Source organism: Uloborus diversus, chromosome 10, assembly GCF_026930045.1.
Source record: "Uloborus diversus isolate 005 chromosome 10, Udiv.v.3.1, whole genome shotgun sequence".
NCBI classification, from domain to species: Eukaryota; Metazoa; Arthropoda; class Arachnida; order Araneae; family Uloboridae; genus Uloborus; species Uloborus diversus.
In genome coordinates this window covers 44,332,838-44,477,016 of record NC_072740.1, presented here as the reverse complement: position 1 = coordinate 44,477,016, position 144,179 = coordinate 44,332,838, and the positions used below count along the sequence as shown (strand labels likewise).

At 33.1% G+C, this 144,179-nt stretch overlaps 1 protein-coding gene across 3 annotated transcripts; it reads right to left on the bottom strand.

The window, feature by feature from the left end:
• Positions 1 to 46,580: 46,580 nt before the first annotated feature.
• LOC129231455 (protein OS-9-like) lies at positions 46,581 to 107,116 on the bottom strand. 3 transcript variants are annotated; one of them, XM_054865774.1, is made up of 14 exons: positions 106,735 to 107,116; positions 104,112 to 104,282; positions 99,653 to 99,716; positions 96,295 to 96,371; positions 96,115 to 96,213; positions 88,056 to 88,257; positions 77,722 to 77,925; positions 71,263 to 71,364; positions 68,011 to 68,102; positions 67,737 to 67,902; positions 67,529 to 67,591; positions 55,011 to 55,208; positions 50,977 to 51,098; positions 46,581 to 47,357 (listed from the first exon to the last, which is right to left on the bottom strand). In XM_054865774.1, exons 1-14 carry the CDS (start codon positions 106,876 to 106,878, stop codon positions 47,259 to 47,261), a joined length of 1,803 nt encoding a protein of 600 aa, XP_054721749.1. In that variant the 5' UTR covers positions 106,879 to 107,116; the 3' UTR covers positions 46,581 to 47,258. The 3 variants fall into 3 exon arrangements, with proteins under 3 accessions (XP_054721749.1, XP_054721748.1, XP_054721750.1); XM_054865773.1 differs by having other exon boundaries at positions 67,529 to 67,594; positions 106,735 to 107,115; XM_054865775.1 differs by having other exon boundaries at positions 67,529 to 67,594; positions 107,061 to 107,084.
• Between the last annotated feature and the right edge of the window lie 37,063 nt (positions 107,117 to 144,179).

The following is a 144,179-nucleotide window of genomic DNA, read 5'->3' as shown; positions in this document are numbered from 1 at the left end:
CCTTAAACACCTTTTAATAATTTGCTCAAGAATGTAAACTCACCCTGTATACTTTTATATCATACGTTTGTATGTAAGTGTCTACTCGAGTTCGTACGCATATATACGTGTCTACCTGAGTATATAAGTGTTCTCATATATACGAGTATAAGCGAGCATATACGTGTATAGTAGAATGTATAGCTGTACGGATAAAAAATACTTGCAGATACCCATATACGTATTTATTGGCGCATTTATATGAATACGTCTATGTAAATGTCTGCACGAGTATATATGCGTATATATACGCATATACTCGTATATTTAACCCCGTTTACTGTAAAAAGAATACATATTAAGTAAAATTTATATTTAATTTGTATCTGCCTTATACCTAAAGATTAAGTGACATTAGAAGAACAATATTCGTTAAGCCTAATATTAAGACCACTTTACCCCATCTTACTTAAATTGTTCTAAAAAATTATTTAAAATAGATTCAGCTAACTGCTAATGAGTAAGAGTTCTTGAGACATGTAGGAAGCTTCCTGTACACTCAATCTGTTCCTAATTCTAACAAACAAAATTTTCCAAGGATGTTAAAATAGGTGTTTAGATTTTAAAACTTTTCATATTCACGCAAAATATTTTTTTTTACCGAATAAAATTTTGCCAGTTATAAACTTTTGAATTTAAAATGTAGTTTCTAACTGCCTTACTCTAAAATAAAATTTTCACATTGATTCGAACATTTATTTCCAAGCTATAGCCATTTATTTGACGTATGACCACTTTACCCCATTGACCACTTTCCCCCACCGGACCCTACCATTTTTGCGACTGCGTACAACCCTCTTTCCTCATTTTAAGCGGGTGGCCCGTATTTATACCACTTCCGATACTAAGAACTCATTACCAAGAACTCATCTCTAGCTTTTGTTCTTGAATATATGCCTCGTGCCTCTTATCTTCGCCCGTTTAATGATCTACAAAAAGAAAGCGTTAATTTTTCAAACTGGACTAGTATTTTTTCAGACGGAAGCCATGATTTTTTTTTATTTACACTGGAAGTTCAAACGAATGGGTGCAAACGTTTAGGAACAGTAAAAAACATAAAAACAAACTTTCTGAAACACCAATCTGAACACTACAGGGAAAATGAAGTTGCAAAAAAGACAGGCGAAAAATGCGTTAAAAAAATAATCAGTCAGTGATGTACAATACGTGTAGACCGAACTTAAACTTGAAGATTTTAAGCACTGCATGTACACTGCCTGTGCGGAGAGCTTAAAATTAGAGAATTGGAGTAAAATCATCTGTTTGAATAACTGAAATCCAGCACCTAATTAGAGGAATGTGGGGCAAAGTAAAATAAATAGACGACTCCTCTTTTTCAAAATGATCAACAATCGTTCTAACATTCGTAATACATTTGCAAAGCAAATTTTGTTTATCAACACATTCCGATTTTTTTACAAATGACAATTTTTCTGTAATGTAACGATATGACTCATTTATTGAGATCAGATTAGTTATCCATTTTTAAATTTTTTCATCTTCATTTTTTTCTCAATACAATTATACGGTTCATTTTCTCAATATTCCACGTAGACACTTTTTATGCATTAGAGCCCCAACTTGGAACAGTGTCCCAAGTTTGGAACGTATTTAAAATTTCCCAAATTTATGAAGAAATAAGTTAAACTGAACTAGTTCAGTGGAAATGAATTTGCACAAATGAGACACAAGAACACAGCCGAGGTGAAATGTGAAAAAAATTCAAACTGATGCTGCTCAATTAAACCAACTCCCCTAAACCAAAATTATTCCCACTTTTAAAAATCGCATATTTTATCGATATTTTCGTAGTAATTAAACTCAAGCATAAAAATGATGCATCAAAGTTTAACTCACATAGCCAAAACAGATAACTATTCATTTAGACTGTAACGTCATTGATTTTTTTTCTAATGTAAAACTGACAGGTGCACCTGCCCTCAGTACAAAATTCGGAAAAATGTCCATAGTTAGGGTACTGTCCCAAGGAGGGCACTTGACTGTAAATATTGTTTAATATGCAAAACTTTAACTGCATTTACGGAAAATAATGTGTTCAGAATCCAACTTAAGTTTGATTTTGACTGTAGCTGGCGCAGAAACTGCCTTTAATTCCAGTTTTCGTGCTTCTTTTTCCCTTGCATTTGATTTCAGTTAGACTTGTGTTTGTTCACACTTAATTCTTAAAAACTTTAAGTATGCTTGTGAAGTTCAGTTTCTTTAAATATCATTTGCCAATTCTTGTTTACGTTTGCTTAATTTTGTGAAATTAAATTAAAGGTGTTTCTATGAATTTCGAGTTTTTTAAGTGAAATCAGACTACAGTTACAAAACAGTAGAAAAAGCATATGAATTTACGTCAAATAATGCTTTCAAGACATTAAGCAGCTATGATCCTATTTCAAAAAAAAAAAAAAAAATCAAGACCAGGTATTGACTCATAAGTCGGTGTTTAAAATTTTTGCAAAGAAGAAGTAAAATTGAGTTTAAGGGCCTTGAGGCTAAAATCTACAGAAAAAGCAACTGAAATCTGTGTTAACCTAGCCTGAAATCAATTACCGCTAAAGAAACAAATCTGTTTTCAACTGCAGTAAGACTTGCTTAATAAACGTCTAATATGAACACAATTTGTCTACAAAATGTTCTTTGACAATACATTGTGCACTTTGAATATTTTTTGGATGCTTAATTTTTGAGGAGGAAAATGTACTTGTACTCTCCAACTTAAAAATTATTTTTCTGAAAACAATTCCTTGCTTTAGGAATATGAAAGCGAAAGTTCACTAATTACTTTTTGAACGGTATCGGAAAATTACTGAAAAGAGTTCCAAGGTATTGCACTCTTCTGCGTGGGAAAAAAAAAAGCTAATATTTTTTACATTATAGATTGAGAGTTAAAAATGTGTGTAAAAAACTGGTTTCCATTATAAGCCTTTTTCATTTCGTTGTTTTTCAGAAACTGTAATTTTTAATCTAAGAAAGATTTTAATGTAAGCATGTTACATACTAAGCAGACAATAGATGAAAATAGAGAGAAACTCGTTTATATCAGTTACAAATACCTAACAAGGCTATTGTTGTTTCTAACAATTCTTATTAGAAACGGCATCTCAAAATATACTTCTTAACAACTTCTTTCAAATATTTAAAACAGCAGGTAATCTTATATTCACGCAAGAAATATTTACTATCAGCTTTACCTTTCTCTGTAGACATTGTTCTCAAAAACAGTTCTGAATAACTGCAAAGCGGCATCTGGCATTATATTTATGAAATCTGGTAAAAACATACGGCTATGAATAGCTACGAATATAGCTGTAAGGAAACATATAAACTTTGCACGGAACATCGATTTATACCACTGACAGTGAAAAGTACTTTTGTGATTTATAGTGACGTATCTACATGAGCTTTATTCTTTATCGGTATGATATCCATCAATTTATTGATATGTTGGATTTGTTGCGTGTGCAGGGGAAAATCCGGGAAGGAATTCAATGTCTTTTTTATGCGTACAACATGCAAGTAACGGTATTGTTCGTTTCTTTAAACCTTTTGACGATATTTGAAGTTTGTTTTGATGATTTAAAATCTATTTCTGCATAAATTGGGCGTGAAAACGAGACCTGTCAATATCAAATTGTGGTGGCTAAAAAATAAGATTCAAAGGATTGAAAATAAACCTTTTCTTCAACATAACAATCAAGAATTCGCTTATTAAGCCAGTTCATGTATTTTCTAAAATGAACGGATAGTACAGTCAATATTAAGGGCAGAGTTTTTGTACATTTCCTCGTATAAAATGATACGGTTATGTCATTAAGAACATTTCTGATTGAAATGAAAGCAAGTTGTATCATATTGATTTTGTGTAAAAATGACATTGCAGCGTATAGGTAAAAAAATGTATTGCCAGATTGCTCTTAATTAAAAAAAAATACAATGTAAAACTCTTGAGCGTTTAAAGGTTCACGATAAATCAAATTAACAAAATTGGCTGAATTACGCTGAAGTTTTGAATTATAGAAAACAAAAATCTTCATGTTTTCTTTAAACTTCATAACATTGGCTTTTCTAAAATTGATTTTTTAAGTAAAATTAAGAAAGACTTATGCTGATGCCAATGACAAAAATATTTTCATTGATTAAAAGCCGTGTTCCGTAGACGACGTCTCTGACTTTAGCTTTGTCTAATACGAGGGGGGACCCAAATATAACCGGATTTTTGTTCTAAAATATTTATATACTTATTTATTCACAAAACTTCTTTTATCTCCTTTAAAGTGTTCACCCTTAGATGCAATACACTTGTTAATTCTTTTTTTCCACCTTTAGAAGCTCCCCTGGAACTCTCTAACTTTGACCATGTCCAGTGCCCGTTGCGAAGTAGTTTTTACAGCCTCTACATCATCAAAACACTTCATTTTCAGATTTTTTTTCATCCTCGGGAACAGAAAAAGATCACAGGGGGCTAGGTCTGGCGAATACCGGGGTCGAAGAACGACTGACCACCCCTGAGAGGCCAATTAGCGGTTAATAGTAAAGGTTGTGTGTACGGAAGCGTTATCATTGTGTTGGAACCATCCTTCCAATCACCCTAGCGAGCTCCAACTCACTCTTGTTTCTTCTAAATTTTCGTCAATCGTAAAACGACCACTCTCGTTGATTTTTTGGCAGATTTTTTCAACGTTTTCATCATTTCGAGACGTTGAAGGGCGCTCGAGCATGATCTTTATCATTCATGCCACCGCGTTTAAAGCACCCAAACCACTCGAAAAGTTATGTACGACTCACAGCATCGGTCTTGAAAGCTTGTTGAAACATTTGGTAAGCTAATCCGTTGCCGACTTTTCAAGCAGGAGAAACAAAATATCAAGTTTAGTTTGTTCTTTTAAATCTGCCATGTAATGAGTTCGCAGGCGGAAAGAAACAGCACCTGAGAAAACCAACTTGAGTTAATTATGGAGCAAAATTATAATAAATTAATTTTATTTTCTTCGAGTATGAATTACTTTTCACCATTAGGTTCTGAATAGCAGTTTTTTCTTTAAGATGATCGGATTAAATAAAAAGCAAGTTCATCTGAAAATTTTCCTGAACTCTTCTATACAGTTCATTCAGGGGTGGGTGCCTGATAGAATGTCGTAGTGACATCCCAAAAAAAAATTTTTTTGTAAATTTTGTCTTACGATTTGGCAAATTTGAGGAAGTATTTGTAATATGGTAAATTTTTAAGTGCCCGAATTTCCCTGTACACTCAATATTTTATCATTCACCGAAAATTGGAGTTCCATTAGGCAGGGGTGCCCACCTAGGGGGGTCATGGCGCAGACTGCGCCATTGAAATTTTTACGGGGTGGGATGTTTTGAGGGGCATTTTTCTCATTTTCTGGGGGGTCTCTGCGACATTGAGGGGGGTGCGGCCTTGCCCTTAGGGGGTGGGGCACTCCTGCATTAGGTAAATTGAGAATTTCCACCCTACCAAAAATTTTAGTTGAGGGCACCCCGGAGTTCATTCAGATTTTTTGTAACTTTTTTAGTTTCAACTTGTTCTATCCCTCTCTGTTTCAAAAAACTGTCGAAAAGTCATCTGTTAAAAGACTAAAAACTTTCACCCTCTAATTACTCCTTCACTTCCTAGAGGCAAGACCACTTTGCCTTCCCTTTTTTCGAAGTTCACGGCTAAACTATTGTTGAAAATCATTGTAAAAGCCTTGCTTAGATCAATTACAAACATTTCATTTGTAGACAAATCGAAGATGGTAACAAAAAATTTTTAAATCTAATGTATAAAAATCTCATGTCACACAGTGTTTGTGCCTGAACTCCTCCCAAAAGGCTATTTTCATGAAATTTTTGGTAGGTATGAGAATAGGTAGTAAAATATATTTCATACTGCTAGGTAGTTAGGGCGCTCCTATCCGAAATTTGTTTGACTACCAAATGTCAAAATGACCTCTAGTAAGAGAATGAAAACCCTCAGTGATTTAAAATTTTTATTTGCTGCCATCCTCTATTTGTTAACAAAACAAATGTTTGTAATTAGCTTAAGCAAAGCTTTACAATGATTTTCAATTTCAATGTTTGGGAAATTCACGATTAAAGCATAGCAGAGTGCGGACAGGAGGGTAAAACTTTGCGGATGCCAAATAATTAAAAAAAAAGGTCAATATAAGAAAAAAAAAATGGATAGAGACTTCGTATTTGAACCCTTGGCATTTTCGGCGAGACAAAGCGGATTCTTTTTTTCTTTTTTTTTTTCTTTTTTTTTAATGCACCCCAGGTGGAACAAACAAATTTTTCTCATTTCGCTAATTCTCGAGCATCTTTTGGCAATGCAGCAACTTTATTGTATGGCGGTAGAACTATTCATGCAGCATTTAACCTAGCATGACACTTAATATTCTTCAAAACCAGACGCAGGTGTGCAACAGAAGAAAACAATCGTCCATGGCCGCAGTACTGAAAGATTGCAAAATTATCACCTAAGATAAATGAACTATAGCGCAAAAAATTCTCTTGAACACTGAACGATATAAAAAACAGCGACTAAATATTCGGCGGCACTCTGTTATTCCTTTCAGGTGATTTCAGACAAATTCTTCTCTTCATTCCACGTTCAACATATCCTGACCAGATTAATGCTTGCTTGAAATCATTGCCACTATATCATTACGTGGAAAAGTCCTGCTAAGAATAAACATGTGTGTCCAAATGCTACAAGATCTAAAATTTGCTGTCTATGAAAATACTGGATGCATAAAATTGCCCACTAATTTCTGCACTATCGTTGATTCTCAAAATGCTCTCATTGACGGCATATTTCCTAATGTACGCACACAATACATAAATTAGGAATGGCTGGCAGAAGAACCATTTTAACAGCCAAAAATGTAAATCCCGAAGATTTAAACTTCAAGATACAGCAGTCATTGCCTGGCGACTTGATTCCATACAAATCAATCGATACAGTTTGCGATGCTAACGAAGCTGTAAATTATACAACAGAGTTTTTGAACTCACTGAATTTATCAAGTATGTTCCGCCACTTTCTACGACTATAAGTTGGATCTCCGGTTATTTTACCTCGAAATTTGAATCTACCTCGGCTGTGCAATGGCACGCGGTTGGTCACTTGAAAATTGATGAAAAACGTTATCGAAGACACCATTTTGAATGATGAATTCCGAGCCAAAAATGTTTTGCTGCCATGAATTCCAATGATTCCCACAAACGTACCAATTCAATTCAAACACCTTCATTAAGTTGGCATTTGCAATGACAATCAATAAGTCACAAGTATAAACGATACGTGTGTTTGCGGCTTAGATTTGGACACACCGTGTTTTTCACACGGACAATTATACGTGGCATGTTCTCGTGTGAGCAAACCATCGAGCTAATTTGTTTTGGCTAAAGACGGGCTGACAAAAATATCGTCACCCTCAATTTCTTCTCGAAATGATTGATTCTTTATTCCATTGTTATACTTTAGGATAAAAAAGTGTTGATTTTTCACACTATGTTTAACTTTTAAGAGGTAAAAAAATGAATTTGTTCGTTATGTAAATGAAATACATTGTATCGAGAAAATGAATGATTGATGTTCTTTGTTTTTATAGGTGATCATCGTCTTCTGCAGCGCTTCAATCCTCTTTCCGTAATAGATTCCATCCCCACTCACTTGCAATACATTCGTTATTTTTCAATTAACAAGCAAAATATTTACTAGAAATAATATATATGGCAGAACAAGGTTTGCCGGATCAGCTAGTATTATATATATATAGATTCAGTATTTTGGAACTGTCTATAAAGAAGTAGCTGGATAGGGAAATATGAAGAAAAACTAATCATGAATGCATTCAATGCTATAAATAAATACATACAGATATTTATGTATATTTGAAAAATATATTCATATCGTGCATCAATATGAAAAACGGATTATAAATACAGTATTGCCAAAAACTTGTTACGTATATGAAAATATTTATTTTCAAACTTTGGAAGAACTGAAAGGCTGTTTCCACATAGATAAATAAATGCAGTTAGATCAAAGTTTCCTTGCGGCATTACTTATTTCTTTTCTCATAGTTAAGAAATGAAAGTAAATATTTCTAATGTATTCATATTTTACATGATATTTTCTTTATAGAATAACTTCAAGATGTATCTTTAGATTCTAAGAAAGTGTTTAAGCTTTTAGAAAAACAACATTGTGGCGAATGCAGAAGGAAATCAAAAGTAGGAACATATTTAACAGCAAAGTCATTTTCAAAGGAAAAATGGTGAAAGAATTTCATATTTAATCTTCAAAATTTTCGACAATAATGACAAAATTCAAAACATTTTCTTTCTTCATTTGAAGTTGTTTCGGTCTAAATAATTTTATTTCGTTAACCGTTTTTACGCAACTAATTTCAGCCAGTGAAAATTTTAGTCCACTATTGGAAGAATTTTTGTTGGAAGTTCTTTTATTTGAAGTTCTATACGTAAAATATTTTAAGGTGAAAATATTTAAGGTAGAGACATTAGGACCTTTAATTTCGATTTTGAAGAAACTTGGTTTTTTTTTTTTTTTTTTTTTTCCGCAGTATTTTTTTACCGCAACTTCTTTTCTCAATAATAATACTACTTTTTCCTCTTTCATAATTTCGTAATACATTTATATTATCTGAGGTAAAACACTGGTATTTTTGGTATTAGCTGCAGATACTAATGAATAGTTTTTAATAAGAGAGTTTTTCAGTTTGACATACTAATATCTACTGCTATTTTAAATGTGCATTTCTTTTTCGATGAGACAGTAGGGGTGACTGGGGATACTTGATCCCCTAGCCAAAAATGTACCAAAATCATTAAGTACAGATTTGAAACCTGAAAATTATATTAAAGTTATACTTGTACAAAAAAATGGCAACATTTTTTTTTTCAGCCATTTTGCTTTAGCTCGAGAAATGATCGTCTGAACGTGTCAAAGGAAACTTTTTTTAGGAAAGCATTCCGAAGTTTACATTTATCCGTTAAATACAACTTAAAAAAAATTCCGAAGTGTAATGTTATAGTATAGACAGTCTTTAATAATTGAGACACATTTTTAGCAAATTGCCACTGATTGTTAATAGAACAAATGTGTCTGTAAAAATCGCATATTAGAGATACTTGGATACCTTCGTTTAGAGGGATACATGATCCCAGGGATCAAGTATCAATATGACAATATAAACACAATGAAAACAATACAAATGTTGTTTACTTAGTTGACATTAACTTTAAACATTCATAACCATGTTAACATAATAAACTTTATCATAGTTTGAATGATATATTTAAACAATCACTACAGTAAATATGCCAAACAATTAAAATGTCAGTTCGCACTTGTAACCCACATAACACCTCAAACATCTAAGCATAAACTAACTCTACTGATAAATTATGTTTTGATCAGCCAAATGAGTTTGAACACGTTGAAATAGATGTTAAATCTTTGTTTCAAAGAAAAAAAAATATGATTTTGCTATAGTTAGATTTACAACAAAAAAGTGAGTTGGCCATTATGTAGACCCATTAGCGGATAGAATGCAAAGTTGGATTTCTAGAGTTTGAAATAGGTTTTCTGAAGCGAAAAGGTAATATGCTTAATCAATCTATTTTTCCTGAAAAATTGACAAAATGTGTTAAGCTGCACACATTCAGTTGGGTTGAGCGGAACTTTAAGAACTACAACATACGAATTATTTGCATTTAACTTTTCACGTTTTGAAAATATATAAGATAGGATTTTCTTTTTATAAGTACGCTGATACTTACATTTTTCTTCATTTTTTTTAATTAATTCAGTTGATGAAACTCTTCATTTTATTATTGCAAGACAAGAAGCAAATAAGATTATTTTCGTGCTTGTCATTTTATTTTTTTTATTTGTTGTAATTTTCGCTTCGTTACGCTACTTTTAAAAAATTGTCAATTTTATTTATAAAATACAGTTTTTTTTTTTCACAACTGTATTGGATATCAAAAACATCATAATCCAATGATCAAAAGCATCATAAGTTCATGAAAGTTGTGAACATTTTTTTTACAAATGTCTAGTGAAATTTGAAACTATGTTATTTTGTGTTGACGTTATTATAATTTAATAAAGAAAATTAGAAATGAGGTTATTTTTTAGAAACATTACGTAGAAAACTAAAATCCATAAATTGCAGATCTAATGAAAAGTCTCTGAATCTGAGAAAATGATATATTTTCTCAGTGGGATCAAGTATCCCCCATGAAGGGATCATGTATCGCTTGATGTGGGGATACATGATCCCTTTATGAAATTTTTGAAAAAAATTATTTTACCAAAACTATCTGTTTAATTTCAGCTAAAAAAAATACTGTCAGATAGAGGAAAAAATTACCTTTGTTCACGTACTTAAAAAAAAAAAAAAAAAAAAAAAAAAAAAAAAAAAAAAAACACTGATAATTTGCAGCAGAGATAAAAAATTGAAAACTAAAGTGGGGATCAAGTATCCTCAGTCTCCCCTACCAAAATCAGTCGATTGATGTAAAAATTTGACTTTAAGAAGACGAATTAATCGAATATAAATAAATAAAATAACGGAAATAATACAAAATGATATTTTCATCAATGAGGATGTGATTAATTGCATTTTCATGCGTTTATGTGCACAGTATTTTTATTTCTTCTACTTCCATGATCATTTACGTACGTAAAAGTTAATCTTCATATTTATATGATAACCAAAATCACTGATCGAGTAACGCTCTGACGTTACCCGCAATGAAACTCGAGCCAATGCTCGCGGAATGCGTGAGGGCTTTATTTCATTGTTAGAGCACCTAAAATTTGGTAATTTCATTCAAAAAGGTAGTGGTCTCACGACTTTTCTTCAAACTTAATGGCTGTAAAATAGTAAAATAAAATTTGCCATCGATTCATGTAAAATGTATCTTGCTATGATGAGTTGTTCCTGAGAAATTTTAAACGTATATATTTCAAAATCATTTTTGTTTTTAACAAAAAGTAGTGAATTAAATCAGTTTTATATTACGCACGAGAGATAAGTTGATCGCTACGATACATCTGATCCAGTAACTCTCCTGTTACTGGAACAGAAACGGTTAAGATTAAAGTTCAGTCTTGAATTATTTATTGCAATCATGATGATACACTTAAACAAATTTTTTTGGCACCGTTGACGAGCTGAGAACAACTTTATGCTTATTATAATTTCGAATAGGAATTTAAATCCTTGGAAATTTAAAGCTATATTGATGAGTTGCTTATTTCATGGTTTTTTAAATAGAATGGTTACTTAGCATCCTAAATAGAATTCTGTATATATTTTTCAGTGTGATTTCATTCATATTTTACTTTTCATGTATGAAATAGTTTGCATTTTACAATATTGTCTAATGAGCACCAAGGAAGATCCTATTTCAAAAGACGACGGTTACGATGGAAGGAAGTCAAGGTGGTTAGTGCCAGGGAGTAGCTGGACAGAATTCATGCCAAAAAAGCAGCCGCTCATACAAGACTACAGTTTCGAAAAAGAAATCATTAGAAATTCAAAACGTTTGATGAGTTGCTTATTTCACTGTTTTATAAATAGATTCTTATTTCTTATTAAGCCGTAACTATGTAATTTAATCAAAAAAAGAACTTTTATATTTATTTACCAGTGTTATAAGAGCGCGAGTCTCATCCTTAATATCTGCGACGCCAGTGAAGCAAAAAGTTAAATTTGCCGTCTTTAATACCATAAAACCTTTCAAGGATATATGATAACTTGAAAAATTTCTAAAATTTAGATCTGTCTGTACATTCAAAAGTTTAAAGAAAATCTCTATCTTTCTCTGCAGTCACGTAAGGAACTTTTGTAGTTCAATTACAATATTTTTTCTTATCGTTGATAATGCATTTCTTCTCGCGTAATGGTTGAAATAAATTTGAGGACAAAAGATGGCCGTTCAATATTTAAACATTTCATTTATATTCATAATATACAAATTTAAAATTAATAATTTCTTGCACTGAGCCACTTTCCTGTAGGTAAAAGCTGTTCTACGACTTCAAAGTCGTTTCGTGACCTCAAAACAGTTGCTTTCTTTACTCAAAATACGTATTTGTTTCTCTTTACCTAACATAAGCTTTTGTGTTTTTCACTCTAGCATTGCACCAGTTGCACTTTCAACATCTATTGCTTATATTTACAAATTTTTGCTTCAATATTTCGATTTGGGTAATACCAGTTTAGCTAATACATAAACTTCGCTCTTATTACTAACAATCTCATTCTCTGCGTGAAAATTGGAGTACATTATTTTCAAAACCCTGTTATATAAATAGAAAGAGCTCTCATAGAAACAGAGAAGCACTGACATTAAAGTACGATGTCCGCTTGCTGACCTTTTAAAGCATCAGAAGAAGTAAAGGTCTCTCAAGGGATGAAGCATGACATTCTTTTCTACTTTACTCCAGTTTGTAAAGCATCCTCCTCTTCCATCAATCATCTCTTCATCTTTTTTCCCCCTCTAAATATTCTTTGAGCTCCAGTCCTCTCCACACTTTGACCTCGCACTAGAGTCCCCCCGTTGCATGGAACGGACCCTTTTGGTGAACACGAATCAGCTCTTTAGAAAACTTTTCCCGCAGTTTCGGGTTCTCATCGATGGACTACTTCATAACTGTAATGTGTGAGGGAAAAAAAAAGATAGCTGCTGTTTCTCATTTATGGTTTTAGTATGAATGAGCCGTTGAGAGCAAAAGTGGTGTAGTTCAATAAATCAAAGTTTTGAGTAATTGAATCGTCAAGTAGTCAATTTTGCACAAAACACGACTGCTGTTACTTTTACGATAACAGTAAACTCTCGATCATCCGCGGAATTGGGTGGCACGATTGCCGCGGATAATAAAAATCGCGGATAAACCGCAAAAAGCATTATGGTAGACAAAGAAGGTAAAGATTTTCCTTCTTCAAAATCTTAGCTGCATTTTGATGCATAATATTTTCTTCAAACCGTGAAAATATGTACAGTAAAAATATATTTTGTATTTTTGCCCAACGGAACTTAACATAAATACAGAACAAGTGCACATACGATGAAGACAGCACAAAAAATAAATAGATAAATAAAACAAAAACAAATTGAGTTTAAATTTGCAATTTTCCGGCAAAAATACAGCCATCGGTAGTTGCTTTTTGCTGCGAAAATACATGTTCTTAATTGTCTCACGGATAATCCACCCCACGGATAATCCGCTCGCGGATAATCGGGATTTTATTGTACTGTCTATCAGTAAATGGTGGAACTTAGAATTACACCAGTTTCGTATGAAGTAGAATCTGCGTGAATACCATTGAGAAGAGATAAAACAGAGAGAGAATGTAAAATTTCGTTCTTGAACCAAAGACCCCGAAGTCATGCGATAGATTTTAAAACAAAGCATTGTAAGCGATCAGGTTTCTTTCACTAGTTTCACGCAAAATGTGTCAACCATTCGTCGTTGAGTCACGTGACTAGTCACGTGACTCAGCGAGCCTCTCGTTGCTCTTAGCCTCAGCTTTTGCTAAGCCAATGATTGGACTTGCTCCCTCCATTTCTAATTCCTGCTCTAAGATGAATACTTACTGCTTGTAACTCATCAGTGCTCATTATATGGTGCTGAAACAAATATGTATTGTTGAATTATGTTAACAACGATATATACCTCAACTAGTATAGAATAACTTAAATAACTTAAAACCATTGTGACCTAAACTCATGTGTCCCTCACTGATCGATTTCAGATTTGCACGAAATTTCTCACTTTCTCGATTAAATTTGAATATATTCATTACTTAAGCATTTGAATTGGCACTTCGTGAACTTCAATAGTACAATGAATACCTTCTTCGCTAATTATAGAACATATTACTGACCACAAGATTGTCGGATTAGGGTGAGCTGAACCCTTTACACCACATTTTCAAAATTCAAAATTTATGAATTAATAAACAAAATTTTTTTAATTGAAATATCGTGGCCTCAGATCAACACTAAAACATATAATCCCAGGAATAACACTAAGATATCCTACTGTTGCTCTGGGGTTACGATATACAGGGTGTCCTGAAATAAGCTGACTGTTTTCAAAAATTTATAACAGGAAAACGGTTAATGATAAAAAAAATTCTCGCAGTAAAATCATGTGATGGGCCGTAATTTTTTTTTCCTCCATGAGTTCCAAATTTTAGTTTAATTTTTTTCAAACTGATGGCGCATCAGATAGTAAGTCCATAAATCAAAAAGGAATAATAGCAATTCACCGATTTTTTTTCTCCGACTGCAATACGTGATTACACCCGAGCGTATTTTAAAAATTTTGAATATTTTGTTATATTTTGAAAATTTTGTAATGTAATTTTGCTCACAAAATTTGTTTTCGAAATATTATGATGTAATTTTCGATCTTTCTTTGATTGAAAGGCTTACTATCTGCAACGCCATCTGTTGAAAAATGTTTGAACTAAAATTTGCAACTCTGGAAAGAAAATTTACAGTCCACCGTATGAATTTTCTACGGGAATTATTTTTTTATCATTCACCATTTTCCTGTAATAAATTTTTGAAAACTGTCTGTCTATTTCAGGACACCCTGTAATTGTTTATGTTTTTGATTTTCTTGTTTGATTTTGTATTTTTCAGGTGAAAATAAGAAAGAAAGCCTTCTTTTAAAAAATTATATGAAAACATAGGTCTTAATTATTCGTGCCTCTCCTTTTGAGAACATCAAAGAACTTTCCAAAACTTTTAAGAAAACTCACTGCATTTCATATTTCACTCTTACTTTCACTCTAAAAACATTTTCTTGACTTTTTCTCTTATAGGGAGATTCCAATATCATATCTATTACTCCCCCCACCTCCCCCGAAGATAAATTCTGGCTGTGCTAGTGGAGAAAAGATGTAAATCTGATTGTTGAGTTATTTACTACGTAACAAAATAGATTGCACATAAAAGGTTGTACTGATGGACAATTGTTTCATTATTTTACTGTCAGTAAATATCAAGTTTTAGGGTAAACTAAAAAATGTTTGAAGTATATAGCCTTCCTATAAACGAGGCGACTCGCCCCCTCCCCTTTTTTTAAGTTTTATTAATTTATTTTCCAATTTAGGTACCAAAACTTGAAATTATAAAAAAGCAGAATTGTCAAAATTTTCTGAACATGCTTATATGTTTTACTATGTATAACTGTTTACGAAATATTATTTAAACACACACAATAACTTTTAATTTATGTATTCATTGTTTTGGTATTAGTAAATCAATTATTTTACTTAAACAAGCTATAACTTGTGAAATAAAATTATATTACCAAGTGTTTGTGACACCTTTAAATACTTTGGAGTAAATAATTTAAGTCTAAATTAATGCCTAAGAGTTTCTTCGGGGAAAATTATTGCGCACAAAATTCATCAAAATCTTAAGAAAAACGTGAGTTAAGTTGTTAGACTTCCAACAATATCCACTTATGTGCCACAATATTCGCAAAACCAGCCTTAACCAAGTTTTGTTCTTTTTTTCTTTTTTTGCTGTTGCTAAAAGTCTCATGGTTTTTAGTTTTTTTTTTTTTGGCCCCCTTCCCTCCACTTATAAGCCCAAATCGCACAACACTGCCTATATATATATATATATATATATATATATATATATATATATATATATATATATATATATATATATCCCACCAAACTTTAGGAGTTGAAATGACCGAAGTGGCGAAACGCTTCACCTGGGCTCTCCGTGAATTAATCGTTGAAAGAAATTAAAATCCCGTCGGTGTCGGAAGTGAGGTCGGAATGCATAAAATCCATATTCGGTTGGAAATTTGAAGGCGATAAAATAGTTTCGTTCGTGTTTTGCCGTATCGAAATTTATGCAGTCGTAATGCAGAGGCGGAGCCCAGATAACACTCCGCACGATAGGCACTGTATAACGACACCGGAATTTTACTCAAACGACGTGAGATCCATTCATCAGATTGCCGAAATGGGCGAGCTCCTGTAGAGTGCACATGCAAATGGCCTTCGGAATGGGAGTTATGAACAATCTAATTTCCTTGAGTCGAGGACCCAGAAACGTGAGAGATTGGAAGAAGAGAAACCGTCCGGGAATTTTTTCTATGCCACCAATAAAAATGCCAAGTGCTTATTTGGCACGGGTTGACGACAAATGAAGGGTTCATCAAGGAATAAAGTCACGCAGAAGATGGATGTTGTTTTCTTTCTAATGGAGCGCTATTTTATCGACATCATTTTTTAAATAAACTCCTATACTCATCGATTTACATCACAGTTTAGAATTTTATTCAGGCGAATGGAGTTTTATCGGTCGTAGTACCACCACGCCTGCAGACTAGGGTGGTTCAAAAATACATGTGAAAAAATAAGTTTCTCCTAGATAACGGGACACCCCTCAAAATTTTTAGACTTGTGGATAGTAATATGCTGGAAGCTTCCTATTTCAACTGAAAGACGGTGCTCAACCCCTTCCCTCAAACTTCATGAGTATGGGGAGGGGGGTTTAAAAAATTCATTGAATGGAAAAAACAATGCTACATATTAAAATATACTCGAGTAATATGCATATACATTGCAATAAAATAATTATTTACAAAAAAAAAAAAAAAACAGCTGGGGACATTTAATGTTTCTAAATTTGTGACATTGTCTATGCTACGGCTAATGTTAAATAGAGGGGTCATTGAGCATCCTCTTAAAATTTGAGTAAGAAGCAAAAAATAAGGGGTGTCCTGGACTCTAGCTGAAAAAAAAAATTTTTGCACCACCCTAATGTAGACATGTAGACCAACACCCAAATGGGTATTTCTGTATTCTAATATCCAGGCAAAAACCTAAATAGGAGAGAGTTGGGAGGAATGAGACAGCTGCATTTATGCCGAGATAAAATGAGAATTTTTTTTTCTAAACTTGTACAGTAGGTATAGCAGATTAGAATCAAATTAGAATCTAAAGCTGCGACATCTACTAAGCGCTATAGAAATGGTTTGTTACATTTTATTACGACATAAATGCAGCCATCCCATTTTCCCCCCAATTTGAAATTTTATAAAGGGGCCATTCATTAACTACGTAAAGGTCAATAGGGGGAGGGGGAGTTGGAAAAATCTCTACATATCCTTACTTTAGGGGGGGGGGTCCAAACCCATTCTTACGTAATATTTTCCAAGTCGATATTTTATATGAGAAGTCGCGTGGTCAAGTGGTTTGGCAGGGGTCATATTTCATTTGCGTCTGGAAGGCAAAAAAAGTATTAAGGGGAGCCATTTTTTATTTGTTTTACGAAGAATGAATAGTGCAAAATAAATAAAAGAATCGCACTTTGTATGGCATGTTTTATTTTTAATTAGCATCGCATCGTATACAAGGAAAAAAATGTCGAAAAAACATTCAGTCTAAATTTCAACTTTTTGGGAAATATTTCTTTACACAAAAAGGTTTTATAAAATTTAATAGTGAATTTAATAACGATTTCAGTGATGTAAGATTCGTTATTTTGTTATTTTGAAAAACGAAATGAAATCTTACGTAAGAATATGTGGGAGGGGTTTGAAAAATCTTACGGACCCTTACATGGGTGGAGGGGGGGGGTCAAAAATTGACAAAATTATCCTTACGTAATTAATAAATGGCCCTTAAATATTTTTGTTACTTTTAATTTATTTGCATGTGTTACGTGCTGAACATCTAAAGTCAACTTCTTGTAATTTTCTATATGAATTAGTTAAAATTTTTGCTCTATTAAATGCAGCAATGACGAAACAAATTGTTCACAAAGATAGTTACATTTTTCAGCGAGCTACAAGCTTTGAAACATTTGAAGTACTCAAAGTTAAATTGGTACCGAAATCTGTGTATGGCATTTTCAAAAACAATCGTTTCAGCTACAACCGGTGATTTGAAATACATGTAAGATTATGTGTGACAAAATTAAAAGCTTTCAAAATATTTACAAAAGTACACTTAAAGTAGTAAACACATCTATGTTATACTACTAAAATTAAAAAGTAAACTCATTGAAAGAAAAAAAAAACGAGCTGATGTGTGCATCACATGACTTCCTTTTACGCCAATTTAAGGATAATAGCGCCTTGGAGTAAGCAAGGAAACACTAAATATTTTCACCCCTAGTTTCTTGCGAACCGAAGCAAAAAAAACGTTTTACACAGATTTATTTCCCCATTATTGGCAATTTTGATATAATTCAGTGGTTAACTCTTTAAATATCACCAACATTGGCCGAATTATAACCAGATTTAAAAATTAAAAAAAAAAATCGCCAAATTTTTCGCAAAGTTGGCGACAAAACTTGGCGGCCAAAAGTTTGGCGATATATCGCCAAGTGTTTGACAAATTATAACACCACTTGAGTTAGCATTGAAATTAACAATTATTTCCATCAAAAAAGGTGTAAAAGACCCCCCTTAGGAACATTGTGTGTTGTAATGTGTAGGAATGTGTGTAGAATGTAGTTTTTCAAATAGTTCGAGGTTTCGTAGTCTGTTTTTGGGTGTCATGGCACAACATTTGCATTTATTTTTGAATAGCAATGAAAAATATAAAGGCCTTGTTTTTCTTACTTTGACGACCTGTCATTCTTCTAAAAGGACGATGAGTTTTAATCTCATCTTCTGTATGGTCCCTTAAAACTTTGAACTGGAATATCTCCTGGAGTTTTGGTCGCACAAATGTCAAGTTTTTTGCATCAGTAATAGTTATTAATGGAGATTATTTCTCTAAATATTAGTTAGGGGACCTAAGGCCCGTATAAAAAGTTACACTTTGTATTTTTTGACTCATTTTTATTTTTGCTTCAAACTTTCAATATCTTAACTCTGCATCTGATTTTGAACATTTTTGAAAATGAAAGTATACATCTAGGACTAACGGCTGCGAAAATAAAGGTCTTGCAGCTTAAAACGGAACACCCTATATAATGAGGTAAAAAAATATTCTGGCATCACTTGGAATTTGCGAAAAAAGTTGAAATTTTAAGGACAATATTTTAAAGCTTTTTAAGCTAAAATTTGCCTTTTGCTACAGTGCAATATAAAATAGCTCCATTTCTTAAAAATAAAAGCAACAGATTTGGTGCCCCATAAATTTTGGTGCCCTGGGCCTGTTCCCCACGTGCCCATGTTTTAATCTGTCCCTGGTGATCAAGCTTTTAAGCGGTTTCCGTTCCTCCCTTCGAGTATAAACTAAAACTTCGAGAAGAATATCAAAGCCAATTAAAGGTTTTGTGACTACATTGATTTAAGTTCAAAAAAAGAAGATCCGTGCCAGGGCTGCCGAGTCAGAGAGAAAATGACTCCAAGTACGAGTACTTCACCCAACCTCAGTCCTCACCTCAACCCCAGAGTTGGGGAGTCTAAAGGAAAATGCAGTAAACTCCCGATTATCCGTGGAATTGGATGGTACAAGCAACGGTATTCTACTGGTACAAGTACCGCGGATAACAAAAACCGCGGATAAGCCGAAAAAAGATTAAAATGAGGGGCAAATAAGGTTAAAATCGTTCGTCCTCAAAAACTTAGCTGTATTGATGCATAATATTTTCATACTTTCTTCAAACAGTGAAAATATATACAGTGCAGTAAAAATCTTTGGTATTTTTGCAAACTCAACATCAATAAAGAATAAGTGCATGTGCGATGAACAAAGCACAAAAAATAAATAAATAAAACAGAAACAACTGAGTTCAAATTTACAATTTTTCGACAAAAAAAAAACAGCCATTAGTATTTGCTCTTTGAGCAGACAAAGTTAATTAGATACATTTTGCTTTAAGAGATCCAGTTAGGCCATACCGCAGCCGAGGACCGCGAAACATGCTAAGAAAAGTCTTGGCAAACTACATCACGGTAACAAGATGGATATTATAACATTAATATTAATAATAATGTTAATGAGTTAAGTCATGATAAAATTATCTCCGTGGTAACAAATAAATAGCTGAATATACTTAAATCGGTTGAACATGATGGCATGTTGTTCAAATGCTAAGTTTCTTAAGTTAATACTGCAAACTAAACAAATAAAGTAATTAGTTTGATGCAAAACTTATGACTCACCTTAGTAAACTACGAAAATGACGAACCAAAATCCTTTATTTTGTATGCGGCAAAGCCAGTTATTTATCAGAATCCAAATTTCCAATTAAAACATATGAAAAATAAACATCCATCTTACGAGTAGTAATTTCGAAGCGAATCGTTTTATTTCGGATTAAAATGAATTGATCTTAATTTGGAAATCATTTTGAGAGTCGTTCAATAAGTACCATACCCCCTCCCTCTTTGCAGAAGACGGGAAATTCGGTCCTAAAACAGATATATACACTACTAAATTCCATTAATGAACTGTTAATGTACATTTTATGTACCAATCAATTTAATGGAGAGTTCAACCTACGGTGACATTACGTGAAATTATAAACATGCTTTACGACTGATGTTTGACAAGTTTAACCAGTTTCATTTTCAGCTTTAACTCAGAATTTGTCAGATACATTTCCTGGCGATGATTTTGTAGTCTATTTAAAATTGAAAGCCTCGAATTTAGTCACGGGAACATAATTATACGGCATCGTTCGTACTATTCAAAAGTTAGTAATTATATAACTGAATTATTGAAATGAAAATACGTTGAAAATATTATCAAGTAAATTTGTTACGTTTCAACTAAGTTATAACACAAGATAGGCTATATCTATTTAGCACATTGCTCACGAAACACGTAGAATGGAAGCATTGGGAATAACTGCTGTAGCTACAAAAATTACCTAAAAATCAGGGGCTTATATAATTGACGTCAGAGTTTAATATTTGCATTTTCAGTAGAAGTGTGAATTGTTTTACTAATTAGAATATCAGTTAGTAAAATGGAAAAGTTGTTTACATTTTAGTTTTTAGATATTTAGACTATTTTGCCAACATTATGCATTCATTGGCCCTCTTGCATTTGATTCCAACATTACCATTTTCTAAAGTACGTTTTATAGAGAAACAAGTAATTAAATATGACTAAATACTTTCACTAGGTTTTCTTGCTCTATTACTTCTTTTTTACCTATAAACTATTTTTATTGCAATTAGTTACTTTAATCACCTTTTCTAGAGAAAAGCAGACAACTTTTACAGTACAGTCCAAATTCGTTATCAGCTATCAGGTCATCTGTATGAGGTTTATACAAAAGTGACCTCAAAGCGGGGTGATCATTAGGGTGGATCGAAAAAAATGGATTTTTTTTTTTTTTTTTTTTTCGGAATCGCGTTACCTCTCAAAAGTGTCAGTTTGGTATCCTCAATTGGGGAAAAATAATAAAAAATTCTCTAAGTTGACACCTTCAATTCGTGCACAGGGCTGAAAGTTTGAAAAAATAAGCTAAAAATTGAATTCTTCAAAAAATAATAAAATTAGTTTTTTGTATATTTTCATAATGCAACAGCTATAAATTGTCAGTATATAGCTTAGTTTGAGCCTAAAAATATTTTATAGCTTTTACATAAGATTTTTTGTTTGCGCATATGCCTTACATTGGGCAGGAGATTTTAGCCCAATTTAAAGCGAATGCGCAAACGAAAGATTTTATGTAAAAGCTATAAAATATTTTTAGGCTCAAACTAAGCTATATACTGACAATTTATAGCTGTTGCATTATGAAAATATACAAAAAACTAATTAATTTTAATAACTTAATTTTTTTATTTTTTGAAAAATTCAATTTTTAGCATATTTTTTCAAACTTTCAGCCCTATACGCGAACTGAAGATGTCAACTTAGAGAATGTTTTATTATTTTTCACCAATTGAGGATACCAAACTGACACTTTTGAGAGGTAACGCGATTTCGAAATAAAAACATCGATTTCTTTGAACCACCCTAGTGACCATACATCTGATTAAAGGGAAAATCCAGCTATATTTCAAATTCTTCACATATTTTATTTTAGTAAGTTGTTTAACAGCAATATGTAACTAGATCAATTTTTTTGCTTTATCAATTAAAATTACTGCAATAATTAACTGAAAAACCAGTAAACTGGAATTGATGTAGAATGCATGATACTTATAGGAAAACCAGAAATATTTTTTACTTAAGTACTGACCTATTGAGGACTGTCTTTGCCTGGTATTATCTGTAGTTTACCCTTATATTTTTAGATTATCAATATTATGGAGAAATGCTCCTCTTGTGCAACTGAATGCAGCTGGTGATTAAGTTATTGTCTTTTATAAGCACACTTACTTCAGACAAATCTTAAATAAGCACTTACTCCGTAAAATAATATTTCTATTGTTATTTTAAAGTAATAGTTCTTAAAATGACGAAATGCGCGGGGTGATGAGATTATGAAACGACAAATAACCAGAAATAAACACAAAGTTCCCTATTACATAAGCTGAGACTTTACAAAAGTGTAAAAAGATAAGATGCAAAAGGATAAACTATAAAAGCAAGTAAGAAGTTAAGAAGGTCATTCAGTCTGTAAGACACTGTATCTTTTCTCCTGCCTTCCAATATCTGTCATATACACTCCTGTTTGTGAAAATTGCAACACCATGAAGGAAGCATCATAGTTGAATGAAATTAAATACACAGTTGAGTGGTAATGGTACAAACAAATGATTTCATTTTCAAACCAAACATACAATAAAACGAGATAGAAATTAGTATCTTGTGTGGCCACCAATGCGCCGCAATAAGTGTTGCTACACGACTCGGCATGGAGTGAAGCAAAATTTGAATATCTACCTGCGGAAAAGTATTCCATACTGTTTGCATGCGCAACCAAAGTTCGTCTGTCGAAGCAACAGGACGAGGATCACGAGCAAGACGCCGCCCAACGAAATCCACACATGTTCAATCGGTGATAAATCCGGGGAATATGCAGGCCAAGGAAGAAGCTGTACCTGCTGCGAATCAAGGAAGGATTTGACAGTCCTGGCGACATGTGGACGTGCGTTATCCTACTGGAATACAGCCCCTGGCAATCCTTGCAGGAAAAGAACAGCTTGAGGCTGTAAAATTTCGTTTATGTATCGGATAATGTTCAAATTGCCCACAATTCGTAGCAATTGTGATCGTCCATGATATGCTTTGGCACCCCAGACCATAACTCCGGGTGTTCGTCCACTGTGGCGTTCGATAATGCACTCCGGAATGTGCCGTTCACCGGCATAGCGCCTGACACGACTTCGGCCATCATGGTGCCACTAATTGAAGCGGGGTTCGTCAGAAAAGACGACCTGCTACCAATCAGCTCGCCAGCTCCTATGCACATTGGCCCATTGTAGCCGCAGGCAGCGATGGTTTTGCGTGAGAGGAATCCTGTATAAAGGAATCCTTGCGCGCAGCCCACGCTGCAGCAGGTGTCTCCGAATTGATGAAGCACACACTGAGTCAAACACTGAGAGAGATTTCTTTTCACGCGGTTTTTTTTTTCTTTCGCTTTTGCTTCTCTGTTTGTTTCCTCTACGTAGTTACTTCATTGAGAAGAAATAGACATTTGGTATAACTGCAAACGTCGTTGCGTTTTTATTCCGGAATTAGCTATTCAATTATCAGCTAATTTAAACGTTTTTATTTTTAATGTTGTTGTTCAAGATAGTACTGATAGATAGTTTTAGGTAACAGTTTTGCAGGATATAAATAGCAAGACATTAAATGTTTAATAAAGAAAACGGAACAATAAGCAGATGTTTACATACTTTAAACACTTTTAAATATGTTCGAAAGCCCTAAGAGCTACAATATGATCAAACGCCTTTACTTACGCGAGATTTCGAAGATTAATCCACGAAATTTTCAGTTTTCTACTTCATTCAATGTGAAAGTAAATTTCGTTGTAACTTCCTTCGTTCGCCATTGAAGTTGTCGTTGGACGATATGTCAGAACACATGCGCAACGAGTCGCTCTCCTATTGAAGGGTCTTTTAGCACTTTTGTTAACGTCGTTCACCCACTGAGGAACCAGAAGCACCTTAACGACACTTCCTAGCCTACGTTGCGGCCTGAGACACCGTTTTTTCACCTTAGCGTGAAATTCTTTGCTCCTGAGGCACTCCTGGTTTTAACAGTGTATCTACATGTGTTAATGCTGAGTGCACTACCTACTCGTATGTGCACTCTAGTTAATGAATCCTATGATCAAATGCTATTGCTAAAAACTAAAACTTTCCTAAAGTGGCTATAAATGCGAGGTGACCTTTTCTTATTAGAAGGTAACCGTACAAAGGGTCAAAAGAACATATCACACTAAACGAAAACTCGTTCAACTCAATTCCGAATTCAACCACAACTTCCCGTTTTTTGTTCAGCTACCGACCAGTAAAATTTATCTACGCTGGCCAACATGTAAAATAAGTTGAGCATTATTTTTCAGGCGCTTTCTAGCATTTTAGGTGATTTAAAGCAATCATTTTTTAACTGTGCGTTCCCGTTAATCTTTAATCTTAACTATTTTGCAGGGAGTCGTACTAAAACTAATCGATTATTATAGATCATGTAATTATTGCAGGTTTTATAATTCTGTACCTGAGGGCTAAACTAACGTAAATACAAAATTGGTAATTTTCATGCATTACTGCATGGTATTTAGAATCATATTGCGCATTAAATCATAACATTATTCTATTTTTAAAAACATCCATCATAATTATTTGCCAGTGTTTATGAAAGTGCAAGTCCCAACCTTTGTAAGCACCAGAGAAAAGTTTTTACGCTCTCCTGCTAAGTAGGGATAATGTGAATTACGATAGTCTGGCCTTGAGGTAGAGATTTACAGTTTGAGGGAAACTAAGCAGTACAAGAAACCGTTTTGGGTCAAATTCACATTTATCAAAAATGCCTGCCAATATTCATAAAACCATAGCTTCTGCACATTGTAATGAACTAATAACTTTACTTTTGTGATAAAAATTTTATGTACATTTATTAATAATTATACAAAAGAAGTCCTTATTCATTTGGAAAGTATTTACTTTAGATTTGCAAATTTGGCTTATAGATCTTACACCTAATTCAAATTGGAAACATATTTTAAAACTAACTATTTGAATCGTTATTTTGAACTCGATTCACTTTTAAAAACTATAATAAATAACATAATTATAAAAAGTTTTAAACTCACCTGAATTAATAAACGACGAATATATTCGGAGCTTCGTCTCCTGCTCCGTAGCGGTCATATTGCGCAACATGGAACTGATGCCACTTGATTGGTTAGTATAAAATTCTTCATCTTCTTCTTGGAGCTTATGGCTTAGGTTTAACTGACGGGAACTACATCGTAGCAGATGTTTCGTCTCCCTTACAAATGTTATATTTCTATTTCATATAGCATGAAAGAATTTACAGCACAAAGAAGTTCAAGTACATCCGTAGCGCGGATGACAGCAAACCCACCGTCTCAAGTGTGTCAAGCAATCACTCAGATCAATCAGCAAGTGAGGCCCCTAGTACAAAGTTGGGTTTAATTTTTTGAAGGAGAAGGAGAACACAGTTGGACAAATTTGAAGTCACTGTGTTTAACTCGGAATAATATAGCATACGGGAGTTTTCTAGGTGAAATTGACATAGGAATTGAACCATTGAGAATAGATAAAATGGAATGAGTAAAGACTTTCATTCGTGAAGCAAAGATCCCAAGTCACGAGATAGATTTTAAAGCAAAACATTGGAATAAATCAGGTTTTTTTCGCTGGTTTCAATCAAAACGTGTCAACCATTCGTCGTTCTTGAGTGACTTTGGAACTTTGCCTCAGCTTTTGCTAAGCAAATGATTGAACTTACTCTCTCCATTTACTAATTCTGCTTTTCGAGTTGAACTTGGGGTTGAGTTGGGTTTGAAAGTGTTACGGTGAACGAAATTTGATATGTGTATAGTGAGACTCTGATAAGTTGAGCTATGACCTTGATAATGTTGATCGCTTCTTCGTCGAATAATATGGAAGGCTAATTGGCCCTGAGTAGAACTGAATTGCTTTCGTAAACTTCTTCTTCTTGCTTATCTCTCTGTTCTGAATCAGATCAGATCCATGAGGTTGTTCGCCTTAATCAACTTCAAGACAGAAGCAGGTCTCTTCAGTAGATCCTCGCGTACCAAACCAACACAAAAAATCAGATGTTGTGCAGTGGCCTCTTCAGTATGACATTTGGTGCAAATTGGGAAAGTCCTTTTACCATGGGAAAATCTGAGGGTTTTTAGATGATCTTTGCTCAGGCGAGCCAAAGCAGTTTGATCTCTCTTGTCACCCTGAAATCCAAGGGAAGCACCAGGACCCTTGCAAAAATACCATGGATGCTCAGGAGGACGTCTCCAAGAGCTGTTTATAGTAGCCTTACATCTGGAGTATAGTTCAAGGTACGTCAGAGGATCCCCACTATTCTGAGTCATAGTAGAGCCCTCTTTCGCCAGTAAATCCGCAATATCGTTACATCTCAAATTCACATGAGATGGAATCCATCGTAAATAGAGGTCACAAGAACTGGACAGACTCTTGAGTTTTTTTAACAATTCTTATTCCCTTTTGATCTGCAATGATTCTCCAATTTTGCAAGTATTGGATTGAACTGCGGCTGTCTGATAGGATCCATGTCTCTGTAGGGAAACGTTGCTCAGCAATATAATCCAGAGCCATGTCAATGGCGATCAGTTCAGAGCAAAACACGGAGCAGTAATCAGTGTTTCTACGTTTAAGAGATATTTCTTCATCTCCAGACTTAACAACAATTCCACTTCCAGTGTTCCCTTCAATTCTACTGCCGTCTGTGTAAATCAGAACAGCCTCAGTAGGAATGCTATTAATCACTAATAAAGCAACCTGTCTTAAGCATTCAGGCTGTTTCGTAGTAGTTTTGCAAACGTATTCCGATTCAAATCTGTGCCAAAACACGTTCCTTTTTCAACTCCCCAAAAAGTTGTAATTATTGTCAAGGTCACAGCTCAACTTACCAAAGACGCCCTGTAATGCTTTCATTACTCAGGGGTGAGTTCCTAAATTTTCCAGTACCGGAACGCCAATTGAACCCTGAATCGGGAACAGTTTAATGTAATAGGAAAGTTTATTCTTTCAGAAAAGCAGTACCAGAACAGCGGACGGGTGCGTCTCGGCACCAAATCACCGTTATGAACCAGTGCACTTTTGACGTAAGCAATGGAGACACCTCCAATTTGCTTGAGTATCATCAAAGCTATTTAAAATCTAGGGCAGGGGTTCCTAAACTGGGTGCTGCTGCACCCTGGGTTGCCATGGGAAGAGGCGAGGGGTGCCGTGAAGTTCTCATGGTACCAATATGTACGTAAGACCAAATAAGGCCATGTAGACCAATAAGCCCATCCCACCATTTTTATGATGTAGCATAACACAAAATTCGCCAGATGGTGACTTCACGGTCGCCTGATGATTAAGCGTCATCAACAAAGCTTGTTATTGTTACTTATGCCACTCGAGAACCGGAGCCCGAGTAGCAATGCTACTCAATTTTAAGGCAGAGGGGTACGGTTTCCGTTTAATCCAGTGCCAATTTCTAGGTGGAAGTCCGATTTGACTCAGACAACACGATAGATGGTAGTACCATCGTTGGACAGTCCGATAATCTAGAACCAGACCAGAACCCGAATTTGGTCTGGTCTAAATTAGGCCTAGCACTCCCAGAGGTATCGTTTCATTCGGAGGACTTAGTGACCAAAAGCATATTTAACGTCCCCCAGTCACCCTTAATGAAGACTGCGAATCTTCGACCGGCTTGTCAACAAAGTTTTTAGTAAGCAAGCAACAGTGTAGCAAAATTTATTAGAGAATAGTGATATCAAAACTAACCTGATCTTATTTAACGATAAGTTTTGTTTCAGCATGGTTCCCCAAATTAACTAGCATAAAAAAGTTGTTTATAGTTCTTGAAGCTTGATTTATGTCATCACTTCTCGATAACTCGAAGCCCCATAATTCAAATTTTTTTTGTCTTTAAGTTTTCATTACATCCCATGCTCTTTAGAAGGATGTGGAAACTTCGTACAACTCGACGGTTTTAGCTCGTCCCTTGGGACTTCAAATTATTGAGAGGCATCCGGATGTCTTTTCATCCATAAGCTCATTTCTTTTGCATTGGAAAAGGCGTTCCTTGTAACGCCGAAACACGTCTCTGCAGTAATCTGCAATTGTGCTTTTCGACGTTGTTTTTTCTTACTTGACATGAAAGAATGTTTACCAATCTCTGACAGATGCACTGTAAAGGGCGAAAAAGCAATAAGCAGGAGCAACAAGTTTGAACTGGGGAAAAGTTTGTTAGATGAGAAACAATGGCAAGCTACCAGAGCTTTATGAGAGCTTTTCACATAAGTAGTGCTCATTTTATTTAACATTATAAGTGAATGGAAACAATTAAAACAGTCTAGCATTTTTGTTATTCATTATTTCTCAAAAATGTACCAATTTGATATTTCAGTAAAAAATAAATTCTTATTTGCGCAAAAGCACCAGTAGCCATTTTAGAGAGTGCAGTTTGGGTATATGCTGTAGAATAATATCACTCAAACATACTAATAAGAAAAAAAAGCTAAAGTTGACTTTCACCGGTTTTAAGAGTTAGTTAAAAAGATATATCACTAAAGAGCATGGCAGATAAAACTGAAATCATTGCTAGAGGTGGCACAACCAGGCACTAAAACCTCCATTTATTTGAGCTTTTTCCTATAATCTATACTAATAATATAAAGCTAAAGAGTTTGTTTGTTTGAACGCGCTAATCTCAGGAACTACTGATTCAAATTGAAAAACTATTTTTATGTTGAATAGTCCATGTATTATGAAAGGCAATAGGCTATGTTAAAAAAAAAAAACTGACCGAAATATTTGTAATTGCAAATTAAATGTTTAATTAATTGTTTAGTTTTATGAACTCCTAATAAATGCCGGGGTACGCTTAGTCATTATGAATTCCTTATAGATGGTAGAGTAAGTTAACTCATCCAGAGGGTGCTAGCAGAGTGTCGATAGCTGCGAGGAACCATGCCGCGCGGCTCAAACGCGTGGTCGGCTACGCTATTGTGGAATAATTTGATTTTGTAAGATTTTTCTATTGGGGTTTTGTTTTCCTTATTTCTTCAACATTTGTTTTTGTTCTTTTAGTTGAAGATAGTTACTTATCTAAGTAAATAATTACATTTGTCGTATTATTCAATTGTGACTTATTTATAACGATTTTATTATAGTGCTACCCTGCCGAAACCCTGGCAGTGCCGGGTACCCGACTAGTAAATGATAATTTTGTTTTTATTCTGTAATCACTTACACATATCAATGTCCTCGCGTATGTAAAATTGTGTTTCATTCTGACAACTTTTCTCAGTAAGCATAATTTTAGGCCAAGGAGTAATTTAGAAAGAAAATTCGATGAAAATTGGTTAAATTTACTTTTCAAAAATTCGAATTGTTATTTCTAAACAACTCAATCCACTATAAATTATCTGTTAGACTTAACATCTTAAATACAGTTATGATTTAGAAGAAACTTGCTGTACATTAAAATTTGAGTTTTGTTTTGTTTATTCAATTTTTAATTTGTGTTTCAGTATCTACATTCCCGTTTCTTAAACTCAACTTACATGTTATAGTTAAAAAAAAAGAAAAAAAAAAAACTCGAAAAACTGAAAACACGACATTCAATTTTGAATGGTACAGGAAAAAGGAGCAGTGGACTGAAAACTTAAACTCAATTAAAAAGTGAAAAAAACCATTTAATGATTTTGGAAAACTTAAGTTTCTATACTATGAAAACGAAACTAAACACATCTCTAGAAAATAGCTAGTAATGGCGCCATCTAATGCCTAAAAAAAGAAATAAACGAATAAGAGATGGAGAAAATATTCAAACAATGCTTTCTCCGTCGGATATAAATTTTCAGGAAACACAGAAAGCTAATTACTTGAAAAAAAATTATTTTAGATCGTAATCATTGTTTATTTAGTTAAATTACTGGTTACGGGGACTGTAATTAAGCATAATTTACCTAAAGAACATAATATTAATTTAAAAAATGATTTTGAAATTTGGAGAAATTATGTTCTGACCGAACTCAGAGGAGAAAGCTTGGTTTGAATATTTCCAACGTGGATAAAAAATTTTTAGAATGAAAAAAAAAATGCATTTCACATAAGTTTTTTATTCATCAAAAATTTTATAATTGAATAAAAGTGATTATTAACGCACAAACTATTCCTTATGTAAATATAAAATTGAGTTAAAAATAATTTTTTACACGAAAAATGTAATTGTAGAAAGATTCTCTAAATTCTTAAGTCAATATCTTCATCCAGCCAATCACATACTTCCCGAGCTTCCTTATTGTCTGCAGGTAAATTAGTAGTAAGAATAATATCTTAATGCCAATTAAAATCAGACAGATTTTGTCACTTTTCACCATACATTAATTTTTAAAGTTTGTCTACATTTTTCTTTTTTTCCCAAGTCATGTTTCATGACTGAGGGAAAGAGATTGTAAGACAACAGTTTTTACAACAGCAGCGTTAAACCCCTTTTTTAGAAGTTTTGCCCCCCCCCCCCCCTTTAACCTTGACACTGTGTGTGTGTGTGTGTGTTTAATTTTCTCTAAAGTCATTCTTTTTATTCCTGATATGAATCGAAAAATTTTTAAATAATAATACCGTGACTTCGTATTAAAAAATTCCCAATTAGTCCCCAATATTTTTACACCGCCAACTTTGTACAGGTTAAACTATATTAGTGTTCCTTTGATATTATTATTATACTTTTGTTTCTGAGGATTTTTTCAGCACGACCAAATACACGATCTGCTTAGCAGAGGCGTATATATGTTTTTATTTTGGAGGGGGCCGATATAACCAAGATTAGCTTCTCTTCCTCACTTTTTTTTTTTTTTTGTAATTTAATTTTATTGGGGGGGGGGGGAGGGATTCGATGGGCTTTCTGCAGAAATTTTTATAAACTGAAATCTTAAAAAGGCTTCATTTGTTGAAAGGAAAGGAGTGGGACTTTTTCAACTTGCCCCGATCGATTTTTTTTTAAAATAGAGCTAAATCGATTACGCTTCCGCCAATTTTTCGAAATTGAAGTTCTAAAAACACAGTTTCAGACTAACTTTGATGATATTACGAGCAAGGCAGTCTGAGGCTGTCATCAAAAACTATTTCAGAATTGAAGTCCGAAAAAGAAGTTAGGTGAATTTAAACGCTCCTCCACCTTAAATTTTTCGAAATTGTAGTTCAGATTTCATATGGGAACCCTACTAGCAAAATTTCTTGCATCAACCTTGACAGATCTTGATATTATACTGACGGCGTCAATATTGACGTGTTTCATACTGCATAAAGCTTGCATAAAGATTAAAAAGCAATATTACAATAACAACACGTATGCAACATTGCATTCATCTTAAAATATCAATATTGATATTACCTTACAATAACAACATTGCATACATGTTGTCGCCGTCAAGATGATATTGATTTCATGCTGTCGCCGTCAAGGTAATTAGTACACAATAGAACAGGTGGACCTTCGTTGCTACTTGCGCATGCGCACAGTTCTTTCTACCCAGCATCCCTCGTATTGCTGGCACATTCTTCCTGCTTCGACCTCAATCGGTTCAGAGGTGCTGCACGTGGCGTTGCATTCTTTTAGGTTTCGTTAAGTTGGTTGCTTAGTTATTAGTCTGGAATAGTATTGTTTTATGAAAAACTTATGAATGACTGATAACTGTATTTGTTTATTAATATAGTACTAAACAAGTCATATCGCAGACGATGTGCGATCAATGTTAGAAATGGCGAAAATAACTTTTTTCGTCCCTAGACTTTGAAACAAAGGACATGAAGCTCAGAATTTCGTATTATCACTTCAATCTCACGTAAGATTAATTTTATTCAATGGTATTTATGTTATTCTTTAAGATAAATTCATATGTTTTGTCCATGGGATATTTTCAATGCTGACATCTATTTGAAAATGTACTTATTTATTGTATTTATTTATTATTTTGCTACCTTTAGTGCTATAAAAACTTCCGCAATTATTCCTAACTAAGCATTTTATGTCTTTATAATACAATTAGAAGCATGAATTTAAAAAAATAAGTCAAGTATTACGCAAAACGAAGAAACTTTCATTTTTTAAATTAAATCGCGAGTACTATTGATATCTTTATATGAATTTCCGATCAGATGTCAGCTTTAAGAAAATATTCTCAGGCTAGAAAACTATCTTGAAGAATAACAGAAATAATTAAAGAATGAAATAATTCTCGAGTTTGAAGTGAAAATAATACAAATAAATAAATGGATAAAACACCTTGCAAACGTGCTGATTTCATACTGTCATGTCAATGTATCCTGACATTTTCCTGTCATATCAATACGTATGCAATATTACAAAAGCAGCCTACCTTGATATTTTCCTGATATTATGCTGCATACACCTTGTCAGTCAATATTGTGGCAGCCTGCTGACAGCATAAAGGGAGTAACATAACAACATTGAGGCAGTATTAATGCAAGATGATTTTTCTTGCATGTCAACCTTTATGCAATACTGAGGCAAGATATTTTGCTTACTGGGAACAGTCGCGCCCTCGTCCGAGTTTTTTTCGTAATTAAAGTCTTAAAAACGTGACTGCGGATCATATTTGGTAACATGAAGAGAGAACATTTCCGGGCTTATTGACCGTGGTCTGAATGAAAAAGAAAAACATTTCGTCGAGCTCTGCGGCTGACATCATCGGTTCCGCTATGTCGACGACATCTTTGGTGTAGAGCCATGGTGAAGAAGACCTGCAACTGTTGCTTCAACATCTGAACAGCATTCATCCCAACATACAGTTCATCATGGAGAAAGAGAGCAATAACCAGGTACCCCTCCTCGACTTTCTTGTGACAAAAAAAATAAAAGGAAGACGGGACGCTCGGCCACCATGTTTACCGAAAGCTCACACACACAAACCGCTACCTTCAAAAGAACTCAAACCATCACCCGAGACAGAAGAGGGCTGACATCAAAACCCTTACTCACCGTGCGGAAAGAATCTGCGAAGCCCCACATTTTAAGGAGGAGCTGAAACATCTTGAGCAAGCATTTCTAGCTAAAGAATTCACTACACAGGAAATTAGAAGATCCCTTCATCCCAGGAGATCTCAAAGAAACGAACAGGTGACTACTCCATCCGAACCATTAGGGAAAGTGTTCTTACCCTATCGGCACAGAGTTTAAGACAGAATTGGAAAACTTCTAGACAAATACAACATTAAGACCGTTTTCAAGTCCACCACCCAACTAAGAAATTGTTATCGCTCTATGAAAGACCCCCTGACAATTTTTCTACATCAGAAGTGTACAAAATTCCGTGCTCTTGTGGATCAGTCTACGTAGGAACCACCAAGCGCAGCATCAAGACTCGCCTTTCGGAGCATGAACGTCATTGCCGTTTAAGACACTACGAGAAATCAGCAGTAGCTGAACACAGTCAACAAGAAGGAGTCCATGATATCAAGTTTAAAGATACTGAAGTCCTTACCACAACACCCCATTACTATGCCCGCCTTCATCGCGAAGCTATTGAAATCTTTAAACATCCGTTAAATTTCAATAGAAAAGAAGAGAACTTCAATTTGCCAAAAACATGGTACCCTGCCTTTAGATCTGCGCGCCATGACGGCTTAAAACGGACTGACGTCCGCTCCCATTTCGTATCTGAAGCCACTCCCATTTTCCATCAGTGTACCCAATCAGAGAAGACCACCATCTAATCAGGAACAGGCATTCACCAGCAGTTTGGGAACGCCATCCAATAAGGAACGGGCACCCACCAGCGATTTGTCTTAAATACCAGAGCGACTCGAAGAGCCCATTAGTAATTTCGGAATCCATCCACTGATGATGTCAGCCGCCGAGCTCGACGAAACGTTTGGTTTTTCTTCTTTTTCATTCAGACCGGCCAATAAGCCCGGAAATGTTCTCTCTTCATATTGACGCCGGCCGTGAAAGCCTTAAGCAGTTTTCATATTTGGTAACGTTAGGGGATCTGGCATTTTTCAAAATTGAAGCTTCATTAAAGCAATCTTAAACGATTTCCGATGCCGTTAGAGGACAAGGAGTTTGCTAACTGTCTCCTGGAAATTTTTCGACACCTAAGGCCAGAAAACGAGATTTAAGACGCTCGTTAATGGTTTTGGTGGGGGAGGGGGCTTGCGAAGAATAACATTTCTAAAACTTCCTTATTTGTACGCCAACTATGAAAAGAAAAAAAAAACGGAGCGGGGGTTAAGAAACAGGAGGTGTTGGACGTAAATACTTGATCAATAATCAGCAACTTTTGAAATTTTTTATTTTGAGGATCTTTTAAAAGCAATGCAGGTTTTTCCCAAACAATAGGCACCCTCAGGACCCGATTAACCTCTATTTACGCCTTAGGCCGAACTTAGAGATTACGCCCCACCTCACATATCCGAACTCGATCGAAATCGTATCCCCTCCCCCCTAGCCATTACCAAAGGCGTAGTAGTGTCCAGCGACAGTTGAAGATTTCGTGCTTCCCCCTTCTTTGACTAAATGAGGGATGGGTTTCCTTGTTTTCCTTCGATGATGTTCAAGAGAGGGGGAGGGGGTTGGGGTGCTCCTCCTAGAATTTTTTGAAATTGAAGAGTTAGAAATGCAATTTTAGGTCATCTAAGGCTATTTTTCGGGAAGTAATGGCATTTGGAACTCGCTCAGGAAAGTTTCAACTGAAGTCCTACGTACGTAATTGTATATCATCTTTGATGTTAAAAAAAGGGGTGAGTTCGGGAACTCTCCCCCCGTAGTAATTAGTTTTTAAAACGAAATTTTCGACGTTTTACTAATGATGCTGGGGAACGATGGGAGTCGGGAAAGCCCTCCTTTTTTTTTTTTTTTTTTAATTGAGGTCCTACGACGCAACTTTTAATGATTTTTTTTTTTTTTTTTTTTGATGCAGGGCGATTGGTGACTCTAGCGAGGAAACTTTTCAAAATTGAAAACCAAAAAATTGTAGGACATCTTTTATGACGTCTGGACACAGATGAGGTTTAACCATTGAGAAGAGATAAAATGGAGGGAGTGAAGACTTTCCTTCGTTAAACCAAAACCCCTAGTCACGTGACAGATTTTAAAGCAGAGCATTGGAAGGAATCGGGTTTCGTTCGCTTGTTTCACGCAAGACGTGCCAAACATTCGTCGTTGTCGAGTCATGTGAATTTGGGTCAGCTTTTACTAAACCAATGACTGGACTTGAAAGGTGTCGAAATTGAAAACTTAAATACGCAATTGGAAACCATCTCTAATGACATTAGGAGAAGGAATAGGGGTCAGTAACTCTATTCCGTAGTTGTTTTGAAAGTCCTAAAAACTAAATTTTGGTCAATTTTAATAATGTTGGAGAAGGGCTGCAATCGGGGGCGCTCTCAGGAAAGAATTTCAAAATTGAAGACCTAAAAGCAAAATTTTAGACGATTTTAAATAAGGTAGGAGGAGGGCTGAAATCAGGGTCCCTCCCCAGGAAAGTTTTCGAATTAAAGGTCCTAAAAACAAAATTTTAGACTATCTGATACGATGTGAAGGTGGGACCGTTTTAGAGATCTTTTCCCTAAAAAAAATCGAAATGAAAACTCTAAATACGTATTTGTAGCACCTATATTAGTGGGTGACTGGATAAGGTTTGTGGAATCTCCTCCGGAAAATGTTTGAAATTTTAGATCACTTTCAAAATGTTGGAAACGGAACGGAAGGCGGGGGATCGAGGGCGCTCCTGCACAAGTGTTTAAAGTTGAGGTCCTATAAACGAAATTGTTTGCTTTCTCCGATGGTGCTACGGAGAGAATTAGTGGTTAGGACCCCCCCCCCCTCCTAGTATTTATAGGAGGCTTCAGTTGTTCCTAAACATGGCGCTGTACGTATTTATAGGAGGCTTCAATTGTGTGTCTGAAAATTTACTGTTTTTTCAAGCAGATTGCAAAAAAACAGGATACCGGTCATTTTGGCGACCTTACAGACTGCGGTTTCTTTTCCCAGTAAGCAATATATCTTGCCTCAGTATTGCATAAAGGTTGACATGCAAGAAAAATCATCTTGCATTAATGCTGCCTCAATCTTGTTATGTTACTCCATTTATGCTGTCAGCAGAATGCCACAATATTGACTGACAAGGTGTATGCAGCATATAATATCAGGAAAATAACAAGGTAGGCTACTTTTGTAATATTGCATACGTATTGATATGACAGGATAATATCAAGATGTTGTCATGACAGCATGAAATCAAGGTGTAGGCAAGATGATCTTGCTTTTGTAATATTGCATACGTATTGATATGACAGGAAAATGTCAGGATGCATTGACATAACAGCACGTTTGCAAGGTGTTTTATCTATTTATTTATTTGTATTATTTTCACTTTAAACTCGAGAATTAAATTTCATTCTTTATTTATTTCTGTTATTCTTCAAGATAGTTTCTAGCCTAAGAATATTTTCTTAAAGCTGACATCTGATCGGAAATTCATATAAAGGTATTAATAGTACTCGCAATTTAATTTAAAAAATGAAAGTCTCTTCGTTTTGCGTAATACTTGACTATTTTATAAATTCATGCTTCTAATTGTATTATAAAGACATAAAATGCCTAGTTAGGAATAATTTCGGAAGTTTTTATAGCACAATTAAGAGTAAAGATAGCAAAATAATAAATAAATAAATAAATACAATAAAGTACATTTCCAAATGGATTTCAGCATTAAAAATATCCATTGACAAAACGTATGAATTTATCATAAAGAATAACATAAATAACCATTAAATAAAATTAATCTTACTCGTGAGATTGAAGTGATAATACGAAATTCTGGGCTTCATGTCCTTTTTTTTAAAGTCTAGGGACGAAAAAAGTAATTTTCGGCCATTTCAAACATTGATCGTCTGCGATATGACTTGTTTAGTACTGTATTAATAAACAAATGCAGTTATCAGTCATTCATAAGTTATTCCTAAAACAATACTATTCCACACTAATACTAAGCAACCAACTTTAACGAAGCCTAAAGAATGCAACGCCATGTGCTATGAACCGACTGAATTGAAGGTCAAAGAAGGGAAAAGTGTTAGCAATGCGAGGGACGCTGGGTAGAAAGAACTGTGCGCATGCGCAAATATCAACGAAGGTCCCAACGAACAGCATACATCTTGACGGCGTCAACATGTATGTAATGTTGTTATTGTAAAGAAATATCAATACTGATATTTTAAGATGAATGCTATGTTGCATACGTGTTGTTATTGTAATATTGCTTTTTAATCTTTATGCAAGCTTTATGCAGTATGAAACACGTCAATATTGATGCCATCAGTATAATATCAAGATCTGTCAAGGTTGATGCAAGATATTTTGCTAGTAGGGTTATAGCTCTTAAACTACCTGTAGCGCCATCTGTTGAGGAACATTGTAACCATTCTTGAAAGTTTGTCGGTATGAAAACTAACTGTTGCCCCAAGCATAACGCAACAAACGGTATATTTCTATCGCCATCCGTTTAGTTTTTATTGATTTTTCAAATGTATCAGTAATTTTTGGAACACCATGTACCATATTACCTCAAAGGTCCCGACTATGGCTTCTAAGGATGCTGGGTATACCTTGATTTGGTGCCCCCTTCTTCTCGCTTATACTATATATTTAAATAAAATATTTTTTTACATGCTACCACAACCAAGACAAGTTTGTTAATATCTTGTTTTTAAATATATTTTCATTGTTTTCATACACTCCACGGGTGGCGCCAGAGGAAGCAGGGAGGGGAAACTACCTCTCTTTTGAGAACCTTTGAGCCTCATGCTCCTGCCTAATATCATCTAAGAAGTTATCATACCTTAAAGTTGCTCGTTTAAGACTTCAATTTCGAAACATTTCTAGGGGAGTGTTGCTACCCCCCCCCTCAGTTATCGAAAGATTGCATAAAATAGCTTTATGGAACTTGGATGATTTAAAGCTATTGCCTAGTTTGAACCCCCCCCCCCCCCTTCTTCCCATTTTCTTTTTGAAACATCGCAAAGATACTAGTTGAAAAATAATCACTATCAAATGTTAAGGGAACTCTGAATCTCTTTTTCCTTCTCCTAACATCACCAAAGATAGTTGAAAATCTTATTTTGCGCCTATTCTGATCTCTCTCGAACAGGAATGAATCCTGGCAACGTCTACGAATATTATAAAACTAGAGAATAACTCGTCACAGTATGATGAGGGCTAATTGCCTTTTTATCAAAGAGATTGATCGCCGAATTTGAAGTGATTCAAAAAATATCTGTACAGTCGAGTCCCGATTTACGCGAGGGATGCGTTCCAAGACTCCTCGCGTAAGTCGAAATTTCGCGTTGTGGAAAAATATATGCATACAAATATTTTAAAGCATACCAAATACTTTTAAACACTTATAAACACTCCTCAAACTGCTCTAAAGCATTCCTGAACCATACACTACAGTTTCTAGCATAAAGAATTGAACATTCACAGTATTTAAAAATTAAAAAACTGTTATTCAAAATGAAATACTTTAAGATGAACAAAATTAATGACCAATGGGAATGAAAGACATAAAATAAAAAAAACACGGTACGCACAGCATGTAGTAAAATTTAAATGATGCACTATAATAGTACAATAGATACAGTAATTATTGGGTTGTTCGGAAAGTCATTTCGTTTTTTTTGGGGAACATGAAAGACAGTTTTCGTATAATGAATAAATATTTTATTAAATTATATATTGGCCATTCTGGTCCAACACCTTTTGCCATCTTTCTGGCAGTAACATAATTCCCCTCTCATAAAAGTTTTGGTCCTTGCTGGCAAAAAACTGGTTCAGGTGGTTTTTGACATCTTCATTTGAGGTAAAGGTTTTGCCATCCAAAAAATTTTGCAGGGACCGGAACAAATAGTAGTCGGAAGGCGCCAGATCTGGAGAATATGGTGGATGTTGCAGTACGTCCCATTCAAGCTGTAAAAGTTTTTGGCGAGTGACCAAACTTGTGTGAGGTCTCGCATTATCCTGGTGGAACACTACACCCTTCCTGTTGATTAATTCGGGCCTCTTCTCTTTAAGTGAATCATTCAATTTGTCCAGCTGATGACAATAGACTTCTGAATTAATCGTTGTATTGTCCGGCAAAAGCTCAAAAAAAAAACGATTCCTTTGACATCCCACCAAACGGAGAGCATCACCTTTTTTTGGTGAATGTTGGCTTTTGACACGCTTTGAGCCGGTTCATCTTTTCTGCTCCATGACCTCTTGCGTTTAACATTGTTGTATACAACCCATTTTTCGTCCCCAGTAATAATCCGCTTCAAAAATGGATCATTTTCTTGACGTTTGAGGAGCGAATCACACGCGTCAACGCGACGACACAAATTTCGCTCCGTAAGGACATGGGGCACCCACACATCGAGCTTCGAGGTTAAGCCCATGCCTTCCAAATGGCCATAAACAGTCGAATTCGACAAATTTAATCTCTCACCGATCTCTTGTGTGGTTATTCGCCGATTTGCATCAACTAATGCCTTTATCGCATCTTTGTCAGCTTCGACCGGCCTTCCAGACCGTGGTGCATCTTCGACATCAAAATTGCCGGATCGAAATTTTGCAAACCAGTTCTGGCACTGGCGTACTGTTAACACGCCTTCTCCATACACATCCGTCAATTTTTTTCTCGCTTGGACAGCATTTTTACCTTTTCTGAAGTAAAAAAGTAAAATATGACGAAAATGCTGCTTATTGCTCTCCATATTTAAAAGGGCACCAACCAAAAACTACTGCGTAGAATTAATAGAACTTTTTCACACACAAGCCTTGCAATATCAGCTCTCAAGACATATAATGGTTATGCGGCTTAAGTGTGAAGTTGGTTTCGAAAAAACGTAATTAAGTCCTCTGACGGGAAAAAACGAAATTACTTTCCGAACAACCCAATATATTTAAGAGTTAAAAAATGAAGATAGTGATGATTTACTTCCATGATCAGATCGTTATTCTTATCTAATACATTTTTAAATATGTTTGCTTCGCCTTTATAACGTTTCAATTTGTGGCAACATCTCCTCTTCCTAATCTCTATTAATCCACAATATAAGAGCAGCTTCCATTTTCATAATATTTATTGCTAGACTTCTCTGCAAGCTTCAATATTGAATCTAAGTTATGAACTTTTACAGATATCTTTTTGTTTTGACTTTTAATTGTACGTTTGGAAGATTCACTCATACTTATTGTCGCGCTATATACCGTCGACATTTTGAAACTGTTCAAGCATCTCGAGAATATCTTAGCTTTTTATTTTTTAAATCAAAAACTTTCTTTTTCTTCCCATATTCACAAAGTTTAGATGAAGGTGACACTAAGGTGCCATTATATTTCATCAACTTTTATATTTAGAATGAAAAAAACAAATAAATGAAAGATGCTGAGTGGTTATTTGATTAACTAGACTAGTTTAGTGTGAGAACTTTGGCTGTCAGTAATGCTTAAAGGGATGTAATAACATTCACAAAATCAATATTTAGTAGCCAATAACGGAACTGATCTTCCTTCCAAAAAAATTCGTGTTGTGGGCGAAAAATTCGCGTTAGCTCTAAAATTCAATACTCATGAAAAATTCGCGTTATAGCCATTTCGCATAAGTCGAATCGCGTTTTAGCGGGAGTCGACTGTACTTCAAAGCCAGATTAAAGTAAGTCATATTTTTAATACTTTGCATGAGAGCTTAAAACGTTTGTTTACTGTATACAAAATTCGGGACTAGTGCTCTTAAAACATTGGTAAATAAATATAAAGGGTTTTTGTGTTGTATTTTTTAAACAAAATTACATTGTTATGGTTCAATGTAGGATAGGATTTTGCATCTAATGCACTAATTACCCGAAAATAACAATTTTTGGACTCGTTAGTATGGCTCTTAAGTTGATATATATGCAAGAGAAATGTTTAAAACTCATACAGAATTCTATTTACAAAGTTAAATAACCATTTTGTTCATAAAACCATTAAATTAACAATTCAAAGGTTTTAAATTTCTAAGGATTTACTTTTCGAAATCATAATCAGTATAAAGCTGTTCACAGCTCGTCAACATTGCCAGAATAATATTGTTAAACAGTATCACCGCCATTGCCAGAAAATATTGTTAAGTCGTATCATCGCGATTGCAATATATAAACCTTGCATGTGATATACAACTGATTTAATTTACTAGTTTTTGCTAAAAATAGAAGTGAATCTGAAATATATGAGATCAGCAAGCATGAAGATAAGTTTTTTATTTACACCAGCATGAAGCGCGATCTCTCCACATTGACAGCAGCATGTATCATTGAATTAATTTCTGAAAAATATTTTTAAACATTGAACTAAAAGTAATTTTAGTACTAAAGTTACATCAACAAAATAGAATTTCGAAAATCCATTAAGTTCCACAAAAGCTAATAAAACTGGCCAGAAAGCGCAGACCATATGTAAAAAGAAAACTAAATCCATTATTCTTTTTCAATACATATGAAAAATCTTTCATTTTTCATCAAATAACTATGATTATGAAACAGACGATAATTTGAACTACAGGGATCTTTGTATACCTAGAAATATAGACTAGAAATATTACAGATTTGGTATGGCGTCTAGCGTCTTTGGCCAGTGTTGATCTTATAATGGATTGTAACTCATGTTGGAATGACTAAAAATGAATTCTTTGATAAATTGATCAAAAAGAAAACAAACATTTTTCCATCAAATAACTGTGAGCTGCATTCAAATCGAAGAAAAGAATAACTAAAAACATTACAAAAAAAAAATTACACCACCATATTTTATGAAGAAACTGAAAACAAAAAAAATGGGGGGAAACAACTTTCAAAGTTCCATTCTCCCCATCTATTGCAGTTCCTTCCTTTCGTTTAGAAACAGGTGTTGCTAAACGCCTGCATACCATTAGCATATACAATAGTCGAAACTGTACTTGATGCAATGAAAATATAGCGATAGATGAACAAAGAAAATTCGATCTAGAGATCAACAATGTTGTTTCCTTTAATGATCCATTCATCCGAAGGTCGTTCATTTTCTTGCCTGTTCATTGAACTACTTCATGCATTTAAAAATGATGGTCTCTCCCAAGACATACTCAAGCACATTTGAAATGTTTCATTTGATCTGTAATATTCTATTAAAGAGAAATGACTTAAATTAACAAAAAGTAAAACGAGCTGATGCGTGTATCACATGACTTCTTTTTATGCCAATTTAATGGTAATAGTACCTTGGAGTAAGCAAAACACTTTAAATATTTTTACCCTAAGTTTGTTGCGAACTGAAGCAGAAAAACGTTTTATACAGATTAATTTTCCCAATATTGAACATCTTAATGTGATTCAATGGCTAACTTTCCAAATATCGTCAATAGTGGCCAAAATGAAAAAAGATTTAAAAAAAAACGCCAAATTTGTCGCCAAGTTGGCGAAAAACTTAGCTACCAAAGGCTTGGCGATATATCACCAAGTGTTTGCCAAATTATAACACCACTTGAGTTTGCATTGAAATTACCAATGATTTCCAACCAAAACGGTGTAAAAGATCCCCTTTGGAACATCAGAATGCAACCAAAAGGGGAGGTGCACAACTAGACCCCACTAAGAGTCTAGGTACCAAATTTCAACTTTCTAGGAAATACCATTTTTGAGTTATACGAGATACATACACACATACGTACATCATGAGAAAACTCGTTGTAATTAATTCAGGGATAGTCAAAATGGATATTTAAGGTGTCTGTACATTTTTAGGCATATATCCATGCGTAGTCGGGTTGAAAGAAAACTCAATATTCATTTGGGGGCGAGCAAAATGGAAATTAAGGGCGATTTTCGGGTGAAATTTTTTTTGCAAATACAATGCTTCCTTTACTTTGTAAAAGGAAGTAAAAAAATAGGTTGGTAAACATTTAAGCAAAAGAAGAGAAAACATAAGATGTAATTAAAATCATCCACTCTTTTGAAAAATCAGAAGTTATAGTTCTAACAGAGGTTAGAAATAAATAATAAATTGTACGTTTTAAGGGCAACTCCATCTAGGGCTTAATATTCTGAACAAGTTTCTAAGAATGTATATTAACAAGGATAGCATTTCCAAACTTGTGTTCCGCAGAACCCCAGGGTTCCACGGAGATCACTGAAGGGTTCCATGACAGTGTTGCATTCTTTCTCTTCATAATATAAAAATTAGTCACTAGTCAAATGAAAATGATATTTAAGTGAAACTTTTAATCAGTATTTTGCAAATGAATGCTGAATAGCACAACAAATTTTAAAATGAACTGTGGATTAAAAATCCATTCAGTGCTAATGTATGAACTTCAACTATGTCAGCAAATGAATTCAAAAACATTTAGCCTAATGACACCTAATTTATCATTTCAACATAAATTTAAAGCAATGCCATTATCTGGCAATAATACTCTTTTGCAATTATAAACATGATTTTATTCAACAGTCAAAAGTGGCCACATTGACTGTTTTACCGTTTGCAACTGCATATATGTAGGATATGGGATTCTCAACTTATGTGTAAAAGAAAAATAAATACTACAAGAAACCTGATGCAAAATTTGAGAGTTCTACTTTCATCCATAAAACCAAATATTATACATCTATATCTGGAATAATTATCAATAAATTTCAATCATTTCATTACAATCTAGATTTTAATCTTTTGTTTAAATCTGTTGATTATAAGTTATTTTAAGAAATTTTCAGTTTAACTCAATAAATATTAATTGAGAGAGAGAGAGAGAGAGAAATAATTTTCATTTTTATTTCAAATAATCCATTCCTGTAATGATGCGATCAAGCTATGAAATTTATTCAAGGGTTCCATTTATCAGAGAAATTAAGAAATGCTGAACTAGGACATGAAATCCACTTCAAATGTCATAACCGAGCACCACAGTAGAATCACACGTCATTATTTCATTACCATTTTAGATTTCATTTAGAGAGGACAAACTCTATGCTCTTATTTTCAGTCTGAAAAAACAGGCTTGTGTTTCACACAATGACTTTGAAACATTCTTTAAGGGTTATAATTTTCTCTCCCTCAGTCTCATATTTATAAATTAAAAAAAAAAGGTGATAAACTGTCTTGAACATAGCTTTAAAGAAGCAAATATTTGTGGTTTTGAAATTCATGACTTTCCATTACGTTTGCTTGTCACTTTTCATAATTTAGGGAATGCAATTTTTCCAAAAAAATGTTTTTTTCAAATATATCTAATTAAGTGCTTTGTGAATATAAAATTGCAGTCATCTGATCTATGATTTGCACATATGTATTTAAAAAATCCAAATTACAGAGAAATATAAGGAGCTGAGCTACTTTTATAATTAAAACACAATTAATGCAACAATGACTAGTTATACAGACGAAGTGATGCAAGTTTTAAACCTAATATTTTGCTACCTATGACGTACATTTATGAATCTAAAACTTTTAACCTATTTTTTGTGGTTTCCAAAAAATCAAACAAACATTTCAAATAGGTAAGAACCTACATGTAAAGAAATTTATTATTTTTTCTCCTAAAAATATGATATGATACCCAATATCTTTCAATTGCTAAGAATATTTTTTTTTTAGTTCTAGCTCTAAATTGGTTTTCTAATGTAAATGAATCTTCAAACTTGTAGTAATAATGATGTAAAACTACTGGTGAATAGTGAATAATTAAGCTGGTTTTGATTTTTTTTTTTTTTTTTTTTTTTGAGCAATCACGTTGCTTATTGTTCTCATTTGACTGTTTGGATGTTCCTATGCTTTTATGTCCCCCCCGCCTCCCTCTGCCAGCACCACTGTCTACCGGCCTCACGATGCTGCTCCTCTAGAGAAAACAGTCTCCAGGTTGCGTCCATTACCTACACACACGCACATACATACACGCACACACATACACACACACACCTACACATACACACACACACCTACACCTACAAGCACACATCTACACATAGTGATTGCAAAAAACATAATTTGAATTCCAGATGTCAAAATTAAAATGAATTTTTTTGCTTATGAAATTCTTTAAAGAAATATTTTATTTTAGAAACAAATTATGTATCTAACATTCAATTATTTCAAAAAAAAAAAAATAGTTTTCTAAAACTTTTCAACTAAAAAATATTTACTATTTGCTAAAATTAAGTTCATAAACCACCAGAATAAAAAATAAAATATTAAATTAACTTACCTAATAATTAACACACCAGATACGATCGCCGAAGTCCCATATTGAGAAAATTCTCAAATTTGCAAACTTACAATATTTCTGGACATATTAAATTTTACAGACCTGAAATTCTTTAATTCTTTGGACCAGCTTTGTCTCATGAAAGCAATATAAATTTAAGGCACTGGTGAAATGATAATTTTTATGAGTCTCTTGAATCAGCTCGGATGGAAATTAAATAATATTTTCAAATGAACATGGAAAAAAGTAGAAGTGCTGACGTTCTCAACTACACAATAAGACATATAAAGGTAAAAAATATTAAAAACAAAATTCTTAATAACCAAGCTGTGGAAACACAGTAAAGAAAACGAGTCAGTTAAATAGAAGCAGATGCAATCCGATTTTGAAATGTGTAAAAAGTAAGAAACAGCTAAGAGGCAAAACTTTTACACCTAATCTGTAAAATTCAGAAAGTATGTATGCTTCAGAATCTCATATTTACGACCAATTGTCAGTTTCCATGACTTTTGAGCATTTTTTGTTGAAAATCATAATTTTCCATGACCATTTTTGATCCTGGTCAAAATCCATGACTTTCCAGATGGGCGGAAATCCTGTAATGATCAAAATTAAAAATTGGAGATAACTGGTAAAATGGCAGGAGAAAGTAGTCTGTTTTGGGGCAAATGATGGTGTTTGTCTCGATAGGTGCTGGCCCAGCAGCAGATTTGTTCACAGCAGTCAGTAACGCAGATCAAAAAACCAGAAAAATAATCTGCAAGATAAGTTGACGTTAAATTAATCAAAAAAGCTGATTTAGCACTGAGAAATGCATAAAAATTAGATGCAAAACTTGAAAACAACAAGTAATGCTACCTGTGGATTATATTCCAGAAAATGCAATTGCATTTTTTGCAAACAAATCTTTGTTTGCAAAAATATTTGATTTTTTTTGTACAAATTTTAGTTTGTTGTTTTTCCTAACTAAGAACTGCAGCCTTTGAAGAATCTGCCATGTATGTCTTACTGCCTCATATAAGGTTTCAAAGCATAGATTTGCCCTACAAAATTTTTGATGGTAATCTTGATGAAAATTTCAGAACTTAAGTAGTTAAAAAGAATAAACCACATAAATGATTCAAAAAGAAACAGTATATCATTTCAACACTTGTTTTTATAACTTTTAACATGTATAAAAAATGAACTGCAGACTTGTAGAGACATAAATTCAAAAAAAAATCCTGCATAACAACTTTATGCAGTTTACAAAAATGTGACATGGGTCAGTTACATTGTAAACACAAAAAATGAGTATAGGACAAATTTTGGCAGTATGGGTTATCTGTAAGTATCAACATTCAGAGATTATTTTGTGTTTTGAGCTCTCTCATGGTTCTAAAATTAACTTCTTCAATATAGACGGTTTAAAATCTTTGAATAGAGTAGTCTGACCAGTGCACAAACATATCCCTTAAAATAAAAAATAATACATTTATCTTTAAAAAGTTTCAATTTTTAATTTTAGATTTCTTAGTAACAGTAACTTCCTTCCATACAATTAAAAGAAATATGAATTTTGAGTGTGTCCACTGGTTAATTGTGTAACAAGGGTTGGTGGCACAATTTTTCATTTCCCCCCTTCCCTAAAAAACTGAAGCAAAGCCATAACAATTATCCTTGTTTTTGAAAAAAAAAACAACACATATCAGCAATAATAATTATTGGCATAAATTACCAAATGCTAGTTTTAATTGTATAATAAATTTCTAAAAATGAAATTGTGTTTAAAAGTTCTAGTCAGACTACCGAATTCTATCTGTAGACACTTTAAATCAGTCCTCTCTATCATCATCATTTTCCCATGTGAATTTATAATTTTCTTCCAATTTCTTGTGCCGTTCCATTTCTTGAACTGCTTCTTGTTGTCCAGTCTAAAAAATTTTTTTTAAATGCAATAAACATTCCACAAAAGGTTAAAATAATTGTTTCTAATACAAATATAATGCATCAAATTAATAACAACCCACAAAGACATCATTTATGACGGATGCATGAAAATCTCAAAGAAATTTCATTTGAGCCATATAGTTACAAAAGTGGTCACTAGACAATAAAAAATAAATAAAAAGCAATTGGATGGAGGGAAAAAAACGCTTTTACCACAATAACTATTATTATAAAAATATCAGCAAAGCTAAATTTTTAAAAAGGAACAGTAGCGCTCTGCCTTGGAAGGCAAAATCAACTTTTTATTTGCTTTTTACTAACAGGAAATGATTTAATTTTTTACACAAAATCTTTTTGTTTTGCTATTATATATTATTTACATTTTTTTATCTCACAAAAATTAAGTCTCCTTCAAGCACATAAGTAAATTAGTTGAAAACTTTAAGACTCCACAGGGAAAGAAATGGGAGATTGAAGCCCTGGTTCATCAAGTAGATTTTGTCAAATACTGAATATCTGGTGACCTAAGTCTGCTGAATATGAATATCTCACTCTAAATTCACTTTGAATTGTTAGACATTTATATTTATTTTATAAAATATACACGCTACTGCGAAAGACCTAAATACAGTAAATGACAACATTTGCCGGTGTATATCAAAGCATACATAATAAAATATATTGGTGCATTACCGAATACTTAGTTATATTTTAATGCATTCACTGGTGTATGTAGACATTTCCCACTTTCTGTCTTTCATCGAGTTAGTACTAAAACTAGATAACTACAAATATGCTAAAATATGGGTAATTGAAAAAAAAAATCATTATTATATAATTATTGATTTGTTGTGTGTAAGATGAAACAATATTTGTTAGACATTATTGTCCATAAAGTAAAAGACAATAAATAAAGAGTTAAGGGTCATTCTCCAGAAAACCCAACTTTTGAACGCAAATATTTTTCTCAAAACCTCTCGTTTTCTTTTTTTTCATTCTTATATGAAAGTGTTACCTACTAGAAGTAACCATTAACAATGGCCGAGCAAAGATCTAATTATTTTATTCATAAATTTAAAAAAAAAAAGGCTTGTTCATAGAAATAAAAAAAAAAAAGAAAAGAAAACTTTTAATATTTAAAAATTGAGGCCAATATCAAAGTAGCAATTTTGTTAATTGTGCAAACAATCTTTTTTTAATAATTAGTAGGAATATAATATTAAGCTCTCTTAATTCAAGTATGGTTTGATTAGTAGTTTGAAATGTATGTTAAAAATAGTATTTAGTAAATTTGAGGATATACTGGCAATTTATAATTTTGGTAGAATGCCTATTATTGATGTATTTCCCCTCCATCATTTATTGTAACCTCAGAAATAATGACATTGATAAGATCTGTCATGGAGGTGAGGAATTTTCTATTAATTATAAGCCTAATAAATACATTTTTTAGGGTTTTTTTTCTTCATTGCTACATCTGCACATGTTAAGCATATAAAAACATTCACTTCTTTTTTTTACATTAATTTACATCCCTGAAATTCAAGTTCACGGAGGTGAGAACTCAGAATAACCATGCTAAGTTTTTGAAGCAAAATCTTTGTTTTTCAACAAAAATCTCACAACTTCAACTAAGACTAAAATAAACAAGGGGGCTCCCTTGTTTCATGGAAAATAAAATTTGATGTCATTACTGCCACATGTTAATGATAATGGCATTTTGTGTTTAGGTAACGGAGGTGAGAATTTACTGCGTGACATGACTTCTTGTCCTTCTAAAACAAACTAAAACACAATATTAAAAAAATAAATATACTTAAACAATTAGTATTTGAGACACTTGTGAAAGGAATAATAAATAAGTATATACTTCTAATTAAACAAGTAATTAAGTAACATAAACAGTCACACAAGGTGTGTGACATGCCACGGAGGTGAGAATTCACACATTGTGAACCAAAAATATACTAAAATAAAAATTATTATTAAAAAATTGTTGGCAGGTTTAAATAGATATATTTTGATGAAATTAACAATCATTGTTAAATGAATTGTTCCTTAAAGTTTTTACTGTAAAAGGTGTGTGACAGAAAAATTCCTCTTTTTGAAGAATGACCCTTAAATGCCTGGCTTCCTAAATCATATACAAAATAGAAATATGATATAAAAACGTCACTCTTTAAAAAAATATAACACTCAAACATTTAGTATTAAAATACTCTAAATCAATACGAAAAATATGCTTAGTGCTTAAACTAGGTTACTGGGATTCTCTCGAGTGAAGTGAAATTCAGCTACAATGAATACCAATACCACAAAATATCCATTTCAATGAAATTAATCTTCACCCCTGATTTAATTTCTCTTACATTGCTTGAATTCTACTAGAACAAATTCCTGTAATAACAAACACTATTGCGGTTACCTTGAAGTTTACTGTAACAGGATTTCTCTGCATACAACCCAAATTCAAAAAAACTAGAATACTTTTATTTTTGGGGGGAAACGCTTAACAAAATATAGGAGCAAAGTAGATATTGAAATGAATGTGCAGCCTTTCTTAGACTTTAAAGTGAACATAACATTTCATATAAACTGAATTAAAAATTATCTTAGAATTATCCAAAATTTTATAGTGATTATAGTTTACATTGAGTAAAAAAAAAAAAAAAAAAAAATAGAATATAAAAATTAAAATGGGAAAAAAACATTTTTAAATGAAGTAATATCAATGCTTTGTCAAGTAGTATTTTGGAAGAATCACATCTTTAATCCTTTCAGCTAAAATTCTTGTCTGAGCTAGTGCTTAAAACATGTCTCATAAATGAGTTACTTTAACGTTGGAGCAGCGGATAGAAGTGATTGATTCTTACGAAAAGGAGATTCAGATGTGTTTGGTTGTCAGAAAAACCAAATTAGTAAAATTTTGAAGAACAAATTAAAATTCATAAAGAATGGAAAACTTTCAAACACAGAGGTGTAAAGGGAAGTCAAATGTAAAATTTTTCTAGAGAGACAAGTATTGTCACAAAAAGCAGAAAACATGAAACAATCTGAAATTTGTTCATAGTTAAATAAAGTTTTAAAAATGCATATGCTGTAGTGCAATGACAATTAATTTTCATGTTTCTTTACTTTGTAAATTTACAGAACTATATTTGGGGAAATTCTTTTGGCACTTTTAAGTTGACACTTCTTTAAGCTACCACATATATAAACTTCATCTTTTTTGTGGAACGGAGGTTGGTTGCTCCAGAGAAGTTTCACTGTGTTTCTATATTTTTTTAATTGCTGCATCCCTGTGGACACCTAATCATCGAAAATTCAAATGCTTATGATCCTTAACAGTTTTGCCTCTTTAAAAAACTTGAAACATGATATCCTATTAATTTGTTACAAAATTTAAATCATTAAACAACACAATAGGTTTAAGTTTCAGGGAGGGAGTTCTTAAGCAAAACCTACATACCTTACCCTGCTAAATTCTATTGGAAGAGAAATATCAAGGAATGACACTACTCCTTGAAAATTTGAGCTTTGAAATTTAGCTCTGCATTACATTTTTAGAGTAACTGATATTAGAATGCACAATGAAAGTCTTACCAATAATGCCATAATCATATTTTGAAATTGACTTGTTTCTTCATCAGACAATGCATGAAAGTCTTTTCCATCTTCATTGTCATAAAATCCAGCAGTAATGATATTTACTTCAATTCTTCGGCCTGAATGATTTTAAAAAGTAAGAAAATGATTAGGTGGATTTAAATGAGACTGAGATAGTGGTTTTGCTCAGAAAATAAAAAATAAAAACAGAGAAATAAAAAGAGACACTATTTTTAGTTGGGGAAATGCAATATCAAAGAATTATAACAAAATAGATAGCTTGTTCAAAATTTTGTGTAAAATTATTCATAATTTAAAAAAATAGTCAGTTATATATGTTTACTTCACTATTGAAAACTAAAGAATGAATGAATTCAGGGTTTTGTCTGACAATGATGATCTCTAAAGAATGTAATCTTTCTAAAAGGTAAAAAAGAATTACTGCTAAATAAATGTTGAAAAGTAACTTAATGGTATAAAAACTAAAGAATGATGATACTATTAATAAACAAAAATAGTCTTTTTTTTTTCAATTAGGTAGCAATGGAAAAGCCATGTTGAAATATGGTATCATATCAACCATTTATGCATGAAAATACATTCATATATGAACTGCACAAATTTATTAATATAAGCTAGATGCCCCAAACCAAAGAATTAGGGGTTTGTGTGCTCAACAGTTTTACTTTATCTTTGAATCATCCAAGGAAAGCAACGAAACAAACTTCAAGTTCTTTAGTTATTTAACCATTTAAACTTATTTTAATCAGGTTTTTTTTTTCAGTTAACAATACCTAACCAATACCTACCAATAACCTAAGTTCTGTTATTCTTTTTAACACTATTATGCAAACTTGTGTGATTTAATTCATGAATATTTTTTTATGTACATAAATAACCAAGGCTGAAATTAAACATGAATCTCAAAAATATAAAATGTTAGAGGATAACTGAGGAGGCTAGTATTTTACTACCCGTGTTCTATTCCCTAGTAATAAGTGAAATGTTTATCTTATTACCTCACCAATGTTTGTGAACTAAATATCAGACATTTTAATCACATGTTCATTTTTTTAATTATGTAAAAGTTTAATTCACTACTTCTATATTATTTTTAAATGCTAATTTATACAATAGATAGTGATAATATTTTAAAAATTAAGTTAATGATACTGGTGTGTTGTAAAGTTTAAAATAGGGTCCCTTAACTTTTTGAATCTTGAGCAAAATAAATTGTGCCTTCCTTCCAACAAGTATTCTAGCTTGTGCTCTTAGGTTGTTGGTATTTTGTAGTTGGATATAAGTATATAATATACAGGATGTTCTGTCTTAACTTGCAAGACCTCTATTTTTGCAACCGGTAGTCCTAGATGCATACTTCCAATTGCAAAAATGTTCAAAATCAGATGCAGAGTTAAGATATTGAAAATTTGAAGTAAAAGTAAAAATGAGTCAAAAAATACAAAATTTAACTTTTTATACAGGCCTCAGGTCCCTTAACTTATATTTAGGGAAATAATCTCCGTTGAAAAACAATTCCAACAAAAAAAGTTTGAAATTAGTACGACCAATATTCTCTGAGATATGAAACACGTTTTGTGAATTACACCACGTTTCACTCGGCATCAATGACACCTTTTAGGGGAAAATATAGCGGTTAATGAGTGTTTAAAATTATATGTAATCTTAGAGTGTGGTTTTTCAAATTGTTTGCGCAGCAGGAAACAATCCTTGTAAATATTGAGAAGTCAGTTTTGCTGTAGCTTACTCTCTTTTCTCCCATATTTGAAAAATGCACTGGATATTTCATTGTCAGCAGTGATATTGACAAAACCAGTTAAGAATGATAAAAGCATATCATTGCATCTATATGTTTGTTCATTCCCTGAAGCTTTAAGTTCCAATATTTCAGTTTTTCCCTACGCCTGTGAAAAAAGGTGAATCCAATAGCCAACGAGTATCTATCAGTTAAAAAAGAAATTTTGGTTTTTGTCATTATAATTTTTATATCTTCAATTATATTTACAAAAGTAGCCAGAATTCTGGGAAAACATACTTCAGTATGCAGAATGAGATCAGGGTCTTTAATATTTTCTAACGATTTGAAAAGGTACAGTTAGCAAAGCAGCTCTATGAATCAAAGTGACAATTTTTGTAATTATTTTCATGCCATGATCAAAGAGTAGTGTTTTGTATTCTATCACACAAACCTTTCTTGTGGAAAATACAATGACACAACAATAAGTTAGGAAACAGTTCATCTTTTATCCGCATAAATCCATTACAATATCAAGCACTGATGATGCCTAATCAGTGGTTATTGTAGACAACTTCCGGAAAGGCATATTTATTGACTTTGTATATGATTTGAATATTTAAGAGATATCATCACCTGTTTGTCCTATCATGGGTAGTATTTTTAGTTTATTTTCTTTCACAATGATAACTCTAAATACTATTTTCACCATTATACAAACTGTGCAGTGTCTTATATGTCAGTGAGAGAACAATGACATTTAAGATTCTGGTTGTGTGCTCTTTAGCCCAACCTGCAAGTTTAGAATGGCATTTAACTGCGAAAAGGTCCCCAATCCAGTTATATTTAAATCCATGATATAATCAAAAGGCAACTGTATCACTGCATCATTATTATCTATTTTGATAACACACTGAGAACAGATGTTTCTATTTTTCTAACTTAAAAGAAAAATGAGTCTTTGAAACATCAACTTTCTGTTTATTTTACAGATGAGTATTTATACTAATATTTATTAATTTATTCCGTTAGTTATCATATTATGTATTAAAATGATATATTTGCTAAATTTATGAACTTTATCAGTTTTCTGGAAAATAAATTAAATATTGACTTTTTTTGTTTAAAAGATGCTGTTATTCAATTTCAATTTTTGTTATGTTAAATTTTTACTAAAAAATTAAAAACAACTTTCAGGCACACCACATACTTTAAAACGCTTCTCATGTGCAGTTAAAAAAGACTAATTATGCCAGAGCAGAGTTCACACTAAGGAAAAAAGTAAGGTGAGATTTCTCATTCTGACCAAAATTTTAAGTGAGATTTAAAAAAAAAAAAACTAACTGGGAATAGTTTATTATTATTATTTCCTGAACATTTTATATAAATAATTATTTGAACAAAGTATTTGCATATCATGTAGCACAAAACTTATTTAAAGAGCATTACATGGAAAGAGAACATTCCATTTGTTTGCTAGAATAAATGTCACATTATTTTAGAGATATGGACTAAAATTGACTTTCAAATCTCTTTATTTTTGCTACATATAAAAGATTGTTATTTTAAATCAATCATTTACTACATGGTGTGCAAGCGAAGTACTTTCAATGGTTATAAGACAACATATCAATGCCTCCAAAAGAAAAAAAAAGTCTGAAAATGGGGATTTTGCGGACAAGATTTTTAATGCAACTTGAACAAAATGGTTAAAAAAATATGTTTTGTTTGGTGTGACTAGAGCAGAAGATGAAGTCAAAAGTTCCAAAGAGTGTTTGAGCCGTTTCGTTCTCCCAAAAAAATAAAGCTATTCTCAATCTTTTACTCATGTCTCTTTGTGGCTTAATTCTAATTTTCTTTTGTTCATTGATAATTAAATCACAGATGAAAACTATTGTTAGTCATTCCATTTATATCGGCTACCTGGCTATCATCTTAAAAGTATGAAAAATAAATCGAAGATGAGAAATCTTTTAATCTTTAAGGTATGTCCACTGATGGTGATCAGCAGAAACAGCCTGCAAAAAGATTTCTATCGAGTGCAATTTTAGAAAAGTTGCAGAAATCATGAATCCCACACCTTAGCGTGATCCTTGGGCCAGAGAATGTGACACTGTTGTAATCAATTTGAATCAAAAACAAATTACTGAAAGAACTTTCAAACCTAATTTAGACTAAATTGGATTTAAATTAAATGTTATTTAACACCACTTTTATTTGAATATCAAATACACCTAATTGAAGAGAACTTATTCAAATGAATTTAAAAAATTACCTCCAGTATCCAATCCAGCTTTTTCTAATTTTTCCTTTACAGCCTGCTCTAGCTTCTTTCTCTGAACAACATCCATTTCATATAATTGGCCATTTGAATCAGTAGATTTACGATCAAGCCTTCTTATACGTACATGAAGCTTGTCATCATCAAGAACAGCAGATTGACTCTGATCATCATCGGTATGTTTTGGATCCTCTACAACATTTCAAAAATATTTCAATAAGTATACAGGTTGGTTTTAACTAAAGAACCTGTTGTAAAAGAAAAACTTTAGGATTTAAATGCATATTGTAAGTTACCAAACAATGTAAATCTATATTAATATTATATACATAGAGAGGGCGTATTTTTGTATGTTAATACGTTCGAGGCTATCTCCGAAACCATTGCAGAAATTTAAAAATTCTTTCACTACATGAAAGGTGCATTCTTACTGAGTGACATAAGCAATATATTATACATATATATGCTTATACTAATTTTTTAAAACAATGGTTTGTCTTCGCTACCAGTTTATGTTTCATACTGATTTATTCTTGTATACATAAACACAAGCGCTAATTGTCCCGCCTTGCAATGACAAAATTGTTGAAGGTTCCCTTTGAACTGAATGGATAGAAATATAAGCAAGAGAAAAAACGCATGTTTGCGGCATAAGAACCGCCAGAACCTTTACACGATTATGAGGCTGTGGAGGATGCGGTATATAGCATTCTATTAACCTTGGACATTGTGAACCATTTAGAGTCTCAGAATGTTAATGCATCAAAATTTATTCAACTGAATGAAACATTAATGAAATAAATGCCTTGCACAGTAAAATCTATAATCATATTACAAAGAGAGAGAGCAGTTTTTGAATGCTTATATGTTCCGGACAAGATCGATACATGATTGCAACCTTCAGAATGAGTATGCTTCCAATCACGCACCGAATTAGTAACCGATCAGCGACTCGCTTGTGATACCAGATCGCAAATTGATGTTTATTGGCATACCCAGAGGAACTGAAAAAAGTTTAATAAATTTAACCAAAACCAACAAGCCAACTGAAGATGTGTGTGTAGCTTTTTTTTTACTTAATTGCAGAATTTACTCAGTGGTGGAAAACTGACCACTCCAGATTTGTTGGGTAATGTGTCTTTACCTTAAGTTCATAGAACTAAATAAAAGGTTTACAGAACCCCAACATCAAAAAGCCGTGCAGTCTGCCAGTAAGAAATAAAACATACTCAAAGTAATTTTAAATAAATAACATTTATTAAAATATCACAGTATACAACAATAAAAATTTGTTAAATACCAAAAATAATTTAGATTGTAAAGAACCCCCCCAATAATCACAGAAATTTCAAAGTTAAATTGTTAAATAAACACTTTTAGAAAAACAAGAAACATTTTTAGAAAAATTGTAAAATGTCACCTTCCTGCGCATGTTTACATTGCTGAAGAATTCTTGACAAAGAGTAATCGAATTTGTAGATTCATCAATCTGTTCCATCATTCACCGGCCGATAGGCTTGTTTAGTTCTAGAAGAACCTTTTCATATACCGGAACACAAACTTGTGCACATACTGGAATCTCACCGGAACCTTCTGGAACTATAGTTGGAACATCTAGGAAATCCAATCATGAAGGTCACTCTGAAGGACATCGATGATTTCAAACTGATGACAGTTCCATACCACCATAGGAGCACCGGTAAGTCAATCCAGGTATAGGCCAAGTTTAAGTATTAGGCCTAGTTGCAATGAGCTACATCTTTTGATAATCTCCCGCGAACATCTTCAGCAATGGTGACATTTTCCCTCAACAAAAGGAGTAATTTAGAACATTTTTAAACAACAATTAACACTGAATAAAACTTATTTCAAGCCCTGCTTGAATTCAAAAACGTTGCATCAACAACGGCTCGAGCACGCCGCAACTTCCATCAACAACCTAGCACGGTTGCCAAACCTTCAAAGACCAATCCCTGATTGGTCAACAAAAATAGCAAGATGCCAATGGGGAGTAAACACAAACAATAAAGTGATGGGTGGCTCCTAACTTACTTGTTAAATTAATAGTGTCCATATTTGTATGAGCAAAACGTTTATGCCACAGCTCCATATCTACATTCACAGCATTGGCTCTTTCAAAGTGATTCTTAATAGTAGGGGTATCAACATAATTGGTATTTTCACAATTTACATAAAAACTTGGTTTAACATAATAAAGTTTATTAATTAAGACTGCAGTAAACAATTTAACATTTTCTTTATTAAAGACACAAATTTTACCCGGATACCATCTTATTTTAAAACCTTGTCGGTCAATACATGATCCGGAAAGTAAATTGCGGCGCAATGTTGGAGCATAGAATACATTATTTAAAGTTATTGTTATCAGCTTCCTATCTGACTCTATTTTGAAAATTACCCTACCTATTCCTTCTACTTTACTTTTAATATTACCAACTGCCACCTCCATTTGGGTATTTTGAACAGGCTTTAATTCTGTGAACAAACTTTTGTCCCTGCAAAAATGTGCCGTACTACCTGAATCAAACAGCCAGGAATTTTCACATTTTGGAATAGTAGAGTTAGCCGAGATTTCGTCAGATTCTTCCACTGAACAAAACATGCCAGCAGCTTGAGCGTCTGATTTAGATTTATTATTTACATTTTTATTTTGACTATCTTTATTCCTGCTCCAACACCGCGAGGCAATATGACCCTTTTTCTTACAATAATGACAAATTTTGTTTTTAAAAAAAGGTTTACTCCTTTCATTTGCCACTCCGTGTCTGTTGGGTTTAGAAAAAACATTCATTGCCGAATTTGATGTATCAGGTTCTTTAGTCAAATATTTGATTCTACCCTCCTCGGCTAATAACTCATCTGTTATTTTGGAGAAGGTAAACATACTTTCGTCCCACCGGTAAATAGCCTGGACAATACTGTCAAAGTTGGAGGGCAGATACCGAATCAATTGAAAAGTCCGAATCTTTTCTTCCATTACATAACCATTATCAACAAGTTGTTTATGGATTCCCCCCAACCTGGCAGCGAATAACCCAATTGATTCGTTTTCATTTAGTTTACATGAAAAGCAGGACTCCCACAATGTCGCCATCCTGGCCAGAGATGGGGGTTCAAAATTACCTTTCAGTGTATTCCAAGCTTTGCTTGGGTCTTCTATATCATCTATCAGCCTTTTTACGTCACCTTCTAAGTTTAAATAAATTATTGCCAAAGCTTGACCACATTTCTTCCGGTCAAGTGCAGGAATGTTTTCCCCCTCTAATTTCTTTTGGGTTACTTCCCATAAGTCTCTTTCAATAAGGACCATCTTAATATCTCTGGACCAGGTGGCCCAATTATGGGATCCCAACTTTTCTATATTTCTATAATCTTTATCCATTATCAAAAAATATTTTATTTCCCACGGGCAGACCAAACCACGCACTCTGCTACCACTTGTTGGGTAATGTGTCTTTACCTTAAGTTCATAGAAATAAATAAAAGGTTTACAGAACCCCAACATCAAAAAGCCGTGCAGTCTGCCAATAAGAAATAAAACATACTCAAAGTAATTTTAAATAAATAACATTTATTAAAATATCACAGTATACAACAATAAAAATTTGTTAAATACCAAAATTAATTTAGATTGTAAAACCCCCCAATAATCACAGAAATTTCAAAGTTAAATTGTTAAATAAACACTTTTAGAAAAACGCGAAACATTTTTAGAAAAATTGTAAAATGTCACCTTCCTGCGCTAAATGCGCATGTTACATTGCTGAAGAATTCTTGACAAAGAGTAATCGAATTTGTAGATTCATCAAACTGTTCCATCATTCACCGGCCGATAGGCTTGCTTAGTTCTAGAAGAACCTTTTCATATACCGGAACACAAACTTGTGCACATACTGGAATCTCACCGGAACCTTCTGGAACTATAGTTGGAACATCTAGGAAATCCAATCATGAAGGTCACTCTGAAGGACATCGATGATTTCAAACTGATGACAGTTCCATACCACCATAGGAGCACCGGTAAGTCAATCCAGGTATAGGCCAAGTTTAAGTATTAGGCCTAGTTGCAATGAGCTACATCTTTTGATAATCTCCCGCGAACATCTTCAGCAATGGTGACATTTTCCCTCAACAAAAGGAGTAATTTAGAACATTTTTAAACAACAATTAACACTGAATAAAACTTATTTCAAGCCCTGCTTGAATTCAAAAACGTTGCATCAACAACGGCTCGAGCACGCCGCAACTTCCATCAACAACCTAGCACGGTTGCCAAACCTTCAAAGACCAATCCCTGATTGGTCAACAAAAATAGCAAGATGCCAATGGGGAGTAAACACAAACAATAAAGTGAGCACCGAAAATATTTCGATCAATCTATTTATACGTTCTATGATCACGATACGTCATCCCATGACACACCCTACTTTGCATTGGAGATATACATCTCAACTATTCCTGATTGAGTGATTTAACAATCTTTCTATTCCTTTTTTCGGCTCAAAGTAGCCAAAAACATCTCAACCATCGGGTGTTACGTCATAGGATGATTCCGATGTTGCACGATCATGCCCGAATCAATTTCAGTTATCCGCCGCTGGGACACAGGACGCGGAGTGGCAAAAACATATCGGAGGTAAGTTTAAAAAAAATACTTTAACATTTGTAATTAAATTAAAAGCGCTCCAAGATACTGAATAAAGGCTTTTAAGCCCAACAAGATTTAAACTACTTGGAATATCTCCGTTCAGAAAGACTCTGCACGTCTCATATGAAAAAATTGGGTCATTTGAAAAGCATCTTCAAAAGGTCTACCCCATAATGTATTGCGGATGTTCAAAGTGCCACTGTTTGAATATAGAAGCCGTGGATTATAAAAGAACTAAAAGATTAAGACAACATTGAGAAAGGTGCCATTTTCGCATTTGCCCCGGTGACTCTTACCAAACTATTCCTGTGGTTCCCTTGATAAACGTGTAAAGATATACTTTAAGCCTGTTTAAAGTAGTCTAATTTTAGGAACTCTGTACGATCTCTTTACCTTAAGAACACTTTTAAGAGCCCATATTTAATCTATTAAAATTAAAGGTGGTATTCTAAAAATTTTGTAGCGAAACTTGAATTTGTCTTATGTATGCAATGGAACTGGACCTCAAGTAAAATAAATATAGAGAAATATGATTTACAGTATTATTCTTATTGGGCCAGAAGCAGGTCAGTCAAGAATATTTCTAGAAATCATATATATATATATATATTATATTGTTCATGGGGAAGTAAAGGTTGATCTCTCTTTATTAGGAAATGAGAAGTGCATCCATTTCTTTCAAAACTCTCATAAAAACGAAACGAAAAATGTTGTATACCATGGTATTTCAAAACACAAAAATCTGCATACTATTTAAGACAGATAACTTTTCAACCCGAACAAGTTTGGGACGGGCCCCTAGTCATCAATATCACAGCAAAGAATAAGTATTTATTGGTATGCAAAACGTTTCCTTTGACACTAAATTGAAAAAAAAAAACACTTTTGGAAAAAATGAAAATTAAATTTTATCGACTGGCATGAAAATTGAACTGATGACCATGGATTGGAATTTGCCCCCGGACACATAGGTAAGACTTTTGAGTTTTTTCTGGCGGTACGGTGGAGAGATATTAATGACAGCCTTGGCTTCTAATATCCGAGACGAAACCCCAGTACTTTGTTTTAGGTCTTAGTTCTAAAAATCTGCATTCATTTTTCACATGTGGCGCATTTACTCTTACGTAATCCTGAATGCTAGCTGTTTTGGAACAGGACATACTACATTTAGTTCTAGTACAAAATTTTTTGGTCTTTCGACCATAGGATGAAGTTTCCACTGCTGAATTGTACTGGCTTCATCTCTGTCATTTATCTATGTTGTAACCTTGTCTGCCTGTTGTTTTAATGATGTTTATATTTACCTGGCTTATTTGTTTAGCTACTTTGAAAACCTTTGGGCTTGTGGTTTATGGTATTCTAATTTTTTCCTCTTTAATATATATATATATATATATATATATATATATACATACATGGGGGTTCCTTTTCAACCTGCAAGATCTTTATTTTTGACACTGTTAGTCCTAGATGTATACTACCAATTGCAAAAATGTTCAAAATCAGATGCAGAGTTAAGCTATTGAAAGTTTGAAGTAAAAATAAAAATGAGACAAAAAATACAATATTTAACTTTTTATACGGGCCCCAGGTCCCCTAACTTATATTTAGGGAAATTATCTTCATTGAAAAAAAGTTCCAACACAAAAAGTTTGAAATTAGTACAACCAATATTCTCTGAGATATGAAACACAGCGTTTTGTGACTTACACCACGTTTCACTCGTCGTCAATGACACCTTTTGGGGGAAAATATAGCGATTAACGAGTGCGTAAAATTATATGTGTTCTTAGAGTGTGGTTTTTCAAATTGTTTGAGGTTTTGTAGTTTGTTTTTGCGTGTCACGGCATAACATTTGCATTTGTTTTTGAATAGTAACGAAAAATATAAATACTTCATTTTTCTTACTTTGACGACCTGTCTTTCTTCTGAAAGGGTGATAACTTCCAACCTCATCTTCCGTATGGTCCCTTAAAACTTTGAACTAGAATGTCTTCTTCAGTTTTGGTCGCACAAATGTCAAGTTTCTTGTGTCAGTAATAGTTTTCACTTGAGATTATTTTGCTAAATATTAGTTAGAGGACCTGGGGCCCATTAAAAAGTTAAACTTTGTATTTTTATTTTTGCTTCAAACTTTCAATATCTTAACTCTGTATCTGTTTTTGAACATTTTTTTAATTGGAAGTATATATCTAGGGCTAACAGTTGCGAAAATAAAGGTCTTGCAGGTTAAAACGGAACACCTTGTATATATTGAAAATATATTAAAGAGGATAAAATTAGATTACCATAAACCACAAGCCCAAAGATGCACAAAGCAGCCAAACAAATAAACATCAATAAAACAACAAGAAAACAAGGTTACAACATAGATAAATGACAAAGACGAAGCCAGAATTCTTCAGCAGTGGAAACTTCATCCTATGGTCAAAAGACCAAAAAATTATACTAAAACTAAATGTAGGATATCTTGTTCCGACAAAGCTAGCATTCAGGATTACGTTGGGCTAAACGCACCACATGTGAAAAATGAATGCAGTTTTTTTGGAACTAAGACCTAAAACTAAGCACTTGGGTTTTGTCTGGGACATTAGAAGCCTAGGCTATCAATAATGTTCCCCCACCGTACCGCCAGCAAAAAATAAAAAGTCTTACCTATGTGTTCGGGTGCAAATTCAAATCCGTATTCATTAATTCAATTTTCGTGCCAGTCGATAAAAATAAAATTAAAATAAAACCAATCAAATGAATAAAAAATAAATAAAAGGATCATCCAATAAAATCTGGTTCAAAAACATTCCAGGTTGACCGAAAAACACACCCAGTGGCAAAAAGTTTTGTAGCTGTCTGTGACAAGCTTTTAAAACTTCATAATATATGTGCAAAATTTCGGGCGTGGTTTCAATAAAAAAAGAAACCAGTCATTTCAAATAATTATTTTCGAAATAAGGCAGGACCCCCCCCCCCCCCCAAAGACGATGGTTCACTTCCCCAAATTCTTTGAAGCACTCCCCTCCCAAGAAAGAGACCTCCCCCCCCCCCCCCAAAAAAAAACTGAGACCAAAATCTTTCTCAAATTACCTCCTAAAAGTTTCAATGGTGCAATCTGATGACCCCTCACCCCTCTGTCCTTGGTGGGCACCTGACATTTGCAAACATGCGTTGGCTATTGAACAGGGCCTTGTCCAGGATTTTTCACAGGGTCCATTTTATTTGTGAAAAATCAATTCATTTTTTGAAAGTATAAAAATGGCTCATAAAAGAATTTTTTTTAAATTGTTTTAGAATTGCATTTTAGAAGCCTATGATAAACAGATCATTAATATCTATAGACACAGTTGCAGAAAAACTAAAATTAAACCATCTATTCAGCAGTTAAGTTTTTGACTCAAACAAAAACAGAATTTCATTTTAAAATGGGGTTTTAATGGACTTTTCATTTATTTGCCTCCATATGAAGCAAAGTTAGGTTGAAAAAAAAGAGTAAAATTTCAATTCTCATATCGGATGCAATCAGATTGCATTTATCAAAATGGAATCAATAAAAGTATAAAAAAGGTAAATAAAAAAGTTTATTAAAATAAAATAATTTTAGAATTACCATTTAACAGGGGTGCATATTGAATTTTATTAATATCACTGACATATTCACTGAAAATTCGGAGTCTTGAAAAAAAAAAAGGATGAGTAAAGGTTTAACACCAGACACTAAATGGCGATAATTTTAAAGCTGGTAACCGATAATTTTAAAGCTGGTAACCGTATTTGAAGTGATCGCATTTTCAATGCGATGATAATTTTCTTTCCTTTTTTTAAGTCATTAGCGGGAAGAAAAAGTTCTTACACTGCGTTTTTAGAGAACTTTATAACACTGCTAATGATATGATAAAAACAAACAGGCAAAATTATTCACTACGTTAGTTAAGTATCGCTTGCATCACAGAAATATGCCGACTTTATTTTTTTGTACACAGAAATATGCGTTATTTTGATTTTAGATTTACTTTTTCAGTAAACAATTTGAAAAAGATCCTTTTGTTTTGTTTTATAAGTGCCGCAGGCAGGCAAACAAGAATAATCAGGTGTGTGATCATTCTCTCCCTGCGTCAGCAGTTCATTATGTCCGACAGGTGCGGACAGCTTTATTTATTTATTTTTTTTTTTGCGGACAATTTTTACTTTTTTTTTAGCACGGACAGAACTGTCCGCGAAAGGGTTCCGTTGTCCGCGACATCGTCGCCGTGTCGCGGCGTTTCTGCCACTGGGAAAACACATTTCAAAAAACATCATCGAATGAAGTCCAATCACATGGTTTTCTGCAGAAAATTCATACTAGTGAACATTTAAAAGGTTACAGTGAAGCAAAGTGTTGATTAAAGGCTATGCTAGAGGAAATATTATTTACGATATTATTTGGGAAATTGTTTTCAAGTAGTTTATTTTTAAGTAGGTTTATTCCTTGATTGAAAGCTGTAAGAGTGTTGCAAAATCTTTTGACTCTGATGGCTTGCGAAACAATGATGGCAATAAAAACTTTTTTACTGAGGCAAGAAGAAAAACTTTGCAGACAGTTAACTTTGAATTGAAATTCGTGTCTTTTATCTTAAATAGTGGTTTTACAGTTGAAGTCGATATTAATTTTAATGACAAGAAAATTAAAAATTTTACAATCAGAACTAGTCTTTTTTAATGTGAGGGAATTATGATAAATCTTTTTGCTGAGTTCAGAAAAGTTGGAGTAGTTGATACATAATAAATCATTGATATATCTGCAACAAAAAGGTGTAGTACCAGGATTATCAATAGAAAATTTTCTTTCATAAAATAAAAGAAGAAGGTTAGCTAGGGTAGAACTAAAATTAGCACCCATAGCATAACATTAATTTGTTGAAAGCAAGAATTGCCATTTTTGAAAAAGTTGTAAAAGATACAAAATTAAAAGGTTTGAGAAAAAATTCCTCATTAATATTGAGTGAAGTATTGACTGTTTTGAAAAGTTCAGTAACTGTGAATTGCAGTTCATTGAGTGGAATGTTGGTAAACAGATTTTCAAAATCAAATGTTTCCAGATGAAAGATGTCGAACATATTAAGTAATTTGATCACATCATTGTTGTTATCAATTATCCAATACCATTTCTCTTGACAGAGCTTAAGTTGGTTTAAAATCTTTTTAAGATAAAATTCAAGTTTAACACTGAGATTTTTCAAAATGGTGTTACTGGCAGAACAGATAAAATGAAAAGAAACAGGTGTTTTGTGGAATTTGGGAATTGCGTAAAGGCAAGGTAAATGGAATAGTCTAAGAACAGGGTAATTTCATGAGTTTGTAGGCAGCAAAAAAATTTTTTTATGATGGAAGATTCATTTAGTGTGGTGCATTTATAAGTAGTAGTTTTTCCTAATACAGATTTCATAAAAGTAGCATAAGGTTTTTTACAACAGATAGAAATATTGGAGCTGGCTTTGTCAATAACAGTGAAAACATATGCTTCTTTAAGTTTCTTATGGGAAATAAGATTATCTGCAGGGAAAAAGAAGAGTCCCTATTGATAATTTCACGAAGTTTCACTTTTAAATGAAGCAGAAAATGGTGTCTGTATTCTAGAAAAGCAACAGGTAGAATATTGTAACAGTAGGAGAGTTTTCTAATAAAACCATCAAGTTCACTGGAAAGTCTGTTGTAGACTATCTAAAAATTAATCCTAAAGTTGGGACGGAATTTGGTACCAAGTACAAAAATGTTTTTAAGGTTATTATTTTGCATAAAATTCAGATCGCCAGTTTAAAACATGACCAAAAGTAGAGTTGAAAAATTCATTGTCAGAAAAATTAACACAATTACATTTGAAGTCTAAGTATTTTTCATAATTTTTAGCCGCATCATAATAATTAAGAATTTTCTTGGAAAAAGGGGAATTGAATTTGAAACTAAACATTATTTCAAGATCCCGAAGTGGAAAAAATTCCAAGAGGTTATTGTGAATTTTTGAGAGATGAAGATTGTCGAAAGATTTCTGTAAGAAGCTGAACATACAAAAACAATATTTTTTATCTTGGAACGAACTTTATATATTAAAAGATCGTAGCATAACAATTCAAAATGTGAAATTTTAAAGTTGTACTGAGATAACGAATTTTTTAGCTTCCTTAAATATTTGAGCTTTAGACGAAAAATAAAAACTCTGACATCTTCAGAAGATCATGTTGATGATGTTTTTTGAAATGTTTTTCAGTTGACCTGGAATGTTTTTGGACCTGATTTATTGGATGATTTTTTTATTTACTTTTTATTCATTTCATTGGTTTTGTTTTAAATTTATTTTTATCTACTGGCATGAAAATTGAATTGATGAATACAGATTTGAATTTGCTCCCGGACACATAGGTAAGACTTTTGATTTTTCGCTGTCGGTACCGTGGAAGGACATTATTGATAGCCTTGGCTTCTAATGTCCAAAACGAAACCCCAGTGCTTAGTTTTAGGTCTTAGTTTCAAACATCTGCATTCATTTTTCACATGTGGTGCATTTAGCCCAATGTAATCCTGACTGCTAGCTTTTCGGAACAGTACACGCTACATTTAGTTTTAGTATAATTTTTTGGTCTTTCGACCATAGGATGATGGGGTTGGTTTTATTGATGTTTATATTTACCTGGCTTACTTGTTTAGCACTTTACACATGTTTGGACTTGTGGTTTATGGTATTCCAATATTATCCTGTTTAATATGTTTTTAATATATATATATATATATATATATATATATATATATATATATATATATATATATATAATGTTCAGTATGCCTCATGAAAACATTTACTTTCATAATGCATGGCATGTTGTAAGATAAATTCATTTTTCTGTACATAACAGTATTATATGCTACTTTTCTCACTAAACTGAAAATTCATGCACAGGACAGTATTATATCAATAAACATGATTTAATTAGAATGTTTAAGTTAAAATTTTAATATTTTCATCTAATGTGTGTGAACAAATTTATGTTAAAGCATGTAAAAGTAGTTAATAGGAAAAGACTAAAAACTTGTTGAAAATTTCACAATTTACAAAAAAAAAAAAGTTCAATAATTGGTTAAACGATTTACATAAAGCACACCTTACTCAGAATTAATTGTCAAATGGTGAATCGTCTAATTTGGATAACTTTCAGTCTTTTGAATATAGAAATCTACTGGTACTAGAAAACAGAGAGGCTTTCTTAATATTAAAAGCTTTATGCATATTTCTAAAGAAGTAAAAATAATATAGCCTGCATATATTTTTAAATATTTACCACTTTTTAAGTTTTGTACGAAAATATAACTATTAAACTGCATTTTAATTGGTAAAAATTATATTTTTAAGGAGTTCAAAGTTTATGGAAACTTTACATCTCTAAAGAGACCAAAAGCATTTTGTACCAGAATTAGTTCACATGGTCTTAGTACAATTCAATGAGTGTGTTATTTCAGATATAAAATCAATGATAGCCTAAAAAGGAAAGCACAATTCATGACAAAGGCTTAATACACCTCATAACTGCATTAAAAAAAACAATCCCCTCACCCATTAAAATCAAGTCCTCCAAATATGTGAAAAGACTTAAAAGAAATATTCTCTGCAATAAACCAAAAACAACATTCCATGATTTTGGCTTCATCTCCATACCAGTTCATCTAAAGAAAAGTAAAATAATCCCAAAATTTAAAAGAAAATGAAGAACTAAATTTATTAGGCTGAATCGAAAAGGTGTCAAGTTTTATAGAGATAGCTTTTATCTCTTTTAAAATGAATACGTGTTAGTTATTTGGAACAGTCAAAATAGAGTTAACTGACCTTCAATTTCTACAGTTTCCTTCTCTGTATTCTCCTGAACTGTTTCCTTATCGGTAACACCAGCTTCTAAAAACAAGCAGCAAAATAATTTTAGCAACCGTAATAGCTAATGCAATGAATATTCAAAACATTTTTGCTATCTCAAGCTTCAAAATTTTACATGTTGAGTATCTTTTCTTACTAACAAACTGTAAAATTAATCACTCACCATCAGATTCAAGACTAGACGTAACTTTGCTGAGTTTCTTAGAAGCTTCAAGAACATCCGTCGTAGCTTTATTAAGTTTTTCCAAAAGGTGCTTCAGTGTTGATGTGAGTGTAGAAATTGCAGCACTTTTTCCTTTCTCATTGGGATCTGATTCCATATTTTCTGCCTAAAAGTATTAAATATATTAATAAGCCACTAACCTAGACATTATCTTATTGGCAACACAAATAGAATTACTTGGTTGACAACAAAAATTATATACACAAGGAATTACCTCATTCATTATTGAATCAAACTGTTTTTCAATATCATTCTTCAAAGAAGCAAATTTCTCAGGTGGTAATGACGACTTCAATTTTTCAATTTCTAGATCAAAAAGTATTTACAATAAAAGAACAATTCTTACACGTAAAATTATGTTATACATACTAATAACTTCAAGAACATGCAAAATATATAAATAAATAAATAAAAACAGAAAAAATGCTTCAACTTATAGGAATTTGCCCTCAATACAGTCTCTAAAATCCAGAGTTATTCAGGTCATGGCAAACTTTCCGGATATTATAGGCTATGGCTAAAATTGAAGGAATAAATGCAATATTTATCAAAAAAAAAAAAAGATACAAGATATGATTTTAATGCTCTATCTGTTTCATTTTAATTTAAGTTGATATTTTTGCATTTCATCTATGTAAGAACAGTCAGAATCACTATCATTGTCTTATGCACTATTTGTGACTTTCAACTAGATCTGCATCAGTTAACAATACATCTATTGTAAGCTTGCTATCAATAGACATAACTTACACAAATACAAATGAGACGACAATCAACAGGCTCTGTGCCCAGCTATGCTGGTCTAGTCAATTTGTCAGTCAACAATGAAGATCAATAGCCCCCTAAAAGCTCTATCTACCCCCTTACTGATTACTGCCTCTTACGGTAAGCTGTTCCAAGCAGGAGCCTGCATGGGGGAGGGGAGAAGGGACACCTGTTGGCCCAGGCTCGAGTCTGAAGGGAGCCCAATATCTTTTAAACTAGGTGTTAAATAGAGGTAAATAATATGGAGGAGGGTCTGGAAAAGTCATTTGGAACGGGCCCCAAAATTTCTGTGCTGGCCCGTAATTCCAAGCGCCCACAATCCTACTGCAGTAATAATTTTTCCTAATTTCCAGAATAGCCTGACACTCTAATAGCTTAAAACAATAAACCCCTCGTCCTGCTTTCCATGCAATAATCCAACCCATAAAACATCTGTCATTATGATAAATTTAAATAATTGAATCCCCTCTGACGCTTTGTTCCAGGTTATTTTCCTACTTTATCAGTATCCTCTTTATTTCAGTTTACTTTTCCTGTTTTTACACAACTTAATAATTTCAAAACTTCAGTTATCTTCTCCAGAATATTAAAGCCTTTAACATCATCTTTTTTTTTTATCATTGAATATGATTGTCAGCAACAAATGGCACCAGATATTTCTCTAAATCTCGGAAATCTTAATCTTATACCATTGAATTGAAAATGTTCCAAATTTTCAGGTCTCTTTGCAAGTAAAAATGCAGGTTAACCTAAGGATAAAAGCTAAGAAGTAGAGAAAAGTCAAAATGCAGGTTGGAACATCTTTGAAACTGGATTTCGTTACTCATGCATAAACCATACAGGAAAATTTGGTTTTAATAATGCTGTTAACTACTGAATCCAAAAATTGTTTGGAGCTTTATTTCCATACCATATGCTTTTCTAGCACTAATAAAATGTTATGTTAGGCTTAAAAAGAAGTCTGTAAAAAATATTGAAACTAAATTTTAAGTCAAATTTTAAGTCAAAAAATTAATTTTTGTTACAATGACCCAGGGTATTCCTGCTTATTACATATCTGAGATACAAAATTGATCAACCAAGTTTTATTTTAAAAAAATAATAATAATAAAATATGAAACACTACCCATAATTCTAAAACACTATGATTACATTTATTCACTTATAAAATGCAGCTTAATTTTTTAAATTAAATATTTTTTTTTAACAACTTGTTATATCAAGGATGGGTTCCAAAATATGCATATATTTACAAAGATCCTCCTTCCTCCCTTAAAAATCAAATATTTGTCTTACTTTTTTTAGCTTATCTACAGAAAGTGTTAGCTGCTGATTCCAGTTTCTAGATCGATTGTAAATATAGTGGAACATTGTTTATTCAAACATGCTTAGAACTAATTACTGCAAAGACCAACTACATTTGTGATCTCCATCCTATTGTATTTACACATAACTCTTTTAATTGTTTTCTGGATAAGACAAACTACATTTAAAACAAAATAATTTTAAAGGTACCTTTGAGTTCATTTTAAACAGGTTCAACTGAGTTAACTACTTGCAGTGAGGAATGTCTGATGTTGGCTCTTATAGATGGGGAAGTTATTGATCATTGAAGTAATTCTTGATCATTTTCATTTTTTAACATAAATATGATCAGAAGGCAACAATAAATGCAGAATTTTAGTCTTTTTTTTTTTTTTTTGACTATTAATATTTATTAACAGCAATGCTATAAAAACACAAAAAATATTAAGAAATATTGAAAAAAAAAAAAAAAAGAAAGGATAATGAACAGGATTCAAAAAAATTTGAAGATTTTAAAGCGTGTGTGTGTGTTCAATTTTTTCTTTTATTCAAAAAGTATCATCTTGCTTGCTGGGTGGTAACAAGTGCGACATTACCCATTTTTCATAACATGCTTATGTAATAAAGTGTGACATGACAAGGGCTGGGAAAAGGCGAGGTGTAACAATTTGTGATAAAAGGGGAGAGGGAGTTACATTTGAAAAAAGAGTGAGATCATTCATATGGACAGCTCTTAGCAATAGAGATATTGCTATGGATTTTCTCAAGGCATAAAAAATGAAGCTACACCTTTCTACTTTTAGAGCAGTAAAACTTATTTTTTAGGAGTGAAATATGCTGAGACAGTACAGACCATAATAACGATCAATTGCATAAAAACAACTAACTTTCTAGAAATAAAATGGAGGATGGTAGGGAAATGAGAAATTTTGCACTACTAGTTCGATTTTTAACATTAGATATTTTGTATCCAAAAAAAAAAAAAAATGTACATAAGATTTAAATAAAATCTTTTTCTTATTTTCTTTTACTTGAAATATAAATAATAATGAGGTGTATTTCCGATTTTTAATGCATGAAATTTGCTTTTAAAGGATTAAAAATCTACCTGGTTAGCAGGACCAGCTTTCAATGACCATTGTTTGAACATGTCATTGTTCAGATTTTTAGTCTAATATCAAAGACCCAAGAAAGTTCCATTAATTCAAGACTAAATTTGAGAGAGCAGAGGTGGCAGATAGCAAAAATTACCTGTACCAGAAATAACTTTTTCTTTGTATCTATTGAAAAAACGAACACAACAGACTGCAGGGTAAAAATAATACAAATTGTTTAGGCAAAAACATTTTAAAGGCTCAAGTCAAATGTGAATTTTTACCCTTCAGAAAATACAAACCCATGTCATATTCTTTCCACAACTTCAATAAAGCAGATTTTTCGTCTTTTTCTGCTTCTGTGTTACTTCTATCTTTTTCAGTAGCAGTTTTTAAATTATCAGCTATAAAAAAGCATGCAAAGATTCAAAAATTAGAAGAGAATATAGTTTAACAAATAATCTGAGTAATTCTTTTAGATAGCATATATATACAGGGTGCGGAGAAAGTTCCCACAATTTTATTTAAAACGTTTTTTTGGCGTTAAAATCGTATGTTGGCGATTTATTTGGCACATATTGTTTATTGGCATTAAAAGTATTTGAGATTTAATCATTTTGTTCCTTGTTAGTTCATTGAGTTAGTTAGCTATGAATCGTGAAAATGTGCGTGTTACTGTTGTTGAATTACACAAGGGAATGAAAACAGCCGATATTATTCGAACGACGGGATTCAAGAGCAAAACAGTCTATAACGCTGTGAAACGCTACAAGGAGACTGGAGGGACTGCCGGCCGTCCATGAAGTGGTCGTCCAACCACTGCAAAATGCCTGGAATGAGATAACGGTGGATGCGTGCGCGAGCATCGTCAGCAATTTCAGACTGCGCCTCCGTAAATGTATTGAGGCCCAAGGAGCCAATTTTGAACAATTGTTATAATTTTTTTTGTTTAATGTTATTATTATCATTTCAATAAAGAAATTTTATTGCTTTAACTTGTTGATTTGTTGAATTATGTGTTAGTTAAGGCCTATTGAAATATCAAATAAAATTGTGGAAACTTTCTCCGCACCCTGTAGTAAAATATTAGAGTTCAACTTCTGTATTTCAAAACCTCATAAAAGAAGAAAAAAGGGAAAAAATGAAACTTTAAGGTACTTAAAAATAAAATTAACTTAGTGCAAGCTGTAGCATGAAGTAGAAAAACATTACTAGCATTCTACCACTTTTCCATTCCATAGTGATGTAGTTATGTGACAAAGCAAAAAAAAAAGAAGGAAAGAAAAAACTTTAATATCTACATTTATCAATTTGATAAAATGATAAACAACAGTGAAGCAATCTCTAAGAGAAAATTGGCAAGAGCTACATTTAAAACAAAAGTAGGGAGGAAAACAATTAAAAATATGAAATTCAGGGTGGCAACCAATTAAGTAAATTGATTTTCAAGGTTTTAACAAAGTTCCCTAAGTTTTCCATTCAATTTTTGAACATTTTTCAGTCATGTATATGTTTGGTATCATATGAAAGAAATGAAAAGCAATTTGCATTTTTAAATGCATTAAACTAAAGTTTGTATAAGAAGAGTAATTTTGCAGCAAAGTCATTCATTAATATTTTAAAATTAAGATTGTAAAGTTTTATTACAAACAAAAATTTAAATCATAAATATCAAAGACTTATAATTTTAATATGGATTAATTAATTAATGAAAATACCAGCTTTTTATGGTTGCATTTAACGAACCTCACCGGTCGACCGGTGAGTAACCGGTTACTATCTGCAGCATTCTATCATCTATTGGTTACCACACCGGTTGCCATTTTAAGCTGTTAATTGGTTGATTGAAGCTCGTGATCATTAGTCGTCATGTGATCGGTTAACCGGTAGCTACTGGTTGAGCTCGTCGAACGCAAGCTATGAAAGTGTGAGAGGCCGCAGATAATACACCCCCACAGTTAAGACGCATGTGAATAATCTGGAGTCTACTTTCGTTCACTTTTTAATTAAGGTTAGCTCTTAATTATTGGAACTATTTTTTGTGTTATTTAACAGTACTTACTTTTTGGTAGACCTGAAAATTAAAATTTTTAGTTGGCCAAGTGACTGGAAGGCACTTTAAGTTTAGTAGAACCTTTTGATTTTAACTAGTAGTCACTTTATTCTAGGACCATATTTTTTCAAAAAACTAAAAGGAGCCACTTATAAAAGTAAGATGTGGAAAAAATATTGACATAAGGGATCTAACTGCAATTTCATTCATTTGCATTTCCTTCTTTTTACTCCCGCCTCCAAGAAGCATTCAAAACTAATGTATGAGTCATTTAACAACTAAAGAGACAAACTAGTGTGGGGAAAAGACTGTTGGTAGTACAAGTTTGATACATTTGGGATCTTAAGTTGGCATCACTGGGATGAATTTTAATCAAAAAATTAATCAACATTGCTCTACTTAAAACCTTAAAATTAAGTTAAATGCTGAGAGGCCTTCTTCAAAAATCCACATTGAAGAAAGTTCTGCGATTTTTTCTTTTTAATTGTTGAAGGTGAAAAAATTATTATATTCTCTAGGACGACTTAAGTGCATGGTGAAAGTTGTTTGAACTACGGAAACTTTCACAAGTGGATACAATAGTTCAAATATGGTCAAGAATCAGTGTTTGACAAAACCGTTCTGGCATATTGAAGTTTCAACTTCCTCACTTCAAGCTTGAATTGTAGAGTACAATTAACAGCCAACACTACTCAGATATGCTTTTGAAGAAGGTGAAGCCAGCCATGAGTGAGAAACGTTGTGGTTTTTAGAGGAGAGGTGCTATTCTCCAGCAAGACAAGGCACATACTTAAGTTGCTCAATTAACTAGTGAAATAATTGATAAAATGGTCTGGGAGGTACTGAATCATTTCTCTCATAGCTCTGATTCTGTTCCCTGAGATTTCCCCTTGTTTGGTTCACTGAAGGAGGCATTAAGCGGGAATAAGCTCCAGGATAAAAGGATGTCAAGAAATTTGTGGGAAAGTGGCTCTGACACAGAGACTGAGCTCTTTGCAGCCAAGATAAAAATACTAGATACTTGTTGGAACAAGTTCATAAATGCTGATACAAGTTACTTTGTAAGCAGGAAAAGTCTTATCTTATAGAAATAAGGAGTGTTTTCTCCAGGTCAGTTTCTCTTAAATTATTGAATGACCCTTGTACATGCATGCAAATTTGCATTTACTACTTCTTGAAGGGAGTGAAGTAGGAAAGAAAGGAATAGTCGCTTTTCTTATCCATTGGCAATATGGATTCCTAAGTGGTAACTTTGGATTGTTATTTCATTGCAAACTAAATGCAACAAAATAGAAATTACTTGTTTTGAAAGGAAAAAAAAAATCACTGAAATATGAGTTATTTGTGATTGACAGTGGCCGATTTAAAATGTTGTAAATGTCACAACTGTGAGAGGCCTCTACCCTCATATGGCCACTGAGGGGTATTAAAATATGCACATGATAAATTTTTTACATTCAATGTGCAAGGGCAGATAGTTATGTGATAGACCCACAAAAAATGTGTTGCAATGGGCCCCAAAACTTGTTTATCCTCCACTGGTTTGGTTTTTAAAATGTGGCTGGTTGAGTTTTTTTTTTTAATTGCCTAAGTAAAATGCTTAGTTGCCATGTGTCGAGTGGCAATTACAGTCAAACCTTGATATCTTGAACTTCCTTATCTCAAAACCCTTGATGTCTCGAAATCCCCTGCATAAAAACTTATGTATTTTACAATGTTATCTTGAATTTTTTTTTTTTAATTCCTTGATGCTGTTGAGGTTTCAATCATGGTTTTTCCTTTGCAGTTTTTATAGTAAAACCAGTTTTAAAGATCTTTACTTGAAGTTTTTCATACTTTTTCCATAGAAATTTTAAGAACAGTGGATTGGGGTGAGATAATAGGGGAGAGTGTGTATGAGTGGGCTGCAGTAGTCTTTATTTATCTCAGTATTTTACCCAGAATTCGGATTATTTGGGCTTTACTTCAGAGCCAGTTGATCACGTTGTGAACAAGAGGAGGGGGGTCATTTTCCCCCAGTTTTCTGGTGAAAAAAGAAAACTTATTCCTCACCTCATCATTCTGCTTTTTATCTCTGACAAAGTTACTGGTAAAAAGCTTTTAAATGTGCTATTGGTTGCCAATAAAATTAGAACTTTTGAGTTTGTATATAAAAAAGAAAGGCAAAATAGCTCTTTTCATTTCAAAATTTCTTCCAGTACTTTCCACAATAACAGAAAACCATCAAGTTATTGAAAAAAACTATGATGAAAGAAATTGTTGAAAAATGAAAATTAGGAAGTCTGCTTATTCAGAAGCAGCTAACAACCCAGTATAACAATACTTGGTAAGCAGTCAAAAAATTGAATACCAGATTTAGCAAAATGCTGATGAATAATTTCTTAATTGTTATGCAAAGTGGATGCAAAGTACATATGTATGTATATAAATATAAGTGATTCTTTGGAAAGGTGTTATTTTGCCCTCCTGGCATTTTTTGAAAGGTTACATATGTTTTTTGGAAAACTACAGAAGTTTACAAAACATCCTTGCATATTTTAGAGATATTGAGGATAAAATATGTAAAACTTGACAAATTTTATGAAAGCAATTTTTTTGCTTAGTTTTAAGTGATTTTGGTTCATTAATCAATTGAAGAATGAACAATTCCTTAAATTTATTATCTAAAACAGAAACAAACTAAAAATGCCAAAGTAAGGGAAAATGCTTTAAATAATCATCAATTAGTTTTTCAAATGAATTACAATTAAACTTATTGAATAAAACATCCATATGCATGCAATATACTGACATCCTGGTTATCCCCATCAAGAAACTGCAGTTTCCTCCCGATTATGGACTCATCAGTCTGGAATAGGGAATAACCGAGCTGGAGGCAGAAGAGTGGCAACAAATTGGTAGATAAAGTAAATTAACCTCACCAGCAAAAGAGCGCAGACACGGTGCAGTTCAACTGGTAAACTGAAGGCAAAGCTTGAGCAGTAAGTTTGGTACTTACATCGGTATATAGCACATAGTTCTACCTTAGCCCCAGCTTAAGGGAGGAAACTTACTGCTTAAAACATCCATAGTTTAAAAAATTATTTTCCAAAACATCAAGCAGCTGAAATACTAGAAATAATACAAGAAGTATCATTTTATCCTCAGCCTATCTTGACCATCCACATGTTTATAACATTTGTACTGAATGGTAATAATATGGATGGTAGTGAAATTTTGCCGTACTTCACCTGACAAGAAATAAAATATGGTTGCCTTTGTTAAAATTCTACATACTTTGAACAAAGATTCACTTATTATGAGCATAAAAAGAAAAAAAAAAAGAAAAAAAACAATTATGTTAAAAGAACCTCAATGTGAGTAAGGATGGTAATGACTGGCATTATTTTTTCTATTTACTTTGATATTAAACATACCTAACCTGGAAGCTTAGAAATTTTTACACACAAAATTCTTATTTTACTAATGAAGTTATAGTTGCTGCTACTAAAACGGAAAGTTATTTAAGCAAGCCAGTTGCACCTAGTGGTCATGAAAGTCTGCAAAAAGTGTTGGATGGCAATGACACAAAATGCTGGGGAAAAGTTTTAACTATGTAAGAAACACATTAATGTATGCAATAAAGCAAAAAAAAAATTTCAAATTAGGAAGCATGCTTGCAACATTGCAAAAATCTATTTTAGAGATATGTTTCTTTTTTAAATTTTTTTTTTCTTTTGCTGACTAGGCAGACTTTTAATGACGGAAACTTTACCTAGGGACAGTGAATGATAATAACATTTTAGTACTTACATTAATCCTTCACATAAATAAGTATTACTTAGCACTGTTAACTGCCTGTTACCTTGTTCTTTAGAAGGTGACAAATAAAAAAATAACAGAAATGCAAAACAGTTTTCTAAGGTTGCTATAAGCCTGGGACAAGAAATTGCACTATTCCTAAAAATACAATGTATGTGTGTATAATTCTGAGAAATATGAGTGTAATTTTTTCTAAGCCTTGGTAAGTCGAAAACTTGAATTAGTTTCTCTTCTCTTAGAGATTCGAGATTGTACTATATTTACAGGTCTACTGTTTGGGTAGCCAAATACTTTCTAAGTAAAAAATTATAATGGTGCTGAAAAGCATAAGATACAACACTAAAATGCCAAAATTTGCAATGAATTGAAGTAGTGTTTCAGGCTTACAATCAACCCCTTTTACGATGCAAAAGTGATTTTGGATTGAAAAAGAGGATCCTTGTAACAGTGAAACACAGGAGCTTTTACCATTGAATTAATACCTTTTATTTTATTGGTAGTTTATAATGCATAACGAGGGTCTGACAAAAAATGTAAAACCTTAAGAAGCTGGAAAAACTATTAGGAGTCATGTATGATAAGTTATTTCCCAGAGCTCATTTGCTTTTAGAAGAAAATTGAGTGACATGGCATCATTTCACAAAAAACAACTTTTAAATTTAAAAAAAAAATCAGATTAACAAAGCTTTAAATATAATACAGTAAAACCTGTAAAAAGTTGATCACCTGCCTAAGTTGACTGCTCTTTTCAGGCACAGAATTAGTCCCATATCATATCAATCAACCTCTATAAGTTGCCCACCTGCTTAAGTTGACCTCAAAAGTAATGCACTGCAAGTAGTCAACTTACACAGGTTTCACTCTATAATAATTATTTAAAAAAAACTGACATGAAAATTTAACTAACCTTTTTTTAAGGATTTTGAAATCTCGCTTTCAACGGAAGAATCTTTTGATTTAAAATCTTGACTTATATCTGTGTATAAATCTTTTAGTTTGGTAACTTTTTCATTTTCAACTTTAAATAAGTTTACATTCTTCATAATTTGCAACCGTTCTTGCTGATTGCTTAACCACTGGCTTCTTTTTTCTTCTGCTAAAGCATTTTCTTCTAAAGAGAAGAGAAAGAAAATTATCCTATCTTATATCACTTCCCAAAATGTAACAGTTTTATTCTAATGTTACAAATACAAGAAACTACCTCACACGTAAATATGTACATACCAAGCAAACTCTAAACAAATTTCACCAATGCAATTAATAGTCAACAGATTTTATGTTTTAACATATATGTTTTAAAGTACAAAAAGTTCTCTCTTCTCGAATTGCAAAATGGAAATCAAATGTTTTAGTGGCATAGGAGTCAGATAAAGCAATCAGAGATAATCTGGATCAAATAATTCAAAATACTTTAGGATATTTAGTTGATTTCTGCTGCATAAATGGCTTTGATCCAAAAAGGATAGTTTTGAGATAACTAAGGATAATAAAGTTTATTACCACTTAAATTACAAAATGATTCAAGGGATGATTTTCATTTAATGAATAAAGTAGGTAATTTTATTTTTATTGTTGAAGTATGAGGACTAACTTAATAAAAGTCAAAATTAGACATTTAGGGGGGAAAGTTTTTAAAACCATTGCTAAAGTTAAGATGTTTTTACTGAAAAATAAATTTGCTGTTAAGGAAAGTAAGGTATCCACACAATTGCTTTGATATTTTTGTTTATGATTAAAATAGGTTAGAAATATATATATTTGACATCAAAAAAGAACTATCTTAACTGCTATTGAAACAAATCTTAACTTTGTAAAAAAAACTGTTAAACGAATGCAAAACTTTTCTGAATAGTTTCATCACAAATTACTTTGTTGTTTGCCTTAAGAACAAGTACTTTTAGGAAACATTTGTTATGAAATTAAGCATTCTACAAATTAACTGAAGTTAAAGGTGTAAATGAATGGATCGAGCTAAAAATACAGAGAGTTTATGCTTTTTTCTTAGCGGTGTGATTGACCCTTGCAGTTTGGAAGCACAAGAGTTCTCAACACATAACAGAACTAGCTTAATCCTAAACTTCAGAAATGCTATAATATTCTGAATCTATTTCCTAGCTGTATAGTAAACAAAATTTAATATCAAACAGATAAATAAAAAAAGCGACACATCATGCTAGGTCACAAAAAAATGTTTTTACAGTGACCAATAGAAAATAATGAACTTGAATCGAAGTGATCTGGTGGAAATAAGAATACACCCAAACTACTAATGAAGAGAAAAATTAAATTTTTATATCACAGATAAAGGAAACACATTTCTAACATTTTCAATAATAATTGTAATTAATTGGTAATTTTTATGACACTATCAAACTTAGCATTATTGTTTTACATGTACCCCTAAAAGTATATCTTTAGAAAAAAATAGAACACAATCTAATACAGTTGCACCTGTTTATATCAAAGTTGAAAGGACCAAACAAAAGGTTGATTATGGCCGTAATTTTATTATTAAAAAAAATTAAATAATACACAGTAGAACACGAAGGAAAATTGAAAGTGTTACTTCAAATCCATAAATTTGGGAAATATGATTTCATTTAACAGGCACAACTGTATTTATAAATTAAACAAAAAAAAAAAAAAAAGAAAAAAACTAAATTTAGAAATAAGCTGTGATCAACAACAAATATTTCCCAATAACGCTTCATTTATGAACCTTTCTAGTCAACTTTGTATTTAAAATATGGTAGGGTAACGGCACCAGTAACATACAAGGGTCCACTAACAAGACAGTCATAAGTTTGGATTTAAATAGTAGGAAATTTAGACACATAAAACTGATGTGTGTTGCTGCAACCATCTAGTGTTATCAGAATGAATTTTGGGAGTTGGTATTTACGAGGCAGTGGTGGAAGGTTATGAACAGCTACCATGAGGTCTGTCAGTGTTTCATGTTCATTTGAATTTAATAAGGTTTTAGATCTAAAAATACAGAACTTTTGCACATTTTGGAGAGAAAAGTGCAATTCTGTCAAGTACTCATCTTTTTCTCATCCTATCTGTTGCTGGGAATCATCATAACTTTCGGTGTCTTTTACTGGGTGTCTGACCTTTTTTTGAAATTTAGCAAATGAAAATAGAATTAACTAATTCAAAGGATCCAGAAGCATCTAAACGTTAGATCAGATGTAGTTGCGAGAGAGAAAAATAGTTTTAAAAGTCTAAATTCATTAAAAGGCACAGAAACTTGAGTTAACCTGAGAGCGATGTCTTAAGCATATCTGCTACTGGTGCCGTCACCCTACCTAAAAATAAATTCTTAAATGAAACAGACGTAAAAAAAAACTTCATAATAAAATTCAATTCAAATGTTGTGTTTTTTTCTAAAGGTGTCCTCTTACTGAGAAAAAAAATGACAAAACCTGGACAATAGCTAATTAAACATAATCATTTATTACTTAAATATACATAAAGTACACAAAGCCTCTAAAAGACAAAATATAATTATAAATACAATATTTAACATGATTTTAAACATCTCAGCATAAAACACTAACTAAATGAATATTGTCCAGTATTGAGTTCTAGTATTATTGGACCTCCTTAAATATTTAGCGCACTTAATAGAATATTATTCATAGTGGAATCAAGCATATACAGCAAACTGAAAAGTTTTTTTTTTCCAGAATTCTATGCCAATAATTTCAAAACAGCTTATTTCTTTGTAATTTAGCATATACTTCAAATTAACTGAGACATTGGTTGTTTTCTGCTGCATAAATGCTTTTGAAGCACAAGAACAGTCAATGGACCAATTATAGTCTCTTCTGTTTTTAACTTTTACACACTCAGAATAACCAAAAAATGTCAGAAAAAATTTCTTATCTTGTTTTAGCAAGATATTTTAAAAGTTATTTACAAGTAAAAATAGATTTGTTTCGTTTTGTGCTGAAATGGGAATCACGCGAGTCTCTGAGAAGTGACGTGGGACGTGCCCTGCTTCTCAGTTGCTCACACGTTTTTCTTTGATGTCCATGTGCTTCCTGTAGGGTGCTTTAGAATTTCTGTATTTATTTAGGTATTATTTGTATTTATTTAATCATCAAAAACATGGTTTTTTTGTCTGATAATTATATGGTTGAATGTTATCAGTTTCAAACCAGATCTTAACTTACAAAAAAAAAACCATTGTGTATATTCAGAAGGAACTGTTGTATTCTTTCCCTGCGCTTGCGCTATTGTTTAAATTTCCGAAATTTTTCCCAATTTAACCTAGGGAAACAAAGAATGTACAGATTAAAGGGGAATGACTTTAAAGGAATTTTGAGAGATGTCACACCATCAGGTGGTCAATAGTCACTTCAGACATTTGTTTTAGATGACACATATTATAATCACAGAACTGATCATGTTTTGAAAGCATATTATCAGCACAAATGCAGGAAAAAATCAATTCCATACATCAAATGAGGCAAAGGGATGTGAGTGGCAAAACTAAATAATAGGAGACAAGTACAAATGGTATGTGAACCTCTCCTCCGTCTTGGAGGAAGAGATAGCACTAGTAGCATTGGTATGCTGTTATACAGCATGATTTAGAAAAACTTTTCAATGAAAGCCTACCTAGGACCGTGTCTTTGACGTGTTTTACTCAAAACTTGAAAATGTCAACTTACTTCCCTTTGCTTCCCACTGCCTCAAATGTAGAAGCTATTGAAGAGTTATGAAAAGTAATTTTTTCCCACAATTATTCTTTTAATTTTATAGTACTCAAAAATGAAAAGGAACTATCACAGTAACAAATATATGACATTTCCAAGCCTATATTCACTCAAACATCGATTTATACGAAAAATTATTTTTATGGTTAGGTTAAAAATTATTTTTATTGTCACATTCAAATTTTTATTTTTTGAAGTTCAAACAACATCAGTAGTAACTTTTTTTAATGCCTTTCTTACATTTTTAAAAATATTAATTTAATGTTTTTTTTTTTTTTTTTTTTTTTTGCATCAATTTTAGGCACAGAAAAAAATAAGTGAAAATTGTTTTAAAAAATTTAAATACATTAAAATTAACTTATGCTGTTATTGTCCATTATAGGATTTATGCATTTTCCACGGGTAACTTGAAACTAAAAGTTTTGGCTTCACAACTTAATGTCAGCAGTTTTTCAATGAATTTTTCATTTAATTTAACAAATACTTCAAAATATTTAGAATTTTTATTACTAAATACAAGAGCAGCATTTTTTTACGGTGTTATTATTGGTTAAACTGATTTTTACATGCGAACGATATAATTTTAAGGGAAAAAATGGTCCTAAAAAATTTGCATTGATATTTTTATTAATAATATATGCTGAAGAATAAATGATTTTTTCCCCCAACTTTTGTCTAAAACAAAATAATTAACCTAATAACTTGATAATATATACACTCCTGTTTGAAAGTTGCAACACCACGAAGGACTTACGCGAGAGAGCTGAAAATTGCAGGAAACGTAAAGTAGGGCATGATATGCAAATGATTAGAATTGCAGCCTGGTAGCTCATACGTATGCGGAGCAGCACCCTCTGAACGGGGGATCGAACCGAATATGAATAGATGGCTGTATCGAGGTGTATGACTATCGGTGGTTATATGCTAGAGTAAACGTTAACTGAATCTTTACTATGCCTCTTCGACGAAAGAAAGTGAAATTTGAGCAAATTTTGAAGTTTGAACTAGGCAGAATCGTCGGCCTTCGTGAAGCTGGATTGTCTTATCGTGCAGTAGCCGTTCGCGTAACAGCAGCACAATCATGCGTGTTTAGAAGCAGTGGACGGACGAGGGTCGAACAGCTTGGAAATCCGGGAGTGGACCCCGAAATGTGCCGTCAGCTAGCGATGACAGACACCTGGTGCTTATGGCGCTGACGGACCGCACAGCTTCTTCTAGACAATTGGCAGCACAGTGGTCAACAGCTACAGGTGTTTCATTGTGTGCTTCATCGATTTGGAGACGTTTGCTGCAGTGTGAGCTGCGCACAAGGATTCCTTTATACAGGATTCCTCTCACGCAAAACCATTGCCACCTGCGGCTACAATGGGCCAATGTGCATAGGAGCTGGCGTGCTGATTGACAGCAGGTCGTCTTTCCTGATGAATCCCGCTTCAATTTGTGGCACCATGATGGCCGAATTCGTGTCAGGTGCTATGCCGGTAAACGGCACATTCTGGAGTGCATTATCGAATGCCACAGTGGACGAACACCCGGAGTTATGGTCTGGGGTACCGTATCATATCATGGAAGATCACAATTGCTATGAATTGTGGGCAATTTGAACAGTATACGATACACAAACGAAGTTTTACAGCCCCAAGCTATTTCTTTCCTGTAAGGATTGCCAGGGGCTATATTCCAGCAGGATAATGCCCGTCCACATGTCGCCAGGACTGTCAAATCCTACCTTGATTAGCAGCAGGTACAGCTTATTCCTGGGCCTGCATATTCCCTGGATATGTCACCGATTGAACTTGTGTGGGATTTTGTTGGGCGGCGTCTCACTCGTGATCCTCATTCTGTTGCTTCGATAGACGAACTTTCGTTGTGCATACAAACAATATGGAATACTTTTCCGCAGGCAGATATTCAAACTTTGTTTCACTCCATGCCGAGTCCTGTAGCAGCTCTTACTGCGGCACTTGGTGGTCACAAAAAATACTAATTTCTATCTCTTTTTATTGTTTGTTTTGGTTGAAAATGTAATCATTTATTTGTACAATTACCACTCAACTGTGTATTAAATTTCATTCATTTATGATGCTTTCTTCATGGTGTTGCAATTTTCACAAACAGGAGTCCATTTTTTAAATAACTATTATATTAAGTTATAATAAATACGTAATATGTTACTGTAAAAATCATCATGCTTAAAAAATATTTACTTATAATTAATTTTCAAGTAACATGAACTTTAAGCTCGTTCACACAGTAAAATAAATCCAATTAATTTTTTCTTCTAAAAGGAAAAAATATGAACATATCAACATAGTTAAAAAACAAAACATGAATCTACCAATGTAAAAAAATCTTGTGTGCCTTATCTACAGTCGGTAGCAAAATACAAGTTGTGTGTGTGCGGGCATGTACAGCATTGTTACAATAAGACTGTGATCTACATTGATATAATACATATAGCACAAATGAATTATTGTAAAGTTAAATTATTTGAGATTGACGATCTTTGAAAATTCAATGGAATTATCAATTTAAGTTTTTAATAGCACAAAACTTGTCCCCTTTCCTTCTCCTTTATTTTTTTAAATTTATTTATTATTTCTTTATTAATTTTTAATATCTGAAACTCATGAGATAGCCGTCATCTTATTACTTGTAAAACAGTCCAACGGTTATTTGCTAATATGAAATAAGTTATACAAAATAATACACAATAAACTATAATGTAAGATGTGTGGAGGCTTATTGGTAAAAATAAATCACTGCCTGCCAGCAAATGAACAGAGGCTAATAGTATTTCTTAAGTTTTTATCTTCTCTGGTAAAAAAGCAATGCTGCCCAGGGCATGATTCTCCGAGAGAAAGAAGGCACCATGACACGCTTGCTGCAGTAGTGTAAGCTGAACTTTTCTCTTTAATAGACCTGACTGAGAAGGAGCTTGTATCTCTTAAAAAATTATGGATTATTCCTCATAAGGAATTTAAATTGACTATTCTGCTATTAAAAATTGAAAAAAAAAAACACTCATAATTGGAATATATTTTTAAAAATTGAAGTAAAGTACAAGTGAAAAAGCGATAAAGAAAACTCTTCACTAATTGAAATAAAGGTGACACCTGCTTAACTCAACATGTTTTTTTGTTCCCTTGGGATGTCAAGTAATTGTGGTTTCACTGTAATAGAAAATATTTTTGATAACATACATCCAAAAATTTGAACTTTGTAATTGGTGTCGGCAAACTCTTTATTTATATTATGAGTTTGAACATCATTTAAATGTTAGTACATACTAGGGGAGACTGGGGATACTTGATCCCTGCGGATACATGATCCCTTAGTCAAAAATGTACCAAAATCATTAAATAGAGATTTGAAACCTGAGAATTATGTTAAAGTTATACTTGTACATAAAATGTGGCAATACTTTGTTTTTTTTCTTTTCAGCCATTTTCTTTTAGCTCAAGAAATGATTGTCTGAATGTGTCAAGGGAAACATTTTTTTAGGAAAGCATTCTGAAGTTTACATTATCCAACATATAGAATTTAAAAAAATACTGAAGTGTAATGTTAAAGTTTAGACAGTCTTTTATAATTCAGACATAATTTTAGTAAATTGCCACTGATTGTTAATAATATAACAAGCACGTTTGCAAAAATCGCATTTTAGGGATACTTGATTCCCTTCGTTTAGAGGGATACATGATCCCAGGGATCAAGTATCCATATGACAATACAAACACAATGAAAACGATATAACTGATGTTTACTTAGTTGACATTAATTTTAAACATTCAAAACCATATTAACATAACAAAATTTATCATAGTATGAGTGATAGATTTATATAATTACTGTAGTATATATATATATGTATATAAATATGCTAAACAATAAAAATATCAGTTCGCACTTGTAACCCACATAACATCTCAAACATCTAAACATACACTAACTCTACTGATGTGTTATGTTTTGATCAGCCAAATGAGCTTGAACAAGTTGAAATAGATGTCAAATCTTTGTTTGACTGGGGAAAAAAAGAATTTTCTATCGTTAGATTTACATCAAAACGTTAGTTGCTCAATATGTAGACTCATTAGAGGATAGAATGCTAAGTAGGATTTCTAGAGCTTGAAATAAGTTTTTTAAAGTGAAAAGGTAACATGCTTAATCAATCTATTTTTCCTGAAAAATTGTCAAAAATATAGTAAATGAGAATGAATGTGTTAAGTTGCACACATCCAGATGGGTTGAGCTGAACTTTAAGAACTACAACAATCGAATTGTTCACATTCGACTTATCAGGTTTTGAAAATATATGTTGGGCTTTCTATTCTTTTCTATAAGTATGCTGATACTTACATTTTTCATCCTTCTTTTCTTAAATTAATTCAATTGATAAAACACTTAATTTGACTATTGCAAGACAAGAAGCAAAATAAATTGTTTTTTGTGCTTGTCATCCTTTTTCTTTATTTGTTGTAATTTGAGTCTCATTACGCTACTTTAAAAAAATTGTTAGTTTTATTTATGAAATATATTGTTCACAACTGTATTAGAGAATAAGTTACTGATCAAAAGCATCATAAGTTCATTTAAGTTGTGTACATTTTTGATACGAATGTCCTAGTGGAATTTAAAACAATTTTGTGTTCACTTTATTATAATTTAATTTAAAAAAAAAAAAAACTAGTGTTATTTTTTAGAAACATTATGTAGAAAACTAAAATCCATAAATAAAGCTGATCTAACAAAAAGTTTATGTATTTTCTCAGTGGGATCAAGTATCCCCATGAAGGGATCATGTATCCCTTGATGTGGGGATACATGATCAATTTGTAAAGTTATCGAAAAGAATTTTACCAAAATTATCTGTTTAATTTCAACTAAAAAAAAATACTGTCAGATAGGGGAAAGAATTATCTTTCTTCACGTACTTAAAAAAAAAAAAATTTGAATTCTGAAATTTTGAATTCAAATTATGTTTTTCGCAATCACGAACTGAGACAGGACCCTACTCATTGGAGTTATTGTTTCTAGAAACGGCTCCTGTCCCCCCCCCCCAAGTCTGCCTCTCCTCCTGGGCGGTTACTTGTGCATTGCTGTGTGTGTGCGTAGACTTGTGTGTATGCACGTAGGTGTGTGTGAGTGTATGTGTGTGAAGTCGTGTGTATGTGTGTGTGTGAACGTGCGTGTGTGTAGGACATGGACGCCTCCAACCAGGATAAGTGGATAGCTCAAAACCGGAGCAGCCACGCCACCATCAGAGGACGGTGGGCGGTGGTGCTGCAAAGGCTTCTGGTCCAAGTTGAAAAAGGCACAGACACCAAAAACGGTCAAATGAGAACAATAAGCAATCGTGATTGCTCAAAAAACTGATAATTTGCGCCAGAGAAAAAAATATAAAACTAAAGTGGGGATTAAGTATCCCCAGTTTCCCCTATATTTAAGGAGTGCTTAGACATAAAATCGGTTTTTCATGTTTAATGTTTAAAATAATGCATCTGCCTTGTCATTTAAATGATTCTCAAACAGAATTTCAATCAAGTCAAAATTAATAAACAATAAATAGGAACAAGGGAACCAGATTTCAGCTAAAAATCAAGCAATATACTAAATGTATATTGAAATAAAGATCAACAAAGAAAGGTGTAGCAATTACCAGCATGTGTGTACCAATATATGAAGCCTAACATCTTATACCAAACAAAAAAGGCCCTTGAAATACAATTTAAAAATATGAGGACCTTCAATAATAGACATTTCCTATTGAATTTGCTTGTTGCAAAGGGAAAAAAAAGGTTAAACATGATTGGGTTAGAGACATATTCTATAAAATTTACATTCTAAAACCAAAATCACAACCAGATTTTTTTTTTTTTTTTTTTCAAAGAGCATTCTTTTACTGGTGCATTTGATGTCAGCCTTTCCACAATACAAAAAAACAGGATGAAGAAAAAAGCTCTCTCAGAAAAAGTATTACAATCAAGCAATGCAACAATGTCATATATAAAAATGTAATCAGATTTTTTTTTTAGTTGCATTTTCAAAGTAATGTGTATAGTTTTAGGGGCCATCCATAAATGATTTCATACTTGGGCAAAACTGGGGAAATTTTTATGTCCCTAGTGGCTCGTAATAACAATTTTATTAGTAGCTACCTTTTTGAAATAGCAGCCACTTTTGCTTTTACTGGAACTAAACCACAAGTGCTAGACAATATTTTTTTTAAATAATTTGTTGAAATTTTTAAACCTTAGTAGGTTAATTAATGTACATAATATATTTTTAAGAAAAAGGAGTATAATGGCTTCTGAACTGAAAATAGTCAAAAATTGAGACAAAAACTGGTTTGACCAAGTAAAATTAAAAAATAACTGGAAGATTATCGGAATGTGCAAACAACAGAGCATAGTATAAGGTAAATACAGAATTAAAGGCACTCATTTTTTGAAGTGAAAATATTATTTTGAAATGTTTTACTTATCATTTTCACATAAATATATTTAATTGATACCTTTTAACTTTCTTAAATATTGAGAATACTGTTCTTCATTTAAAACTGGATGGCAAGGTATGCTATAAGCCTTATTTGAAGGCAAAGGCTTTAACTCTGGATGTGAACATAATCGCGATGTATGAATAGTGATAATATAACTACAAGTTCCAGGTTCATCAACACGATAAATATAATCTCCAGCATCTTCTTCACAATAAAACTGAAAAAGAGAGAGAAAAACAAGAAAATCAACATTACACTGTATCAATCACAATTTTATGCAGAAGAAGAGTACATTAACTTTTACACACAAAGATATCAGTGGCATTGCTGGGAGGGTGGGGGGGAGGCAGGTGGTGTTCTGCTCCGGGTGTCACACATCTGGAGGGTGAAACCCAAAGTGGAATTGCAAGCTTTTGAAAAATAAAAATACTTCAATTCAGAAAATTTTCAAAAATTTTTTTTAATTATTTTTATTGTATCAAATGCAATTGCATCACCATGGGGAGGGGGTGTGCTTGCTGTGGAAAAAACCTTCAGGAGGAGGGCTGATATCAAATTGGATTTAGAAGTTTATGAAAGATTTCAGTTCTGAAATTTTTCTCCAACACTTAAAATTATCTTTAATCTATCAAACAGAGTAGCATCAGTACAGGGGGGGGGGCATATGCACCAGCTGACATTCTTCTGAGGGGAGTGAAACCTGAAATGCATTTAAGAGTTTTAAAAATATAAATACTGAAAATCCTGACGTATTTTAAATTATATTTAGTCTATCAAGTGTGGTAACATCACTACGAAGGAGGGCGGGCACTTGGGCCGAGGGACATCCCTGTAGATAGGGACACCCAAAATGTATTTAAGGGTTCTCTGAAAAATATAAATACTGAAATCTTAATATATTTTCAATTAAATTTACTGTATCAAGAGTTCAAAAGAAGTGCATCACAAATAAGCACAAGAAAAAAAAATTACCTTTTGTTTTTTCTTATTTTGTTAAATTTATTATCCGTTACATTAAAACACTGCCATCTGATGGTGACAGAATATGTAAAACCAAATTTCTTATAACACTTGATTTGTTTATTATTTCTTTCGATTTTTTCAGAACATTTTGAGTTGGAAGGTGTGTTTACAAATGTTTTTGTGCAGATGTGTGGATAACCTTTTTACTTTTGTTTAAGGCAGGAAAAGGAATATAATACAGCCAGTGCACCGAATTTAAGACTTAATTTAAACCTCCAACCTAAAGTGTAAAATTAGTAAGAATGGATGTGACTGTAATCCATTCTAATGTTTTTGTATCAGTTGCTAAAGAGAAAAAAGCATTAAGCATTTTTTAAATTTGTTTTCTCGTGTTTTCCTTTACCTGTAATATACTGTTTAGCTATTTCATATTTTGTTTTTCCTTTCTTTATTTTACAATGACTCCAAATCATCCGATATTGTAATTAATTATTTTTGAATCTCGTTTGTGGTCAAATATGAGGCAGTGCAAAACAAAGGGATTTAAGAGCCAAAATTAAAAATTTTGAGAAAACCTGTACAAATGATAGAAGAACCTCTCCTCTGTTTCGAGGCAAGAGATAGAACTCGTATCCCTGGTAGGAGCTGCTACACCGCAAGAATTAGCAGCAAAGAAAAAATTTCAATGAAAACCTGCCATGGATCTGAACTTCAAATGCATTTTTCCTAAAACTTTAAAAAGTCTACTTACATCCCTTTGCTTCTCACTACCACATATGTTCTTAGATTGAAAATCTTATTTGAGAATACATAGTTTGAAGTCATGCGAGAAAGCTTGATGCTATGATGCTACTAAAGAAGTCAACTACACTTATGAAATTGGTAATGCTATTTGTAGGAAAATACTGCAGTTGTGTAACTTAAATTTCTGGAGTTGTAGAAGTAACTAAGTTATTAAGCAATGGCTAATACTGAAGATAGAGATTCACAGATGAGTTATTCATTAAACCATTTTTTGTCAGGTTTTTCTAAAGAGTTGTTTTAATTGAGTTCTTAGAGCTTCTATTTGAAAAACTATTAGTCCTCTGAAGTCTAAACTTTTCTAAAGATGGTCTACAAAGGTGTATAGTAAGAATATAAAGTATCTGCACACAAAACTCAAAATTATGTGCAAGTGTGAAAAACAATACACAGTGAATAGGCAATTTTTTTCTTAATACAATGACTGTTGCTTTCAATCTAAATTCATGAGAGCAAATTGTGAACTGTTTTCAATAATTTATTTACCTATTTTGAAGATAACTAATGTTTAATACTAATATTAATTAACAATTATATGGCGATGCACATATCTACAGCAAATGTTTCTGCACAGCAGCAATGTATCTGTGCGCGGCTTTATTATCTGTATTATTTACACTATATGACAAAAAGTATTAGGACACTTTCAAAAAATCACATTTTTACGGATTTCTCGAGAAATTAAAGACCCATTGCTCTGTATTTTTTTTCACATAAAGGGTATTCTCCAGCTGTCATTTTCCAGTAAAAATTAAGTCTATTATTCATTTAGGGGACCAGCAACAATTTGAGGTAACAAAAAAAAGGGGTTTTGGTCATTTTTCATTGTAAATGGCCGAAAATAAGCTACAAATTTCAGAAATAAGTTAAAAACCTATTCATGATCAATTTTTATATTTTCATGAAAGTATCTCTTATACCCACAGAGGTATAAGCATATCTTTTAAAAATACATAATTTTTTTGAAAGTTTTCGGCTTTTATCACGCAGAGTTTTCCGTCAAACGTTACTAAACTTTCAGAACATTTGACAGCATATCAGAGAACATAATAATAAATTTGAATGAAATATGAAAGTCTAAAGAAATTAATTTTTCACTGCGTATGCACGAAAGATAGCAATTTATAACTTTAATAATCCAAAGCTCAGATAGATCCAGCAACTCTTCAAACAATTCCATATCAAATCTTTAAAATTTAAGAAGTTATTAGCAATCTAATGAGACAACTTTCTATAATTCTTGGCTAGGCAATGCATGTTAAGGGGTCATTGGCAAACTAGCAACACTTTTGTGCTATCGATGCAGAGTGATTCATGATAAGAACGGATTATTTGCAAACGATTCCTCATGAGTTGTCCTTTTGCCAAGAATTATTAAATTCGGCTCATTAGATTGTTGATAACTTTAGATTTTTAAGATATCAAAGTGGAATTTCTTTTATGAGTTGTAGGATCTACCTGGGCTTCCAATCATGAAGGTTACAAATTGCTATCTTTCAGGCATGGGCAGTGAAAAAGTAATTGCTTTAAACGTTCCTATTTCATTAAGTTTTCAATATTTTAACTTCAAATTTTATTTCTATATTTCTCTGATATGCTGTCAAATATTCTCAAAGTTAAGAAAAGTTTGATAGATATACGCCAAAAACCTCCAAAAAAAGAAAAAAAAAATTTGAAAGAAATGCTCATATCTCCGTGGGTATAAGAGACACTTTACAAAAATATAAAATTAAATTCTATAATAGTTCTTTAACTTATTTCTGAAATTTATAGCTTATTCCCAGCTATTTGCAATGAAAATTGATCAAAAACATTCTTTTGTTTCCTCAATTTGTTGCTGGTCCCCCAAATGAATAGTACACTTAACTTTTATTGGAAAATGATAGAGTGTACTTTTTATGTGAAAAGAAATTACAGAGCAATTGGTCTGTTATTTCTCAAGAAATCTGTTGAAATTGGAATTTTTTTAAAGTGTCCCAATACTTTTGGTCATATAGCGTACCTATGCAAATGCGTTTTTAAAAGTTCAATTCAGAAAATTCCCGGGGGTGAGCCCCCAAACCTTTTCAACCCTTGACAATCACTAGATCAAAGATAGTCTAGAACAAGGGCGTATATAAAGGAGGGGCTGAAGAAGGCCCAGGCCCCCTCCAAAATCTGGAAAAAAAATTAAATAAAAGTAGTTATTTTGTGTTTAGTTGCTCACAAATAATTTCCAAGCTGTTAGGCACAAAAAAAAAAAAAAAAAAAGAAAAGAAAGAAAGAAATATGATAGTGATAATAATAATTATAATTCGTTAGATCAGAGATTTTTTAACTGGGAGCCGCAGGAAGAGGTGAGGGGTGCAGCAGGAGGGGTGCAACAAAAATGTATGTATATAAAACTAGACTAGGATGCGGTGAGAAAATTCTAATTCTTCAAAGGGTGCCACGAATCATTAAAGTTTGGGAACCCTGCATTTGATGGCATCAGGATATGGTGTTCAGAAAGGGTCAGGGGATCCGTACTCCTTACTCAAGGAAAGAACGTGTCTTGAGAAAGCGAGTTATTTTAACAAAAAGAAAAGCAAATAATGTTGCGAAAAAATCCTCAATTCTTTCAAAAAGAAAACTTTAAAATTTTTTAACAGATGCAGCTTATTACTTAGCAATTTTAAGTTCCCTTCTTTTTCTCCCAACCCCCTTTTGTTTCCTAGCTAGTCTGAAAAGAAGGGTCGTCAAAATAATTCTCTCCTTAACTCTAGTCCCCTGCAAGAAATTTAAAATAAGTTTTAGTTGTTCGGTCGGAGTAATAATGGAAATTGGTGTCCTACAAACGCATTTATTTCGACGTTTTTCGGACATCATTTTCAAAACATTTCTGGGGAAGGGTCCCCAAACCAACCCTCTTTCACTAAGGTTACTACCAAAAATAGTCAGAAGCCTTTAAGATTTCAATTTTGAAAAGTTTGGGAGGAAGATCCCTAAACCCGCTCCTTACCTCTAAACGTCTCCAAAGATGACCTAAAATTGTGTTTTACCTTTCAGGGGAGTTTTCTCGAATTCTTACTTTCCAAAGATTGCCTAATGTTGGCGAAAAATCTGAATCGTTTTTCAAAAGAACTTTAAAATAAAAAATGTCAAAAGTTACTGACTGTTTATCAGGTAATTACGTCCAACACTTATCCCCCCCCTTCCCTGCACCATTTTTTTCCTTCTTCCCAGTAGGTCTAAAAATAAGAAAGTCTTCAAAATGCTACACTTCGCAAGCCTCCTCTACCCACTAAAACCATCAAAAAGCTTCTCAAACCTCGTTTTCAGGGTTTCAATGTCGAAAAATTTCCAGGGGATGTTACCAAACGCCTTGCCATCTGAAAGCCTCAAAATAGTTTAAGATTGCTTTTATGGAACTACAATTCTGAAAATTGTCAAACCCTTAACGTTACCAAATATGGTTCCCACTCGCGTTAAGACTTCAATTATGAAAAAATTTCAGACGAGGGTCCGACGCTACCGTATGAAATCTAAAAATGAAAAAACTACAATTTCGAAAAATTTAAGGTGGAGAGCGTATAAATCCCTCCACCTAGTATCACGGAATATCTCTTTAAAACTTTTTTTTTTAGGACCCCAGAACCGCCTTTCCCGTAACATGATTGAAGTTAGTCTGAAACTGCGTTTTGAGAACTTCAATTTGAAAAATTGGGGGGAAGGGTGATAAATTTTGCTCTATTTTTCAAAAAAATCAATTGGGGGCAACTTCAAAAAGTTCCATTTTTTCATTACAATAACGTCAACAAAAATAGCCTATAATAGCGTTTTTAAGATTTCAATTTCCAAAAATTTCTGCAGAAGGACTTTCGATTTTTTCCTCCTCATAACATCACTAGAGACCATCTAAAACTGCGTTCTTAGGACCACAATTCCAAAAAATTTCCGGGGGAGAAACCCCTGAACCCCCCTTCACCTCCATCTCACCCAGAAGTGAGAATATTTTAACAGTGCCCTCCTAAAACTATTTTTTGGTTGCATTACTGAGGGACAGAATGAAGTCCTTGCCCCAGCTTGAAAAAAATGAGGGCACTGATGCCCCCCCCCCCTCCTCAAAAAAAAAAGATTGAAATTACAAAAAAAAGTGTAGTGGGTGGAGCTAATTTTGGTTATATATGGGCCCCCTCCAAAACAAAAACATATACAGCCACTGGTCTAGAATGCGTTCAAAAGATTAAAAAATAAGAATTTTCTGGAGGTGGATCCTCGAACCTCTCCTTCCCATAAAATCACCAAAGTTTCTCTAACATTGCATTTTAAGAGCTACACTTTCGAAACATTTCTGGTGGACTTACCCTGAACCTCCCTCCTTCTAACATACTTAGAGTTAACTTTAGCTCTTTTAAAGTTTCAATTTTGAAAATTGAACGTGAGAGCTCTCCCAAACAACTTCTGCCTCAAACATTATCAAAGCTCATCTAAAATGCATTTTTAAGACTACTAACTTCAAAATTTTTCCAGATCCCCTCATATTATGGAGTGAATAATATACTCGGGATCAGGTTCATATTGTGAATACTTATACATAGTCGTGACTTCATCTTAAACCAAAAAAATGAGCCCTATTATTTTTCAAAGTGTTAGAGATACATTTGAGATAGTTAAGGGGCTATCAATTTCTTACACCTTCTTACTTTTATGACCTCACGACAGCTCTGCACATATGCATCCAGGGCAAGTTACATAAAAAGCATTCATAGCTTTGTTTTTTGTACATTAGCATACTTAAAATTTCGTTATAGCACAAATGTAGTTGTTTCTGAAAGTTGCATGAATTTCACGTACATGTTTGTATAGAATATTAAGAGCTTTTTTTTTTGCACTTGCAGAACGTGGGGGGGGGGGGACCACAAATCACTCACCCATTCTAGGTATGCCAATGAAGATAGCATTCAATAGACCGCAGGACGAAACCCGTATCGTGTTGAGCTGTTTACCATATCTTGTAACTACATGAACTTTTGTATTTGCCATCGTATGAGTGTCCTTAATAAGAAAATGCAATGTTCCCACAGTAAAACTTGCACATTTTTTTGAAAACGGACAACAAATAACGTCAAAATCGAGCGAGTTTATTTCACTAATAACAAAATCTGTCAAGAGATGGCACTACGCTTATTACATTTATGAATAAAGATAAGTTTTCTTGGGTTTAAATAAAGAGTAAGGAAATTTTATTTCTTCTTACTCATATAGTAAAAACTTATATCATCGAAATCTGCAAACATAATGTGTTTCATATCTTGTTCACCTTTGATCAATGGAGTACAGTTTTTTTTTAAATATATATTTCAACAATATGGTGGTGGGCAGCGCCTAGGAAGCAATGTATTTGCTATTGAGAATAACAATGGAAAATTAATCCTGCTTTCTGCAAAAAGTTTTGCGAAAATATAAAGACCGGTTGCTTGAATTACAACAGTGGTTCCCAACTGTGGGCCACGACATTATTTCTATTTTAAAATGTGTACTCGGCTTTTAGACTGTAAAATAAAAAGCATCATTTCTATTTTCCTTTGTAGTAATCAGGCCCAAACCTAGGAGTTCTCAAAAAATTCAAAAAAAAAAAAGTTCTAAAGAATTTTAAATTCCAATTTTTTCCACAATGTGAAAAACTAAACATAGTAATTAAAAAATAAACAAATAAAAAACATAAATAAATGAAATGAAAATTAATTTTAAACAATGTTTGATGACACATATATTAAGTAAAATGATGACTCTTCAATTTTGTTTTGACATAATACCAAATGAGCTTCAAACGGATAAATTTACGAGATTTAAATTACTTTAAAGTTGAAAAAATACAAAAATTTTCAAAAGAAACTCCAAGAAATTACAAAAAAAAAAAACTACCAGAACAACTCAAATTGCCTCTAAAAAATAATGTGGAACTATTTTTATGGGAACTTTGTATTTTCTGACCTATTATGCTTCTGGGCCTTGTGAAAACAAGTAATTTTTTTAGTTACCGAATGTGGTACACGAAACTTGATTTTTAGGCATCCTTCAGCGTTTGTCCTGTGGTCTGCAAGAGTTAGTATTAAATTGAAATAATTTAAAAAGAAAATATACAAATTTTTATTAGAACAAACAAAAAATTTTAATTTCTAAATTTATAGACTGTTAATGAATTTGTATCAAGTCAGAAACTTATACAAGACTTATTGCATTCAGTGCTTAAAATTTGATTTGTCTGCAAAATGAACAAAATTTACAGTTTAAAATCAAAAAATTAATGTGCATCAATCAAAATTATATATCCAAACAAGATTCCTACCCGAACTTCAGCATTACGGGGCTGTCCTGTCAAGTCACACTTAGTTCCATTAGTATAATATTGCGAGTGATATTTTTGCTTCACTTGTTTAAATTTTTCCTAAAAAGAGAAAAAATAAGAAAACATTTAAAATTCAATAATATTTTTTTTAATGATACGAAAGAGCATACGGGGACATACCAAATCAGTTTCATTATTCCAATCATAGTCTGATTCATACAGTCCTAATGTTAGAATTTGTCCAATGATTTGTCCATCTGAAAGAAAATAACAATAACCAATTGAATAAAAAATAACTAAAATTAATATCATTATCTCCCATCATACATTTTACTCTTTGAGGAACATACACTCTGAAGTAAAACATTGAATTCCTAACGTTTTCAAAAAAATTACAATATTTTTTTTTGCTAATATTAATAGTCTGATCTCTCAGCAACAAGAAAATAAAATAATATAATTCATAAATTATTTGTATTCAATAATTAAAAATAAAAAAAACTTGAACTTAAGGGATATATATGTGCTAGGGAAAAAAAAAGAAAGAGTCTAGTTAGAATATGCAATGTTCCACTCTTTAACCGCCATCCCACTGTTCACCAACTGCCACTGACTTTCAGTGACAACTGCATACTTGGTATGATAATATTACTGTTTCAACCGCCATCTCTAAAGACCATGTCAAATAATTGAAGGGCTTGGGATAGAAATGTGACAGGGTACAAGGAGTGACTTTTCGATCAAAATTTTTGTTTCTCATAACTAAAATTGAAATAAACATGACAATGGATTATGTTATCTAGAGAAAACACACCTGGTTTTAGTATTGCAGAATACAGAATGTATAATGCCTTTGAAAAATAGCATAAATGTTTTTTATGAGCTGAAATTGGCTGACTAAAAAATTCACATCATGTGGCATATCACATTCTTGCCCAAGCCCTTCAATTCAAACTTGGAATTAAGCCATTTAGGAGAGCGAATGTCCATGACCATAAGCATAGCTATGAAGATTCATAGTAATTGTGCTTCTTACTGTAATTTGCCTCTGTAATGAACTCATTCTTGTTCAGGTTGTTAAGCATTATCTCAGAATATAAAACCTCAAGTATATATGTCATAAAAGGATTTGTGCATTTTTATTAATACTTCTAGCAATATACCACACAGTAAACAGATAAGGTCAGGGGCGCCGACTTGCAAAAATTATTGAGGGGGCCGGGGTTATGTAATCCCTCGAAGGTCCCCCCACCCCAAATAAAGGTCAGATTTTTGTACCTTGAAAATGCCATATTTTCTGATGTGTATAATTTTAACAAACAGTATGTGACATGGCATTTTCGAAATAAAATTATCTAAAAATTGATTTACAAATTTTCAGGTTCAACTAAATCATGTCACTTGTATTAGGGGCATTCCATGGTATTTATAAAATTATGTAGAGTCCGTAACGTGACCTTTTTTTGCCATATCTTTTTAATTTACCGTTTGATTTGCAAATTATTTTAATTTGAGCTGGTGTGTTGGCAGGAAAAGATCAAAATAAAATAATATGCTAATCAAACAGTAAATTAAAAAGTTATGGCAAAAAAGGTCATGTTACAGACTCTACATAAATGTCAAAAAAACCTTGGAATGCCCCATTAGCAAGAGATTTTTTTGTTCTATTTTATGGGGAGCGTGCACTGCCGTAGCTAGGCATCAATATAAGGTGATACACTTGACTTGGGTCAAACTGGGGGGTCTTGCCGCGGGAATTTCAAAATTAGAGAGGAAAATAGTGAGTTTTAAAGTTTTTCTAAGCATTTTTTAAAGTCATATAATCATCAACATTAGAACCTGGAAAACTTGGCAAGCCTGACACATATTTTTTTGGCTTTGAAAAATGGAAAAAATAAATACAAACACTCACAGTATTTTAGTAAAAAGGTAATTTAATTTGCGCATGTATTTTAAGACCAGTTCTTTTTCCATTAGTGATATCGGCTAACATATTCAAGTGTAAACACAGTCTCCCAGTGTCTAGGTCATATTTGAAAACTCAGTTGTTTTTTCAAAATTTGTTTCACTTTTGTTTAATAAAAGCAAGCACTCTTGTTCAACTACAATGACCTGTGTGAGTCCAGTTGATTTAAATCACCCAATAATGCAAGATTGCACCATTTCACAAACCTCAATGTAAAGTGCCTTGTAGTACTCCTCCTTTAGGATTTTGAAAGTGTACGATCAGCTGGCTTCATTGTTTTCATACTTGTTTGGTATACCTTGATTCCAAGGAAGCGAAGGTGAATCGATTTTGTGAAGATTTTCTTTTAAACACAATTCCTAAAAGTATTCAAAACTATCACGCCTCCCATTTTATATACAAATGAAACCCTCATATATTTTTTCCAGATCAGCAACACTTAGATGAGCGTGCCACAGCGCTGCCCACCGGCAACAGACTTGACCTGTAAGTTTGCGCACTAGGACAAATTCTAAGTGTGCTTGCAGCACCGCAACACTATCATTATTCACAACACTTGTTTTCAGTTAACCTGCTTACTACCGTAGTAATTCTTTGTTTTAACTCATTACTGAATGTATTTTACAAGGTAAACTATCTTCAAACAAGGAAAATAAAAGATAAATTCATGAGTTTAGAAAGCATAATATAACTAATAATTTTATTGATTTATTGAGGGGGCTCTGCCTCCTCAAAAATATTTTTGAGGGGGCTCGGGCCCCCTCAGGCCCCATGGAGTCTGCGCCACTGGAAAAGGTTTGAATCAAAATAAGCTGCAAAATAAATGAATATTTCAATTACTAGCGCAGCCAAATTGAAAATTCTGGGGGTGGGGTCATAACAGTCCTCACATGTATATAAAATTATCCATACTAGGATTGGTAGTATAATTAAAAACCAAGGCTTCGGGGATTCCCCCCCCCCCCCAACCCCATTTCTCTCCCATTTTGCACTTCACTGTAACAATTGTACAAAATTGAATTATTTGACATACTGATGTGTTTTCCTGACAATAATTTTGCAAAAAATATTAAAAATAAAATCCCTCCCTACATGAAATCCTGGGCATGAGCCTGTTTTAATACATATTCAGCACCAAAAATGAAAGGATATATTGTACATGTATGACAACAGAAGACAAATATTTCCAGCCAGTATGATCATTTTGATACACTTAAGTTATTTGTTAAGAAGAGAGGAGTTCAAAAGTATGCTGATATTCAAACATTTCTCTGACCTCTAAGTAATCTTTCACAATTTTAATTTCCTAACTTGATAGATTATCAAGTCCTCCCCCCCCCCCTTTTAACATTTTTATCCCCTTAACTTTAACAGAAACATCAGCAAGCAAATTTTTGACTAACAAACTGCTAACACTATTTTTTTTTTCACTTAAAATAAACAACTAAAAAGCACAAATACTTTGATAAAGTAACCTAATATAAACAAGGTTCAATCAATGATAAAGTATTTAAAAATATTTGTTATGCATTGTCAACAAAAACTTTTTTAAAATCTTAATTTCAACTGTACCTTCAATGTGAAATTGCTTTATATAATGGCCAAAACAAAATTCATACGTCCACCAGTCTTTTCCCTAAAACAAAAGATAATGATTTTTTTAATGAAAGTTCAATACAGGGTATCTATAAAAGAACTCCGGGATTTTAAAAATTTATATCTTATTAACTATAGGAGATAGCAAAATGTAATTAATTTCCCTGAAACGAGTGGCTCATCAAGTTTTGCTCATACCAATTGGGAATGTTTTCATCATCAGTTGGCAGCACTGCAGTGTTGTCCTTGAAACAACGTAGTGGCAGTCAGTGCCGTCTAAATTGTCACGCTATGGCGATGCCTCAACAAAAGACTCAGTGCCTTATTTGGTTAATAGAAACTAATTCAGTTGTTAGTTTAAAGAAACTTGACGTAATTATGTAGTTGACCCGCCTAGGGATAAAATAATTCGCCAATGGTAAAGTGCTTTCAAAGAAACATTAAGTGTTTTAAAACAAAAGTCGCGGGGTAGCCCACGTGTGTCTCAAGAGAATGTGGACAGAATCCGAGCTTCATGCCTTCGAAGCCCTAAAAAATCAAGTGACAAGATGCTGTCTGCAGTTGGGTTTACCAAGATCAACAGTTCTAAGGTAGGTAAAACATTATTTAACTGCTTACAAGATTCAGCTGTTACACAACATTAAACCGGCAGACAAGATTAAGAGCTTAGACTTTGCAGTTTCTATGCTAGACAAAATTGATGAAAATAATGGTTTTTTTAAAAATGTTATTTTTAGTGATGAATCGACTTTTCAAGTGAACATAACTGTAAACAGGCATAATGCAGAATTCGGGGCTCAGAGCCACCCCATGAATTCATGAAGTATGAACGTGACATGCCCAAAGTGAGTGTTTGGTGTGGTCTTATGCATGATAGAGTCATAGGTAACTTCATTTTTTTTTAAATAAATATCAATGGTGATGTCTATTGCGAAATATTAGAGGAGTATGTTTTTCCTGAATTAGATGGCATTGAGGCGGAGAAGGGTTTAGTCTACTTCCAACAAGATGAGGCACCTCCACACTTCAGTTTGCTTGTGCCTGAGGCACTTGACGCTCGACTCGGCAACAGATGGATTGGAAAGGAAGGGCCTATTCCATGGCCCCCAAGGAGCCCTGATATGACTCCGTTGGACTTTTTCTTCTGGGGGCACATCAAGAATCTGGTGTTTGCGAAGAAAATTCGTAATGTTGGCCATCTCAGGAAATGAATAATCAATTGTGTGGCAACCGTCGCCCCCAGACATGCTGCCCAGGACATGGAAGAGGTGGAATACTGTTACGATGTGTGCCGTGCCACTAATGGAGCTCATATTGAACTTCATTAAATTGTTCAAAAAACTTGAAAATATGACCTTTCCAATCATGTATAAAACATTTATATAAATTTTTACTTCATTAAAATATTTTGCCTCAAAACCCCGGAGTTCTTTTATAGACACCCTGTATTATGAGCACATGCTTCAGGAAGACAGACCAAAACTAATAAAGATAGCAAATGACTTTGTTTTATCATCAAAAGTATTTTAGTGGGAACATTCCTCTTAAAATAAATTTCAATCTCTGAAAGGTAATATTACAACCATTCTTAAAAGCAGAGGGCACGCAGGGGCCCTTTTATGATCCTAAGCAATAAGCAAATTCTAACTCCCAGAAAACTAACTAAGCCTACACGCTAAGAGGTGGGTAAAGGTGGAAAAAAGTAGCAGAGTTTAGTCTGCTTATCTGCCTTTTTAAGTAGTTTGAAAGTATTTGAGATATTTGTACTATAATAATGCATACTTAGTCAGTAACTGGGATCATAGAATAACTCCAAGCGTCCTACTGCTTTTTCCACACAGCAACTGTTTTTTCAGGCTATTAAAGTTTGTGTTTTGAATTCCATTCTGCCTTGAAACTTTTGAAATGCATGTAAATAACGTAGACTTCATACAAAAAAGATAGGGGTTGTTTACGTACATTTTTGCTAAAGTTGAATCTGCTGATGATTTGATCAAGGAAGAAAATAGAGCTAAAGATTTTTTTGAGGAGAATTTTTCAAATTGTGAATATTTTAGCAAAACTGAATATTAAGACACCTATATTCAAAATAAAGTAAATACTTACAGAGTAGGTTTTCAGAAATTCATTTTTTTGTAATGAATTAACTATTTCCATTTTAATTGTGAAATGCTTGAATTTCATTTATATGCTCAGGGCTTGATTAATGCACGGTCCTGCAGGTCCGTGGATCTGGGCATCAAAATAGGGTAAAAAAATTTCTTTTCTTTCCTTTCTTCAAAATTAGTAATTTGAAAACAAGGATTTTCTAGTACAAAATTTTACCAGAGCCAAAGCATCACCTTGGCTTGATCAGGTCCTATCTTTGAATACACTGGCTGCAATAATAGACTTTGAGCAAGCAACCAAAATGATTCAACAAAGAGCTTCATAGACTGAAAAGGATGCTGATTGCCATTTCTTTCAATTTAAAAATGAGCAACATAGGACAATTGAATAGTTTATAATCGTTAAAAAAATATGCGAACTAATTATTTCAGCTGTTTTAGATTTAAAAAGCTTTTAAATCCAAAAGTAATTATTGCTCTGGGAGTAACCACCACAATAAAGAAACAAAAACCAATAAACAGTTCCAGTTTAAAAATATTTGGTGTGTGATTGAATTCATTCTTAATTGAAAATATTCAAAGTGCAGTGGTTGCTTGGTGAGCAAAAAGCTTCCCGCCAAACAAGATAAACAATTTAAAAGATCTATCCATATTTCTGAGGAGTTGAAGGTGGGAGGAGGTTCTAATGGAAGTAGCTGTGATGAAAAAGGAGAAGAGGGAGGATGATAGTTTGGCAGATACTTGGCGGGCAAACTAGATATCATAACTTTTTATGGCTGAGGGTTTTTGGGTTTAGGATGCAGGTTTTCTTTTTTGTGCGGAAAAGTTAAAGGTTTTCTTGGCGGGGAAATTTTTACAACAGGGTTGTTTTTGATGAGATTTTATAATTACTGAATTACATTGTTAGAATTTTTTTTTTTTTTTTTTTCAAAAATGGACCTAAAAGGGCAACAAAAAAAAATATGGTCTTCTTGAGCATCAGGAATCAAAAATAAGGATCTGCTTGACTGGGACCAGCCTAGCTGGGCTCAGATGTTGCTGTTCGTCACATTTGTATTTGTATAACAGATGGAAATTTACTTATAACATTACTATACAAATATTAAAATCCATTTTTTCCCACAAGCTTTGCTGTTAATGGGATTATTTTTTTCAATATGTTATCAAAAGAAGAATCCAGGTATCTTATTCAACAGCAGTGTAGTGCATAGATTCTATTACTCCATTGACTTTCAGCTGTTGGTAAGTTTTTATAATGAAAAATTATAGCACTTGTTGAACTGGCTGCAGAGAACATCAGGACTTGTTTTTTTTTTTTTTTTAATCAATGACCTTCTCATCTGACATTACTGTAATTTTTTTTCCTTTTTGAAGCCACATCACAGGCTAAGATTTTGCTCTACTGTAAGCAACTTTTCTCTAACTCCTTACCTTTCAATAAGAAGACTTAGGGTTGTCATCTAGTGTAGGAGAAGTGGTATGGTCTTCCCAAACAAGGGATTGAACCTGGGTTTTCTATATGAAAGATAGCGTTTGTAAAACACCATAACCAACTGACGCTGAAGACAATCATATCTGCAGACTTTTATAGAGTGTTACCAGAAACACTGACAAAAGTTGGATGAATTATTTCACTGTCTGGATATTGTTTATGTTTTTGGAAGGGTTTGTGTTAAGCACTTTTCAATGCATTTCAAGTTTCGGGTTACTTATTTTATTTTTTAAGTTCTTTTTTCCTTTTAATAGCCTTCTTAGCTTCACATATTCATTTATTAACCATCATCATCTCAGCAGCCTGTTTTGTGTATTTGTCTTCATTAAAAGATTCAGCCAGATTATTTTCCTCTTGGCTGTGCATCTCCAATTTCTGATCTTAATAGCATTAAAATCAGAGTCCAAACAGTTGGATCATCTCTTTTTTAGTCTACCCCTTGGTTGTTGTCCAAAAGGGACTGCATTGAAAACTTTCAAAGCAGCTCTACCACTTTCCATTCTCATGAGATGACCTGCCCATCTCATTCTGTTCAGTTTAATAAATTTTAAAATATCAACATCCCTAAAGAGTTTATTCATTTATTAACACACAATATAATTACATAGAGGATAAATTAGAATATCAACTCAAAACTTTTACTCAAAATATTAAAATACTTACATACTCAAAATACTTACATAAGACTCAAAACTTTTTTTAAGCTACAAAATAATTTTTATTCCACATTTTCCTTTTTTTCCAATGTATATTCAACTGGATTAGTTTCCTTACTACATAAAAAAAAACTGGAAAAAAAGAAAAAAAAAAGAATGAAAGAAATATATTTCCTTACTTTAAGCAAGCAAGAACCAGCCTGCATAGGTTTTAAAAGTTGTTTTATATCTGTATTTTTTTCATTAACAGTCTCTTTTTCAGAAGCATCATCTTCTTTTAGTTCAGGCAAAAGACACTGATATTCCTGACCATATTTAGAAGTCATACGCATAACAGGCTGACTTTCTTCCTTTAAAATGAAAGCATTAGATTAGATACAAAATTCAAAGTTTATTACAGAACAGGAAAAATACATAGATAATATTTTAAAACAAAATATTTTTAGTGATGCACATAATGCAAGAATAGCTTTGTGATAAAAACTGGAGGGTCAAAACAGCTTGGAAGAAGTGGTTGTGAGGATTTTAGGATTTTGCAATCTTCAGGCCATATACAGAAGCTAACTGTAAGCTGTATTTTAAAATTGAAAAAAAAAATGAAACCTTAAAAACTTTAAAATATTCATAAATTACTTCATAAGAAAATTGAATATTTTAAAACAAAAAAAATGTAATGGTAAAACTAATTTCTTCTACTGTTACTCAAAAAGTTTTTAAATCCATGAGAAACATCTCTTCCAGGAGTAACCACCACCATGAAGAACCAAAAACTAATAAATGACACCATTTTTAAAAAAACTTCATATTTATTTTTAATACTTAACACATTTGTTGTCAATTTAAATATCCAAAATCATTCACATTTGGCTTTTGTGCTGAATTCTTTGTACTTCTGGCTTATTTTTGTTTTTCTTTGATGCCACATGTCACACACAATATTAGCGTTTTACAATAACAAATGTTTGGGCAAATAATCATAGATGCGGATTATAGACCAAAATAAATAAGTATTTCAAGTAAATTCATAGTGCAAAAAAAGTTTTTAAAAAAAAGGTCTAAAAAAAGGTCCAACCAGTTGAGAAAATATAGGTTATTGAGTTAAACATGGATCCGCTACACAGCGAAACTTGCATATGACTATTAGTTCTGATTCTATTACTATTAGTTCTGATTCTATATGAAGGTTGTTATATCGAATAAGAAAATATATTAAATCATAAAGTATAATACTACTCACGTTACAAAGAATAGTGATGTTAAGAAATATCATCAAAATAAGCATGTACTTACATGTTCAAACCAGGAATATATAAAATAATAAGTAGTTAGAGACATTTAAAAAAATATATTTCAGAGCAGCATAATTATATCTAAATTTTTTTTGCCCTATATAAAAAATATTTTCAAACGCTGCTACTTTTTCACTTTTTTGCAAAATCTTATGTACTTGAAGCAGTTCCTGATTGATGTCAAGACGTGCACTTCATCACATCAAGTTTTGTAGATTTAAAAAACCCAGTATTTCACTAATCCTTCAAAAAAAAAAAAGCAATTATAGTTCATTCAGTGAGAAGTGATAGCAAAAGTACAGCTATTTGGCACTAACATCTGCCACTTTCATGAATTGTAAATTGGATTGGATATTCTGTTTTCAATCATCCAAGCGGTATGCAGACAATGGGTTCTCCCCTCCCCCTCCCTAGCAGTCATCTTTGCAATTTAAATGATCAACAGAACAGAAAATAACAATAATTTTGTTTTTATCATCACTAAATGTTTGTTTCTGCTGATTGGCTTTTAATTTATAGCCTTTTTTTCCTTCAACAAAAAGAGGTTCCTTTGTTAACAGGGTCAGTGACTCATACTGTGATTTCTGCAATTTTAACAATGTAATCAGAGTCTAACAAATCAAGGCTGCCAGGTCGATTAAAAATAAGACCTTAGAGAACTGGTTCTTAAGTCATATCAGATTGAGTTTTTCTACAAAGTATGAGAAATGAGAGTGCCCAGCCAGGCACCTAAAAATTTCTCCTGACTCAATTTTAGTTGGGTCCTGGTTATTATGGGTCTGATCCTATGTATACTCTTAAGAATTATACCTAGGTCCCCATTTTAAAAATCCAAAGGGTTTGTATTCCATACTATTTCTAGGGAAAAAACAACAAACTTCAGACAAAAATGCAGAATTGCATAATGCTTATCCAAGGGCCCTTCCTTTGATTGCCCAAATGACGGGCATGATTGTACTCTCAGCGAAACTGCCAGCATTTTTCAAATGAATAAAAAAAAGATAATTTTTAGTGGCACGAAAGTTACCATTTTTGAAATAATTCTTTAGTAAATGTGATGCAGAATAGCAAAGTTAATTATCTTCTAAACTTTTTTTTTGTGTCCTTAGCATGATTCACATGAAATAAAAAAAAAGCAATTGCGTAACAGAAAACACAAAACGTCATTGTCAAGTTTAAGTCTAAAATCAGATATTTGTCACAAATTCACATATGAGGCAGTGAGAAGCAAAGGGCTGCAAATGCCAAAATTTAAAATTTGGAGTTAAGCAGTACAAATGGTAGGTGAACCACTCCACTGTCTAAGGGCAGGAAATAGTATTAGTAGCCCTGGTAAGTGCTGGCATACAGCATGATTTAGGAAAACTTTTCAATGATAGCCTACCTAGAACCTTATCTTTTAAAGTCTTTTGCTAAATAATTTCTGTTAAACTTGAAAATGTCCACTTACATCCCTTTGCTTCTCACTGTCTCATATATTATTTCGTGCGACTAAAATGTAATAAATACTTACAGCTCCTTTTTTTACAGGCGTTTGTAATATATCTACTTCGTAATTGACCCATTTCATTTCTTCCACAGTAAATGAAACAGCAAGACAAAAATCATACAATAGAAAGAATAAATACGTCCAAGAAATGAATTTTAAATTACACATTCTGCAAGGAACAATGAGACAATATATTTGGTATTAATTTACAATTTATACTGCGAAAAAATGAATTTGAGAATTCTAAAGAACGGGTTTGTGTTGATATAACGTATTGAAATACATTCTTAACCTAAGGAACATCTCACATTACTTTTGACTTCTGGTTCGGGCAATATAAACAAACATACGTGTGACATGACTACTGGACATGACGAATCGGTTCGATGACGGCAGTGAGTGGCTTTTTAGCCGACCTTCTTTCTACTGGGCCGCCTTCTTCAAGATTTGATTGCGCAATTCAAGCTTGCGTTCGTTTATCGACCGGTAGCTACCGGCAGTGTTGCCAGATTGGGGGAAATTTCCCCATTTTGGGGAAATCTGGTGCTCTCTGGGGAAATTTTGGGGAAATGGGTTTTGAGGGGAATTCATTGGGGAAAATTTTTTGCCTTGGAGAAAACCTGGGGGAAAAAAAACCTCGGGGAAAAAAGATTTTTTTTTTCGTATTTAAATTTGCGTCAAGAAGTAGTGGGAACATTGTATCAAACAGCGTTGGGTTAGCTTTGCTGAACTTTATGGAATTCGCATTTCGCATTATGTGGAATATTATGCTATGGAATTCGCATTAATGTTCTGCGGGAGTAACTAGTTGATACGTGAAACAGGTAAAAATAAGTGTGATGAAGAGTGTTCTTGGATAAATATATACAAAAATCATAGTTTAAATGTACATACAGAAGCAGAGTAGTAAATGCGAGTAGAACAAAATATTTGGTTATTCTTATCTCTCGGTCAGGCGCTTGTATTTATGACTAGTGGCACTCGCACGGGCACGGCTTTGCCCGTAGTAGAAAATTAAAAGGTCGGGAAAATGTTCTTAAAATTGGAATAGAAAAAGAACAAAATAAAATTTTCAAAAAATCGCTTAAAGGTGCACACCCCCATGCTACAAACTAATTCTTTGCCAAATTTCATGAAAATCAACCGAAAGGTCTTGGCGCTATATGCGCGTTAGAGATCCTGACAGACAGAAAGAGAACCGGACAGAGAGATATCCAGACAGAGAGACTTTCAGCTTTATTATTAGTAAAGATAAAGAAAGATAAAGATAAAGAAGACAAAAAAAAAGCGAAAATGTAAAGAAAAAAAACGTTTGGGAATTTTATAAGAAAATTTGGCTATTTGGGGAAAAAAAAATTTTTCAAGGGACAAAAATATTAGAGGAAGTCGATTCATTTTATGAAAATATTAGTGGAAAAAATAATACACGGTATACGGTAACACTGGCTACCGGTGCAGGTCGTATGTTTTTCGTTAATACAGTAAAACCTGTCTACAACGATACTGTTGGGACCTTAAAAAATATTCTAATAGACAGGTTATCGTTATAGACAGTTTGATTATTCATGCTGACATTTTGCTGGGGCCAAAAAAAATATTGTTATAGACAGGTTATTGTTTTAGAAAGTATCGTTATACACAGGTTTCACTGTATTTAAAATTGTAATATTATTACTTTATTTACTACTTTTATATGAATGTGATAAAACCTGTGCATATTCAGATCAGGAAAGTCAAAATTTATATTAATAAGTGAAATAATCTGAAAACAAATCATTTTTGGTTGATCAATTTAAATTTAGCGATGATATGGATCCATGTCCAGAGTTTTATACAGGGAGGGGTTTTGGCTAAAACACAACAATGTTGAACAGGTCATTGATGGTAACGATGAGGGGCGAAGCGGTGGGGGGGGGGGGGGTTCATATTCATCGATATCCGGCCCCCGTTTATCCGGATCTCCGGGTTATCCTGATCAAATTTGTAGAGTTTAAGAAATTCTGTTTATTTACTTATACTCATTTAAAATCCTGATTGCAAGAATGGAACTATAAATACGCCAAATATTCAGTTTTTGTTTGGATAAAACATACAACTCCTGTACAAGTACTCTTCCGTACAAGCATAGGCGGATTTAAGACTGAGTTCCTGGGGGGGGCAGGATTTTTTTTTTCAGCAACATTTTAAATTGTCCCCCTTCCCCATGTTTTGGTCTGTTTTCCTGTGATGCATAAGGCTATGCTTTACTTTTGTGTGTGTATGTGTGTGTCGTTTTCATTAAGTGTGTTTTCATGCTGTCCTTTTTGAATTGACCTTAAAAGAGGTGACTGGTATCAAGAGAGTGACGTAAGGCTCCCTTTTAAGTAGGATATAGAATATCTCCAATTTTAGGGGTCTGGGGGTTTCTCCCCCGGAGGAAATTTTGTAAAATGGATATAAAATTCTGCATTTTGAAGCATTATAAGGGTTAATTGGACAGACAAAAAATCTCGGGGAAAAATAGACAAATATATAATATTTTTTTAAGTTTTATGATTTAAATGTGCTTTGTGACGTAAGTTAATACTTTAAAAGAAATGCTGTACAGATTTAGAAAATATGTAACATGAGAGTAACATACTACATTTTAGAACAATTCATAATGTATAGGGTCTGGTGGGGTAAAGTGGTCATAAAATTGCAGGTTTTCAACTTAGGTGGATACAACAAATTCTTTAAACACTTCAATTTTTTATATTGTTATTTTACATTGCATTATTAAAGAACACGGTACATTGAATTTTAGGAAGAAAAACATTGATTTTAGTAGTTTTATAGCACTTTCTTTTCCCTATGTTTTTATGACCACTTTACCCCATGGGGTGGGGGAAAATGGTCATAGCATGGGGTAAAGTGGTCATAGTTAAAATTAGATGCAAAATCATTATAAATAACCCTAAAACTTGTATATTTCTGTTGTTTTTATTTATAGTTACGAGTATATTCACGAGTACATGCGTGTACGAATATATTCTTTTCTTATTCAGAGGGCGCCTGTGATGCAGGGAGTGTTATTGCTGCTAATTTGATAAGTGGTTTTTTTACTATAATTTTTCATTATTACTGTCTAGTTTTAGGTTTTTTTTACTTCACTTTATCATGTAATTTAGTTTTATTGTGTTTTGGGGGCTCATTTTTGCTGTTATTGTATTCTTTAGTGTTTTTGCATTTTTTGGAGCTAAGCCTAACATGTGGTGATCTCCTGGTTTTTGATTTTGTGTGCTTTATTGGGTGTAGCAACTCTGTTTATTTACTGCAGTTTTTAGTATTTATTCTGTGTTTTTTTGCATTTTTATCTTTCTGTTTTGCCTTTTGGAACATATTCACTGAGTAGAAATGGGTGTTATATGCATTATGAAAGAGGTAAAGAGTGGGAAGGGGGACAGGTGGATCTCTTGTGATTTATGTCATATGTTCTGCCTGTATAAGGGGGAAAATGAGTCTGTTTTTGAGGAGGATTATATTTGCACTAAATGTGCTGAACTCTCAGACTTAAGACTTAAGATGCTAGTTTTGGAAGCCCAGTCAGCATTAGGGTGTAGGCCAGTTGTAGAGGGTATAAATGTTCCAGAGATTCAGGGGGAAGTTTCAAATGAGGAGTTAGATTGGGAAACTAAGGGTGTAATTTTGGGGGACTCTATGGTAAGGGAGGTGGGTAACACAGTTGGGAGAGTAAAGCGTAAGGTGGCTAGGTGTTGTTTACCAGGGGCTCGGGTAAAAGACGTTAATATGGTTGCTGAAAAGAAGGGAGTATTGAATAAGGAGGACATGGTTACTTTGTGGGTGGGAACAAATGATCTAGGCCACAGTAAAAATGAGGAGTTTTCTAGGGAATGGGAATCCCTGTTGGATAAAGCAACCAGCTTTTCGACGAATGTCCAAGTGGTTGGTTTGCTTCCCAGGTATGGAGTGCATAGGAGCTGGCTAAATCAACGTGCGAGGTGTATGAACTTGCTACTGAAGTCAATTTGCGAAAAGCGCAGTATCAGGTTCATTGATGTGTGGAGTCATTGTAAACGGGATTGGATTGCTAGGGATGGCCTGCATCTGAGCTCTACAGGGGTCAAAATGGTTAGTGGATTAATTTTAAGGGCTTCGGAGTCAAAAAACTAAGTTGGAATGGGGGGCATGGTTCAAGCATCAGGTATCGAGAAAATGAAATTTTTTTGGGTATTGCTAGAAATGGAAATAAAGTGACGAACAAAAGTAGTAATGTTAACAATTGTAATTTAGGAAATTTCAGGGTGTTAAATAAAAGCAACTTAGGCATGCTTAAAGTTTTCTATACCAATGCTCGCAGTATTAGGAACAAGATGGATGAATTGAAAAGCATAGTTATGGATGAGAAGTTGGATGTTATTGGTTATTACATATTGCTGGGTATAATTTGTTCAGACAGGATAGAGTAGGTAAAAGAGGTGGTGGGGTTTTATTTTATGTTAGAGACAATTTTATTTGCAATGAATTGATCATAAATGATAAGCCTACTGATATTGATATGGTTTGGCTGGAGTTGATGAGCAGTAAGGGCAAAAAGCTACGCTTTGGAAACATTTATAGGCCTCCTAATTCTAACCAGGGACAAGATGAACAGATGTACCGTATTATTAGTGACATGTCCAGTAAGGGATCCGTTATCATAATGGGGGATTTCAATTTTCCGGGTATTGATTGGAATAATTTTTATCCTGGTAATGGCAAAGAAGAGGAATTTTTAAAAGTAATTGGTGACTGTTTCTTAGATCAAGTTGTAACTCAGGGAACTCGAGAGGAGGCCATTTTGGATCTAGTTTTTTGTGACATAGGTAGTTTTGTTCAGGGGTTGAGTGTAGGGGAGCATATTGGAGATAGTGATCATAACAGCATTAGGTTCCGGGTTAAATTTGAAGTGTGCAAAGATGATAATTTTAGGTTTGTGCCCAATTTCAGAAACACCGATTTTGTTGCACTTAGGCAGAGCTTGAAAGAGGTTTTTTCGTCAGGGTTGGAAAATAGCGACGTAGATCAGCAGTGGACGGAATTTAAGGATAAACTTGCTAAAACCGTCGGGGACTATGTTCCATTTAGGAGAAAAGGTGTTAGTACCAATATTTGGCCTATGTGGTTCTCCAGGAAGACTAAAGAAGCTCTTAATTACAAGCAAGCCACTTTTCGTAAGTTTAAAGAAACTGGTCAGAGTGCGGAGAGGCTCCAGTATGGTAAGGCAAGGCGAAATTTTAAGTATTTGGTACGGATTCAGAAAAGGGAATTGGAGCAAAGGCTGGCAGATGACATTGATGGGAACCCTAAGAGGTTTTTTGCTTACGCTAATTCTGGGAAAGCTCGAAACAGTCAAATTGGGCCTTTGGTTGATGAGTATGGAAATTTAATCCAAAACGATAGGGATATTGCAAATGTTCTAAATAACTTTTTTTCCAGTGTGTTTAACGATAACTGTATCTCAACAGTTGACACTAACAAGACACAAGCTATTATACAGCTTGAGGATTTTGTATTTTCCAGGGAGGAGGTTTTATTTCATTTGAAAAAGATTAAATCAACTAAAGCTCCGGGACCAGATAATATCTATCCAAAAATTTTAGTTGAATGTGCAGAGGAATTAGTGGATGTTATTTTGAATATTTTCAATGCTTCTTATAACTCGGGGACGGTGCCAGAGGACTGGAAGCTGGCTAACATAACGCCACTCTTCAAGAAGGGGTCTAAAGGTATTGCTGGGAATTATAGACCTGTAAGTTTGACTTCGGTGATTTGTAAGATTTTTGAAACTTTGATCAAAATTAAGATCACGATGTTCTTAGAGACTAATAGTCTGTTGACTAGTTTGCAGTATGGTTTCAGGAAAGGTAGATCCTGTACTACTAATTTATTGCATTTCTACGACAAGGTTACCTCAGCTTTAGATAACAAAAAATGTGTGGATGTTGTTTATATTGATTTTCAAAAAGCTTTTGACAAGGTACCGCATGTTGCTCTTCTCAGCAAGTTAGCTGACATTGGAATAGGAGGAAAAACTTTACTTTGGTTTAGAAATTGGCTTATTGGTAGGAAGCAAAGAGTAGTCGTGAGAGGAAATCATTCTAATTGGAGTGATGTTTTAAGTGGGGTTCCTCAGGGATCAGTTTTAGGGCCTCTTTTGTTTATTATATTTATGAATGACATCAATGAAAATATTTCTGGAAGCATGAATTGTTTTGCTGACGATGTAAAAGTTATGGGGATTGTCGAAAATGAAGAACAAGTAAAACAGCTGCAAGAGGATTTAGATCATATTACTAAGTGGGCAGATAAATGGGGTATGGCAGTTAATGTAGGGAAATGTCAAGTGCTACTTTTAGGTCATGGAAATAAGCGTATGAGATATTGTTTACAGGGTTCAGTCATAAATCAGGCAGAAAATGTTATGGATCTGGGTGTCTTTATAAATCAGGACTTCAAGTTTAGTCAACAGTGCAGTATTGCTAGTAACAAAGCCAACAAAATGCTTGGGTTCATCAATAGATCTATTTCAAACAAATCTAAGAAAGTTCTTCTGCCTTTATATAGGAGTTTAGTAAGACCTCATTTGGAGTATGCTGTTTAGTTTTGGTCGCCTTATCTGAAGAAAGATATTTTTGTATTGGAAAGGGTTCAAAGAAGGGTAACTAAATTAGTAAGGGGACTCTCAGATTTAGATTATGATACCAGACTTAATAGGCTTAACATGTATAGCCTGGAGCAAAGGAGAGTCAGAGGGGACATGATTCAGTTATTTAAATTTATCAAAATGAAAGATGTAAATGGATTAAATTTTTGCGGGGAAAGCAGGACAAGGGGTCATTGTTTTAAGCTATTTAAATCTCAGGCTAACTTGGAAATCAGGAAAAACTACTACTTTAGCAGGGTCGTGGGCACTTGGAATAGCTTACCGGAAGAGGCGGTAATGAGCAAGGGAGTGGATAGCTTTAAGAGGGCCATTGATCTTCATTGGGGACTAATTAATTGACTAGGACCAGCCTAGCTGGTGCCAGAGCCTGTTGCTGGTCGTCACATTTGTATTTGTATTTGTATATGCATGCACGTGTCTACTCAAGTATATACGTGTATATAAGTATATATACGAGTACATAAGCATGTATACGTGATTACCTACAGAAGTGTATACGTGTCTATATGAGTACATACGTGTCATGTGTATACGCGTATAAACGAACATCATATGCTCCTATATGCACTTGTATCTCAAGAAAATACGTGCTTACTTGAGTATATATGTGCAAAGTAAACGTATATACGCATATATAAGTGTACATACGTACATATACGGGTATACATGAGTTAATTCGTGGATACATCCAGTGCGTCTTTGGGGTATGTATCTACTCACGTATATATATGGAAGCACGAGTATATATGCATGTATACGCGTAAACACGATCATATACCTGTATAGACGTATATACGAACATTTACGTGCATACACCAGTACATGTGTGTATACACGACAATATACTCTTATATACATGTCGGCCTACAGAGTGAATTTAAGCTCTTGGGCAAAAATTAAAGGGGTGTGAGAGGGAAGGATAAGAAACTAAGAATCATAAGGAAGTTATAATCACTGACGCGCTACACGCACAAAAAGCCAGAAACTGATGGATGCAAAGCAGGACACAAATTCGTTGCACTAAGATGATTTTACCTAATATTTTAGTTTTTAAGAGATATTTAGAGCAGTTGTTAAAAGTTGCGACCTGTAGTAGCATCGCAACAAAGGCACAGCGGCTGACGAAAGTTTTTCAAAAGTCTCGTTATTGCAACAGAGAGTGCTTTGTGATTGCGAAACACATTTATTACAGCTGCAGGCCGCAAATTTCATCAATCGCTTTAAAACTTTCTTGAGACCTAAAATGTTGCGTAAAATTGTCTTTGTCTACATGTAGCGCGTCAGCATTGTGTTTGTGACCATATGTTCCTTGTGATTCTTTCTTCTTATCCTCCTTTCTAACACTTTTTAATAATTTGCTCAAGAGTTTAAACTCACCCTGTATACTTGTATTTCTTATGCTTGTATGTAAATGTCTACTCGAGTACGACCGCGTATATTACGTGTCTATCTGAGTATATAAGTTTTCATGTATATATGAGTATAAGCGAGCATATACGTGTATAGTAGAATGTATAGCTGTATGGATAAAAAATACTTGGACATACTCATATACGTATTTATTGGCGCATTTATGTGAATACGCCTATGTACGTGCATGCCTATATGTACGCATATACTCGTATTTTTAACCCCGTTTACTGTAAAAACAATACATATTAAGTAAAACTAATATTTAATCTGTATCTGCCTTATACTTAAAGATTGAGTGACATCAGAAGAACAATATTCGTTAAGCCTAATATTATGACCACTTTACCCCATCTTACTTAAATTGTTCTAAAAAAATTACCTAAAATAGATTCAGCTAACTACTAATGAATAAGAGTTCTTGAGACATGTAGGAAGCTTCCTGTACAGTCAATCTGTTCCTAATTCTAACAAACAAAATTTCCCAAGGAAGTTAAAATAGGTGTTTAGATTTTAAAATTTTTCATATTCACGCAAAATATTTTTTTTTACCAAATAAAATTTTGCCAGTTGTAAAATTTTGTATTCAAAATGTAGTTTCTAACTGCCCTACTCTAAAATAAAATTTTCACATTCATTCGAACATTTATTTCTAAGTTATAGCCATTTATTTGACGTATGACCACTTTACCCCATTGACCACTTTCCCCCACCAGACCCTACACTTGATACAAAATAAAATAGAAGCACACTTTGCTTAGGAATCTCAAAGACTTGTCTAATTATTTTCAAGGTTTGGTTGGTTACATTTGGTGTTTTGACAAAAGAGCCCTAGTAGGCTATGCTGCGCCAATTCTTTTCAAAGATTTTGGAACATTTAATGATTTAAGGCACCTCATTTGCACTTTCCAGTCTCTGAAATTGAGTACTAGATTATACAGTTGCACAGTATTATTCAAACTTTGTAAAAAAATAAAAAAACAGCTATTTTAAGTTTAAAAGAAAAAATAAACTATAGAATTTTCTCATTACAACAACCTTTTTTTTTAATTATAAGCAGTGCAGAAAACAAAAAGGAATAGAGGTAGTGTATCATTTTTTTCTGGGCTAAACAGATTGCAGTAGAAGCAAGATAAAAGCAATCAATACAAAATAATTTCAAAAATACCATAAATTGATTAAATAAATAGCAAGATATAAAACATGTGAGTCACAAAAAGTTATTTCAAGTCATATGTTACAAACGTAAGAACCATGATTTTTACACTTTTGATGCAGGATGTAGCAAGGAGCTGAATTTGACATATGTTGGCATTCCTCCCCCTACCATTTGTTAGAAATTTTAAAATTTAAGGTTTGTAGCCACACGTTTCCAAATATTCACGGTTTTCAAGCACTTGAAGATAAAATTAGTTTTCTCAAGCACTTTCCATTTTTTAAGGAACAAATCATGCAATTTTTTTTGCGAGTTACGGACCCACTTCAAAGCAGTGGCCCGAAGCTGTAGCTTGCTTATCTTAGAGGCAAATCCAGCCCTATATGTAATTCCCTCTTACCAGCAGATTTATGTAATTTTTACGAAAATTCGTCAGTTTTTTACGGTTAAAGGATTTTTACAATTTTACCAATCTGAACGTGTGAATCCAGAAGGTTCTTCAAAATCTTTCGTCTGTAACAACACAAAATATCTAGTTTTTGAAGTCATGCAAATTGAAAATAAACATTCTAAAAGGGAAGAAAACAAATCATAACAAGTAGAACGGGGGATTGCCTTTGTTTGAGAGGTTCTAATTTAAATATAATCGTCAATTATTATAAGTGTTGCAGCTGAATGCATAGCTCGTTTAGCCTGTATTTTCATTTATATACTTGCCCAAAAGGTTTTCAGTCCAAAATAGTGAAAATAGGCATATTTTCAGCACCCCAGTGCCAGCTGTACTATTTGTATTTAATGTTTTTTTTTCTTTTCTACCATCAGGAAAGGACTTCGCTATTCTCTTCATTTTCATTGCACTATGTGTACTCAAAAAAGAAAAAAATAATCATTTTTTTTGTTTTAAGATTTTGGAAGATGTGTTGTTACTATTTAAAGTCCTCCCAAAACTGAGGGGCATTGCCCTCTGTGCCCCCCCCCTATAAGTACACCCATGCCCTTCTGAACTAGTCAAAAAAGAAAAATAATGTTTTTGTTTTTAATTTTTGGAAGATGTGTTGTTATTACATAAAGTCCTCCCAAAACTGGGGGGGCATTGCCCCCCTCTGACCCCCCATAAATCAGCCCATGCGTACAAGGCAAAGTTACCGTTTTCGCCGCTCACGGCGCTGCGGCCCTTCTAATAAGGTGTCGATTTGTATGTATTTCCAATATGAAAACCTCATTTTTGCTTTTGCTTTCTTTTCAGTAAAAAACACGATATTTCATTCTAGTAATTTTTCAGTTCATGCATTTTTAATTGAAACACTTCTTACGATGTTTAATAATTGCACATTTATTTCATATGTTCTCTACTCTTTTTTATTTTATAATTTCCCGTCTCCTAACTAGATTTATCTAAAAATGGAAATTGTGAGTTTGATTTTTTATAGTGTGTATATTCTTTAGTATATTAGTAAGTATTCGCGAATATCATTTGCATTCTTCTCGTGTGTCTTAGACTCGACTTTTTCGGGTGCACATTTTTTTTTACTATTTTGTATACGAAATGTTTTTCGTGATTGGTGCTATAAGAGCGTTGGTGTGCTCATTGTCTACTCTTATTATTTTTTTTTTAACTTCAGTGGTTTTTTTTTTTTTTTTTGAATTACGTATGTAAATAACCTTTCCTCTGAAAAGTTTAAATTCATTATATTTATGTAAATATAGATCTTATAAGGTTCTTTATACTTACACAACTAAGACAAGTCCTTCTCTTTCACGACACTCACCTTTAATTTCATACTAATTACAAATACAAGTATGAACACACACGTGTATATATTCCCATCTCGTCTGGAACTATAACATGATTTTTGTTTTCTGAGTTCCCGTCTGGAACACTTGCTTATTTCGACTCACTCCTGATGCGCACTTTTTCGCCCCGCACTGTGTTTCTCTCACAAGAGAGCACATTGAGCAATAGTTCTCTAGTTAAAAACATTACTGCAAAACGAAAGTCCCCCCCCCCGCAATAAATAATTGTTATTTTTATTTTGAGAAAAGTAAAATTTTTGTTAAATGTAAAATATTAAAGGGTAAAACAATTTAAATTGATTAGAAAAAATAGCTTTTTTTTTTTGGCAGAGCTGCAAAGGCTAAGCCTTTAATGTCCTTCCTTCCTCTTCCTCTTATTCTTTCGTTTTTCTCGGTCCATTTTCGTGGCACAGGGTTTTTCGTCAATTATTGCTTCCATTTTTATATTGCATGAATATTTGAGTATAGTTCATGCTAAGAAAATAAAAAATAAAAGAAACTAAACATAAAAGAAATTATAGTAAAATATATTCAACAGCAAATAAAATTAATTTACTACGTATTTATGAAAATGAAAACTTAGCGTAGGTGCAATTAAATCAGACCAGGGATGTCATTTAAGGTTCTTAATTGCCCTCGTGGCTTTAGGAAATGAATTACATGTAAATGGGCGAGGTTTTGTTGTTTTTTGATATAACTGACATTGAGTATACACCCTTTGCCCCCCCCCAGGAAAAATTTGAAACGACGGGCCTGCATTTAACCCCTCCCCCCTTTTTTCGTTTTTTTTTTTTTGAAAAAAACCTTCTACTTGCTGATCATTAAAACACGTTAATTTAATTTTGGAACGATTAAAGTGCTTCTCCTTTTTTCTTTCCTTTTATGGCAAAAAAAATTTTTTTAATAAAAAAATCGGGTATCGTTAAAAACTTCTACATTTTGTGGACGGGTGAGGTTATTCTTCTTTTTAAAAAAATATGACTAACTAGCAGAGTACTCGCACGGCGATGCCCGTGTTAAAAATTTAGGAGAAGTCCCTTGAATTAATAAAAATCTACCCCCCCCCCTGCTTCTGATGTAAAATGATCTATTTTTTTAACTAAATTGCGTACGCACTTTTTCATAAAAACCTACTACAATTTCTTTAAAATTTAAAACTTACTTAAGAACATTAGAGTAGATATAAACAGTTGCGGATGGGACATCATGAACCGGCCCTGGCATTTACAGGCCAGCCGGCCCCTAACAATACCGCACATACGTGAGTGTATGAGTGTACAAGTCGGTTGGTGACCTTAGTATTTTTATTTTATACTATCTTCAAACAAGCGCAGGCTTCTCCCCCCTTTTTTTTTCTTTTCTCTCTCTCTCTTTTAAGAGTTGCTCTTTGAAAAGGAAAATTTAAAATATGTGACCTCTCGATTCAAATTCGGATCAAAACCAAACGGTCTATAATAGCATAGCCGACAAAAGGTCAAAACAAAGGAGGAAGGGTGTTTGAATTTGACGTTTCTCCCCCCCCCCCCACTTTTTTAAATGTACAAGATACATAAAAATGAGAGGGGGATGAGGTGAGAGGCAGCTTGTAGTTCAGGGGGGGGGGTCAATTTTATAATTTGAGCATTCAAATGAGGAGAATTGCGCTACATATAAGAAGAAAAAGAATGAGGAATGCGAAGCCTTGTAAAAAATTAAATATGTGTGCACATATTGGGAGGTCCGGGGGTTTAACAGTCGAAAATTTTCGAAAATGTAGATTTAAAAGGTCACTTTTAAACGATTTTTATGCGATTTTACCCAATTTTTGGGAAAGGGAAGTTTGGAGAATTCATTCAAAAAATGCTCAAAATGGAAGATTTAAAAAGGCGAGTGAAGGCCATCTTTGGTAATATTATAGGAAAAGTGATGTGGTTCAGGTAGGGAGTAAGTGCACAGGGGGGGGGGGGGAGAAGGAACACCTGCTGGTCCGGACCCGCGCCCAAAGGGGGTCAAATATTTTTTTAATGAGGGGTGAATATATATATAGGGACTTAGGGGTAAACAATATGGAAGGAGGCTCGTAAAAGTCATTTGTGACGAGCCCTAAAATTTCTATGCATGCCCCTGGGTTCAAGTTCCCCAACCAATATTTTTCAGTGCAAGTAGCCACATCTCAAGTTTAAACGTTATTCAAAGCTCTTTTGGGAATGGGGTACCTTTTGAAAATTGAAGTCATTTAACTAGTTTGTGTTACCAATAAATCCCCCTCCCCACCCATTCTCTGCAGGCACACATTATATGCAGTACGATTGAAGAGGAGGAACTCTTAATGTTAGGGAGAAAAATTCGAGAGCCCACCCTCGAAACTTATGGAAATTGAAATTTTTGACCGCAATATTGTAGGCTATCTTTGACAACCTTCAGAAGACTTATAATTTTTCCTACTTGAAACTCCAAAAATGTAGTTTTAGTCGACTTTCAAGGATATTAGGGAGAAGTTTTCGGGAGCTGTCCCGAAATTTTTTGAAGTTCAAGCCCTTAAAATGAAGTTTAAAACAAACTTGAATGATGTTGGCAAGAGAGGGGAAGACACACTCCTCCCGAAATTTTTTTTATGTTAGTTTTTAAAACGAAATTTTTATACGATCTTTGGTAATATTAGTGGGAGGAGTGGTTTGGGGGCCTTGCTTGTAATATCCCGAAGTTGAAATTCCAGCAACGGAATTGTGGATGATCTTCGATAATGTTGTCAGATGTTTAGAGTCTTTTTACGAAATTCTCTTCTGAATTGCGGCCCTAAAAGCTAAATTTTAGACGTTCTTTGGTGGTGGTTAGGGGTGGGAAAGGTTGATGTGTTTAAATTTTTCAACATATTTTGTTTTATAGAGATGTGCTAATTTTTAAATATAGTGTATCTCTCTGAAAAGCAGAAATAAAGAATAAAAAAGGAGCCTTAATGATATAGATTTAATAATTCTGTATAGAAACAATACTGTGGGTATATAATTCCTTAGTCTATTATTCTGTACCTGAGGAGTAAAAGACACTCACGTCCCTTTCTTCAAATTTGATACATAAGCTCCATCATACTTATGGCTTTATGCCCGGTTATCATATTAAAAAAATAACTTCAGTTTTTAGGTCAAAAGATATTAAATCATCTCCTGGAAAGTCGCGATTACAGGACCGTGCTCTTCACCTCCAGTGTACAGGATTATAATGTAAGATGTGTAAAAAGATAATGAATATTTCCTCACCAGGACATAGCAGGAGTAAAAATATTCGGGGCTGTTAAAATTTTTCTAATTGACAAGTCCCAGTAAAAAAATGTGCAATAATTTGTGAAAGAACGTTCACTACTTTTAATAGGGCAACAATGAGGCGTCATTCTTATTCATTCTCCAGTAGCTAGTTAGAATATTTATTTTGTACAAAAAGTGCAGAGAGAATTATATAAAACAAGAAATAGTAACCTAGATTCGGCCCGTCAAGGGAGCAATAAACGCGAGAGGGGCAAAAGACAAAACAATAATGAAAATTCCAGTGAATAAAGAAAACGTATGCTTTTCTTAATAGTACTGACCTTTTTTTTTAAAATAAAATTTGAGTTACGATCACCAAGTGGTTCTTTGGTACATATTTCATCTAAATATAATGTTTTAGGGTCATTTGTCAATGAAAAATATTTTTTAAGAAATCTGAAGAAGTTGCATCTGAATCAAATATAAGAAGGCACACATCTTTAAACTGCTATTTTTCATTTTGAACTCTGCTTCTGATATGGCTTTTGCACTTAGCACGGCTAAGTACCCAGAGTAAAATATTAGTATGGTTAAAAATTACTTTTTTAAATATGAACATATTACATTTTTTTTAATTATCATCATTTCTATTAACATTATTGTGTGTTATCTTTTATCGCTTTTAGAGCACAGATTTTCTTACTGCTTGCACATAGAAATGAGTTACTCTTTTCATATGGAGTACACACACAAAACATAAAAAAATTACTTGAGGAGAAAAGCTCTGGAATATAAATAATAAAAAATTCTAAATACATTTTATGCTGGAAATTTCAAATTTTCGAACTCGAAGTAAGCGGTTTTTTTTCTAAAAAAGTTTTTTTTTTTTTTTTTTTTGACAATTTCCATTTAAAGAGGAGGACAACATTTTTATAAAGACTTGAAACTATGCATGTGTTGTTTTCTTTCCTGATTCAATGTGTTTGTAGCATTTTTCTGGGTTTGGATTCATTAACACCTTAAACAATGGTTATCAACAAAAAAAAATCAAAACAAAGGAAGGACTCATTGCTTGTTATAAGCGTAAAGTAAAGAATCTCTTAAATCCTTCAATATTTACAATAAAATCATTCATGTTCTTGAATGCTCATTTATAATCTTTACTAGATACATTAATGATAATCCATTACATTTTATTTTGGTTTAGATTGTTGTACTTTTCAGAATAAAACTCCAACCATTTGTTTAAAAAAAAAGGTACAGATTTATTCAAAAACATGGTATTAACAGAGTTATAAAAACAATAAAAGTGATAGATTCATCAATATTTTCTCGAAGTTCACTACAAATAAACTTCATACATAGCTTCCACTACTTTGGACAAACATTGTAGATCAAGAATACATAAATATGCATTAAAAATATATTGCGATTATCAATTAAAATAAAAATAAATTCATAAAACTTTACAGCCAAATGTATTTTTTAACATCTTTATAAATACCATTATAAAATGCTGGTAAAAATTCAAATTTATACAAAAGCATATCTACCAACATCTACTGGGAAAAAAATGCAGTAAATGATTGACACACACAGCAATAACGCATTTTTCATTGTTGTGTAGGGAAAAATAGAACCTTTTTATCATTCTTTAAAATACAATTAAATGCAAATTCCTTACATTACATACACAATCGAGAGAAATGCTAAATGAAGGCATCTCCCGGAAAAAACAGTCGAGTTGACAGGTATGCAAAAGGTATCGCCTTAAACCACTTGGATGCAACTGAACTTTTCGAGTGGGCGTGGGAAAAGCTATAAGCGTGAAACACCTCTATTACAGAACATGTCAGTAAAAATAATGGTAAATACATAAGCTATGACTAAGCGGTAGAATCACATAATAGACAAAAAAAAAAAACGCAAATTTTACGCACCTTTAGGGGAAGTTTGCCTTCAATGAATCTGTTCCATGACTAGACCGCGAAGATATTTCCCGTACCAGAGTTTGTGCAGACGCGTAATCAGTTTTAGTACCTTCCTTTATCTGAAAACAGTCTACTGCAGACTCGTCAAGTAGCTAAAATTATTTCATCACATTGTTTCTCGGTCGGAAAAGTTTTCTACTAATTATCTACCACTATCTTACTAATTATTGAGATTTCATTTAGTTATAACATGCTTTGAATATCACTGATCAATTAAACGTGAACATTGACTTAAAAGAGTGCCTTTTCAAGTCCAATTCCCCATTTTCATGTTTCATCATGATTCGTCAGAGCAGTAACACTTATAAGAATATTCAAAATGACGCAGTTGCTATCATTGGACCACTAGGTGTTTCCATGAGTGGACCACCTGACAAAGTGTTTCATTCATGTTAAATCTCAAATATTGCTGTAACTCAATTACCTTTGAAAATTGCTCAATTGTTTAAAAATAAACATGACAATGAAAAAAATAATCTCAGTAATGCATGAAAACTCTTATACTTTATTATAATTTCAAGGCAACTTTTTTAACAAAATTGATTAAAAATTTAAAACATAATAATACAGTTTCAAATACTTCTGCTGCTCCAAAAAATGCGAAAATTAGATAAATTATGGCCAGTGGACAAATGAGAGCATGTAACGTGCTATACAGTAGCTTACAGAAATGGTGGCATGGACCTTAACGAAGTCTGCCGACAATACAGAGTCCCGATAGCAACTTTAAACAGTCGCATGGAAGATAAAAACTGGTTTGTTGTTACCTTAGTCACTTATTAAAAATTTAGGAGATAAACCCTCCGAAATAGGAATATGATTAGTGAATCGTATTTTGAAACTAGAGAAGAAGTTTTTTGGAATTACTTCCGAAAAGTTGGGGGCATTGGCCTTTCAAGAGGCTGAGAAAAATAACATGTCCCACAGATTTGATTAAGACAAAAAATCTGTTAGTATTATAGTCTCTGGTAGTTTGAGACTTAAGCTTCGAGTTTCAGTAATAAAATGGTTAAAAATGTTCTCTGACATTTTAAAGAGCAAATACAATCTTGCGTCAAACGAAAATTTTCAAAATCGATTTAACAAAATTCTCAACAGTTCAAAAGAGGTTGAAAAGATAAGAGGTTGTTAAGAACAGTGTTGCGCAGGTTGAGAAAATATCAAGTGGTGAACGAGGTGTGATGACAACAGCTATGTGTTGTGTGAGTGCTGTTTTTTATTATTTATTTATTTATTTATTTATGTTCCTCTTATCCGAAAATAAAACATTTTAGAAAATAAATCTATTTTCTATAACTTATTGCTATTTATTGTGTTCAATGATCACCTGTTATAAATATTTGTAAGTTATGCATTGATTTTTAATTTGAAAATGTGGTCCATCGATGGGAACTCGATGGTCCACCCATAGCAACCGGTAGATGAATGGACCACATGCTAAAATATTTATTTTTAATTTTCATTCTTTATTGTGCATATTTATGATGAAATTAATTTATAAAGAAAATCATAACTTCATAACATTTAAGTTTTACTGAAGAATTCAGAAACTATTTCTGTGTGAATTTCAAAACAGTTACTGAATTGTTTTTAAAGCCATGATACAGTTAAGATAACACATTGAACACGCCGTTTCCATTAAAAATCATGGTTTTTCCAAGAAACTACGATATATGATTTCTTTCATCTTGCATTTTTTTACAAGCTGAAAAATAAATCTGTTATTTCGCAAATAGGTTCCTGGATCAAAATGACTCTTTTAGGTGAGCCTACACATTTTTTAAAAAAATGTCAATTATTGATTCCATCAAAGAAGATTTAGTGAACGAATCGCGATAATACGGTCCCTTGAATTCGAAACCAGTGAGTTAAATGTATTCTGCAACACTGGGCCTCCTGAAACTCCAACTTCTTTAACAAACAAAAATGCTTTTATTCAAAATAAGCTGTGTGTGTTTTGTGTTCCTTTTTAATTCTACGTAAAAAATGCAAAAGAAAGGTCAATCAAAAAGTAATAAATAAAATAGTGAAATTAATTCATCCTTTTGGGGGGAGGGGGGAGCACGGGCCCCCTGGGCCCTCCCCAAAATCCAATACTGCATGTTTGCCTCTAAAGAAATATCAACTTTGATGATAATTCAAAAACCACAGTGCTGCCATCTACATGCTTTTTATCATACTATTCTTATCAATTATCCCACAATTTGTTTGGATTACATTTGTGTTAAACTTTAAAAGAAATAACGGATGTCACTTTAAGTAAAAGTCACACTCGCAACAGAAGCATATCACCCACCATGCTTAAAGTCTAAAAAATATTAATTATTATTATTATTATTATTTTTTTTTTTTGTATATGTTATTCAAAGTACCTTCATTAACAATTCTTAAACGCATTACAAAGTTTCATAACTCATAGGCCCATAATTTTTACTGTGGAAAAACAAATGTAGCTTTTTGTTGCGGGGATGAACACAATAATTAAAAATGATTAAATTGCGAACATTTTGCAATGAAGATTAGATGACACTTCGCCTGTAGGCTCAATATTATACATATCAGACTGTGCATATAACCTAGATTTGTAGAATTATTTGTTCATTAGACAATGAAACGTAAGAACTTTAGATGCAGTCTATTTCACACAAATATAGTTGCACTGTATTAATTAGAAGAAGTATGTAATGCAGGCCCGTGTCCAGAATTTCGTAAAAGGAGAGACTGGGTTTCAAGGTTTTTTCATTATTGTCCGCATTTTCAGAAAGTGTCAAATAATTCATTTCGATTTGATGATCAGAGCACTCTCAGTTCATTTTCATATCTTCTTTCAGATCAAACCTTTTTCTATGCGGTGTATTGGAAAAGTAGTAGAAGCTTTGCACAAAATTCTTTTGTAACATATATTAAATTATGCATATTTGGTTTTACACAATGAACAAATGCTTAATAAACTAAACAAGAAAAAGTTCATTGAAGACGCAAATTTTATTATTAAACACCATATATTTTATTTGCTACAGCATTCTTCTCTGTTAGTAAAATGCCAGATTCATCATACACTATGACCAAAAGTATTAGGACACTGTTCAAAATTCACATTTTTAGGGATTTCTCGAAAAAATAAGAGACCAATTACTCTGTAATTTTTTTCACATGAAAGGTATACTCTAGCTGTCATTTTCCAACAAAATTAATTCTACTGTTCCTATAGGGGGCAAGCAACAAATTGAGAAAACAAAAATAGATTTTTGATCATCCATCATTGTAAATAGCTGGGAATAAGCTACAAATTTCAGAAATAAGTTAAAAACCTATCGATAATTAATTTTTGTATTTTCGTGAAAGTATAGCATATTTTTCGAAAATACAATTTTCTTTGAAGATTTTCGGCTCATAACCAGGGCCTGATTACTGAATAGGTCAACTAGGCGGTAAGGGTCCCCATTTTTATGGGCCCCCAAATGGCCTTCAAATAAGATTTATATTTTTGAAAGAAATGCCTTTATCTTCGTGGGTATAAGAGATACTTTCACAAAAATATAAAAATAAACTCTACATTTCTGAAATTTCCAGCTTATTTTCAGCTTTTACAATGAAAGAGATCAAAACTCTTTTTTTGTTTTCTCAATTTGTTGCTGGTTCCTTAAACGAATAGTAGACTTAATTTTTATTGGAAAATGACAGTTGGAGCATACTTTTTAGGGGGAAAAGTTACAGAGTAATTGGTCTCTTATTTCTCGAGAAATCTGTAAAAATGTGAATTTTTGAATTGTTCTAATACTTTTGGTCATATAGTGTAATCACCTTATAAAAAGCATTTTTCGCGCAGTAGATGCATTCCTCTGCCCCTGATTTCCAAAATAAGATTTGAGTCGGTAAAGAGGGAACAGTCGAAGTTTTAGCTTAACTTCAAAGAAAATGTTTTAAAAACATGAGCACTAGACCTAGACACAAATATTAATACAAAATTTAATATTCGTTGAATTTCTACATCTTATTAAAATGTATATCTAATTTTTAAAAAGGTAAATCGAAAAATTCCTTTTTTTTGAAGAAAATCACAAATTTTAGGCCTTCTGCTGGACACTTAAATAGTTTTTAATTTGGATAAATATTTTTGTGGTACACGTGGGACTGTAGGGGCACGTTTTATCAACATGAAATTCAACAAACTTTTTTTTTCGCGACTCGGCGCAGTACACACACTTTCAGACGCAAGTCGGCACGGATTGTCGTTATTCAAATTATATGAATCTTTTTGTACAATTGTTTAAAATCAAAAATATAAGAGGGCGTGCGACTTGAAACATAGACTTTCGTTTTTTTTTTTTTGGACACCCTAATGTACGTGTTGCCTCTTCCTGCCAAACGGTAGAGGGGGGAGGGAGAGTTGCTTCTTTAGCGTAAGAGGTTGAGAGACAGAGGAAATCTGCTGCTAAGCAATGTGATCCCTTTATACTTAAACTGCATACCCTGAAACGAGGCACTGAATTTGCAAACATATGAACATTTTAACGTGACTAAATTTAAGGTGTTTTTATTCGAGATATTTATATCTTGAGGCAATACTTCCCGCCGAAGATATTATTTGAATCGAAAAAAATACATATCTGCAATGTGGTTGGTCATTTTTGCCAGTTCAAGAAAAATGTGGCAAAATAACCCACCCTAGTGTATTACTAATTGTGTAGAAAAACGCTCAAATGTTTAATAGAACAAATTCTGATATGTTACATCGTTTTCGCAGTTGTTAATTAACTAGCATCAACTCTCGAGTACGTGTGCATGTAGTAGGGCAGCTGTTCCCAGCCTTTTTACTTCCTTTTACAAAAAAGGAAGTATTGGATTCGCGAAAAAATTTTCACTCAAAAATCGGCCTAATTTCTATTTTACTCACCCCCGAATGAATGTTGGGGTTTTTTTTTCGACTCGACCACACGTGGATATATACCTAGGAACGTACAGACACCCGAAATATCCATTTTGACAACCCCCAAGTTAATTACAACGAATTTCCTCGTGACGTCCGTATGTATGTGTGTTTGTGTGTATGTATCTCGCATAACTCAAAAACGGTATGTCCCAGAAAGTTGAAATTTAGTACGTAGACTCCTAGTGGGGTCTAGTTGTGCACCTTCCCTTTTGGTTGCATTCGGATGTTCCTAAAGGGGTCTTTTGCTCCTTTTTGAGGGGAAATCATTGTTAATTTCGATGTAAACTCAAGTTGTGTTATAATTTGTCGGACACTTGGCGATATATCGCCAGTCTTTTGGTCGCCAAGTTTTGTCGCCAACCTAGCGACAAATTTGGCGATTTTTTTTTATTTGGTTTCAATTTGTCCACTGTTGGTGATATTTAGAGAGTAAACAATAGAATCACATTAAAATTGCCAATAATGGGGAAATGACATTAAATTGGAGTGAAAGGAAGCCATGTGATGCACACATCAGCTCGTTTTCCTTCCTTTGTAACATTACTTCCCTGTCAACAATCATCAGCCAATAGCAATGAGTTGCAGGTAATTTTTCTTGAACTAGTAATAAATCATTTTATTTTAGTCAGCGCGCTCGTCCTTCAAGTTTGCCATTCCACTTACTTTTTAGTTAGCTTGGAACACTTCCCTTCAAGGATAGTTGCTCGTTTGTTGTGCATCCTTTTGTAAATTTTTATGACTTTGATTTTAAAAGAATGTATCAACTAATGCTTCAAAGAAAAAATAAACATGTCTTAGGACAAAGTTTATTCAAAGGGGTGGGGTACCAATACCATTGGGTATTGGTTTTTCCTGAAATTCCAACAGTCGACCATGGTAAGGCTGTATACTAATACTGTTCTGTTTGGAGTGTTTGGTTGATTACCTAATAGTATGCTACGGTCTAAAAATGACTTTGCTAATGTTCATCAAACAATAAGTTAGTTACAGTATTTTATAAAATGATAATTTAGCTGTGTTGAGCACAACTTTTCTTTTCTAACACGATTTATTTTGGAAAAAAAAGTTTACATTTTGTGCCTAAACTTTTCTTCGAAAGGATTAGGTTCTAAATGTTATTCTCTTAATATTGATTTTATTTCAGGAATTTTTTGAAGCAAGTTTTGGAAATTCAGTCAGCCGATGTGTCAATAATTAAGTTCTTAATACTGACCTTTTTAGTACCAAAGCTGACAACCATGGCTTAATCGTTGTTCTTAAAAAAAAAATTACGTTCTGATGCGAATGGTTTGATTTACAACGGTCTATGTTCAAAAATTGTAACTGAAAGAAGAAGTGTTATTTCCACAATTACGTAAGCTCAAATTATTCCATATTAAACTTATGGTTATCATAGGCGGATTTAGGCCGAAATATTTGGGGGTGCAACAATAACAGGGATCTGAGGAGGGGGGGGGGGGGGGTATTTCCGGAATAACAAGGTAGTGGCGAAATCAGAAAATAATTTTAGGGCGGGACACACTTTTAAGTCTAAAAAACGCGATGTAAACCATATTTAGTAAGATTAGGGGATGAGCAATTCTTAACATTTCAAACTGCAGAAAAAGTCTTAAACGATAAGTCTTAAACGAATATTGCTTCTAAGTCGATATTAGAAGCAATGGGTGAATCTAGCTACTGGTTTGGAATGGGATTCACGCCTCAGAAAAAATTTGAAATAGTAGTTTTGAGAACGACGTTTTACAGTTCTTGGTGATATTTTAGAGGCAAGAAAGGTACGTGTGGCTCCAAGGCTATTTTTAGAAATTTTAGTCTTATAAATGTGATTACAGTCCATATTTACAGTTTGGGTTATGAATGAGACTCATAGACTGCCTCCAATCGATTTTTTGAAAAGCAGATAGAAATACGTAACCCCCCCCCCCCTCCCTCATGCTTCCTCTTTAACTTTTCATAATTGAAGTTCCAAAAATTCTACGGAGGACAATTTTTGATGCTGGTGAACACAAATGATGAACACCGGACGGGGTGTTCTGGAGCTCTCCCCTGGAAAATTTTCGAAATTGAAGTCCTAAAAACGAAGTTCTTCTGCAATAATCCATGGTATTAAAAAAAAAGGATTCTCCCACTTAAATATTTCGAAATAGTAGTTTTCAAAACCAAAATATTAACGCTCTTTGATGATGATAGAGAAAGGGGGGTCAGAGACCCTTGTTCGAATATTTTCCAAAATTAAAGTCTATAATAAAGACGATATTTGGTAACGTTAGAGACACTGCAGTTTTTCAAAACTGAAGCTCCAAAAACGGAATTTTAAACGATTTTCGATGTATTTAGGTGATTAGATCTTCCTTGGAAATTTTGCGAAAGTGAAGCCCTAGAAACGAAATTTGAGGTACTCTGTAATAACTTTAACTGGAGAAAGGGCTTTGGAGAAGAAACATTTTGAGGACTAATAGAAAAAATGAAAACGAAATAGAAAAAAATCAAAAAAGAAAGGGGGGGGGGGGGAGGGGAAGATATGAAAGAAAGAGGATTGTGCGAGAAGGCACACAATTCGCCGCCAATAATCTGAAGCTGTTGAAAAATTTATATGTCAACATTTCTCTTTGAAAGAGAAATTAAGATTTTTTCCCAATATTCTTTTTTTTTTCGTAAAATAACTGCTTTTTCCCAAAATGAGATCTTTTCTTCTCTTCAATAATAAAGAATATTTTTTAAAAAACATCTACTCAGCATTTTGTGGGGAGGGTCACCAGTCTTTTGCCCCTTCCCCCCTGGATGCACAACTACAGCAAAATGTCCGGAAGTCCTCCTTCAAAAATTTTTGTTTATTTACCTTAAAATTGTTTGTTTTCGGTTGATTTCGGTGTAGATTTTATTGATCAACTTTCTGGCAATAGCCATGTTTTTTTTTTTTTTTTTTTTGACTTTATTAGCCATTGTTGTTTTAAAATAGAAGAGTTTGTATTGATATACGAATAAATACCCAATTACAGAACATGCAATTATTCTATACAATAACACAGCACTGGACAATAAATTGTTTGAGAAGTTTCTTTATTTGCATGAAATTATTTATTAGTTTTTTTTTTTCCAAATGGATAAAATTACTTTAATTCTTAATATGAGCACAGTTATGTTTTTCTTGCACTAGCGATGTGTGGTGATACACTGGATTCAAGTAAATTTACTAATATAGCAGCTATGATTTTTTTTCCCCCAACTGCGTTTCTGAGTGAAATATACTAAACCAATTTTTTTTCAAAACCAAACCAAAAATTTTAGGGGTGCGGCGCACCCCCTGGCACCCCCGTAAATCCGCCTGTGATGGTTATTCTTTCCATTACTCACTGTGTTAAATTTATATGCTTTGCCAAAGATTCCAGAAACCGATCTTGATGGTAATTCAATTTCAAGTATTGGTACTGCTTTGTATAACTACTTCCATCCAAATATTGAATTCATTGAGTTATTTAGTGTAAAGATAAAATTTACGAAGATTTCAAGAATTCAGGATGTTTTTGTATATATGGAAATGGTGGGGCAAAGTGAAATGGTGAAATATTTTTAGTGCCACTTACCTAGTCATATTTTAACTATGTAGTAACACACCTAGTCTACTCCAAGCAAACAAAAATTACACCTAAAAATCAAAGAATTTGATAATACAAGCAGTTTTCAAAAATTGATACTCACATTGTAATATTTTGTTCAAAGTCAAAATTTATTTTTGTCATTATTAAAAGATTAAGTTCTTGTTAATAACGTTCTAAATATTAATTGAGACCTGCTAATATGCAGCATTAATTTGTTAATTATTAAGCTTATTTGTATTTTAAATGCTGTGTACGGTTGGTCCAGTGCATGCGAAGCAAAGCGGATAAGACAAAGTGAAATAGTTCCTTTCATTTACTTATTCAATCCTTTATCAAATCGCTTACGTAATCATTCATTATTTATTTCATTTACATTCCTTCATTTAATAATTCCCTAATTTATTCATTCATTTACTTTTTTCATATATTAACCTATTCATTTATTTATTGTTTCATTTTCTTTTCATTCATTTATTCATTCTTTTATTTACTCATTCATTTGATCAAAAATATCTTTAACAATCGAATCGAGAATATTTCATTAGAAAAAAAATTTTTTTTTCACTTTGCCCCATGAAAAAAGACGTGAACATTATCCACCTTTTTTTGAAGGTACAAATTTACGGACAAAAATGAAAAATAATGTTTCAATACAAGTTTTAGTATAAAATGAATTGTACTTTCTTTATGTACCGTTTTCCAGAGCAAATTTCAAGTTTGTTCACTTTCAAAAAAATAAGTATAATCTTAACTATTTCACTTTGCTCCAAATTCCCCTACTAGAAAACTACAATAATTAATTTTGTAAGTATAATCAGTGCTGTAGTTGGAAAAATGTTTGGGAGAGTTCACCTTGACGTTTGGGGAAACTCACCAAAACAAAAGGTGATTAGAAACCAATTTGCATTATTTTTACATTAAAAAAACAAATGTTTGAAATATTTCAGGAAGCAACGTCCCCGCGATTCCCCCTCCCACCCCCAAATACAGTACTGAACATAATGATATGTTATAAACTTTGCATTAAAATTTGTTAAAATTCATTCAATTACGTCCCATAAGATTAATAAAAATGAAATGACGTACCACTGGATTCATACATGGCCGAGCATTCAATTTTTATGGCCAACTACTGGAGAATTCTCTATTAAAAATAGCTTGATTCTTCAAATAAAAACTTTGTTATTTCTGAAACAATTAAGATGAATACAATCAAGAAAATTTAAAGTTTAGTTTTACAATGCTTTTGTTGCAGTACTAGTTGCTGAAAATTTTACTTTTACAAAACGCAAGAATCGGTCTCTTAAAAGACCATCTACTACTGATGCTTTTACCTTACACTGACGTTAATGGCTATAAAGTACAATCCATCTCGAAGCATCTTTGTGTTGTTTGTACTCATTTCTTTAGTTCTGCTTCAAGGAAGTTGAATACATTTTCTTGCTCAACATTTCAACAAAAAGTATTATGGCTTCATTTTCAGTCGAATGAAATCCCCCCCCCCTAATCTATCAAAAGAAAACACAGTAGGCACAAGGTATAAAGTACGATTTCAGTAATTAAAAACCTTAAAGTTTTATTGCGCCTCTAACGAAGCAGCGAAAACTAACGACTAATTAAGGATGGAAAGACAAACAATAATCCAGCAATGAAAAAATGGTTGATTTTAAATTGATAAAAAGCAATTTATGCCTTAGTTTTTATAGAAACTGTAAAACTTTAATAGTAAGAAATTTCATAAAAATAACTGACATACAGGAGAAATTAGTTCGACAATGAATTAAAGAGTTCATTTGTGTAAGAGGATTTGTTTAAAGGCAAATCTATAGCCACCTTTAAGAAGCATAAATAAATTAATTAATTAACTAGTAAAAATCAAAAAGAAAAATAAAAGAAATTATAGACTTTTACTTTCTCATGATGTTGAACGCACATTTTTACTTAAAATGAAATTTAGTTAGATTTGGTGGGCAAATTATAGCAAAAGTAATCAATTTGCGGCCGTTTAGAAAGATAAGATAAAAATAGCTGCAAAAGCGTGTTCAATTTCAATTGATTTGAAAGAAGAATTAACTTCGCTGTGAGTCGATGCAATATTTCAAAACGTAATTGCCAGATAATGTTCTCCCATATATCGATAAATATACCGAAAAATTAAAACTATTTCGTAAGTATAACTTTTAAAACTGAATTCATATTTTTTAGGACATGTAACGTTTGAGATCTGTTGTTTTCAAGCTTATGTAGAGAATAAAAACGAATAAATATCAAACAGTAATAAAGTTTAGAAGAAAATATGGCACTGTGGAAACTAAAAAAGATATTTTTAATTTAAAGCAATCTTATTTTACCTACACACAAAATTTGAAATGCATTTAATAAAACACATGCCTACAAGAAACTTCAGATTTCTTTCATAAAATAAGTAAAAGTACTTTGTACGAGCCTACTTCTGTATTGTCCAAATTTTATTTTCAGTCATTGGTATTGGTATATCTAATAAATAATTTGTTAGTACATTTTGCGCTCTGCATGTGAAATAAATCGACCAGAGCCGTATACAAGGGGGGGGGGGTCTTAGGGTTCACCCCCCTAAAAGTTCGGTTTGACAATTAAATGTTCTTTTATATTTAAAAATTTCCAAAAAATATTGTTCCAAAACTGAAATGTCTTTCATATGTATATTATATTGCATAAAACGCTTTTAGTGAGTCAAGGCTGGGCTTCAATAATGTATCTCAAAGCTCCGCATAAAAGTTTTTAAACCCTCCCCGAAATTATTTTCTGGTTATCGCCATGAAATCGGCCATCGGTAAATGCCAAACTGCTTTTAACTTTTAGCTTCTTAAGACATTGCATAAAAAGTATGACTTACTAAAATAAATTTTTCTTATATCTACTGTTAAATTGTAACTATATGCAGCACATTTAAAATAATCTTGATACAGAAATTGAAGGACATAAAATGTAATCAGGTAAGCCAGAGGTTTCACTAGAAATGAAAAAGAGCAGGGTGCTTACTTTCAAAAACCGGCAACCTCATAAAAAAATCTATAAGGAAGCAAGAACACACCGAAAAGTCAATAGGATGCTGCTCGCTTCCAAAAAATCTGGAGTCAGCCCGAAATATATTTATAGTAAAGGTCCCACTAGCTTTTCTGAACTAACATATCTTTCCCGTGAAGTTTGGATAGGAAGGTAACTAAAATGTATTTGTTTCCACGTATCTCAGAGTTTTAGAATGCATAATAATGTTCATAATTATTTTTTACAATAACTTACTGAACGTTTTAAAATTTTTAAATTGTCTTTTGAGTACTGGTAAGCGTTAAAAAAAAAACCTGAACTACACCTATAAACGACAGAGTAATGCAAGTTAACGCTTCTACATTTCTTATGTTTACTAAGGCCAATCTTTCCTCAAATATCAGATTTCATACGAGAGCATTCTCATACTCAATTTAAAGGATTGCGTGCTAAGCACTTTGCCTCCGTTCTTATATCATAATAATAAACAAATGCATGGAAAACTGTTGTTAACAGCCAAGATGTCACAGGTCAGATTTGCAGCACAACAAAAGGAAATCATTCCCAGGACACCGGTAGGAATCGAACCCACAACCTCCTGCACCACACACAGCCAAGTACCACCTCGGCCAGAGGTGTCACCAACACTTTCTTGATAATATTTCTCAAAAACGTACGGAGCTCGAAAAGGAGACCGAAAATCAAACATTACTTGAAGAACGTACCTTCAAACATTTACTACTCCGAAGATAGGAGTACCGCTAATCATTATGATCCTTTCCGTTCCCTTATTTAGCATTTCAACACCATCCCAGCAGATAGAAAGAATGGCCGTCTTAGGAATTCTCCTGAAGGCAGATAATTGCAGAGTGTTCTTTGCTTATTGCGACTGCAACTTTTTCACCTTACAATTCAGTTATATAAACTGAAAAGGAGGCGGGAAGTCTTCATTAACTCTGCACCCATGGTAATTGTTATCGGGACAACCACAGGACTTCAAACCCAGGGATTTAAGGAGTGCGTATTCCGCATGTACTCGATAGGTATTTTGCGGTGACAGCCCCCGAGCACGGAATCTTTCGAGTTCAAAAGACCTTGCCACAAGGTTACCGTGCCACATAACATCAACATTATCCACGCAATAAGAGGAACCTGTCTTGTGAATTTTTGGAAGTTGATCTTTTTAAAGACATTTCATACCATATGAATTGTCAGTTATAAGCATACCTCAGCAAAAAAAGTTTTTTTTTCTGTTTTTTTGCTTGAAGCCAATCTTATCAGAACAAAACTTCCAATCTTGATTAGCTGTAAGTTATCGCCTCAAGCCGGAGTTAAGACAGTAACGATCATATAATTTCATATGGCGAAAAATGGGTATGAAAAGTTGTTTTTTTTTAATCAAGCATACACTTTCATGAAAAACAAAACTAAAAGCTCACAATTTCTTTTAATCCTATCTATGCCACATGCCAGAGTTTCATTATCACTAACTCTATTACAATATTTTTTACAATAAATGTTCTGAACTTCCGTCCTTCTAATGCGCATTTTACCCCACCGTGAGGTAAGAATGGGTCGAGGGAAATAATTAGTGAAAGTAAATATTATATGTTTAATTTAAAGCCACAAAAAGTGCCAAAAAAAATTATGCCTAAATATTGTGGGGTTAAAAGAAATCTTGTCTTCAAAGCAAAAAAAAAAAAAAAAATAATTAAATAAATATATAATTAAAAAATATTGCAGTTAGTGGTCAAAAGCTGAACCTTTTCTTGCGTTGAAGAAAAGGTTTCTTTTGTCCCCGAAATACATATATTAAAAAGTTTTTTTTTTTTTTTAGTTTTGGTGGGTTAATGCCATTGATTTGATCTTTCTTTTTCTTGCACAAAAGAGGTGTTTCATTTCATAAGTGTCATATTTTTAAATTAAAGAAAATTGAAAAATCTAATAAATAAGTGTGAGAAAAAAACTGAACAAAAGATACCTTTTTGCTTTTTGAAAATTATTTCTGTTTGATAATATTGGAAAATTTTGTAATTACTTTGTTAAGTCTAATTCACACCCATTTTTCTGCACCTTACAGAAACTTTCTTCAAAACAATTTTTTAAAAACATTTTTATCTAAATGGATAAAAATATAAGTTAGAATCCTGTGAAAAATTCTTAAAGCACCTATTTTACCACTTCTTATCTAACCAAATAGCTTGCTAACAGTATCCAGTCGAAATCCTACCCTACTGTGAAAATCACAGTACTAATAAAGCAATAAAAGGCAGCATCTAGATTTTTGTTGTAAATCTAAGTACCTATAAATGTATCACAGACACGGACCCACCTTTTTTCTTACATTCATGGCCATCCACTGAAAACTCCGAATCGCCATTTTGAGTTTAGGCCTAGTCCCATTTCAAGTCCGTGCCATTATTGCGAAAACAACGGATAGTAAATCCTTAAATTTACTGTAAAACATAATATTTATTTTCAGCTATAACACAGAAAAGCAAATATAAAGAAAAAAACTTACTTTTGAGGCATGGAATATTTGAGATACAAGGGGTTTCCCGACAAAGATCTTTATTACTCTAAACTTAAACAACAATAATACTAACAGGTTCTTTCGTTCTATCTTTCTTGAGGCCTCACTAACAAGTTTGTTTGTAAACATTAATGCCTAACCTCACAGAGTGACTTAAATTGCAGCAGTAATAGATGGTAAAAGATTTTTAAAGTTTAATAACATACAAGACAACACAAGGGCGTCGGTGGGAATCGAACCCACGACCTCCGACTGAGCAGACAAAGCTTCTACCACAGAGCCACGGAGTCCTGGGAGAAATGGCACGCAGTTTGATCCAAAAGAATGAAACACTTAATTTTTTTTCTGGTATTTATTGCACAAAGTAGAGGGCGCTCGATCGTTGCAAGCAAATGGAATCAGTTTTTGTTGAGCTGATTCAATTGGCGAACAACGTAAGTGAAATTATGAACAGCGCTGACTTGCGCCCTTCCAACGAAAGTGATTCAATTAAGTTAAGAAAACAAAATGGTGACTGCACAGAAGAAAGCGAATGTTTGCTGCGGTTAGAGTAAAAGAAATCACCGATAATCGTGCAAAAAAATTTTCGACAGTAAAGACCCTCCAAGTATGACATTTAGTGGATCTCTTAGGCACATTCGGTGAAAATTTCTTCGTAAAGTTATGGTTAATTTTGTTTTGGTTAACCACAAAACACTGTGCTTTTTCCAGCGCTAGTCGCTATTTTCTCTTAGATTAATTGACTAGCAACTATCGCCCTCTACTTTAGAAAATTCATACCGGAAAAACTTTCAGAGTTTTCCGTACTTTTGCTGCAAAATGCGTTTTATTTTACCAGTTAGTATTTTTGTTATTAAAGTTTAGATTAGTAAATATCTTTCTTGGACACCTTGCACACTATCTCAAATTTGCTAATTTGCTGAAAGTAATTCAGCTACACTGACTCGAGAACCCCTTGAATATAGCGTAATAAGAAGAAAAAAAAATCAACAGGTATCAATCGAAAAAGCTTAGTGAGACTTTTTTTGAGTTACTAACTATTTGCTCTCGTCCTCTTGTTATCGATATTTATGGCCTCGAAGTGTGCCTAAATTTAAGAAAAGTCGTCAAATTTAAAGACGTGTCGAAAAATGGAAGTCTCCACGAAACTACACCGTGCAAGCATGCATGGAAAATGCATGGAACTGCATGTATAGCAAGACATCCATTTGCCAAGCGTGTGAAAGGCAACTTCCATTTCTTACCGAAACTCGCTAAGTTTGGCGACTTTTTTTTTCAAATTTTTGGCAGAAGATTTATAACTATAAATTTCGATTAAAACCATAAATTTCGATAACAGGGGTACGAGGGCAAATAATTTATGCGTCCAAAAGCATTTTACTATGCTCTTTCGATTGCTACTTATTACATTTTTTTTTTCGTTATTGCACTATCGTATGGCTTCCTGGCGAGAACTATGATGTTATAGATGCAAATTAAGTTTTTAGTGTTGCCATATCAATTATAGTAAACCTAAAAATAATATAGAACAAATGTAACTCCTTTGTTCTCACTCATATTTCCACCTTCCCCTTTATGATTTCAAAACCTACTTGGAGCACTACGTGTCTCATGGGCAAAGGGCAACTAACGACCTCCGACCTTCCAGCTCATATTCTACAAGCAGTCACTTGTAGCTGGTCTATATAGCTAGTCTATACAGACCAGCTTTATAGTCTAGCTATTGCTAGACTATAAAGCTATTGCTAGCTATTGCTAGACTATAGCTTGACTAGCAATAGATTGACCCTAAATCTATCGCTTTAGTGTTAGTTGGCTCTCTGTTTAATGAATTTCTATGGACAACAAAAAATCGTCCTTAAGTAGAAAGCGTCCTTAAATAGAATGCTTTTAGTACTATAGTGGACCATCTGGGACCGTGAAAAGTCGTCGTTAAATAAAGAAATTCGTTAAATAGAGAAAGTCGTTAAATAGAGCGTCGTTAAACAGAGAGTCAATTGTATAAACGACATCTTGGTGCTAAAGCTAAAGCAACATTTTATCTATGTCCGCTGCGATAAAGTACCGTGTTTTGCTTCTTGAATCTCAATTATAGCTTGACTACGAAGAGAAGGCGGATGACCGTGAAGCGAAACCTCATTTTGTACCATTTGTAACTAGCGACCCTTTATACTGAGAGATGCGACACAGGCGTACTGCGCGCTGATTGGTCACTGGCAAAAACCGTCCAACGCTCAAGTTCCCGTCCATAGGATTTGCATTGCGCGCAACACGCGCTGAAAGAAAAAAGGTGGATTCCTTTTAAAATACGGAAAACTACGCCATTTAATTTTTGGTTTTACATTCTTTAATGTGTTGGTTACCTATATCTTGCCTTCACTAAGGAGAAAATTTCCCCAGGAATTTCTGAAAAATTGTTTTGTTTTGCCAGGCTTACGTTCAAGGTTTTGTTTCTTGTATCCTAAGCGATATTTTCGACTTTGATGGCAAACCAATACATTTAGGATATACTTTAATGTGTTAACTTACTTTCTCTCGAAATTCATGGTGTTTTCTTTCCTGTAATATTAGTTTTAATGCTGGATTTTCCGATTCATGAAAAAAGCATGCTTTGGCGACATTCGGGATTTAAACACACGCCAATCAGGTTACTGTACTCAATGTTAAAAAATTTGTATTTACAAACAAACAAAGCTGGATAATTGAAGGATTCTCTTTTACGTGATTTATATAATAAAGTTGTTGCTTTAAAACCATTAGCAAGTGTACGTTTGACCTTTTTTTTTTAGATTTTAAATCTGATAGCGTGAACTTTTGAATCAATTGGCTTCTACATTCTAAAAACATTTTAGTTCTTTTTATTTCCTCCTGTTTTCGCAGGGTTTGCTGCTATATTAGTACATATAAATCCGACGTTTATTTTAAAATTATCATGATATTTGATAATTTCGATATTTATTTTTGGAAACACAAAGCTTGCAGTATCGTATATGAATATTACTTAGTTCCTCAATTTTCGAGGCTATGTAGCATGGTGGATAAGGGACGCGCTTAGAGGTAGGGAGGGTGTCGGTTCGATTCCAGGTGGAAGCAAAATCGTTTTCGTCAGCACATTTTAAACTTTTAGTATTATCACTGCCATAATTAGTTTTATCACCAATTAAAATCCTATAATAATTTTTTACTAAATAAAAATTTGTAAAAAAATTTAAAAAAAAAGATTTTTTTTAAGTAGAAATTTTTTGAAATGACTTGCACAAATAATGCACTCAGTTATTCTTTTACAGAATTTGATTTCAATTGAGCGAAGAAACGATTTTCGTTGTAATTCAGTTCTACGGATTTCTTCCTCATACGATATTAAAAGCTAATGTGCTTGAATTCAAAATGCTCCTGTAAAAAAAAAATAGTTGAAACTTAAGTAGTTGAAACTTAATTCATCACTGAAATTTATTTAAAATATCATATATTGATATTAATGAATTTTTAATATGTTAAATGTGTTTAATACATGTATAAAAAGTTCTACGGTTGGGGTAGTAAACATAACCTCTTAACATTGTGAAGGCTACGCAGCGCTGCCGTGTTAGGTTTGCCTCAATATTATTAAAAATTTTTATAAACCTTTAACAAGATTTGATTTGCGTAGTGTTTAAAATATATTTCATTCATTAGTCTGTATCAAAGCAAAATGTATGGCAAAAAAATTCAAAATTCAGCTGTTTTAGATTTAACTACTCTCTTAACTAAATTTATTGAGCAGATTGCTTGTTTATTGTACTTAAATGCCTTAGGTACTGGCTTTTCAAGTACTTTTCAATTTTTTAAGGAACGAATCATGCAATTTATCGGGAGTCGGGAGTAAGGGGCCCCAACAAAACAAAACGGGAGGGGGGGGGGGGCTATAGCTTGTTTAGCTTATAGGTAAATTCGGTCCAGCGGAAGATTTATTTCGAAGGACTAAAGAGCAATATTGTGAAATACCACTTGTCCCAAATATATCAATCCTTGAAGGGAAAAAAAAAAAAAAAAAAAAAAAAAAAAAAAAAAAACACGATATGATACATAAACGGCAAAATTAAGCGTGGAATATTCATTCTTGACAGCGTGAAACTGGCTGCTCTGCGCCAAACAAGCGATAACGCGCCAGGCGCGGATGCCCTCGCCAATTCGAGTTGGACGGTTTTTTCGAATCGGAAGTATGCGCAGAAACGCTATTTCAGCCTGTGTCGCATCTCTTAGTATAAAGGGTCGCTATTTGTAACAGGTGGAATCAATCAGAAAGCACCTAAAAGTGAGAGTCGTTCTCACTGATCCTATCTATCACAAAATAATAACAATCAACCTATTACAAACGATACAAATGATGTGTTTGCTTCAAGGTCAGCCGCCTTCTCTTCGCGGTCAAGCTGTAACAAGACGTTAATAGGAAACCGCACGCAAAATGCAAAACACGCTTCTTTACCAGAGCAGAGATACGAAGAAAGTAATATTTAGCCCCAAGATGACGGTCATGTTGCTACTTAACCTATGATTGAGGGCTTTAGCTTACACAACAAAATTGCAACCGTCAGCTGAAGAAAAGAAGCAACGATAATAGCATTTGAAACATTTTATTTTCATGATTTAAAATAAAGCTTTAGACTAAACATGAATAAACAAAATGAAATACAACAAGAAAATGATTTTCCCCAAACAGTATAAAAAGATGACTAAATAAGTTAAAACAAAAGTGAGCACAAACAATCATCCTCAAAGAAAAAAAACTTTGAACTCGTCGAGCATAAATAACGAAGGGAATTTTCATTTAATATAAATATACATCCAACATCACAAATACACAAACTGCTTGTTCAGAAACACGAGACTTAATTCTACAAAGACTAGGCTACAAAATTTTAACACATTTTAAATATCAGTGTACATTCAGTACCCACAAACGTATACAACGATATGTTAAAGCATATTAAATATGCGTACGAATTCTTTGGAAAAATACTCACGTTCAGCTTTAACTGTAAGAATATATGTGTGTATTACAGTATTCGAATAGAAGGCATTCAAACTGATAATTTCGATTTTTTCTGCTGGTTACACCGTAAAATCTAAATTTCAGTATTTATAATTAAAGCAAATGAAATTATTTAAATTTAAACAAAGTTCCTCTAAGCGAAAATGTAACAAAAAAGCAATCTTATCACAAACTTGAATGAAAGGATGAAAACTTCACTGATTTGTAAGAAAAAAAAAGGAATTTCTGCACTATTTACTTCTGTCAGTTTACGATTCAAAACGTACAACATAAATAGTTGGGATGAAAAAATAAATTGAAATTAAACAATCGAAACGACTATAAACATTAAATGCAAAAATTATTTCAGACATTTCATTTTAAAACAGTAGTATGCTAACAGTAGTATTTAACAAGTAGTATGCTACTATTCATTTTCTTCAAGCATGAAAAGTCCACTCGATTCAATGTGAAAAACTTTTAATTAAATATTCAATTATACAACAGTAAAAACTACAAAGTAACATTTTTAGCAATAAAAGTGTTATGAATTACTGAAAATAAGCAAGAAGAGTTACTACGCAAAATAATTAAAACTTCATTTTTAATGCTTTTTAAAGTATAGTTTTTTAAACACATGATCATTTGCGTAAATAAAACATAAAACTAATTTAGTCGGATAAAACTTTCAATAAAAGAGGAGACATAAAATTTATTGGTGAGGCGATTCGATTAATAGTGAATATAATGGTAATAAATACTTTTTTAAGTAGTCAGGACGCATAGATGTAATTAATTATGACGATATAGTCAGACGTTTCCGACCTTTTCCAAAAAATCGACATTTTTTAGGAATTTCTAGAGATAGGGGAGGGTGGCCCAAAGTGGGTAGGTTTTCAAAGAACGCTCGAAAATTGTAGTTTTTGGATTTTAATCGCAACAATTTCGGTTTTATTTCCTAGCAGGGTTCTTGAACTTCAAAATAAAAAGTGATTTTTGTATTATTTCATACCCAATATTTATTTATTATCAAACTTAACAAACATGTGAAGAACTCGCTTTGCCCTACCATTGAGCCCAAAGCGGGTAAGCTTAACTAATTGTGGTTTGGTACATTTTCCAACCAAATATGAAGTTATAAATGATTAAAACAGTTGACTAGCTACCTGCCATCATATAAAAAATATAAAATAGTTGTACTTATCCAATTTAAAGTCAGTGCATTTATTTATAAAACATAAAGAAATAACTGAGTTAGTTAATAGACTAATTAATTGTGCCATCCTAAAAAATGACTTTTTAAAGTTATACTTATCCTATTGAAAGAGAAAATCTAAGTCAGCACACGAGTCAAGAAATTTTAAATAAATATATGATTAAATCCTACACCCGCTTTGCCCAAAGGCACGTTTTTAATTTCAATAATTATAACCTTAAATTAATAATTGAAAAACGGAATGACCATCGTAGTTTATCGGTGGATAGTGTCAGAATAAGTAAATATTACTGACAATAAAAAAAATAAGCTGGTCTTCGACTAATCACAAGTTACAAAAAAACTTTTTTTTAAATGTATCATTTCTTTTATTTTAAGCCAGGTTGCGCCATGTCGCTTCACTGCTGCCTCGCTGGGACTGATAATAACTCGGGGGTGTTCGGGTAAACATGACATACGTATTCATCGCCGCTAACCCACCTTGGGGGGGGGGGCATATGAAGGTCTACCCGCTTTGGGCGACCTACCCACTTTGGGCCACCCTCCCCTACACTTGACTATTTGTGTCACAACTTAGGTCGAATGAAGGATACGATACAAACTCAAACTTTTCAGCAAAAATTCACTCATGCATGTATTTACAGGCCCTCCCCCCCAAAAAAACAAGTAAACAATAGTAATAATAAAATTAATTAGCAAAAAAGTTTTTTTGATCTTCCAGCATTGTAAAAATACAAGAATTAAAATCTGTAATTAAAAAAAAAAACTACCTATTTTTTTTTCTTCCTATTGTCAATTATTCTACGAAGTTTTATAAAAATATCATTTTTAGTTAAAAAGCATTTATTTTAAATATGCCAATTTTCTTTGCATGTTTTGGGCTTATAACAGGC

Excerpts from the sequence above, each read along its gene's own strand:
- LOC129231455 (XM_054865773.1), bottom strand. The coding sequence starts at position 106,878 with ATGTGTAATTTAAAATTCATTTCTTGGACGTATTTATTCTTTCTATTG. Across the intron at positions 104,283-106,734 it reads CGCCTGTAAAAAAAGGAGCT|GAAGAAAGTCAGCCTGTTAT; the intron begins GTAAGTATTTAT and ends TTCATTTTAAAG. Across the intron at positions 71,365-77,721 it reads TTCAAAATCCTTAAAAAAAG|CTGATAATTTAAAAACTGCT; the intron begins GTTAGTTAAATT and ends GCTTTTTTATAG.